General features: G+C 44.6%; 1 protein-coding gene, 1 long non-coding RNA gene and 1 pseudogene across 3 annotated transcripts; all 3 read left to right on the top strand.

Moving 5' to 3' along the window:
• Positions 1–7,518: 7,518 nt before the first annotated feature.
• LOC141139007 (uncharacterized) lies at positions 7,519–12,547 on the top strand. The gene is made up of 2 exons (XR_012243699.1): positions 7,519–8,267; positions 12,344–12,547. It is a non-coding gene; the product is annotated as an uncharacterized lncRNA (long non-coding RNA).
• Positions 12,548–63,441: 50,894 nt separating this feature from the next.
• LOC141141092 (uncharacterized) lies at positions 63,442–65,717 on the top strand (annotated as a pseudogene).
• Positions 65,718–70,144: 4,427 nt separating this feature from the next.
• LOC141139005 (tyrosine-protein kinase Src42A-like) lies at positions 70,145–130,040 on the top strand. Of its 2 annotated transcripts, none has more exons than XM_073624776.1 (9): positions 70,145–70,804; positions 100,707–100,825; positions 102,230–102,390; positions 117,183–117,348; positions 118,547–118,711; positions 122,895–122,950; positions 123,798–123,951; positions 125,438–125,569; positions 128,990–130,040. In XM_073624776.1, exons 1-9 carry the CDS (start codon positions 70,239–70,241, stop codon positions 129,187–129,189), a joined length of 1,719 nt encoding a protein of 572 aa, XP_073480877.1. In that variant the 5' UTR covers positions 70,145–70,238; the 3' UTR covers positions 129,190–130,040. The 2 variants fall into 2 exon arrangements, with proteins under 2 accessions (XP_073480877.1, XP_073480876.1); XM_073624775.1 differs by lacking the exon at positions 70,145–70,804 and adding an exon at positions 88,544–89,189.
• The last annotated feature ends 14,139 nt before the right edge of the window (positions 130,041–144,179 follow it).

Below are 144,179 nucleotides of genomic sequence, written 5' to 3'. Positions count from 1 at the left end.
AAACTCCCCAGGGAAGAGAAGCATAATGCTTTGAGAATTGGAAAGAGGTAAGGCTGAAATAATTTTTCTTCAGGAGACACATATTACCCAAAACTCAAATATTAAAATATACTCAAGGAATATTCCAACATGGTTTTATGGAGATTCACCAATAAGAAGGGCTAAAGGAGTGGCTATCGGAGTGGGGAAAAACATTTGTTTCATAATAGAACAAAGAAAAGTTGACCCAGAAGGATGCTTCCTCTTCCTTATAGGTTCCATACAGGGGATAAAGTTCACACTTGCTAATGTATACTGCCCCAACACAAATCCTAAAAAATATTTGATGGAAATATTAAAAGACTTAATGGAATTTAAAACAAGGTAAATTAATACTGGCAGGAGACTTCAATCTCTATATGGACCACAGATTAGACAGTACCTTCAATGCAATAGACAGAGAAATAAGACAACTAAGGAAACTAAAAAAAAAAAAAAAACGTATGAATATTAACTAGTAGATCCATGGCGAATACAACATCCAAGTAAAAAAGACTACACTTTTTATTCAACTGTACATGGAACATAATCCAGGTTGGATTATAACATGGTAGAACACAGAAACTTGAAGGAAATAACAGAAACAAAAATAGGAATAATAACAGCTTCAGATAATTCCCCAGTAATGTTGAAAATTAAATTACAAGGAGAATCCTCTGGGAAAGGTACATGGAGAATAAACAAAGACTTGATTGAAGATAGGGAAACGGAAAAAACTATAACAGAAGAGATCAAAAAATATTTTCAGGAGAATGACACCCCAGAATTATCAAAAGCAACTATCTGGGAGGCACACAAGACCATCATCAGGAGTAAATTAATATCTATTGGAGCAGGAAAAAAGAAGGAAAGAAGAAAAATATGATGAGAACTAAGCAATTAGAAAAGGAACTAAGCAATTAGAAAAGGAAATATATCGGACTCTAATCCTAAAAAGAGAACAATTAAAGGAATGGATGGAAAAAGAAGAGAGGAGGGAATTTAACAGTTTTACAGGAGAGATTTAAATGGGGTAACAAGCCAGGAAAATATCTTGCAAAAAAAGAAAAAAGAAGTCTCTAAATTACATTGAAAAGATCAAAAACAAGAAAGGAGAATTAGTAAATAAGACAACGGATATTGCAATAGCCTTCCAAAAATATTTTAGCTCATTATACACGATAAAAAAAAAATGGGAGACACAACTAGAAGAAGAAATAAGAAAAAAGAAGACACAAGACTATCTAATAAAGGCAAACCTACCAAAAATACAACTTGAGCAATTAAAAGAAAAGGAAAAAAAAACAACGAAAAAGGGAAGTCCAGAACCTCCAAAAAGAATTCCCATTTACATGGGTAAAAGAAGAACTAAAATACCTTGGAATTAAACTAACATCAACGGTTGAAAAAATCTATCTGGCAAACTATATTCCATTAATTAATGAGATCAAGGAAGAAATAAAAAAATTAAGTATACAACCAATATCATGGATCGGTAGAATAAATATGTTTAAAATTATGATACTACCAAAAATAATACACAAATTTCAGATGTTGCCAATTGGGACTCCACAGAGTTTTTTCAAGATAATAAAAACAATATTGATAAAATACATCTGGCATAATAAAAAGCCGAGAATTAAATTTGCACAAATCATGAGGAAATGGGAACATGGAGGATTAGCAACTCCAGACATACATCGATATTATCAGGGCTTTTTTTCAGCAGGAACGCGGGGGAACGCAGTTTCGGCACCTCCAGCTCTGAATGTATGTAATGGCAAGGTGCTCTAGGGTGTACTGGAGGGTCTATTGATGTTGGCTGCTGGGGGATCTATTTTTACAGGGGGAGAGTCTGTTGTTGCTGAGTAGGTCAGTTGTCGCTGGTGGGGGATCTATTGTTGCTGGGGGGCACGTATGCTACTGGGAGACATCTACTGTTGAGAGAGAGGTCTATTGTTGCTAGCTGTTCAGAGTCTATTGTTGCTGGGGGTGCTCCATTGTTGCTGGCTACAGGGGATCTATTTTACTTCCTATCATTTTCAACAAATGACATACAAATTACTTAGCACCGCAAATTGATACTTGATTCTGTATCCATTACTGAGAGGTAGGTAGGGGGTGGAACCAAGGAATGGTGCTCGGAGGTGGGTAGGGGGTGGAACCAAGGAATGGTGCTCGGAGGTGGGTAGGGAGTGGAACCAAGGAATGGTGCTCAGAGGTGGGACCAAGAAATGGTGCTCGGAGGAGTGGAACCAAGGAATGGTGCTCAGAGGTGGGACCAAGAAATGGTGCTCGAAGGAGTGGAACCAAGGAATGGTGCGCAGAGGTGGGACCAAGAAATGGTGCGCAGAGGTGGGTAGGGAGCAGAACCAGGGAATGGTGCCCGGAGGTGGGTAGGGGTGGAACCAAGGAATGGTGCTCGGAGGTGGGTAGGGGGTGGAACCAAGGAATGGTGCTCGGAGGTGGGTAGGGGGTGGACTTGGAAGGAGGGAGTTCCTGCACCTACTCTCTGAGAAAAAAAGCCTTGGATATTATAAAGCAATAGTTCTGTCACAAATGATTGAGTGGACAAATGGAAACAGTGAAAAAAAGTGGGTGGAGATGGAAAACACAATAAGTAAGACTACATTGCACAAAAACATATGGATACCACGAAAGTTTAGAATAATTGACTCGGAAACTCACAAAATAACTAAAAATGTTTTTAAAATTTGGGACACAGTACACGCGAACAATGAATGGACATACAACTCACCGTTAATGTCCCTCACGGGAACACATTTTTTTATACCGGGGAAGGAGATATTCGCCGGATGCGAGATAAGAAACCCACAATTGAAAGATATTATCACAAAAGGTAGGATAAAAACATGATTAGAACTAGAAGAACTCAACAGGTGGAAGATAAGTGAATAGAATTTCTATCAATTAAAACACATAGTAAATACATTACCACATCCACTTAGAGAAGAAGAGAAATTAAGCCCATTGGAAAAACTCTGTTTTACCCTAATGCCACTGAAAAATGGAATATCAAAAATCTACAGAAGACTGACAGACCTAGAAGGACAAGGAAGACAATGGGAAAAATAACTGGAATTAAAACTAGAAGAACAACAAGTGGAAAAGATGATAGGAATGGGATATAATATTGCCTGGGATATGAACACTGATGGTGGGAGTGTCCAACAATAAAGGACTACTGGCAAGATATAGTAAATAATATAAAGGAGATAACTGGTGAGAAAATAGAACAAAATATATGGACCTGCTTATTCCATGATCATAAAATTCCAAAGAAACAATACATGAGAACAATGGTCCCAAAACTCCTGAATACCGCAAAGGGTTTGATCCCAAAAAAATGGTTAAAAAGTGAAAAACCAGATATAAGAGAGTGGTATGAACAAATAGATTATTATTGTAAAATGGACCTTTTGAGTAGTAGGGAGAGAGGACAATATAATAAGTATATCAGCACCTGGGAGGATTGGAAACGATTTAAACCTCGGACATATATCTAGAAAAGATGAAAGGAGAAGGGCTATGAGTTAGAAATGTAAGGGACTTAAGAAAAGAAACAAACCAGATAGAAAGGGGGGGGGGGGGGGGAGGGGAGAAAGGGATAAGAGAATGAGAGATAAGGAATAGATAAGGCAGTAAGAGTAGTTTTATATCTTTATTTATTTTTTTTAACTAAAATAAATTAAATATTTAAATAATTAATCTTGATAATCTTGAATAAGCCACTATGATGTGAATTCGAGATGGAACAAAATTGAACTGCAAAGTTGAAATAACGTCTCTCAGAAAATTTCGCTGAAGTGGAAGAAAAAAAAATAAAAATAAAAGGTTAAAAAAAAAAAAATGTAAACGCGCCCTGTCCCTACGAGCTCGTGTGCAGAAGCAAACGCATACGTGAGTAGCACCTGCATATGAAAATGGTGTTCAAACCACACACATGAGATATTGCCACGATCGGTAGAGCGAGAGCAATAATTCTAGCCCTAGACCTCCTCTGTAACTCAAAATATACAACCTGTAGAATTTTTAAGGGTAAAAGTTTGTCGCCATTTCACGAGCGGGTGCAATTTTGAAGCGTGACATGTTGGGTATCAATTTACTCGGCATAACATTATCTTTCACAATATAAAAAAAAATGGGCTAACTTTATTGTTGTCTTATTTTTTAATTTAAAAAATGTATTTTTTTTTTTTTTTTTAAAAGTGCGCTTGTAAGACCGCTGCACAAATAGGGTGTGACAGAAAGTATTGCAATGGCCACCATTTTATTCTCTAGGGTGTTAGAAAAAAAAATATGTATAATGTTTGTGGGTTCTAAGTAATTTTCTAGCAAAAAAAAACCAAACTGTTTTTAACTTCAAATCTCAGAAAGAGGCTTGGTCCTTAAGTGGCTAATACAGAATAAGAGCAGATACTGAGAATTACACTTGGAATACAGAACAAGAGAAGTGGTACTGTGCAGAGCCCTTTTAATACAGAATAAAAGCAGATACTGAGAGTTACACCTGGCAAACAGGTCATAGAGTTGCCACCTCATCCCTTTAAACTTGAACACATAATAATTACACAAGTTCTGTGGCTGATTAAGGTGGGAATTAAACTCACTTGGTGCCTTATCTGCATTAAATTGGCCTCAGAATCTGTGTAATTCATATGTGTTCAGGTTTAAAGGAATGAGGTGGCAACCCTAATACAGGACAAGAGAAGTGGTACTGTGCAGAGCCCATTAATACAGAATAAGAGCAGATACTGAGAATTACATTCATTCAGTCCAGCAACATACTAATACCACCCAGTACAGTCCAAGTTCTCGAAGCGTGATCCAAGGCAGTCAGCCATTAAAACCACAGCAAGCTCAGCAGAGTGCAGCTCACAGAGCGTATCAGAGACATCGGTTTCTCCCAGTACTCCTCGCAAATACACCAGAACTTCATTAGAATAGAAAACCATTAAAGAGAACTTACAACAGTGTGTAATGGTGGGCAGCAGCCAGGAACGTTCATTGCGCTCTAAGCTACAGCAAAATGGATCAGGATTTTAAGCGTCCTGCAGCCGCGAAGCAGAAGGGGTTAAAGCCTGAACCTGCGCTACACCTGGCTGATAAAATTCCTTCCCTGGTAAAAAGAATGGAGATCCTGCGAAAAGCCAAGGCTAGAATCCAGAAGCAGATTGACTCTGTCTATAGACTTAAAGCTGCCAACCCCAGGAAGGAAATTTTAGATGACAGCAAACTGAACTCCCTGGGCATTGAACTGGCCGGTGTGTCAAAGGACATTGATGCTGTTCTAGAAGAGCTGGGGCCAGTGACAGAGGTGTACCGGAATCGTGATCGATTTGAGGCAGGATTGAGTGTAAAGATTGAGTCTTCTACAGAGTCAGACTGGGGAACCAGTCCAACGCACGCAGCCACCAAATGTGTCTCCTGAAGGGAAGACTGTGCAGCCTCTGGAGGACAGTGAAGAGCAAAACCAAGTTGGAGCAGATTCTCCTGCTGGACTTCCAGCATTGGAGGGTAGTGGGAACATCAGTTTAACCCAGCAGACATTCACAGTACAGGAGACTCAGAGGAGTGACATGGTGGACTCCCAGCACATGGATTCTGAGAACAGTGCTGCTGCCACTAATACTCATGGTGGGAGCCATGCTGGGGTGACTGGTGTTCATGGTGGGAGTAACACTGGGGTAACTAGTAATGATGCTGCTAGTAATGATATGATATGCAGTGATGATGTCACTAATATTGATGTGGTGGATAATTCTGATGTTATTAATATAAATGCTGGTATATCTGAATGGGGTCATCAGCAGTCAGAGTTCGGAGAATGTAGCGATGGAGGAGTCAGTTCAGAATAACTCTCAAGATTTCCCCCCTTTGGTGGATCCACCACCTGCTCCACAAGGGAATGCTGGTCCATCTGGTCATGTCCCTCCTCAGAATGCCTGGAGCCGTGGGGCCCCTTCTTTTTCCACTAGTAACAGTCATACTGGTCAGGCCTTTAAGAGGAGAAATGTGGTCAGATTTAAGCATAGGGGTTCCAGAGAGGAGCTCCCGAACAGGAGGTTTGTAGTAAGGGAGTTGCTGTGTCATCAGATGGGGTTTGCTCCTGCAGACATACTGGCAGTCATCAATCTCCCTGACAGACAAGATTATGATGTCAGCTTTAAGCTCATGTCTGACTTAGATTCTGGTCCAGTTTCAGTGGGTTGCGCGACAAAGAGGAATTTCATCTTTATTACCATCTCTAAACCTGACACAGCAAATGTTAACATCATTTTCTGGAATGAGTCTGTGCCCCCCCAAGATATTTTTATTTGGCTTAGAAGACATTGTGAAATGGTTTGAGTTAATAAAAACTAAAGACAGTGATGGGATCTGGACTGGTGGTTGGAGGGTTCTTGTTAAGTTGAGGCAAAGTAACAAAGTTACCCGTCACCTGCCAAACTCTTTTTTCATTGGGCGGGAGAGAGGAGTTTGCTTCTATGCAGGTCAGCCCAGGTTATGTATTAAATGTGATAAATCTGGCCATGTGGTGAGTGTTTGTATGATCCAGAAGTGAAATCTTTGTGGGGAGGTTGGCCACATCAGTTCTACCTGTGAGAAGGTTAAGTGCAATCTGTGTGGTAGGCTTGGCCATTTCTGGAGGCCTTCCATAATATGGGTGGGGAATCTGCAGACAATGAATTGTTGGCTGCAGCAGAACTAGGAGGAGGAAGCCTTAATGAATGGAGCTGTATTGCTTAGGGAGAAGGTGGTCCCAGAGGTCCAGGAGACTACCTCCGGGTGGGCGGATAGTGTTAAGCAGGCTAAGGAGAAGCAGGCTGAGGAGCAGCCGGCTGCGCACTCTTCATCTGTTCCGGTTCCTGTCTCTGTGAAGATCACTAGTCAGAAGAGGAGGAATAAAAAAGATAAGTCTACCCGTAAACCCGAAAGTGACTGGACATTAGTGCAGAAGCCAGCTAAAAAAGTGAAAGGGGCACCAGAAGTGGGTACGGCAGTTTCCACCAATAGGTATGAAGCGTTATCAGATTCGGATGCCGACTCCTATTCTCTAGAGGCCCAGGAACTGGAGCAGGAATTAAAGAGTGGAAAAAGAGTATGTGACTGGCTCAGAGGATGACCCGCCCACTAAAAGGCGTCCGCCCCCTGATCCTGTATCCGCAGAATTTGATATGGAAACTGGTAGTCGGCAGAGTGACTCCGATTCTGACTTATAATGAAATGTTGGAGAAGTATAGACTTATGGAAAGGAGTCTTATTGTAACATGACATTTATTTTCCTATTAATGCCCTTTTTTTATCTGCTAAATTTTTGACCTAGACAACACGTCAGTAATTGTTGTATTTATGTTATTTTCAGTCAGTTAGTCTGTTATTATGTATCTTGTTTGTTTTTACAAATAAAAATCTCCATACATATAGAATAAGTACAGATACTGAGAATTACACCCGGCATACAGGACAAGAGAAGTTGTCCTGTGCACACATGGAATGAGATTTGTCATTGGTGTACAGGGTGTGATGCAGCTCAGGTGTATGAATGAGGAAGCAGGTCTTTGTCGTTGTTGTCACAGCCTTCTGGTAGACCCGCCCGCCCTCTCTTTACATTCCTGCGGTACTGACTTCCTCGTAGTTTCAGTCCTGTGCTGGGATCTGAGCACTCCACACTCTCCGCAATCTCCGCACTTCGCTCAGGATGGGGCAGAATTTCAGTAAGCAGTATTGTGGGTGCTGCTGCTGTGGGTGCTGCCGCCAATCTGTGGATATCCCACCCATAGGAAAAGGCAATACCAAAAAGAGTAGCCCCAAGAAGTTAGACAAGCCAGATCCAGTGGATGATGCCTATAAGAGGTACCGGATCCACAATCCGAGCCCACAGATCTCAGTGAAGTTGGAAAACTCTCTCAGTGGTGAGGTCAACCCAGTCTTTGTCAACAGCCCCAACCCAATGCAACTTTCTAAAGACCCATCTGACAAAAAAGTCAACACACATGCTCCAGCGAAGAAGCAAGACGAACGATTAGAGATTTTCTCCCGCAACACCAAAGTCTCCACCTATAGCTACCATCCACGTTCTGCTATAGACCTGGATGTCCACAAGGGCGAGGCGCTGGAAGAGTAGGGGACACGGATCCTGGCCAGGAGGCTCAACAACAATGGGGAAGTCAAAACTGGCTAATCCCGCGGACCTTCCTGGCAAACACCGGGAGCCTTGAGGTGGAGGAGTAAGTCATGACGTAAATTGTTTTACCGCAAACAGGTCTTGCATTGCTGTTCATGGGCATAGCTGTGGGCACTTGATAGGGTCTATTGATAAAACAGTCAATGTGACTTTCACTAAACCTTCCCTGTGGGGGAATCTTCCAGGTGCGTGCATTTTAAATGATGCCGATGGTATCTCCACCAGAGAACGTTTGGTGAAAGCCACATCCACTGCTTTGTCCTAAGACCCAATCATTCTAATGCAGGGTTTCTCTACCAGGGTTTCATGGAACACTAAGGTCAGTGGCAGTGTGTCAATAAGGGCGCACGGGCGCCGCCCCCTCTCTCCTGCCACCCCCATAGCACCAATAGGTAGAAGTTCAGATGGCAGGCTGGCGGGGGGCACACTGACAGCATTTGCTATAGCACAGTGGCAGCGTTTAATGGGGCACAGTGGCGGCAATTGGTGGGCACAGTGGCTGCATATGATGGGTACAAGTGGCTGCGTTTGATGGGCACAGTGAGGCTGCATATGACAGGCACAAGTGGCTTCATTTGACGGGCACAAGTGGCTTCATTTGACGGGCACAAGTGGCTTCATTTGACGGGCACAAGTGGCTGCATACGATGGGCACAGTGGCTGCATACGATGGGCACAGTGAGGCTGCATTTGAGTTTCATTATTTTTCAGTTTGTTTGCGACCCCCCTAAATAAAAATTTGAGCACAAGCCGCCACTGCCTAAGGTTCACCAGAGGTTGCTAGGGGTTCCTTGAGCAATAAGCAATTTCTGCCTCTCAGATAAGTTCCCAATGACACCATTTATCTTTTTAGCTATCTGTAAGGAGGGAATTTTTCCCAATGACAACAAGTATAAGGAGCATTCTTCCCACAGACCACCAATATCAGGATCATTCTTCCCAGTGACCACAAATGTAAGGGGCATTCTTCCCAGTGACCACAAATGTAAGGGGCATTCTTCCCAGTGACCACAAATGTAAGGGGCATTCTTCCCAGTGACCACAAATGTAAGGGGCATTCTTCACAGTGACCACAAATGTAAGGGGCATTCTTCCCACTGGCCACCAATGTAAGGAGCTTTCTTCTTACTGACCACTAATGTAAGGAACATTCTTCCCACTAACCAATGTAAAGAGCATTCTTTTCACTGACCACCAATGTAAGGAGCATTCTTCTCACTGACCACCAATGTAGGGGGCATTCTTCCCACTGATCACCAATGTAAGGAACATTCTTCCCACTGATCACCAATGTAAGGGACATTCTTCCCACTGATCATCAATGTAAGGGACATTCTTCCCACTGATCACCAATGTAAGGGACATTCTTCCCACTGATCACCAATGTAAGGAGCATTCTTCCCACTGATCACCAATGTAAGGAGCATTCTTCCCACTGATCACCAATGTAAGGCACATTCTTCACACTGGCCACCAATGTAAGAAGCATTCTTCCCACTGACCACCAATGTATGGCACATTCTTCCCACTGATCACTAATGTAAGGAACATTCTTCTCACTGACCACCAATGTAAGGAACATTCTTCCCACTGACCACCAATGTAAGAGACATTCTTATTCCCCCACGGGCCTCAAAAAAGCGTTCAAAAGGAGAGAAGACTAGACATAGCTTACCATTTGATAAGTCAAAAAGAGATCTTAATACTATTGAACAAAATACACAAACTAGGATCATCACCACCTTTAGCAAGCAACATAAAACCTTTAAGAAAATCCTACAGAAACACTGGCACATCTTGCAGATTGATCCCACACTTAATCAGTTTATATCAGATGCCCTTAATTATTTATAGACGGACGAGGTCCCTTAAGGACATACTAGTCACCAGTGAATATACTGGGGAATTTAGGGGGCACCCTTGTAAATGTCGGGGCACTTTTAAATGTGGGGGATGTCCTCAGTGCCAGTTCATCAATACTGACACAAATGTGATACTACCCAATGGACATCGTTTTGTGCCTTCACACTTTGCAAACTGACACACGTATGGGGTAGTCCATCTTCTTACCTGCCCCTGCGGATGCTTCTACGTAGGCAAAACGAAATTGGAACTGCACAAAAGGATGAGAAGGCACGTACACAGTGTACGCTCGTGCAACCCAGACGTACCACTGGGGAAACATGCCTGGGATGTGCATGGAGGTATTTTCCCCAAAATTAGATTCCTTGTACTGGATCGGGCGCACCCCAGTCCCAGAGGGGGTAATTGGGACAAAACTCTACTACAAAGAGAGACAAGGTGGATAGTGGCCTTACAAGCCACTGTGCCACCTGGCCTCAACAACTGCATTAGCTACCGGCCTTTCCTAGAAGGGTTTACTTCTGGGACTTGGGAAGGACTGGGTTAAACTTACAGTTGGCAGAGTGGCCATCCCCCCCCCCTTCCTTTTTTCCTTCTTTTCTAGCCCTGTTCCTATTCAGCCCGTGTGTTATACATTTTCCTATTTTTCTTACTTTGTTCCTTTTTGGACCGCCTTTTTTTTCATTTTTTTTTTCATTTTTATCCCCTTCTTTTTGCATGCCCCACTGTGTCAGCACCATCTGCAACCAAGCTCTTTTTATTATTTGACCAATATTCAGCAGTGTTTTGGCTAATAAGTTTGCCATATACATAGATTGTGTATTCTTCTTTCAACATATATTTTCCTGTATAATTATTTACATTTTTATATTTTTTGATATGTGAATTGTTTTCTTTGAGCTGGAGCACAGATCCTTGTAGTGATTCCGTATGGGTTTAAAATCAAATTTTACATCTTATTGTTATTTTTTCACTAGATGGCGGCATTGGGACGGGTTGCTCTGTGGAGTATATTCCATCTACCCTGTTTCCCCAAAAATAAGACCTAGCGTGACTGTCGGTGATGGCTGCAATATAAGCCCTACCCCCCAAATAAGCCCTAGTTAAAGTCCTTGTAGGTCTTATTTTCAGGGTAGGGCTTATTTTCGGGGAAACAGGGAAGGCCTTTTTTGGGGGGTAGGGCTTATATTGCAGCCATCACCGACAATCACGCTAGGTCTTATTTTCGGGGAAACAGGGTATCTCCCTATCATCAGGGGCCGCCCCTTGGGCCCATATATATCATTGCCGTTCGAGTGGTTTGTCTATCACTTTGTCCACTCACTCTTTGTGCTTGGCAGAAGGGTGGGTCTGGGCGGCGGTTTTCTCCGCCTCTTTCCCCCTGTTGGCTCTTCAGCGTGTGATACACACGCTTTGTTCCTCACACTGAGGCGAGCGGCATCCTCTGTGCGTGCGCCCATCGTCAACTGATCTCTACTGCGCACGCGCATCGGGTTAATCCCCACGGCGCATGCGCTGGCATCCAGCGCCATATTTAAACCCCTACTGTGTTCCTCACAGACACAGTCATACAGGGGCGACGCTGTATATATTTATCATGGTGCTACAGGTAAGCAAATCCCCAGCTCCACTCATATGTTTTTGACCATTCCCTATGGGCAACCTTGATTATTTATTTATTCACTTATTTACTCTTGTGTTTCAGGGCGTAGGGAGGCAGGGATCCATGGCTAGCATTTGCTAACCCAGTAACTCTCTTTGAGGCTCTGGTCTGCCCCCCCACCCCCTTTTTTTTGTCCTTTACAACCACCGATTGGTAATTATAACTTCTTAAACTCACATTTGTATTATATTATTTGTAGTATACACTCCTATTTGGGATGTTATCGGTTGCCCTTTTTTCCATCTCTCTTTGTAGGCATTCAATGGCGGGGTTGGTCATCCATATAGTTATGCTACTTTCTTTTTCTCTTTGTCACCAGGTGTACGGCCGATATTTAATCACCGTCACTTACCTGTGATTCCACCAATGTAGGAACTGTTTTTTTCAAGCCAACCACGTACTCAGAACGGCGCTTTGTGCCCATCTTAACATATAACTTTTCAAGCTCCTGATATGGAATCGCTCCAATGGGTATGTGGGGCATCTAATATTGGTCTGTCAATATATGTTTTTTAAGTAATGAGACCCATTGTCTATGCCTTTGACTGCAGTTTTCTCTAATATGTGTTTTTTTCTATTTTTGTGTTTAATAGAAGTGACCATTCTCCATCCTGTAACCCTGATGAAGGTGTAAAAACCCGGAAACGCGTCGTGTATTCGGAGATTATCAGTGTCATTGTATAATCTTTTTTTTGTTTTTTGTTGCTTGTATGCATTTGTAGACGCCATACGTCTTTTTACAATTAGTCAATTGTTTGTACTTTTAATATTTATGCAAATAAACTTTTGTACCTTCATTGAGTTGGTGATCTTTCAAAGTCCCAAGGGTACTTTTCTTGGTCTTTGTATCAGGGAGGGGACCACCATACTCTCTTCTCTGACACGGTGGAAGCCTCTTTCTTTTATAAGAGACATTCTTCCCAATTCTTCTTTATTAAAAGTCTTGCAATCAAAAAGCATAAAATCACTATATATAATATACATAAATATATACATATTTACATGAATGAAAATAAATATAGAAAATCTGCTCTCAAACAAAAAATGAATTTACAGCAAAAACAAAACTCATTATGAACAGGTCATTATTGGGGATAATCTCACTACAACTCACACCACTACAGCAGACATCAAAACTGTGAGGTCAAGAAACAAACCCGCACCCATTATGCATGCAGCCCTTCTTCAAAAAGAAGATACTAACCAACAAAAGCTAAGGGAGTGAAAAAAAAAACAGAAAAATAAAAGAGCTCCTCACCCAGAGCTGGGCAGTTCATCAAAGGCAGGTCTGATATTCCTCCACGCCCTTTTCCAGACTGTCCGAGGCTCCCTGCCCTTCTCAAGACCCCGAATTTTCCCAACCTCACCCAGAATATCGTGCACCACCACCTCAACAGAGAGGACTTTTTTCCGCAGGGTAATCTGGCACCGTGCATTCCATGTGAAGTAACAAACTATACTAACTAAAAACAGTGTATCCAAATCAAAATCCCAGTGAGTCGGGAATGCCCCTTACACCCACTCCGCATAACTCATGCGATAGAAAAAGGGGATGCCTAGAGCCCTCCCCACCCTTTTATACACCTCTATGTTAAAAAGGACACTGCAGCAAAAAGTGGTCCATAGACTCCACTTTACCAACACACTCCGCTCTAGGACAATCCCGATCATCCACAGGGTGATGCTTCAAGACATAGAGCCTTCCATGGAAAGCCAGCCAGGCTTGATCCCTAAACTTCACGGGGATTCTTTCTAAATTGATTAAACGCAACCCCTCCCTCATTACAGAGCCTGGGCAATCCCTTAAGGCCATTGACACACTGAAAGCAGAGCTCAAAATCCTCTTCTCCAGAAGCTTCCTGGGAAGGAACTTGATATCCTCCACTGTCACCTGCCACTGCCTGAAGTATTTTCAGACACGGGGCAACATAAGCCAGCCATTGCCATGTCTGACTCTCAGACTTTTCACTGGCCCGCCATCTTCCCAGCATCGCAGAAAAGGCCTAAAATAAGATTGAAAAATGCCCACCCATCCCGGCAGGTTCTCTGCTAGCATGTTACCAAGATTGTCCTTTAAAAAGAGCAGAGAAAAGAAAACTATTGGGTTGACCATTCCTAGGCCACCCTCTCACCTAGACAGGCAAGTTACATTGCGTTTGATCAGGTTCAGCCTATTTCCCCATAACAGTTGAAAAAAAACAGCTGTACACCCTTGCATAGAGAGATGCTGGCAAGATATAGACGAAGCTGACATATAAAAAGATTGGGACCAGGTACGTTTTGATCAAGTCAACCCTCTCCCTCAAGGAAAGCTTCCATTTCTTCCAGCTTGCTACTTTGGCATTGGCACACATCAACCTGCTTTCCCAATTTCTATGACTATAGTCACCAGGACCAAATTTGATGCCCAACACTTTAATTTCCTGCTGGGGCTCTGGGAAGGCATCCGGAAGTTTGAAGCTTTCACCCTCCTCACCTATCCAGAAAACTTCACTCTTTTCATGGTTGACTTTAGAACCAGAAGCCTCTGTGTACTGCTCTACTATAGAGACCACTTCCTGCGCCTCCTCCATCCCAGAGACAATAACAGACACATCATCGGCATAGGCCACAACCTTCAAAGGCAGCACACCAGCAATGCCCAAAGGCACCCCGCACAAAGATCCACTCTCTAGCCTTCTTATGAAGGACTGGATTTTGAATACATATAACAGGGGGCTAAGAGGACATCCCTGGCGCACACCAGAGCCAACCTCAAAAGGCTGTCCAACCCAACCATTAACCAGTGGGAAGCTCTCAGCCCCTCTATATAATGTCTTCAGCCAATCTATAAACCTCCCCTGCAGGCCGTATCTACCAAGTAGCAAATACAGGTACTTGTGATTGACTCTATCAAAAGCCTTCGCCTGATCCAATGCCAGCAAGTACTTTCTCCATCCAGCAGCCCTGCATCGTTCCAAAGCCTCCCGGACAGCTAAAACCACTGAAAAGGTACTTCTACCTTGGACCGAGCTGTGCTGATGACAGGACAACAAATCACCTGCCACTGACGACAAGCACCATAAAAGAATCTTCACCAGGATCTTTCTATCAACATTGAGAAGACTGATGGGGCGCCAGTTCTCAATCATTGAGGGGTCTTTACCTTTTGACAGAAGAATCACAGCGGATTGCCTCATGGAGGATGGGAGCGAACCCTCTTCTAGACAGCGGTTATAAACCTCTGCTAAAAATGTAGCCAGAATGGACTTAAAACACTTGTAAAATTCAGCTGTCAACCCATCTGGCCCAGGCGATTTGTTGGTAGCCAGCTTCTCTATAGCATGAACTACCTCATCCACTGAAATTGGTTCTGTCAAATCCATCAAAGGCAATGTACAATTTCCCAATCCTGGAGTAGAATCCAGAAAGCTTTCCATCCTGTCCCGACAAAGGTCCTTTCTTCCCAGAAGGTTTGCGTAATATGATCTGAAGATCTCCAGGATCCCTGATCTGGACTTAACCAGGGAACCCGTACTATCCCTCAGGCCTATGACCGTCTTAACTGCTATGCCTTGCTTACAGTTCTGGTAAGGATCATTCGAGTGATATTTTCCATAATCCCTCTCCAGAACCAAGGAGGCATGCCGGTCGTATTGACACTTCTTAAGAAGAAACTTTACCTCAGAGATCTCCCCTGGATCTCCTCTATACGAAACAAGACGATCAAGCTTCCTCCGCAAATGCTGGTAGGCAATGTACATACCAAGCTGCTTCTTCTTACTTATGGTCTTGAAAAGTCCAATTGCCCTTTGTTTCACAAGCTCCCACCACTCTGACTTACTGCTGCAAAAGTCCAGAATAGAAACCTGTGCCTGAAAAAAATCCTCAAAGGATTGTCTTACCTCTATATCTTCCAGGAGAGCCGAATTCAGTTTCCAGGTACCCCTTCCCCTGGGTGGAGTGTCCGAGGCATTCAGAGTCACAGACAGCATACAGTGGTCAGAGAACTCCACCGCCCTCAACTCAGGAGCCGAGAAAGCAGAGTCCTCCTTAAAAAAAAAAAACTATCTATCCTACTCTGACTATTCCCTCTCTGAAATGTGAATCCCGTGCTGCCAGGGCAGTGCTTAATATGCACATCTACCAGGCCTGCTTGTCTCGCCATATCTCTAAGAAAAACGCTATCGTAACCCAGCCTGTCTATGGAGCCTCTCCAGTCTTCAGGCCTACTTATGGTGTTAAAATCACCTCCAAAGACAACCTGCTGGGACGTAAAAAGGAAGGGCTTGATCTCTGTGAGGAGGCATTTCCTGCCCCATTTTGACTGCGGTCCATAGATATTGATCAGGCGCAGGTCCTGCCCCCTAACAGAGATGTCTAAGACCATGCATCTCCCCATTTCTACCTCAATTACCTGCTGGCATGTTACCATATCGGTTTTAAAAAGGACCGCAACTCCGCTGCAGGGCTCAGCCACAAGAGACCAAAAGGAGGGACCACATCTCCACTCCCTTTTTGCTAGATGGACATCGGCCAAAGTATTGAGCCAGGTCTCTTGCAAAAATAAAATCTCGGCATCAAACTCGCTGAGCAAAAATAAGGCAATATCACGAGCTCTTGCAGATTTAATGCTGGCGACATTAATAGTCGCCACCTTTATCGGAGTGGGAACTGCCATCAGGATGATTGGGGTAGTCGTTTCTTAACCTTTACCACATTCTCATCAACAGAAACAGCTCTCTTCAGACTACCTGACTCCCCCTCATCCATGGATGATAAAGAGAAAGATAGATCAGACATCTTATCACCCGACAAAGCTGAAAAAGTATTACCAAGAGGAACCCCTCCTGGGTCAGGCTCTGAGGAAGAAATTACCACTTTACTTGTCTTCCTCTTCTTCTTTTTCTTCCTCCTAAACTTCTCCCACCCCTCATCATCCGAATCCCCCTCAACAGAGGGTGAGACAGGGGATATGGACACCTTTCCCTCAACCCCTCCCCCATCCAACACCCCACATTCCCCTGACCACGTTTGCGCTGTGGAGGGACAGGGACTGGAGGCTGAGAGGGAAGATCCGCTAAACCTGCCCCCCCCAGCAGCTTCTGCTAGTTTGGAGGATCTACGTACAGAAGGATTAGGGACCACCACATAGGGGACAGACTCAGGGACCACATTACTAGGGGAAACAGAATCTGAAACAACAGATGTAACAGACACAGGAGGGACAAACTTGGGAATAGGGATGACCTTCGTGTTCGAGTCGAACCCATGTTCGACTCGAACATCGGCTGTTCGATCGTTCGCCGAATTGCGAACGTTATGGGCCGTTCGCGCTAAATTCGTGTGGCGCGTCACGGCCCATAATTCACTGCGGCATCGCAGTGCATTGCTGGCTGATGATTGGCCAAGCATGCACTATGACCCGCATGCTTGGCCAATCACAGCGCCGTCAGTAGAGAGAGCTGTAATTGGCCAAAGCCAGGGTGGCTTTGGCCAATTATGGCTCAGGGGATTTAGTACACACCCCACACTATATAAGGCCGCCTGCACGGCGGCCCTGTGTAGTGTGTGTTCCGGTGTGCTGAGAGATAGAGAGAGAGAGAGACAGTGTCATTTGATTTGAGTTAGATAGATTAGGCAGAACAGTCAGTCAGTTAGCTGCACTTACAGTGTATTGTGTATATATATGCATCCCAGGTGTTGCATATATATATATACACTGTATTCAGTTTAGCTAGATCCGTTCCTGTTATCTTCTATCTAGACTATTTACATTTAATGCAGTGCGTCCTGCTCACAGTGTTCAGCTAGATCCGTTCCTGCTATTTACATTTAGTGCAGTGCGTCCTGCTCACAGTGTTCAGCTAGATCCGTTCCTGCAATTTACATTTAGTGCAGTGCGTCCTGCTCACAGTGTTCAGCTAGATCCGTTCCTGCTATTTACATTTAGTGCAGTGCGTCCTGCTCACAGTGTTCAGCTAGATCCGTTCCTGCTATTTACATTTAGTGCAGTGCGTCCTGCTCACAGTGTTCAGCTAGATCCGTTCCTGTTATCTTCTAGACTATTTACATTTAGTGCAGTGCGTCCTGCTCACAGTGTTCAGCTAGATCCGTTCCTGCAATTTACATTTAGTGCAGTGCGTCCTGCTCACAGTGTTCAGCTAGATCCGTTCCTGCTATTTACATTTAGTGCAGTGCGTCCTGCTCACAGTGTTCAGCTAGATCCGTTCCTGCTATTTACATTTAGTGCAGTGCGTCCTGCTCACAGTGTTCAGCTAGATCCGTTCCTGCTATTTACATTTAGTGCAGTGCGTCCTGCTCACAGTGTTCAGCTAGATCCGTTCCTGCTATTTACATTTAGTGCAGTGCGTCCTGCTCACAGTGTTCAGCTAGATCCGTTCCTGCTATTTACATTTAGTGCAGTGCGTCCTGCTCACAGTGTTCAGCTAGATCCGTTCCTGTTAAATTCCTACTGACCGGCAGGCTTGTCTGGTTACAGTATATAAAGCTACCTGAAGAAAATTACAGGTGTTCTATTTGATCCTATTAGTACCACGGTCAGGCAGCTAGACTATTTACATTTAGTACAGTGCGTCCTGCTCACAGTGTTCAGCTAGATCCGTTCCTGTTATCTTCCTACTGACAGGCAGGCTTGTCTGGTTACAGTATATAAAGCTACCTGAAGAAAATTACAGGTGTTCTATTTGATCCTATTAGTACCACGGTCAGGCAGCTAGACTATTTACATTTAGTACAGTGCGTCCTGCTCACAGTGTACAGCTAGATCCGTTCCTGTTATCTTCCTACTGACAGGCAGGCTTGTCTGGTTACAGTATATAAAGCTACCTGAAGAAAATTACAGGTGTTCTATTTGATCCTATTAGTACCACGGTCAGGCAGCTAGACTATTTACATTTAGTACAGTGCGTCCTGCTCACAGTGTTCAGCTAGATCCGTTCCTGTTATCTTCCTACTGACAGGCAGGCTTGTCTGGTTACAGTATATAAAGCTACTTGAAGAAAATTACAGGTGTTCTATCCCAGCTTAGTGCAGCTACAGGCCATTAGTATGTCTGGAAGGCCAAGAAGGAGAGGCAGACAGTCACAAGCCAATAAGAGAGGGCAAGCAGGCTCTGTGTCTAGTGCTGGTCGTGGAGACGGTGCATCCTCATCAGCACGTGGCCATGGGACACGCTTGGCCTTTTTTTCGGCAGCTGGCCATGTTGAGCCGCAACATGCGGAAGACTTGGTCGAGTGGATGACCAAGCCGTCCTCATCCTCCTCATCCTCTCTCACCCATGCCCAGGGTGCTTTGTCTGGCAAAGCAGCGGCCTCTTCCCTCAGCTCAATGTCATCAGTGACTCCTTCCCTAGCTCCACCATGTCCTCATGAGGATTCCCTCGAACTGTTTGACCACAGTGTTGGGTACATGCTCCAGGAGGATGCCCAGCGTTTGGAAGGCTCTGATGACGATACTGAGCTCGATGAAGGCAGTAACATGAGCGCGGACAGAGGGGGTGCCCAAGAAGGACAGCAATCTGGCAGTCATGCTCCCCCTGCTGCAGCATACTGCCAGGTTTGCTCCAGTGATGAGGAGGGAGGGGATGATGAGGTCACTGACTCAACGTGGGTGCCTGATAGGAGAGAGGAGGAGGAGGAGGAGGAGGAGGAGGAGGAGGAGGAGGAGGCGGCAGCACATCACCAACGAGGCAGGATGCCCTCCAGGGGCCAGCCTAAGGGCAGCACATTGACTGCATCACACCCCAAAGCTCCACATGTGCAGGGCGCTGCAGTCTCTGCGCGTTATTCAAAAAGTTCTTTGGTGTGGGCCTTTTTTGAGACGAGTGCATCAGATCGCACCGCTGCTATTTGCAACATATGTCTCAAGCGTATCTCGCGTGGCCAAAATATCTCCCGCTTGGGTACCACATGCTTGACCAGACATATGTTGACCTGCCATGCAGTTCGTTGGCAAGCGTATCTAAAAGACCCACACCAAAGAACAAAGAGGATCTCTCCTTGCTCCTCATCAGCTGAGATTTCCAACCCCACTAGACCTTCAGTCCTCTCTGAGACCTGCAGTGAGAGGAATGAAGGTGTAGAATTAGGTGTGTCACAGCCAAGTACTTGTGGGCAATCTGCTTTTGGTACACCGACGTCAGATTGTACCAGGCAAATTTCCCTGCCCCAGCTGCTGCACCGCCGAAAGAAGTTTGCTCCCAGCCATCCACATGCCCAGCGGTTGAATGCTAGCTTGGCAAAATTGCTAGCACTTCAACTGCTGCCTTTTCAGTTGGTAGACTCTGCCCCCTTCCGTGAGTTTGTGGAATGTGCGGTTCCTCAGTGGCAGGTACCCAAACGCCACTTTTTCTCACGGAAGGCGATTCCGGCTCTCTACCGGCATGTGGAAGGCAATGTCCATGCCTCGCTGGACAGGGCGGTCAGCGGTAAGGTGCATATTACCGCTGACTCATGGTCCAGCAGGCATGGACAGGGACGTTACCTAAGTTTCACGGCGCATTGGGTGACTCTGCTGGCAGCTGGGAAGGATGCAGGACAAGGTGCAGTAGTGTTGGAGGTTGTTCCGCCACCACGCCTCCAAAATGCTGATTGTGACACACCTCTCTCCTCCACCCCCTCCTCTTCTTCTTCCTCCATGGCCTCTTCCTCGGAACCAGCGGTGCTCCGTAGGCGTTCAAGGGGCTACGCAAGTACGCAGGCCAAAAGATGCCATGCGGTGCTTGAGCTGGTGTGCTTGGGGGACAGGAGCCACACTGGGGCAGAGGTTCTGTCAGCTCTGCAGGGGCAGGTTCAGAGGTGGTTGACGCCACGCCAACTTAAGGCAGGAATGGTGGTTTGCGACAATGGCACCAACCTCCTCTCTGCCCTCCGACAGGGACAAATGACCCATGTGCCCTGTTTGGCTCACGTCCTTAACTTGGTGGTGCAGCGGTTCTTGGGCAGGTACCCGGGCTTACAGGATGTCCTGAGGCAGGCCAGGAAAGTCTGTGTGCATTTCCGCCGGTCATATAATGCCAGTGCTCGGCTGACGGACCTCCAAAAGGAGTTTAACCTGCCCAAGAACCGCCTAATCTGTGACATGCCCACCAGGTGGAACTCAACGTTGGCCATGCTGCAGCGGCTGCACACGCAGCAGAGGGCCATCAATGAGTACCTGTGCGACTATGGCACCAGGACAGGGTCAGGGGAGCTTGTTTTTTTTTCCCCACGCCAGTGGGCCATGATCAGGGATGCATGCACTGTCCTGTCACCATTCGAGGAGGCCACGAGGATGGTGAGCAGTGACAGTGCATGCATCAGTGACACTGTCCCCCTTGTCCACCTGTTGGAGCACACGCTGCGTGGAATAATGGACAGGGCACTTGAGGCAGAACAGAGGCAGGAAGAGGAGGACTTCCTTAGCTCTCAAGGCCCCCTTTATCCAGACAGTGTTCCTGCGTGCCCGCCGATCACACAGGAAGAGGACGAGGAGGAAGAGGAGGAGGAGGAAGATTGTGTCAGTATGGAGGTGGAGCCTGGCACTCAGCATCAGCAGCAGTCTTTAAGGGATCAGTCCCAAGAAACACATGGACTTGTACGTGGCTGGGAGGAGGTGGCTGCGGACCATGTCGTTCTTAGTGACCCAGAGGACTCCGGACCGAATGCCTCAGCAAACCTACGCTGCATGGCCTCCCTGATCCTGCAAAGCCTGCGTAAGGATCCTCGTATTCGTGGTATCAAGGAGAAGGACCAATACTGGCTGGCAACCCTCCTTGATCCACGTTACAAGGGTAAGGTTGCGGACCTTATCTTGCCATCGCAGAGGGAGCAGAGGATGAAACATCTTCGGGAGGCCTTGCAGAAAGGTCTGTGCAACGCGTTCCCAGAGACTGGGAGGTTACAAACTCCTGTTTCTGGACAACGTGTTGCTGAGGCTTCGGTCAGTCAAAGAAGGAGCGGTGGAGAAGGTGGCCGTCTGACCGATGCGTTCAGACAATTTTTTGGTCCGCAGCCCCAAGGTATGATCGGTTCCAGCAACCATCGCCAGCGTCTGTTTTACATGGTGCAGGAATACCTAGGGGCAAGATCAGACTTGGACACCTTTCCCACTTTTAAATCCTCTGGGTTACTGGGTCTTGAGGATGGATCACTGGCCAGAGCTTGCACAGTATGCAATTGAGCTACTGGCCTGTCCTGCATCCAGCGTTCTTTCGGAACGCACATTCAGTGCTGCTGGAGGCGTGGTAACCGATCACAGGGTGCGTCTGTCCACCGACTCGGTCGATCGGCTGACCTTCATAAAAATGAATGAGTCTTGGATCACCACCAGCTACCAAGCACCTGATGCTGATGTAACCGAATAATTTTTTTTGAAATCTCAGATCCCTTCAAAGACTGCCTATGCTGATGCTGAGTGACTATCCCTGAGTAATTATCCTCTTCCTCCTCAATCATCACGCTGATAGCTTGTAAGAACATTTTTGGTTCTGGGCGCCACCACCAGTGCCTAAGGCACAATTTTTCAGCCCCTGTTTAACAGGGGCGTGTAATTACAATTTTTGATGTAATACTTTGCAGCAGGGCTCGTTCCTGCATTCCAACTAGAGTGTCTGTGAGGGGTTGCAGTGTTGTGGCACCAGCACCAGTGCCTAGGGCCCAATTTTTCTGCCCCTGTCTAACAGGGGCGTGTAATTACAATTTTTGATGCAATACTTTGCAGCAGGGCTCGTTCCTGCGTTCCAACTAGAGTGTCTGTGAGGGGTTGCAGTGTTGTGGCACCAGCACCAGTGCCTAAGGCCCAATTTTTCTGCCCCTGTCTAACAGGGGCGTGTAATTACAATTTTTGATGCAATACTTTGCAGCAGGGCTCGTTCCTGCGTTCCAACTAGAGTGTCTGTGAGGGGTTGCAGTGTTGTGGCACCAGCACCAGTGCCTAAGGCCCAATTTTTCTGCCCCTGTCTAACAGGGGCGTGTAATTACAATTTTTGAAGCAATAATTTGCAGCAGGGCTCGTTCCTGCGTTCCAACTAGAGTGTCTGTGAGGGGTTGCAGTGTTGTGGCACCAGCACCAGTGCCTAAGGCCTAATTTTTCAGCTCCTGTTCAACAGGGGCATGTAATTACAATTCTTGATCTAATATTTCACAGCAGGGCCCTGTGAAGGCTTACAGTGTTGTGGCCACAGCAACACCTAAGGCCCAAATTTCTGCTGAGTATATAGGGCAGGACCCTACTTTCAAACATCTAACTTACAAACGACTCCTACTTGCAAACGGAAGGAGACAACAGGAAGTGAGATGAAATCTACCCCTAGGAAGGGAAATTCTCTCCTGTAAGAGTTAATATGGGAAAACAATTTCTCCTTTCCACTGATGCTTTCCAATCCTTGTTCCACAAAAAAACCCAAATTTTCAAAAAACATTTTTCATTGGGACAAAAAAGTGAGGTGAAATCTTCTGAAGAGGAGGAAAGACAGCAAAACAAATGTCACAGGGCTGATAACCCTTCCCTATGTTTTCCAAAAAGCTTAGAAAAGATTTTTTGGCTGGAGCTAAACACGTTAAAAATGTTCAAAATTACAAACAGATTCTACTTAACAACAAACCTACAGTCCCTGTCTTGTTTGCACCGCCTGTATACTGCTGTTCAGAGTATATAGGGCCTGGTGGCCCCACACCTTTCCTTATTTTAATTTGGGTGCGGGGTTCCCCTTAATATCCATACAAGACCCAAAGGGCCTGGTAATGGACTGGGGGGTACCCATGCCGTTTGTCTCACTGATTTTCATCCATATTGCCATGACCCGACATGACATTAAACCCGCAAGCAGTTTTAAATGAGATTTTTTCCTTTAAAAATGACATTTGGTGCAGGGACTGTTCTAAACATGGGAAACACGCGTCACTTTACAGGCATACTATAGACACCCCCCAGGTACGATATTTAAAGGAATATTTCACTTTTTTTTTTTTTACTTTAAGCATCATTAAAATCACTGCTCCCGAAAAAACGGCCGTTTTTAAAAGTTTTTTTTGCATTGATACATGTCCCCTGGGGTAGGACCCGGGTCCCCAAACCCTTTTTAGGACAATACCATGCAAATTAGCCTTTAAAATGAGCACTTTTGATTTCGAACGTTCGAGTCCCATAGACGTCAATGGGGTTCTAACGTTCGTGCGAACTTTCGGTCCGTTCGCGGGTTCTGGTGCGAACCGAACCGGGGGGTGTTCGGCTCATCCCTACTTGGGAACCACATCACTGGGGGAAACAGAATCTGGAACAGATGTAACAGACACAGGAGGGGCAATAACAGTTTCCTCCCTAACTTTAGCGGCCTCATCCTCTTTATCGAGCCTCTGTAGTTCAGCTGCCAATCCTGGCAAGTTATGCAATGCCTCCGGGCACTGACTATAAAGGATGACCGAGCTTCTGGCACAAATTACACCGAATTTCAGTACAATCCTTAGCCAAATGGCTCAAATCCTGGCATAGTGAGCATTTCTTACGGGTACAGGTGGATGCAAAATGGCCTTTGTCACCACATTTATTACAGACCTTAGGCTGACCCTGGTAAAAAATTGTCAGCCTATCCCTCCCCAGAAAGGCTGAACAGGGAAGGTGTTGAACTACATTGCCCAGCATGCCCAATTTTAGTGACACTGTCCAGGCCCCTGTCCATATCCCATGCTCATCAAGGACCTCACCATATCGGCGTAGCCATACTATCAAATCAGCCTCTGGTATGGATTAGTTACGCACCAGGATTGTCACTGACTTTATCAGAGGCTGCCTGGAAATCACCTTTGGCACCAAACCACTCCACTGCGGAAGGCCCTTGCACCTAGAGTTGCCACCTCATCCCTTTAAACCCGAACACATATTAATTACACAGGTTCTGTGGCTGATTAAGGTGGTAATTAAACTCACTTGGTGCCTTATCTGCATTAAATCAGACTCAGAACCTGTGTAATTCAAAGGTGTTCGGGTTTAAAGGGATGAGGTGGCAACCCTACTTGCACCTCCTATACCTCTCCCAAAATAAATCCAAACCCTCAGGCTTTACAAAGGACAAATCAAATTCATAACTCCCTGTTGGGCAAATAAAAGCAAATATATCCAAGGCTTTAAACCCCATTTCTAAAACCAACTCAGCCACCCTCCCCCTTACTGGTGGGGTCCCCTCCCCCTCCAACTGAACCACATTCCTCCTCCTGTACCCACCAACTATCCCAACACCAAGCCTCCCCAAATTGTGACCACTAATATTTACAAAATTCCCTCCACCCTCCTTGGTGCGACTCCCCAGAACAGACGCATAGCTGCCCACATTTCTCCCAGCAGAAAAAACATTTGTGTGTTTTGAACCATCTGACACATTTCTAGCAGATATCGATTGTACAGATTTGGTCTGAACAATCGATGAGTATTTCCTCTGCTGAGCAGGGGGAGGAATGTCATTTTTATTTTGCCCAGCAATATTAACCCCTCCACCACCACAAGCAATGGTGCTTTATCAATATTATTGCTGTCATTATTTTCTGTCACATTCATAGTTCCTGCTGTGTCCTCACTCACTGCTGTCCACATACACACATCACCTCCAGGCAGACTCTTCTCCTCCATCAGGACAGGACTATCAGCAGAGCAGAGTGAAGGTTGTTCTAATACAGCAACAGGTGAATCATTGCAGGAGACTTCCATGGCTGTCTCCACTTCACATGCTGCTCCCCTCCCCCACCTGCATCAATCAGCCCAGGTGAAGGTGAAACAGGCTCTTTGGAGCTGGCAGCCATCTTACTTGTAGAACTACAGGTCTCAGCAGTAGCAGCAAAATCCATGTCCGGGGTGTTTGATGCAGATCCATCCACATTGCTCTGGTGAGCTGATGACACCTCTGCCAGGGGTTTTCCTTCCATGTCTGCAGAGGGTTTCTCCACAGCAGAGACTCCAACAGGCAGCGGTTTGCAGGGCTCCTTCCCTTTCTGTTCCACAGCCGGGACACCATCCACCACAGCCGGGACACCATCCACTACAGTCAGTGGGGCAGACATGTTGGAAGGAGGCAGCACAGTGCACTGGTATTTTTCCACCAGTGCAGGCTCTGCCGGTCTGTAACCCCTCTGCTCATCCTCAGGGACTTCCGATGGTTCACCAACAGACCTGTCTGCCCTTAGGGGTGACTCCATCTGTTGGATGAACATTAGGGTGCCATGTTCATTCTCAACCCCCTGGCGATTCCCCAGCCTGACATTGGGGGAGAGGTGCAGAGGCAGATGAAGCCGGGTTGTCTGTTACCTGCGGCTGCTGTTCCACAGAACTCACCGATGTCTGGCTGGCAAATCTTCTATCATTTTTAAACTTTTCTGCAAAAGCTCCACTTTTATCTTTCAATTTCTCCAATAATAAAGATTGATTCTTTACCTTCTCTTCCATCTGCTGTAACTCTGGCTTCATGGCCAAATGATTCTTACTCCAGGCCTGGAAATACTTGGCCCTGAAGTTTTTATGTTCAGCTTTTAAACATTTCAGTTTCTCCTCAGCTCTTCCAATTGCTCGAAAGCGATCAATGATCTTCTGTCTGTAGATATCTACATTCTCACCAGGGCCTGGACCCACAGTCAGATCCTCCTCCTCCTCCTCCTCCTCCTCACTAGGCCCCGTGTCATCAGGGGGATCTCTCCCTGGGCCTCCCCCAGGATCAGGCATTATTCCTGGGCCAAGCTAACAGGCAAGGCCCAGCTTGAAAAAAAGGCTGGTTCTCACAGAGAGCTCTTTAGGTGTGTCCTCCTCCTCCTTCCCACTGACCACAAATGCAAGGAACATTCTTCTCACTGACCACTAGGGATGAGCTTCGTGTTCGAGTCGAACCCATGTTCGACTCGAACATCGGCTGTTCGATCGTTCGCCGAATTGCGAACGTTATGGGCCGTTCGCGCTAAATTCGTGTGGCGCGTCACGGCCCATAATTCACTGCGGCATCGCAGTGCATTGCTGGCTGATGATTGGCCAAGCATGCACTATGACCCGCATGCTTGGCCAATCACAGCGCCGTCAGTAGAGAGAGCTGTAATTGGCCAAAGCCAGGGTGGCTTTGGCCAATTATGGCTCAGGGGATTTAGTACACACCCCACACTATATAAGGCCGCCTGCACGGCGGCCCTGTGTAGTGTGTGTTCCGGTGTGCTGAGAGATAGAGAGAGAGAGAGAGAGAGAGTGTCATTTGATTTGAGTTAGATAGATTAGGCAGAACAGTCAGTCAGTTAGCTGCACTTACAGTGTATTGTGTATATATATGCATCCCAGGTGTTGCATATATATATATACACTGTATTCAGTTTAGCTAGATCCGTTCCTGTTATCTTCTATCTAGACTATTTACATTTAATGCAGTGCGTCCTGCTCACAGTGTTCAGCTAGATCCGTTCCTGCTATTTACATTTAGTGCAGTGCGTCCTGCTCACAGTGTTCAGCTAGATCCGTTCCTGTTATCTTCTAGACTATTTACATTTAGTGCAGTGCGTCCTGCTCACAGTGTTCAGCTAGATCCGTTCCTGCAATTTACATTTAGTGCAGTGCGTCCTGCTCACAGTGTTCAGCTAGATCCGTTCCTGCTATTTACATTTAGTGCAGTGCGTCCTGCTCACAGTGTTCAGCTAGATCCGTTCCTGCTATTTACATTTAGTGCAGTGCGTCCTGCTCACAGTGTTCAGCTAGATCCGTTCCTGCTATTTACATTTAGTGCAGTGCGTCCTGCTCACAGTGTTCAGCTAGATCCGTTCCTGTTATCTTCTAGACTATTTACATTTAGTGCAGTGCGTCCTGCTCACAGTGTTCAGCTAGATCCGTTCCTGCAATTTACATTTAGTGCAGTGCGTCCTGCTCACAGTGTTCAGCTAGATCCGTTCCTGCTATTTACATTTAGTGCAGTGCGTCCTGCTCACAGTGTTCAGCTAGATCCGTTCCTGCTATTTACATTTAGTGCAGTGCGTCCTGCTCACAGTGTTCAGCTAGATCCGTTCCTGCTATTTACATTTAGTGCAGTGCGTCCTGCTCACAGTGTTCAGCTAGATCCGTTCCTGCTATTTACATTTAGTGCAGTGCGTCCTGCGCACAGTGTTCAGCTAGAGCCGTTCCTGCTATTTACATTTAGTGCAGTGCGTCCTGCTCACAGTGTTCAGCTAGATCCGTTCCTGTTATCTTCTAGACTATTTACATTTAGTGCAGTGCGTCCTGCTCACAGTGTTCAGCTAGATCCGTTCCTGCTATTTACATTTAGTGCAGTGCGTCCTGCTCACAGTGTTCAGCTAGATCCGTTCCTGTTATCTTCTAGACTATTTACATTTAGTGCAGTGCGTCCTGCTCACAGTGTTCAGCTAGATCCGTTCCTGTTATCTTCTAGACTATTTACATTTAGTGCAGTGCGTCCTGCTCACAGTGTTCAGCTAGATCCGTTCCTGCTATTTACATTTAGTGCAGTGCGTCCTGCTCACAGTGTTCAGCTAGATCCGTTCCTGTTAAATTCCTACTGACCGGCAGGCTTGTCTGGTTACAGTATATAAAGCTACCTGAAGAAAATTACAGGTGTTCTATTTGATCCTATTAGTACCACGGTCAGGCAGCTAGACTATTTACATTTAGTACAGTGCGTCCTGCTCACAGTGTTCAGCTAGATCCGTTCCTGTTATCTTCCTACTGACAGGCAGGCTTGTCTGGTTACAGTATATAAAGCTACTTGAAGAAAATTACAGGTGTTCTATCCCAGCTTAGTGCAGCTACAGGCCATTAGTATGTCTGGAAGGCCAAGAAGGAGAGGCAGACAGTCACAAGCCAATAAGAGAGGGCAAGCAGGCTCTGTGTCTAGTGCTGGTCGTGGAGACGGTGCATCCTCATCAGCACGTGGCCATGGGACACGCTTGGCCTTTTTTTCGGCAGCTGGCCATGTTGAGCCGCAACATGCGGAAGACTTGGTCGAGTGGATGACCAAGCCGTCCTCATCCTCCTCATCCTCTCTCACCCATGCCCAGGGTGCTTTGTCTGGCAAAGCAGCGGCCTCTTCCCTCAGCTCAATGTCATCAGTGACTCCTTCCCTAGCTCCACCATGTCCTCATGAGGATTCCCTCGAACTGTTTGACCACAGTGTTGGGTACATGCTCCAGGAGGATGCCCAGCGTTTGGAAGGCTCTGATGACGATACTGAGCTCGATGAAGGCAGTAACATGAGCGCGGACAGAGGGGGTGCCCAAGAAGGACAGCAATCTGGCAGTCATGCTCCCCCTGCTGCAGCATACTGCCAGGTTTGCTCCAGTGATGAGGAGGGAGGGGATGATGAGGTCACTGACTCAACGTGGGTGCCTGATAGGAGAGAGGAGGAGGAGGAGGAGGAGGAGGAGGAGGCGGCAGCACATCACCAACGAGGCAGGATGCCCTCCAGGGGCCAGCCTAAGGGCAGCACATTGACTGCATCACACCCCAAAGCTCCACATGTGCAGGGCGCTGCAGTCTCTGCGCGTTATTCAAAAAGTTCTTTGGTGTGGGCCTTTTTTGAGACGAGTGCATCAGATCGCACCGCTGCTATTTGCAACATATGTCTCAAGCGTATCTCGCGTGGCCAAAATATCTCCCGCTTGGGTACCACATGCTTGACCAGACATATGTTGACCTGCCATGCAGTTCGTTGGCAAGCGTATCTAAAAGACCCACACCAAAGAACAAAGAGGATCTCTCCTTGCTCCTCATCAGCTGAGATTTCCAACCCCACTAGACCTTCAGTCCTCTCTGAGACCTGCAGTGAGAGGAATGAAGGTGTAGAATTAGGTGTGTCACAGCCAAGTACTTGTGGGCAATCTGCTTTTGGTACACCGACGTCAGATTGTACCAGGCAAATTTCCCTGCCCCAGCTGCTGCACCGCCGAAAGAAGTTTGCTCCCAGCCATCCACATGCCCAGCGGTTGAATGCTAGCTTGGCAAAATTGCTAGCACTTCAACTGCTGCCTTTTCAGTTGGTAGACTCTGCCCCCTTCCGTGAGTTTGTGGAATGTGCGGTTCCTCAGTGGCAGGTACCCAAACGCCACTTTTTCTCACGGAAGGCGATTCCGGCTCTCTACCGGCATGTGGAAGGCAATGTCCATGCCTCGCTGGACAGGGCGGTCAGCGGTAAGGTGCATATTACCGCTGACTCATGGTCCAGCAGGCATGGACAGGGACGTTACCTAAGTTTCACGGCGCATTAGGTGACTCTGCTGGCAGCTGGGAAGGATGCAGGACAAGGTGCAGTAGTGTTGGAGGTTGTTCCGCCACCATGCCTCCAAAATGCTGATTGTGACACACCTCTCTCCTCCACCCCCTCCTCTTCTTCTTCCTCCATGGCCTCTTCCTCGGAACCAGCGGTGCTCCGTAGGCGTTCAAGGGGCTACGCAAGTACGCAGGCCAAAAGATGCCATGCGGTGCTTGAGCTGGTGTGCTTGGGGGACAGGAGCCACACTGGGGCAGAGGTTCTGTCAGCTCTGCAGGGGCAGGTTCAGAGGTGGTTGACGCCACGCCAACTTAAGGCAGGAATGGTGGTTTGCGACAATGGCACCAACCTCCTCTCTGCCCTCCGACAGGGACAAATGACCCATGTGCCCTGTTTGGCTCACGTCCTTAACTTGGTGGTGCAGCGGTTCTTGGGCAGGTACCCGGGCTTACAGGATGTCCTGAGGCAGGCCAGGAAAGTCTGTGTGCATTTCCGCCGGTCATATAATGCCAGTGCTTGGCTGACGGACCTCCAAAAGGAGTTTAACCTGCCCAAGAACCGCCTAATCTGTGACATGCCCACCAGGTGGAACTCAACGTTGGCCATGCTGCAGCGGCTGCACACGCAGCAGAGGGCCATCAATGAGTACATGTGCGACTATGGCACCAGGACAGGGTCAGGGGAGCTTGGTTTTTTTTCCCCACGCCAGTGGGCCATGATCAGGGATGCATGCACTGTCCTGTCACCATTCGAGGAGGCCACGAGGATGGTGAGCAGTGACAGTGCATGCATCAGTGACACTGTCCCCCTTGTCCACCTGTTGGAGCACACGCTGCGTGGAATAATGGACAGGGCACTTGAGGCAGAACAGAGGCAGGAAGAGGAGGACTTCCTTAGCTCTCAAGGCCCCCTTTATCCAGACAGTGTTCCTGCGTGCCCGCCGATCACACAGGAAGAGGACGAGGAGGAAGAGGAGGAGGAGGAAGATTGTGTCAGTATGGAGGTGGAGCCTGGCACTCAGCATCAGCAGCAGTCTTTAAGGGATCAGTCCCAAGAAACACATGGACTTGTACGTGGCTGGGAGGAGGTGGCTGCGGACCATGTCGTTCTTAGTGACCCAGAGGACTCCGGACCGAATGCCTCAGCAAACCTACGCTGCATGGCCTCCCTGATCCTGCAAAGCCTGCGTAAGGATCCTCGTATTCGTGGTATCAAGGAGAAGGACCAATACTGGCTGGCAACCCTCCTTGATCCACGTTACAAGGGTAAGGTTGCGGACCTTATCTTGCCATCGCAGAGGGAGCAGAGGATGAAACATCTTCGGGAGGCCTTGCAGAAAGGTCTGTGCAACGCGTTCCCAGAGACTGGGAGGTTACAAACTCCTGTTTCTGGACAACGTGTTGCTGAGGCTTCGGTCAGTCAAAGAAGGAGCGGTGGAGAAGGTGGCCGTCTGACCGATGCGTTCAGACAATTTTTTGGTCCGCAGCCCCAAGGTATGATCGGTTCCAGCAACCATCGCCAGCGTCTGTTTTACATGGTGCAGGAATACCTAGGGGCAAGATCAGACTTGGACACCTTTCCCACCGAAAATCCTCTGGGTTACTGGGTCTTGAGGATGGATCACTGGCCAGAGCTTGCACAGTATGCAATTGAGCTACTGGCCTGTCCTGCATCCAGCGTTCTTTCGGAACGCACATTCAGTGCTGCTGGAGGCGTGGTAACCGATCACAGGGTGCGTCTGTCCACCGACTCGGTCGATCGGCTGACCTTCATAAAAATGAATGAGTCTTGGATCACCACCAGCTACCAAGCACCTGATGCTGATGTAACCGAATAATTTTTTTTGAAATCTCAGATCCCTTCAAAGACTGCCTATGCTGATGCTGAGTGACTATCCCTGAGTAATTATCCTCTTCCTCCTCAATCATCACGCTGATAGCTTGTAAGAACATTTTTGGTTCTGGGCGCCACCACCAGTGCCTAAGGCACAATTTTTCAGCCCCTGTTTAACAGGGGCGTGTAATTACAATTTTTGATGTAATACTTTGCAGCAGGGCTCGTTCCTGCATTCCAACTAGAGTGTCTGTGAGGGGTTGCAGTGTTGTGGCACCAGCACCAGTGCCTAGGGCCCAATTTTTCTGCCCCTGTCTAACAGGGGCGTGTAATTACAATTTTTGATGCAATACTTTGCAGCAGGGCTCGTTCCTGCGTTCCAACTAGAGTGTCTGTGAGGGGTTGCAGTGTTGTGGCACCAGCACCAGTGCCTAAGGCCCAATTTTTCTGCCCCTGTCTAACAGGGGCGTGTAATTACAATTTTTGATGCAATACTTTGCAGCAGGGCTCGTTCCTGCGTTCCAACTAGAGTGTCTGTGAGGGGTTGCAGTGTTGTGGCACCAGCACCAGTGCCTAAGGCCCAATTTTTCTGCCCCTGTCTAACAGGGGCGTGTAATTACCATTTTTGAAGCAATAATTTGCAGCAGGGCTCGTTCCTGCGTTCCAACTAGAGTGTCTGTGAGGGGTTGCAGTGTTGTGGCACCAGCACCAGTGCCTAAGGCCTAATTTTTCAGCTCCTGTTCAACAGGGGCATGTAATTACAATTCTTGATCTAATATTTCACAGCAGGGCCCTGTGAGGGCTTACAGTGTTGTGGCCACAGCAACACCTAAGGCCCAAATTTCTGCTGAGTATATAGGGCAGGACCCTACTTTCAAACATCTAACTTACAAACGACTCCTACTTGCAAACGGAAGGAGACAACAGGAAGTGAGATGAAATCTACCCCTAGGAAGGGAAATTCTCTCCTGTAAGAGTTAATATGGGAAAACAATTTCTCCTTTCCACTGATGCTTTCCAATCCTTGTTCCACAAAAAAACCCAAATTTTCAAAAAACATTTTTCATTGGGACAAAAAAGTGAGGTGAAATCTTCTGAAGAGGAGGAAAGACAGCAAAACAAATGTCACAGGGGTGATAACCCTTCCCTATGTTTTCCAAAAAGCTTAGAAAAGATTTTTTGGCTGGAGCTAAACACGTTAAAAATGTTCAAAATTACAAACAGATTCTACTTAACAACAAACCTACAGTCCCTGTCTTGTTTGCACCGCCTGTATACTGCTGTTCAGAGTATATAGGGCCTGGTGGCCCCACACCTTTCCTTATTTTAATTTGGGTGCGGGGTTCCCCTTAATATCCATACAAGACCCAAAGGGCCTGGTAATGGACTGGGGGGTACCCATGCCGTTTGTCTCACTGATTTTCATCCATATTGCCATGACCCGACATGACATTAAACCCGCAAGCAGTTTTAAATGAGATTTTTTCCTTTAAAAATGACATTTGGTGCAGGGACTGTTCTAAACATGGGAAACACGCGTCACTTTACAGGCATACTATAGACACCCCCCAGGTACGATATTTAAAGGAATATTTCACTTTTTTTTTTTTTACTTTAAGCATCATTAAAATCACTGCTCCCGAAAAAACGGCCGTTTTTAAAAGTTTTTTTTGCATTGATACATGTCCCCTGGGGTAGGACCCGGGTCCCCAAACCCTTTTTAGGACAATACCATGCAAATTAGCCTTTAAAATGAGCACTTTTGATTTCGAACGTTCGAGTCCCATAGACGTCAATGGGGTTCTAACGTTCGTGCGAACTTTCGGTCCGTTCGCGGGTTCTGGTGCGAACCGAACCGGGGGGTGTTCGGCTCATCCCTACTGACCACCAATGTGATGCAACATAACATGTTTTTGTGCTCTGCAAAGAATTGTAGTACATCTACATTTTTCTCCAGAGCCTACCAACACAATGCGTTTGGAGTGAGCCAGGCACATAGACGGAAATAGTAATCGGTGGGGCCTTGCGTCGTTCAGTGCACTAGGTGTGAATGAGCCCCACCCAAAAGATACGTTTACAGTGAAGCCCAGCACCCGCCCAAAATTTATTTGCTCCCTTTTGGTCTGATAAATATCCCATTGATTGTATCTTGTTATATCCGTATGATAAGCGTGAAAAGTACCTGTTGATCGTGCCAGAAATCAGCTGATAACTTCCTGGGGGTCTACCTGTGCTGTATTATTTGTAGCTACCTCCATGAACTACAAAACACCTGCCCTGTGTTATGGGTGACAACACTGTTCCTCCACAGATACAGTGTTGTTCCTCTAGGCAAGGACTACAACCCCCCCCCCCCCCCCCCCCAATCATCTCAAATGTTGTCCTGTTCTAAGATGGAAATTATTCTACTTCACAGATGCACCACAGTAAGAGAATGTTGCCACCCTACGATAAGACTACTGCACCCCTCCCATTTTGTTTATCTCCATAACATAGAGGGAGGTGTTCTATATTCCTGTCCAAGAATGACAATCCTGCTTTTCCCAGATACAGTACTGTGGGTGAGCATCCCTCCCTTCATCTCCATAACACAGGTAATGTTCTGTAAACCTGTCCTAAGGGGGCAGTGCTGTTCCTCTATACTGTAGATACAGCAAAGTTAGTGAGCACCCCCCCTCCCCATCAGGATAGGACTATAAAACACCTCTTCCTATGGTATGAAGCTTGAGAAGTATGGGGGTGTTCTGTAGTCCTATCCTAGAACGATAATGCTGCTCATCCATAGATACAGTAGAGTGAATGTTGTCACCCTTGGAAAGGACTACAGAACACCCCCCTCACTTCTCATCTCCATAAAAAAGAGGGAGCTGCCATGTAGTCCTGTCCTAGGATGACAATGCTGCTACTTTACAGATTCAGCACAGTGAGAGAGCATTGCCACCCTAGGATAGGAGGGGAGGTGTTCTATAGCCCAGTCCTAGAATGACAATCCTGCTACTGCCCAGATACAATACTGTCTCACGTGGATGGGACTACAGGACACATCCCCTCATTCTTATCTCGGTAACACTGGGGGCATTCTCTAAACCTATCCTAGGGTGACAATGTTGTTCCTTATACAGCAAGGTTAGTGTAGGCTGTAGTCTTATTTTAAAGCAACAACGCTGCTCCTCCACAGATGCAGTAGAGTGAGTGTTGTCACCCTATGTTAGGACTACAGAACACCCCAATTTGACTCTATCCTAGAGTCAAATTGCTGTTCCTCAATAGCTACATTATAAAGCTTCTACTGACCACCAATGTTCACTTTAGCCACCACTGGCCACAAATGTTCCCATCTGACTTCTACTGACCACCAATGTTTACTTTAGCCACCTTGAGAACAAATATACCCATCATGCTTCTACTGACCATCAATGTTCGCTTTAGACCACAAATGTACCCATCTAGCTCCCACTTATCATCAATGTACCCTATCAGCCCCCATTGACAACCACTTTACCACCAATGACCGTAAATACACCCCCACCCTCCTTTATTCATGTCATCTTAGCCCTGGGGATGCAGATGTCACCAGGCACCAACACATTAGCCACCACTAGGGATGAGCCGAAAACCCCCTGGTTTGGTTCACATCCAGAACATGCGAACAGGCAAAAGATTTGTTCGAACACGCGAACACTGTTAAAGTCTATGGGACACGAACATGAATAATCAAAAGTGCTCATTTTAAAGGCTTATATGCAAATTATTGTCATAAAAAGTGTTTGGGGACCTGGGTCCTGCTCCAGGGGACATGTATCAATGCAAAAAGAAGTTTTAAAAACGGCCATTTTTTCGGGAGCAGTGATTTTAATAATGCTTAAAGTCAAACAATAAAAGTGTAATATCCCTTTAAATTTCATACCTGGGGGGGTGTCTATAGTATGCCTGTAAAGGGGCGCATGTTTCCTGTGTTTAGAACAGTTTGACAGCAAAATGACATTTCTAAAGGAAAAAAAGTCATGTAAAAATACTATCGCTAGCGCCGGCTATAATGAATTGTCGGTCCGGCAATACACATAAAAGTTCATTGATAAAAACGGCATGGAATTTCCCCACAGGGGAACCCCAAACCAAAATTTTTTTAAAAATGCGTGAGGGTCCCCTTCAAAGTTCAAACCAGACCCTTCAGGTCTGGTATGGATTTTAAGGGGAACCCCGCGCCAAAATTAAAAAAATGGCGTGGGGTCCCCCCAAAAATCCATACCAGACCCTTATCCGTGCATGCAACCTGGCAGGCCGCAGGAAAAGAGGGAGGGACGAGAGAGCACCCCCCCTCCTGATCTGTACCAGGCCACATGCCCTCAACATTGGGAGGGTGCTTTGGGGTAACCCCCCAAAGCACCTTGTCCCCATGTTGATAGGGAGAAGGGCCTCATCCCCACAACCCTTGCCCGGTGGTTTGGGGGACTGCGGGCGGGGGGCTTATGGAAATCTGGAAGCCCCCTTCAACAAGGGGACCCCCAGATTCCACCCTCCCTGTGAATTGGTAATGGGGTACAAATGTACCCCTACCATTTCACAAAAAAAGTGTCAAAAAGGTTAAAAAACACTAGAGAAGGTTTTTGACAAGTCCTTTATTAATTTATTCTTCCATCTTCTTTCTTCTGGTCTTTCTTCGGTGATCTTCTTCTTCCTCCATCTTCTTCTTCTCCATCTTCTTCTTCCTCCGCTCTTCTTGTCCTGCATCTTCCTCTGGCTTCTTCTCCACTCCGTCCGCACGATCTGCCTTAGTGGGAGTCTTCCACCATGTGACGTTTCGGTTCCTCTGACACTTCTTATATAATGGAGGAAGGGGCCACCCAGTGACTCCGCCCTCCTCTGACGCATGGGGACTTTACGGGGATGTAAACGGGTGACCCCACCCCCTCTGACAACACGGGGAAAGCCAGAGGGAAGTCCCCGTGAAGTCCCCATGCGTCAGAGGAGGGCGGGGTCACCGGGTGGCCCCGCCCTCCGTTATATAAGAAGTGTCAGAAGAACTGAAGCGTCACATGGTGGAAGACTCCCACTGAGGTGGATCGTGTGTACGGAGCGGAGAAGAAGCCGGAGGAAGATGCGGGATGAGAAGAGCGAAGGAAGAAGAAGATGGAGAAGAAGAAGATGGAGGAAGAAGAAGAACACCGAAGGAAGACCAGAAGAAAGAAGATGGAAGAAGCGGAAAGAAGAAAAAATTAATAAAGGACTTGTCAAAAACAGTCTCTTGTGTTTTTTAACCTTTTGACACTTTTTTTGTGAAATGGTAGGGGTACATTTCTACCCCATTACAATTCACACAGGTGGGCCGGGATCTAGGGGTCCCCTTGTTAAAGGGGGCTCCAGATTCCGATAAGCCCCCCCACCCGCAGACCCTACAACCACTGGGCAAGGGTTGTGGGGATGAGACCCTTCTCCCCATCAACATTAGGACAAGGTGCTTTGAGGGGCTACCCCAAAGCACCCTCCCAATGTTGAGAGCATGTGGCCTGGTACGGTTCAGGAGGGGGGCCGCTCTCTCGTCCTCCCTTTTTTTCCTGCGGCCTGCCAGGTTGCATGCACGGATAAGGGTCTGGTATGGATTTTTGGGGGGACGCACACCATTTTTTTTTTATTTTGGCACGGAGTTCCCCTTAAAATCCATACCAGACCTGAAGGGTCTGGTATGGAAATTAGTGGGACCCCCACGCATTTTGTTTTTTTTATTTTGGTTCGGGGGTTCCCCTGTGGGGAAATTCCATGCCATTTTTATCCATGAACTTTTATGTGTATTGCCGGACCGACAATTCATTATAGTCGGCGCTAGTGGCCTAGTTTTTCATGACTTTTTTTCCTTTAGAAATGTCATTTTGCTGTCAGACTGTTCTAAACACGGGAAACATGCGCCCATGTACAGGCATACTATAGACACCCCCCAGGTACGAAATTTAAAGGAATATTACACTTTTATTGTTTTACTTTAAGCATTATTAAAATCACTGCTACCGAAAAAATGTCTATTTTTAAAACTTTTTTTTTTGCATTGATACATGTCCCTTGGGGCAGGAGCTAGGTCCCCAAACACTTTTTATGACAATACCATGCATATAAGCCTTTAAAATTAGCACTTTAGATTTCTCTCATAGACTTTTAAAGGGTATTCCGCGGCTTTCGAACACCACAAATTGTTCGCTGTTCGGCGAATGGGCAAACAGCCATTGTTCGAGTCAAACTCATGTTCGACCCGAACATAAAACCCATCCCTAGCCATCAATGACCACATACAGTACCTCACAAAAGTGAGTACTCCCCTCACATTTTTGTAAATATTTTATTATATTTTTTCATGTGACAACACTGAAGAAATGACACTTTGCTACAATGTAAAGTAGTGAGTGTACAGCTTGTATAACAGTGTAAATTTGCTGTCCCCTCAAAATAACTCAACACACAGCCATTAATGTCTAAACCGCTGGCAATAAAAGTGAGTACACCCCTAAGTGAAAATGTCCAAATTGGGCCCAAAGTGTCAATATTTTGTGCGGCCACCATTATTTTCTAGCACTGCCTTAACCCTCTTGGGCATGGAGTTCACCAGAGCTTCACAGGTTGCCACTGGAGTCCTCTTCCACTCCTCCATGATGACATCACGGAGCTGCAGGATGTTGGAGACCTTGCGCTCCTCCACTTTCCATTTGAGGATGCCCCACAGATGCTCAATAGGGTTTAGGTCTGGAGACATGCTTGGCCAGTCCATCACCTTTACCCTCAGCTTCTTTAGCAAGGCAGCGGTCATCTTGGAGGTGTGTCTGGGGTCGTTATCATGTTGGAATACTACCCTGTGGCCCAGTCTCCGAAGGGAGGGGATCATGCTCTGCTTCAGTATGTCAAAGTACATGTTGGCATTCATGGTTCCCTCAATGAACTGTAGCTCCCCAGTGCCCGCAGCACTCATGCAGCCCCAGACCATGACACTCCCACCACCATGCTTGACTGTAGGCAAGACACACTTGTCTTTGTACTCCTCACTAGGGATGGGCTTTATGTTCGGGCCGAATAGCGAACAATTTGGGGTGTTCGCGGCAAATTCGAAAGCCGCGGAACACCATTTAAAAGTCTATGGGAGAAATCAAAAGTGCTAATTTTAAAGGTTAATATGCAAGTTATTAAAGTAACAATCCGTGCAAACAACTGTAACCAATCCCCTAATTGCAAGCTGAACACTACAGGTAATCACATACGCCTGAAAGGTAACTGAAATAAAGGGGGTAAGTGCAGCTCAATTTAAAAATTGAATGAATTCCTCAAATTCAATCTGGGCAAGTCCACTTATAATATCCAGCTACAGAGGAAACAATCTTGCATGCAGTATCCTGTTGCACTTACCAAAGGAAGTGGACCTCTGCACAGCAGGGGTCAAACTCACGTGTATCCCCTGGGGGATGATGATACTCCTTGGTGATGTCACTGAAGAGGAACACTGTAGTTTAAGGATCCAAATATCAGAAGGGATGAGCCAGCCATCCAACACAGAGACCCCAGGGATGTGGACTTTCAAATCCAGATGAAAACCGTCCCAAATGTGGATAAAAAAATAGGAAAAGGGGGGCAGGAGGCGGAGCCTAGCGGAGCAGACATGCATTGTTAGAGCTCCACAACGCTGAGGAGAGAAGAGAAGGACAAAGCGGAGCCTGCAGGCTCAAAAGGTATCCATTTGAACCTTTTTGCCCCTGGGAACAAACTGTGAAAGTTTGGGCAGGAAATATGGTACTGGGAGGAAACCGTGGCAGAAATAAAAATCACCTCACAAAGAGCTCACAGGCACTCACTGCAGCTGAAGCAGCTCCAGTCACCTCACAATATACAGCATCAGGGCGCTCTCACAGACAGAAAATGTCACAGCAAGACTCTCCATTTGAGTCAGATACAGAACAAATCCTCTCACAAACTTCTCCACAAGCCTCCTCAGTATCCCCAGTAATATTATTACAATTTGAAAAGATGCTTCATAAGGCTTTAAAACAAACCTCAGACCAAATAACAAAAAGCCTAACCAAAGAAATAAGAGAGCTGGGAAACCGCACCGCAGCCTTAGAAATAAAAATGGATGAAATTGAAATTACAACCCAAGAAAATATAACAGAATTGGAACAATTAAAAAAAGAGAATTTAATACTTCAAACTAAGCTCGAAGATTACGAAAATAGAGCCAGACGTTCAAACTTGCGCATAAGGGGAATACCTGAAACTGTGACAGACCTGCAATCTACTATTACTGCTCTATTACAAGAACTAAAGCCAGATATCCCTATTGAACGTTTAGAACTGGACAGAGTACACAGAGCCCTCACAGCCAAAAAGAAAGATGGACCCCCACGTGATATAATCACAAAATTTCATTATTACAGAACGAAAGAACAAATACTAATTGCTGCAAGAGAAAAAAAGGAACTTAATTTTCAAGGACACAATTATCAAATTTTTGCTGACCTATCCCAACTTACTATTACTAAAAGACGATCCATGAAACCCCAACTAATGGAACTGCAACGCCACAACATTATGTATCAATGGGGCTTCCCCTTTTCAGTCAGATTTAACTACCAAGGTACAATTTACAGAAGCAGATCAGCAGATGAACTACAACAAACCCTTTTAAAATTAAATCTGACAGAACCCACAAGCAGCAACACTCCCACACGCAGAAGAATGGCATCATCTTCACCTTCAGGCAGCACCCAGAAAATTTCAGAACAAAATGGGAATCATCATTCTCACAAAAGAGGCTGTTATGCCACATCATCCATGGACCAAGAAGATTCAATGGACTGACATCCTAATTCCTGATATCTCTTCATTTATTATACTAAGAGATGGTTCTCTATAAAAAACCTGTATTTATAACTGAATGTAACTGCATTCTGATAGTCACACACTGTGTGGGATCATGTTACATTCCAGTTATATTTCTTATTACTTCTGATTCATATAGCCTTAGAATATATAGGTGAAATAAGGAAATTCTTGTTCAGTTATATATTTTCAGGTAATAACAATAGATTTATTACTTTTTAGGACAAATATGTTCAATAATCCAGAAGTAATGGAAGCTTTTTCTTTCTTTTCTTAAAACAAATATATTATTACCTAACTAGTTCCTAGAATTATGTTTTTGTTTATTCTAATCTGAAGCAATACAACCTCAATTTTATGAGTTAACATATCTAAACAGTTACATATGAATAAAATATGTAATTGTTTACTCTAAAAGGGTTAAAATCCCAAAATAATTCAAACTATCTTCATCAATACCAAAGTTATTAACAGTACCTTTCTAACTGAATTATTTAGCCTAGGGCAAGACTAACCATATACAACCACCCTGGAATAAATAATTTCAACAAAAACTATATTCTGCACTCCAATTAATGAAACATCATTTTGATGTCTTTTGGCATAGCACTTCTCTCCTGTAAGCGGAAGATCCGTGTACCCCCATTAGCCCTCCTCATTCTCCCAACCATATTATGTGGGAGTGTGACGAAGGCGCTTATTTCCCTGAGAGAGATATTTATTCTCTTTCACGGGTAAATTGTGATTACTTGCAAAAAATAATTTATACAATGTATCATCTAATCTCATATGTTTTTTGTTTACTCTTTACTCCAGAATTCACTGGTTTCTTTTCTATCTTTTCATCTCTTCAGTCCACACAGGTTGATCTGCGCAGTCAGCTCTGCATAACAAAAAGTAAGTCAAAACTATTTGATCTGTTGCCATGGCACCACTGAATATACTTTCCCTGAATGTTCAGGGAATAAATGACCCTCAAAAAAGGACCAAAGCCTTCCGTACTTTCCATAACAAGAAGGCTCACATAGTATGCCTCCAAGAAACACACTTCACCAAAGATTCTACTCCAAAATATATTTCTTCTTTTTATCAACAAATCTACACGGCTTCTGCCTGTACCAAGCAAAGGGGAACTCTAATTGCATTTCACCGATCCACACCATTCACCTTATCATCAGAAATTAAAGACCCAGAAGGTAGATACCTGATACTCATGGGTTATATAATGGATACAGCAATCACGGTGATTTCCTACTACGCTCCTAACAAACAGCCTACACCATTCCTCTCACATATATTACAAGTGATTAATACACACAAAATAGGAACAGTGATAATGTGTGGGGATTCGAACCAGGTCCTCCTCCCATTTCTAGATAAATCACCTTTTACACCATCCAAAATAACCTCTAGATTACCTTTTTCTCAACTTCTTTCCAAATACAATCTGGTAGATTCGTGGAGAGAAAGTAACCCAATGAAAAAGAAATTCACTTATTTCTTGCACCCTCATCAAACCTTCACCAGAATAGATCATATTTTTCTAACAATAGGGATGATACCAGAAATTATTGCATCAGATATAATTCCGATTCTGTGGTCTGACCATAATGCAGTATACACTACCATAGCCTCAGCCATACCAAAAGCGCATGACCCAACGTGGTACTTACCAGACATAATGCTCAAACACCCACTACATCAGATGGCCATTGAACAAGCTTTAAAGGAATACATATCAATTAATAATACAACAGACATCTCCCCAATAACACTGTGGGAAGCTCATAAGCCTGTCTTGCGTGGTACAATACAAAGACAAATGGCACTATTTAAACGGGAACGCAAAAATCTAGCAAAAAAACTAGAACTCAATTTTAATGCAGCCTACATATCATTTCAAGATAATCCATCTCAGAGTACAAAATCTCATCTGGAAAAATCTAGATTGGAATACGATCTATTTCTCACTGAGTCAGTTGATAAATCCCTCAAACGCTCCAAACACAATTTCTACATGAATACAAACAAACCAGGTACATATTTGGCTCGGGCATTAAATTCAACTAACAAATCTTTCAAACCAATACGTTTGAAATTATCAAAAAATGTTTACACTTGTAATCCAGTTAAAATAGTCCATAAATTTCACTCACATCTCGCAACTTTATACAAGACAAACAATGAATTTAATCCTACAGAGGCTGAATCCTTCTTCTCAAAAATAACCTTACCTGAGTTATCTCAGAATCAAAAAAGCAGTTTGGATGAGCCTATAACTATAGATGAAGTTGCTAACGCCATAAAATACCTAAAACTTAACAAAAGACCAGGCCCAGACGGCTACTCGGCTTTATACTATAAAACATTCTCAGAAATACTCTCTCCCATTCTCACTGAAACTTTTAACAAACTTCTAGATGGACATTCTTTTCGGCAAGAAACACTAATGGCAATTGTTTGTATGATCCCAAAACCCCTTTCTGATGATACTTCCTGTGTGAATTATCGGCCTATCTCTCTGTTAAACCTCAATATTAAATTATTAGCAAAAATAATAGCAAAACGCCTCAATAGCATTGTAGGAAAATTAATACATAGAGATCAAGTAGGCTTCATGCCAAATAGACAGGCAGGCGATAATATACGCAGGGCAGTGTTATTGGCACATATTGCTAAAAAACGGAAAATCCCTTTATGTTTTCTATCTCTCGATATTAAGAGGGCATTTGACACAGTATCCTGGCAATATATGCAATATTCATTACAAAAATGGGGTTTTGGACCCCACTTTTTAACATGGATCAAAGCATTATATAATAAACCCAAAGCCTATATAAAATATGCTGGATACAAATCTGAAGCCGAAAGAGCTACCCGACAGGGTTGCCCATTATCTCCCTTATTATTTGCCCTTATACTCAAACCCATGGCCCAATACATCAGAACAAACCAAACTATAACTGGCATTGAAGTAGGAGGTATTACACACAAACTATGTATATTTGCAGACGATATATTACTTTTTCTATCATCACCACAGGTCTCTGGTCCTAACTTAATACCAGCTCTTGATGGATTTGCAGCCCTATCCGGCCTTATGATTAATTCTAAGAAATGCCTAGTGCTTAATATTTCACTCACAAACATGGAATTGATCCCGGCTAGGGCTGCACTCTCATTCACATGGGCAGAAAAATCAATCCCATATCTTGGAATTCATTTAACAGCATCTCATTCTGACTTATTCTCAACCAATTATCCTCCTGTAATAAGACAGATCACAAATCTAATAAAACAATGGTCGCAACTTCCTTTATCCTGGATAGGGAAGATTAATGCAATCAAAATGACTATTCTACCCAAATTGCTTTATCTATTCAGAGTCCTCCCTATTCCAATTCCTTCCTATTTTTTGAGAATAGTACAAAAAAGAGCAACTTCGTTTATATGGAGCTCTTCTAAACCACGTATACCTATACACACACTACATCTTCCCAAAAATAAAGGAGGCCTGGGATACCCTAATTTTACTAACTACTACAGAGCAGCACATTTGGCCAGTCTGTCCAAATACCATGCAAAACAGGAAATCCCATTATGGGTATTTATAGAGGCTTCAGAAAATGACCCTCTATTAATATCAAATTTATTATGGCTTGATCCTAAAGACCGCTTTAAAATTCATAATCCCATAACTAAACACTTCTTATCTCTCTGGGATAAACTAAAAACCAAATATCAGTTACAATCTCCACACAATCCTCTCCTTTCTTTTATCAGAAATCCGGCCTTTTATCCGGCATGGATCTACCCAAATTCTTTTAAAGCTTGGACAACATCAGGCATTCAGACACTAAATGACTTCATAGCATCTAAATCATTCCTTTCATTCCCATCGCTTAGAGAAAAATATGATCTACCAAACTCTGAGATATTTAGATATCTCCAAATCAAAAATTTCTATACACCATTCCTAAAGGGGGATACACCATTATCCCAATTATCCATTTTTGAATCAATCTGTACAAAAGATCCATTTGCTAAAGGTACAATTTCATCACTTTATAATCAATTATATGGAGTAGCAAATCTTAATAGACCCTCTTACGTTCAGAGGTGGGAGGAGGACCTGGGACGAACTTTAGAAGACACGGACTGGTCTAACATATGGCTCACATCTAAGTCATCTTCACCCAACATCTTAGCACTGGAGACAAATTATAAAGTCCTAACTCGCTGGTACCTTGTACCCGCTAGAGTGGCAAAATATTCACCTAATACCTCAGCTCTTTGTTTTCGAGGATGCCCAGAAATAGGCACATATTTACACATATGGTGGACGTGCCCAGTAATCCAAACCTTCTGGAAGGAAGTCTTCGTGATTGCATCTAAAATATTTAAAAAAATAATACAACCAGATCCATATTTAACTTTACTTAATCTAAAACCGGAATGGTTAACACTCTCTCAATTCAAACTTATGATCCAACTAATAACGGCTGCAAAACAAACAGTGGCCAAGGCATGGAAATCTCTTACATTGGTACTAGCAGAAACAATTCACAGAATGAATAATACAATGTCCCATGCTAAGATGGTAGCCATCGATCAAAATCAAATTCCAAAATTTGAAAAACTTTGGCATCCTTGGATAAAACAACAGTTCCTGTCAAACTTCAATGACTCTGTCCTGTTGCCATGGTAACAGATTAAATGACTTACAGAGACACCCATTCTAAGGCTTCAAAGAGAACTAAAAAGAATAATAAACTGACGAGCGGGACAACCTTGTGGACCATACTTCTACCTTTCAACCCTTTTTCTTCTTTCTCTTTCCTTTTCTCCACCTTACGTTTAAAGCTCATTATCAGAATTTATTTGACCTATATACACTCTACTTGTAAACAATATGTATAGTAGGTATAAATCATTTAAATACCTACAAAAGTAACTAAGGAAATGATATATATCTTTAATTTAGGTTTACGTGAACCCAATGTTTAATATTTGAAATTTCATGATATTTACCTATATAAACCCTACTGTAAAACAATGAGCTTACTTTATAGATCCTTGTAAACTTACTTTATGTATCTTTATAACATTGTATACTCAATAAACTTCTTTTGACAAGGAAAAAAATAGGAAAAAACGTTCTAAGAGTAATCCGTTTAATGAAAAAGAGTTCAATCAAATATCATAGAAAGCAGGCGCTCATCAGCGCTAATGGTGTCAAGTTTAAAAAGTCGGACTGCAGTACAATGCAGTACCGACACACACAGTCCGGCAGCGGGTGACGTCCGCAACGTAGCTCCTCCCCCCGTATGCGGCGTTACATCCTATTGGACTTCGTCAGCGAGGGATGGAGCCTAACAGTCACCCGGCGGCCTTTATGGAGAACGGACGGTGTTTCATTGGGCTACGGCATGCACGGAATTCAAAAGATTCCTTAGCAACCGGACCATCACAACAACCAGTCCTATATACAAACAAAAGTCAAACTCTATATAGATACTAAGTTGCGGAACCGGAAGTTTAAATAATAAACCTCATTCAACACGGGGACACCACCACAAGGGAAAAATAATTCACCCATACAATGAAAATTTTAAAATTAATATATATATATCCCAAAAGGGTAAATATATAAATAGGATTAAATGCTAAAAATACAGTGTAAACCAATAAAAATAACGGAAATGATCTCCCGCTGCCATCTCTGTGTGTATTACAAACGAACATACAAAGAATAACAAAAATATACAAAAAGATAAAAAAATAATTACCTAATAATTACCTAAAAGACACTAAACATATTATTCAAATTTTGGAAAATATCACCTGTAAAGAAAATAGTCTTCTAGTCACGGCTGACGTGAGCTCACTATACACCATCATAAGGCATGAGGATGCTCTTGCTTCTGTGCAGTGGGCTCTTAATGGATCTTCTCTTCCTCCCCTTCTAAAGGATTTTCTTTTGAAGGCTTTAGATTTCTGCCTATCCAGAAATTATTTCTGGTATGGAGGAAGATTTTTTCTCCAAACACTTGGAGTTGCCATGGGCGCTCGCTTTGCGCTTAGTGTTGCTAACATCTTCATGGCATTATGGGAAGAGGAGGTTGTCTTTGGTAGCCGACCGACTCAGCTGGTCTGCTACCAAAGATATATGGACGATCTGATTATGATTTGGGAGGGTGATCTTATCAGCCTTATCAGCCTTTTATGTCCAAACTTAATGGCAATAGTAAGGGGATCCATTTATCTTGGAATGCTTTTTTGGATCTGGAAATATTTAAACAGGGTGATAAGTATATGACAAAAAATTTTTTTAAGCCCACAGATAGGAACAGTTTTATACCACTAGATAGCTGTCATCATCATTCCTGGTTATATAATGTTCCTGGAGGACAGTTTATCCGTTTAAGAAGAAACTGTGCCCTAGATTCAGATTACTTCTCCCAAGCTGAAGTTCTGGCCAACTGCTTTTTACATAAGGGTTACGAGGAGGAGCATATAAGAAGCGATTTAGCCACCGTTGGCAGCCTTGAACGTGCTTCTCTAGTTGTTGATTCAGTTAATAACAAGAAATCCAAGGGTGATTTTAAATACAAAATTATCCTTGATTACAATATTCAACACAAAAAATTTGAGAGGATAATTCTTAAACATTGGGATATCCTCAAAAAAGATAGCATTTTGGGTACAGTATTCCCCCCCATCCCAAATTTGTTTACCGTAAACCCCCCACGTTGAGAGACATTTTAGCACCTAGTATGGTGGATCCCCCTGCAACCAAGAAGGAAAATCGGATTTTCAATTTCCTGACAGGCTTTTATGCCTGTGGGAGATGTCAGGCCTGCAAGCCATGTAGGGGGAATATCAAGAGAAGGAAAGACTTCACAGCGTCAGCTACTAATAAATATTATCAGATTAAACATTTCATAATGTGTAACACAGTAGGGGTCGTTTACATGTTGGAATGCGACTGCGGACTCCAATACATAGGTAGGACTTCAAGACCTATGGGAGTCCGCATTGCCGAATATGTGAACAATATTAAGAGAGGACTTATTACACACAACGTTTCTAAACATTTTAGGATGTTTCATGATCGCAATCCCAGATGTTTAAAATTTTGGGGCATAGAAAAAGTGAATCCACATTGGAGGGGGGGTAACTTCATCAGGCAACTGAGCCAGCGTGAATCCATGTGGATTCATGAGACTCAGGTTCTGATCCCCAATGGGTTAAATGTGGAATTCGATCTAAATTGCTTTATATCAAATAAATAGTTCTATGTGGGTTATATCCAGATGGGGTATTTTAATTACTATTACTATTTTTTTATCTTTTTGTATTTTTTTGTTATTCTTCGTATGTTCGTTTGTAATACACACAGAGATGGCAGCAGGAGATCATTTCCGTTTTTTTTATTGGTTTACACTGTATTTTTAGCATTTAATCCTATTTATATATTTACCCTTTTGGGATATATATATATTAATTTTTAAATTTTCATTGTATGGGTGAATTAATTTCCCTTGTGGTGGTGTCCCCGTGTTGAATGAGGTTTATTATTTAAACTTCCGGTTCCGCAACTTAGTATCTATATAGAGTTTGACTTTTGTTTGTATATAGGACTGGTTGTTGTGATGGTCCGGTTGCTAAGGAATCTTTTGAATTCCGTGCATGCCGTAGCCCAATGAAACACCGTCCGTTCTCCATAAAGGCCGCCGGGTGACTGTTAGGCTCCATCCCTCGCTGACGAAGTCCAATAGGATGTAACGCCGCATACGGGGGGAGGAGCTACGTTGCGGACGTCACCCGCTGCCGGACTGTGTGTGTCGGTACTGCATTGTACTGCAGTCCGACTTTTTAAACTTGATACCATTAGCGCTGATGAGCCCTTGCTTTCTATGATATTTGATTGAACTCTTTTTCATTAAACGGATTACTCTTAGAAAGTTTTTTCCAATTTTTTATCCACATTTGGAACGGTTTTCATCTGGATTTGAAAGTCCACATCCCTGGGGTCTCTGTATTGGATGGCTGGCTCATCCCTTCTGATATTTAGATCCTTAAACTACAGTGTTCCTCTTCAGTGACATCACCAAGGAGCATCATCATCCCCCAGGGGATACACGTGAGTTTGACCCCTGCTGTGCAGAGGTCCACTTCCTTTGGTAAGTGCAACAGGATACTGCATGCAAGATTGTTTCCTCTGTAGCTGGATATTATAAGTGGACTTGCCCAGATTGAATATTGAGGAATTCATTCAATTTTTAAATTGCGCTGCACTTACCCCCTTTATTTCAATATGCAAGTTATTGTCTTAAAAAGTGTTTGGGGTCCTGGGTCCTGCCCCAGGGGACATGTATCAATGCAAAAAAAACATTTTTTAAACTTACTTTTTTTGGGAGCAGTGATTTTAATAATGCTTAAAGTAAAACAAAAAAAGTGTAATATTCCTTTAAATTTCGTAACTGGGGGGTGTCTATAGTATGCCTGTAAAGTGGCGCATGTTTCCTGTGTTTAGAACAGTCCGAGAGCAAAATGACATTTCTAAAGGAAAAAAAGTCATTTAGAAGTACTCTCGGATATAATTAATTTTCGGTGCGGCAATACACATAAGAGTTCATGATAAAAACGGCATGGGATTCTCTCACAGGAGGACCCCGAACCAAAATTAAAAAAAAAATGTGTGGGGATCCCCCCAAATTCCATACCAGGCCCTTCAGGTATGGTATGGATATTAAGGGGAACCCCGCTTTAATTTTTTTTTTTAAATGGCGTGGGGGTCCCCCTCAAAATCCATACCAGACCCTTCAGGTCTGGTATGGATTTTAAGGGGAACCTCGAGCCAAAATTTTTTAAAAATGGTGTGGGGTCCCCCCAAAAATCCATACCAGACCCTCATCCGAGCACGCAACCTGGCAGGCCGCAGGAAAAGAGGGAGGGACGAGAGATGACCGGCCTCTCAGGGGACAGCTCTTTTATAACTGAGGGCGGAGCCACACGTTGATGTAACCGAGTGACTCCGCCCCCTCTGACGCTACAGGGAAGCCATAGGGATGTACCCATGCATCAGAGGGGGCGGGGTCACCCGGCAACATCATTGCGTGGCCCCACCCTCAGTTATAAAAGAGCTGTCACTTGAGAGTCCGGTCATTACGGCAGATCGTAGGCAGCGTGCGGCTTTTTTTTTTCTTTCGGTCCATCGGAGCGAGAGAAGAAGAAGAAGACTTTGTGGGACAATTTTATTTTTTAATTCTTTTAATAAAGGACTTGTCCCAAGGCGTGTATTGTCTTTTTTTTACCATTTTCACACATTTATTGTGAAATGGTAGGGGTACATTTGTACCCGTTACCATTTCACACGGGGGGTGCCAGGATCTAGGGGTCCCCTTGTTAAAGGGGACTTCCAGATTTTGATAAGCCCCCCATCCGCAGACCCCCACAACCACCGGGCAAGGGTTGTGGGGATGAGGCCCTTCTCCCCATCAACATGGGGACAAGGTGCTTTGGAGGGCTACCCCAAAGCACCCTCCCAATGTTGAGGGCATGTGTCCTGGTTTGGTTCAGGAGGGGGGGCACTCTCTCGTCCCCCCTCTTTTCCTGTGGCCTGCCAGGTTGTGTGCTTGGATAAGAGTCTGGTATGGATTTTTGGGGGGCCCCACACCATTTTTTTTTAATTTTGGCGCGGGGTTCCCCTTAAAATCCATACCAGACCTTAAGGGTCTGGTATGGATTTTGAGGGGAACCCCCACACCATTTTTTTTTTAAATTTTGGCACGGGGTTCCCATTAATACCCATACAAGACCTGAAGGGCCTGGTATGGAATTTGGGGGGACCCCCACGCATTTTTTTTTTAAATTTCGGGTCGGGGTTCCCCTGTGGGGGAATCCCATGCCATTTTTATCAATGAACTTTTATGTGTATTGCCGGACCGACAATTCATTATAGCCGCGAGTACTTTTAAATGATTTTTTACCTTTAGAAATGTCATTTTGCTCTTGGACTATTCTAAACACGGGAAACATGAGCCACTTTACAGGCATATTATAGACACCCCCCAGGTATGAAATTTCAAGGAATATTATACGTTTATTGTTTTTATTTAAGCATTATTAAAATCACTGCTCCCGAAAAAACATCCGTTTTTAAAACTTTGTTTTGCATTGATACATGTCCCCTGGGGCAGGACCCAGGTCCCCCAACACTTTTTAAGACAATAACTTGCATATAAGCCTTTAAAATTAGCACTTTTGATTTTTAATGTTCGTGTCCCATAGACTTTAACGGTGTTCGAACAAATTTTTTGCCTGTTCGCATGTTCTGCTGCAAACCGAACCGGGGGGTGTTCAGCTCATCCCTACTCCTCACCTGATTGCCACCATACACACTTGACACCATCTGAACCAGATACATTTATCTCATCAGACCACAGGACATGGTTGCAGTAATCCATGTCCTTATGCCGCGTACACACAGTCTGACTTTCCGGCATACTTAGTCCAGCGGACCAGGGTCCGCCGCACAATCCGACCGTGTGTAGGCTCCGGCGGACTTTTTTTGACGGAAAGCCCGTTCGTCTGCATGCGTCTGTATGCTGGTCCGACGGACCAGATACGACGCAAGGGCAGAGTACTGCATCTCGCGCTCGCTGCAATAAGAAAAACAAATTTTCCTATTGCGGCGAGTGCGGGGCATCCCAGGCCCTTAGGTCTGGCATGGATTTTAAGGGGAAAATCCATAACAGACCCCGATCCGAGCCCTGTGACGGCATAAGGGGGCATGGTCAACATCACCCGGTAGACCACGCCCCCTTATGCCGTCACAGTACCAGCATGCCCAGGGACTGTGACAGCATAAGGGGGCGGGGTCTCCGCCTATATAAGTCACATCGGAGCTCTCAGAGACCATCGTGTCAACATGGGAAGAAGAGAAGAGAGAAGAAGCCCAGAAGCCCAGAGGCCAGAAGTCCGGACCTCCGCTGGCAAGAGAGCGGCATGAAGACAGCGGAGGAGACGGCCGAAGAACTGGAACACCGGGAGAAGAGGACAGAGAGAGCGGAGAAGAACCAACCGGACGCCGGGAGAAGAGGAACCGGAGGGACCCCCGAAGTCGGAAGAAGACCCGGAGCTGTTTAATAAATTACTTCAAAAACCTGTGTTGTGTGTTTTATTATTGACACTTTTTCCCTAGGTGAATGGGTAGGAGTACCATGTACCCCATACTCACTCACATAGGGTGGGGGGCCGGGATCTGGGGGCCCTCTTATTATAGGGGGCTCCTGGATTCCGATAAGCCCCCCGCCCGCAGACCCCGACAACCAATGGCCAGGGTTGTCGGGAAAAGGCCCTTGTCTTCATCAACATGGGCCCCCCTCCCCCAAAGCACCCACCCCCCCATGTTGAGGGCATGTGGCCTGGTACGGTTCAGGGGGGGGGGGGGCGATCGCTCGTCCCCACCCTCTTTCCTGACCGGCCAGGCTGCATGCTCGGATCGGGGTCTGGTATGGATTTTGGGGTTCCCCTTAAAATCCAAGCCAGACCTAAGTGCCTGGGATGCCCCACGACGGGGCATGCAAGGTGTCAATCTCGCCGATAAAAGCGGCGAGATTGACTTCCTTTTCTAGTCCCATCGTACCCGAGTCACGTTCAAAATGAAAGGACTTGGCTGTGTGTGGGCTAATCCGTTTATTATGAAAGTCCGCCATAACTCCAGCGAAAGTCCGTCGGAAAGACTGGCGGACCTAGCCTGCCGGAAAGTCCAGTCGTGTGTAGGCAAGTCCGTCCGTTAAAAAGTCCGGGGGTAGTCCGCCGAAAAGTCCGGCGGAAAGACCGTCGGACCAAGTCTGCTGAAAAGTCCGCTCGTGTGTATGCAGCATTAGTCTGCTTGTCTTCAACAAACTGTTCGCTGGCTTTCTTGTGCATCATCTTTAGATGAGGCTTTCTTCTGGGATGACAGCCATGCAGACCAATTTGATGCAGTGTGCAGCGTATGGTCTGAGCACTGACAGGCTGACCCCCACCCCTTCAACCTCTGCAGCAATGCTGGCAGCACTCATACGTCTATGTCCCAAAGACAACCTCTGGATATGACGCTCAGCGCATGCACTCAGCTTCTTTGGTTGACCATGGCGAGGCCTATTCTGAGTGGAACTTGTCCTGTTAAAACGCTGTATGGTCTTGGCTACCATGCTGCAGCTCAGTTTCAGGGTCTTGGCAATCTTCTTATAGCCTAGGCTATCTTTATGTAGAGCAACAATTCTTTTTTTCAGATCCTCAGAGAGTTCTTTGCCATGAGATGCCATGCTGAACTTCCAGTGACCAGTATGAGAGAGTGAGAGCGATAACACCAAATTTAATACACCTGCTCCCCATTCACACCTGAGACCTTTTAACACTAACAAGGAGGAGGGGAGGGAAAGTGGCTAATTGGGCCCAATTTGGACATTTTCACTTAGGGGGTGTACTCACTTTTGTTGCCAGCGGTTTAGACATTAATAGCTGTGTAGCGCATAAGGAAATTTAAACTAAAAGAAACATTAATTGTCCATATAAAAGCTAGTTCCGGATAAAATTCTGCAATTCCTCCAGTGAGAATCGTGACATGCAATAGCTTGTAGGGTGACTGTAGTGAAATGGACCTCCACCTTCGGTAGCACAAGCCGCTCACCTCAACAGATGGACCCCTGAATGAATCAGTCAGGTCAACTCAGCAGTTCCCTCATAGGGATAAAGACAGGAGATGGTATGTGCAGATCTCGGTCAAACTTCAACAACAGATACTCTTGCAGTCATGACATGTAAAATATATAGAGGAGATCTAGTGCTCTCTGTAAATCACTCAAGATCTTTTATTCAAAAGTAGATAAAAAACACACTTACAAACATTGCACTGTACCCCAGTGCACAGGACAACAGCATGTGAGGATGGATGATCCACATCGAATGGACGAGCGGAGCGTGGGTGACGTCACGATCCAGACACGTGGGAGGTGCTGGATCGTGACGTCACCCGCGCTCCGCTCGTCCATTCGATGTGGATCATCCATCCTCACATGCTGTTGTCCTGTGCACTGGGGTACAGTGCGATGTTTGTAAGTGTGTTTTTTATCTTGCAAAATAATAGTATATATAAACAATACAAGTAAACATACACTACAAACAGCGCTATTGTTGAGCAAAAACATATATATAAATATCATGCGGCCAACTACGCACAAAAGTGATTACACAGAGAGGTACAGAGTCTGTGAGTTGATCAGGAAAATGTCCATAAGTGATAATACAGCTGAATCGCAGTGTGCACCTTCCACCGGTCAGTAGGATTTCACCCTGTGTTGACACCCTCCCCCTAGGGGGTCAAACTCACCAGAACTGCAAGTTAAATAAGCCTCCAAGAGAAGAAGATCTCCTAATCACACCTCTCTCAGCACCACTCCAAGGGGTTCAGGGGGGGGTCACAACACCAAATAAATAGATAACAAAGAAAAAAAGTGCACATAGCGTAATTCTATTTATTTAGATGAACCCCACAATCTTCACAAAATACCCCTCAACCAATATACGTACAAAAAAGAACAGTCAATCAAGCAGATAGAAGTATTGCATATCACCGTTCCGAAGATCAGCCGACTCAGTAACCAAAGGAGCAAAACACTTCCTGGTTGTGGATCCAGGCTGTGGTGGAGCGCATACCTCACTTCCGGCGTCGTGTAAGCCACGCCCTGACGCATTTCGTCATATCCTGACTTCGACAGAGGTCATATCGACAGAGGTCATATCCTGACTTCGAAGTCAGGATATGACGAAACGCGTCAGGGCGTGGCTTACACGACGCCGGAAGTGAGGTATGCGCTCCACCACAGCCTGGATCCACAACCAGGAAGTGTTTTGCTCCTTTGGTTACTGAGCCGGCTGATCTTCGGAACGGTGATATGCAATACTTCTATCTGCTTGATTGACTGTTCTTTTTTGTACGTATATTGGTTGAGGGGTATTTTGTGAAGATTGTGGGGTTCATCTAAATAAATAGAATTACGCTATGTGCACTTTTTTTCTTTGTTATCTATTTATTTGGTGTTGTGACCCCCCCCTGAACCCCTTGGAGTGGTGCTGAGAGAGATGTGATTAGGAGATCTTCTTCTCTTGGAGGCTTATTTAACTTGCAGTTCTGGTGAGTTTGACCCCCTAGGGGGAGAGTGTCAACACAGGGTGAAATCCTACTGACCGGTGGAAGGTGCACACTGCGATTCAGCTGTATTATCACTTATGGACATTTTCCTGATCACCTCACAGACTCTGTACCTCTCTGTGTAATCACTTTTGTGCGTAGTTGGCCGCATGATATTTATATATATGTTTTTGCTCAACAATAGCGCTGTTTGTAGTGTATGTTTACTTGTATTGTTTATATATACTATTATTTTGCAATTTTATGATCTTTTAAACGGCTGCTGTCTCTTTGGTCACTCAGTGTAGAAACTGAGTGTTTTTACCTCCCTCATTCTCTAGTTCTGCTCTCTTAATTTTGGACGCTGACCTATCCTTCTGGCGCTAAGTGGTGTGCTGCAGGCCCGAGCAGACCTCTTCTTTGTTTGTGTTTTTTATCTACTTTTGAATAAAAGATCTTGAGTGATTTACAGAGAGCACTAGATCTCCTCTATATATTTTACATGTCATGACTGCAAGAGTATCTGTTGTTGAAGTTTGACCGAGATCTGCACATACCATCTCCTGTCTTTATCCCTATGAGGGAACTGCTGAGTTGACCTGACTGATTCATTCAGGGGTCCATCTGTTGAGGTGAGCGGCTTGTGCTACCGAAGGTGGAGGTCCATTTCACTACAGTCACCCTACAAGCTATTGCATGTCACGATTCTCACTGGAGGAATTGCAGAATTTTATCCGGAACTAGCTTTTATATGGACAATTAATGTTTCTTTTAGTTTAAATTTCCTTATGCGCTGTACTGCTTTTTTCTTTATTTCTGTTTATGGGATTTGATATATTTACCCTCAGTACTTTAGCAGCTTAGAGTTAGGTTACAAGGTTTGCGCTGGTCGATTCTGTCTATATTAATGGCTGTATGTTGAGTTATTTTGAGGGGACAGCAAATTTACACTGTTATACAAGCTGTACACACTACTTTACATTGTAGCAAAGTGTCATTTCTTTAGTGTTGTCACATTTGTGAGATACTTTATGTACCCATCTGGCTTCTACTGACCATCAATGCTCACTTTAGCCACCACCGACCACAAATGTACCCATCTGGCCCCCACTGACTACCAATGTACCCAATCAGACCCCATTGTCAATTGCTTTACCACTGACGACCATAAATATACCCCACCATCCTTTATTCATGTCCTCTTAGCCCTATCTGCCCCCACTGATGACCACTGTACCCTCTCAACCCTTGTTGATCTTCAATGCACCACTCTTGCCCCCACTGATCACCATGGAGCTCTCTAAGTCCCTGCTACCTTTTTTTCCTCAGTGGCTCCTTCTGACCACCATGTTATCCTTCAGGCCTTCTGACCTCCAATATGACCCTCCAGCCCCCATTGACACCAATTCTTTTTTTTTCTTATTTCTCCATGGCCTCCTCTGACCACCAATATCAGGACACTCTTCTTTCCATGGAAACTGACATCTGACATTTTTTTCCCTCATATTGACCACCGGAAATGTTCTTTCCAATAGCTATTAATAATGTCCCCAGTGGGACACAGACAGCAAAAACTAAACCGACGCAGGTTTTATCCTTTCCCTGCTCTGTTCAAAATTAAGAATAAAGTTTTGGCCATACACACTCTTAGAATTATCTCCTATGACTATTAGCTCCATCCAGTAGCTGTAATGTGGAATTTGCCTCAAATACCACATTAAACACTTGACCTCTGGAAGGTTTTACCCCCGTTCATGACTAGGCCATTTTTTGCTATTCGGCACTGCGCTACTTTAACTAGCAATTGCGCCATCATGCAACACTGTACCCAAATTAAATGGATACATTTTTTTTCACACAAAACAGAGCTGGTGTTTTGGTGGTATTTGATCACCCCTGGGGCTTTTTTTTATTATATAAACAAAAAAAAAGACTGAAAATGTTGAAAAAAAAAAAACAATGCTTTTTACTTTCTGCTATAAAACAAAATATATATATATATATATATTCTACAAAAATTTAGGCCAATATGTATTCTGCTACTTATCTTTAGTAAAAAAAAAATTACACCCGGCATGCAGGACAAGAGAAGTGGTACTGTGCAGAGCCCAGTAATACAGAATAAGAGCAGATACTGAGAATTACACTTGGCATTGGCATACAGAACAAGAGAAGTGGACCTCTGCTGGGTTAGCCCCCCCATATCAAAATTTTTGAAAAAATCTTATGCAGTTTGTTAGATCTTTGTTAGATCAGGTTAGATCAACCGTTGTTTGCGTTAGATCTCACACAGAAGAAGTGATATTAACAGTTATTTGCTGGGGGGGCTAACCCGTCATCAGCCCCCCCTTATCAAAAAATTGACCAAACAGTTAGCTATTTTGGAAGTAATTTGTTAGATCCGGTATGATCAAGTGTTTTTAACGTTAGATCTCACATAATTAGAGACTTATTAAGTGATTAATGAGGGGGGGGGCTGGCCCCCCCTTATCAAATTTTCGGCCCAAAAATCATTCAGGCTAATAGACATTCGTTAGATCTGGTAAGATCAAGTGGTTTTAACATTAGATCTCACATTATTTCAGAGATATTCCACATCAAAATAGAGATATTAGGTGGTACATATGGACGGCTGGCCCCCCCTTATCAAATTTTCGGGCCAAAAATCATTCAGGCTAATAGATATTTGTTAGATCCGGTATGATCAAGTGTTTTTAACGTTATATCTCACATAATTAGAGACTTATTAAGTGATTAATGAGGGGGGGCTGGCCCCCCCTTATCAAATTTTCATTCAGGCTAATAGATATTTGTTAGATCCGGTAAGATCAAGTGGTTTTAACGTTAGATCTCACATCATTTCAGAGATTTCATATTCTTTGCCAATAACAACATCCAAGTTAGTAGATAATTGTTAGATGAAGTTATTATTGCATTAAACCTAGCATGCACATGGCAGAAATCAGTAATAATCGCAATGTAAGTAGGGATAAAAAGCTTGTTGCAGTTTGATCAGTGAGATGTTTTATTTAATCTATGATAAATACATAACGGTTCGTTATTTTATATGAGAAGTTAGGCCCCTGTGGCAGTAGCTTAAAATTAAATCTAAATTGTGGGCACAACTGGAACAGGCCCAGACTGACATTCTGCTGCCAGGGGCTCTGTGGTGCTATGACCAACTACCGCCTGTGCTGAAGTCACACCCCATAATGGGTACGACACTCCGCATATACTCCCAGGTCAGCACACAGAACCGGCTGAGCTTTCTGCTCAGATACAACATGTCCTCAGATTTTCGTTGAAATCATCGGTTTGTACGAAAATTAAAGAGACCAACTATAAACTGTTAACAAGGTGGTACCTCACCCTGCAACTACTGACCAATGTTGGAGATGCCAGGGGGATGGAGGAACACGACTTCACATATTTTGGTCGTGCCCTAAATTGATCCACTTCTGGGAGACAGATAAACCACGCAAAAATTTACGGAATACAAGGTTCCTGGTGATCCAGCTTTTTCCTGCTACATGTCTCCTCCATCTGAGCCAAACTCTATAAAAACTCCATTCCAAATGAGATGGAAGATCTAGTACTCACTGCACAACACCAACAGGAAAAATACTCTAAAACTTGGGGACTATGGAACCAGTTTGATGTTTCCGCAGAGGGTACTGCCCTTCTTGGGACTTAATGTCACAGATAAGTTCCGGAGCCCGTTCACCATAGTTATCCTGAACCAATGCCATTTCACCCCCCCCCCAGCCTTACTCCCCCCCCTTCTCTCCTCTTACCTTTTCCATCCTTTTTTCCTTACCTTCTTTGATTATTGAAAATGAGAAAATAGTTTTGGGCAACAGCGGGTCTTGCTCCACAGCCCATTTTCCATCTTTAATAAAAACTGATAGGCCAGGAGGTAAGCAGCCTTTTGAGCAGTGTGCCGAAAAATGTTTTCAAAGAAATTGAGCGTGCCGATTTTATAACAAAAAAAGTCAACTTCACAATCTCAATCATGAAAAGGATTTTTTATAAAGTAAATGCGGTAAACTACTTTAGTAGTGAGAAATTAACATCCTGCACACTCAACTGCCCCACCACTGTAACCCCCTGCACATCTGCCCCACCACCGTACCCCCATGCTCTTCTGTCTCACTGCTGAACCATCTTCTCATCTGTCCTAACACTGAACTTATCTGCTCATCTGTCCAACCTCTCTAACCCCCTTTCTCATCTGCCCCACCACTGTAAACCCCTTTCTCATCTGCCCCACCACTGTACCTCCCGCACATCTGTTCCACCTCTGTTCCCCCTGCTCATCTTCCCCACCTCTGTAACCCCCTTTCTCATCTGCCCCACCACTGTACCTCCTGCACATCTGTTCCACCTCTGTTCCCCCTGCTCATCTTCCCCACCTCTGTAACCCCCTTTCTCATCTGCCCCACCACTGTAACCCCCTTTCTCATCTGCCCCACCTCTGTAACCCCCCTTCTCCTCTGCCCCACCACTGTAACCCCCTTTCTCTTCTGCCCCATCACTGTACCTCCTGCACATCTGTCTCACCTCTGTTCCCCCTGCTCTTCTGCCCCACCGCTGTAACCCCATGCTCATCTGTACCACTAATGTACCTCCTTTCTCCTCTGCCCCGCCACTGTACCCCCCCCCCTGTACATCTGCCCCACCTCTGTTCCCCCTGCTCTTCTGCCCAACCACTGTAACCCCCTGCTCATCTGTCCACCAATGCACCTCCTTTCACATCTGCCCCACCGCTGTACCCCCCTGCTCTTCTGTCCCACCGCTAAACCCCCTTCTTATCTGCCCCAACACTGAACCCCTCCTGCTCATTTTCCCACCACTGTAACCCCCTTCTCATCTGGCCCAACACTAAACCCCCCCGCTCATCTGCCCCATCACTGTACCCCCCTGCTTTTCTGTCCCACTGCTGAACCCCCTTCGCATCCCTCCCACCACTGCACCTTCTGCACATCTGCACCACCACTGTACCCCCTTGCTCTTCTGCCCCACCACTGTAACCCCCCTGCTCATCTACCCCATCAATGTACCATTTTTCTCATCTGCCCCACCACTGTACCTCTCTGCACATTTGCTCCACCGCCATATTCCCATGCTCTTCTGTCCACTACTGAATCAACTTCTCATCTGCCCTACCACAGTAACCCGCTTTTTCATCTGCCTTACTAATGTACCTCCTGCACATCTGTTTCACCTCTGTACCTCCTGCTCTTCTGCTCCACCTATGTTCCCCCTGTTCTCCTGCCCCACCACTGTAACCCCCTGCTCATCTGTCCCACCAATACACCTCCTTTCACATTTGCCCCACTGTTCTACCCCCCCTGCTTTTCTGTCCCACCACTGAACCTCCTTCTCATCTGAACCAAAACTGAACCCCCCCTCACATCTGCTGTACCCTCCTGTTCTTCTGTCCCACATATAAACCCCTCCTGCTCATTTTTCCCACCACTGTACCCTCTTCTCATCTATGATATGTGTGATATGCAGAGTGGTAAAAGGAAGCAGAGATGAGACACATCTACTTGTCCTGGCACACTCATCCTGCTGATTCACCTCTCGCATCCAGCCCACGTGCTTGTATGTGATGTATGTGATGTATGGGATGTATGTGATGTATGTGATGTATGGGATGTATGTGATGTCACATACGAGCATCTGGAATGGATGTGCAATGATGAGCTCAGGTCAGGGGCATTTTCTGAAAGCAGTGGGCCTGTGTGCAGGATCATAAGTTAGGCCCCCGCAGCTGAGGAAAAGTTTTTGCGCCGCAGCAAAAGTTGGGTTGCGCTGAATATAAGGGGGGGCCAGCCCGTCCATATGTACCACCTAATATCTCTATTTTGATGTGGAATATCTCTGAAATGATGTGAGATCCAAAGTTAAAACCACTTGATCTTACCGGATCTAACGAATATCTATTAGCCTGAATGATTTTTGGCCCGAAAATTTGATAAGGGGGGCCAGCCCCCCCTCATTAATCACTTAATAAGTCTCTAATTATGTGAGATCTAACGTTGAAACCACTTGATCTTACCGGATCTAACGAATATCTATTGGCCTGAATGATTTTTGGGCCGAAAATTTGATAAGGGGGGGCTAACCCGTCCATATGTACCACCTAATATCTCTATTTTGATGTGGAATATCTCTGAAATGATGTGAGATCTAACGTTAAAACCACTTGATCTTACCAGATCTAACGAATATCTATTAGCCTGAATGATTTTTGGGCCGAAAATTTGATAAGGGGGGGCTAACCTGTCCATATGTACCACCTAATATCTCTATTTTGATGTGGAATATCTCTGAAATGATGTGAGATCTAACGTTAAAACCACTTGATCTTACCAGATCTAATGAATATCTATTAGCCTGAATGATTTTTGGGCCGAAAATTTGATAAGGGGGGCCAGCCCCCCCTCATTAATCACTTAATAAGTCTCTAATTATGTGAGATCTAACATTAAAAACACTTGATCATACCGGATCTAACAAATTGCTTCCAAAATAGCTAACTGTTTGGTCAATTTTTTGATAAGGGGGGGCTGATGACGGGTTAGCCCCCCCAGCAAATAACTGTTAATATCGCTTCTTCTGTGTGAGATCTAACGCAAACAACGGTTGATCTAACCTGATCTAACAAAGATCTAACAAACTGCATAAGATTTTTTCAAAAATTTTGATATGGGGGGCTAACCCAGCAGAGGTGAGAAGTGGTACTGTGCAGAGCCCATACATATAGAATAAAAACAGATACTGAGAATTACACCCGACATACAGGACAAGAGAAGTAGTACTGTGCAGAGGGTGTGGCTGCTTGTGGAGCAGTTGAAGTCTGTGTGGTGCTGATCTCCTCTGATGTCTAGTACAAGCCCAGGGTTGGGCTCCCCTGGGTTGGGATCTCTCCCAGGAGAGTCCCAGGCCTTCCGGCCTTCACAAGGACTGTCTGGTGAAGCTGTGGTTGGTGGTGAAGGGGGAGGACAGAGTTCTGGGAATGGGAAGACACTTGCAGAGACTGTAAGTAGACGTGGAAATGTTTGTATGGAAAGTACCGATAATACTGATAAGAGGAAGTCTGGTGATGTTATTCAGCAAAAGAGTTCTCAGTCCAGCCAGCCATTGCAGGCCCAGCAAGCCCAGCACAGTGCCGCTCAGTCTGTTCAGAGACATAATATTATTGCTCAGCACAGTCCAAACTCTGGAAGTGCAACTGAAAGAACCTCGCAGAGAGGGCTCATTCAGTCCAGCAACATACCAATGCCACCCAGTACAGTCCAAGTTCTGGAAGCATGATCCAATCCAGCCAGCCATTGCAAGCCCAGCACAGTGCAGCTCAGTCTGTTCAGAGACATGTTATTATTGCTCAGCACAGTCTAAACACTGGAAGTGCAACTCAATCCAGCCAGTCATTACAGTCAGGGTAAAACCCAGCAGAGTGGGGCTCATTCAGTCCAACAACATACTAATGCCACCCAGTACAGTCCAAGTTCTGGAAGCGTGATCCAAGGCAGACAGCCATTGCAACCACAGCAAGCTCAGCAGAGTGCAGCTCAGAGTGGAGCAGAGTTTCTCCCAGTACTCCTCGCAAATACACCAGAACTTCCTTAGAACAGAAAACCATTAAAGAGAACTTACAACAGTGTGTAATGGTGGGCAGCAGCCAGGGACGTTCATCACGCTCTAAGCTGCAGCAGAATAAAGAGGAGGGTGGTAATAATTTTCCACAATCTACCCCATTGTGTGACCCAGCAGAGACTCTCAGCCCAGCACTGGTAATGGGAAGGTGGACCAGGATTTCAAGCGTCCTGCAGCCGTGAAGCAGAAAGGGTTAAAGTCTTAACCTGTGCTGCACCTGGCTGACAAGATTCCTTTCCTGGTAAAACGAATGGAGACCCTGAGAAAAGCCAAGACTAGAATCCAGAAGCAGATTGATTGTTTATAGACTTAAAGCTGCCAACCCCAAAAAGGAAATTTTATACGACAGCAAACTGAACTCCCTGGGCATTGAACTGGCCGGTGTGTCAAAGGACATTGATACTGTTCTGGAAGAACTGGGACCAGTGGCAGAAGTGTATCGCAATTGTGACCGATTTGAGGTGAGATTGAGTGGAAGGACTGAGTCTTCTACAGAGTCAGACTCTGGGGAACCAGTCCAACGCACGCAGCCACCACATGTGTCTCCTGAAGGGAAGACTGTGCAGCCTCTGGAGAACAGTGAGGTTGGAACAGATCCTCCTGCTGGACTTCCAGCTCTGGAGGATAGTGGGAACATCAGTATAACCCAGCAGACATTCACAGTACAGGAGACTCAGAGGAGTGACATCGTGGACTCCCAGCACATGGATTATGAGAACAGTTCAGCTGCCACTAGTACTCCTGGTGGGAGCCATGCTGGGGTGACTGGTGTTCATGGTGGGAGTAACACTGGGGTAACTAGTAATGATGCTGCTAGTAATGATGATATGAGGTGCAGTGATGATGTCACTAATATTGATGTGGTGAATAATTCTGATGTTAATAATACTAATGCTGGTATATCTGAATGGGGTCATCAGCAGTCTGAGGGCTCTGAGAATGTAGCGATGGAGGAATCAGTTCAGAATAACCCTCAGGACTTTCCCCTTTTGGTGGATCCACCACCTGCTCCACAAGGGAATGCTGGTCCATCTGGTCATGTCCCTCCTCGGAATGCCTGGAGCCGTGGGGCCCATTCTTTTTCCACCAGTAACAGTTATACTGGTCAGGCCTTTAAGAGGAGAAATGTGGTCAGATTTAAGCATAGGGGTTCCAGAGAGGATCTCCCTGATAGGAGGTTTGTAGTAAGGGAGTTGCTGTGTCATCAGATGGGGTTTGCGCCTGCAGATGTACTGGCAGTCATCAATCTCCCTGACAGACAAGATTATGATGTCAGCTTTAAGCTCATGTCTGACTTAGACAGGTTCTGGGCCAGCTTCAGTAGGTTGCGGGACAAAGAGGGTTGGAGGAATTTCATCTTTATTCCCATCTCCAAACCTGACACAGCAAATGTTAACATAATTTTCTGGAATGAGTCTGTGCCCCCCTAGGATATTGTTATCTGGCTTAGAAGACATTGTGAAATGGTTTCTGAGTTGACAAAAACTAAAGACAGTGATGGGATCTGGACTGGTGGTTGGAGGGTTCTTGTTAAGTTGAGGCAAAGTAACAATGTTACCCATCACCTGCCAAACTCTTTTTTCATTAGGCGGGAGAGAGGAGTTTGTTTCTATGCAGGTCAGCCCAGGTTATGTTTTAAATGTGGTAAATCTGGCCATGTGGCGAGTGTTTGTACGATCCAGAAGTGTAATCTTTGTGGGGAGGTTGGCCATATCAGTTCTACCTGCGAGATGGTTAAGTGCAATCTGTGTGGTAGGCTTGGCCATTTCCACAGGGTTTGCCCAGAGGCCTTCCATAATATGGGTGGGGAATCTGCAGACAATGAATTGTTGGCTGCAGCAGAACAACTGGAGGAGGAAGCCTTAATGAATGGGGCTGTATTGACTAGGGAGGAGGTGGTCCCGGAGGTCCAGGAAACTACCCCCGGGCAGGCGGACAGTGTTCACCAGGCTGAGGAGCAGCCAGCAGCACACTCTTCTTCTGTTCCAGTTTCTGTCTCTGTGAAGATCACTGGTCAGAAGAGGAGGAATAAAAAAGATAAGTCTACCCGTAAACCCGAAAGTGACTGGACATTAGTGCAGAAGCCAGCTAAAAAAGTGAAAGGGGCACCAGAAGTGGGTACGGCAGTTTCTACCGATAGGTATGAAGCGTTATCAAATTCAGATGCTGGCTCCTATTCTCTGGAGGCCCAGAAACTGGAGCAGGAATTAAAAAGAGTGGAAAAGGAGTATGCGACTGGCTCAGAGGATGACCCGCCCACTAAAAGGGGTCCGACCCCTGATCCTGGATCTGCAGAATCTGATATGGAAACTGGTAGTCAGCAGAGTGACTCCGATTCTGACTTATGATGGGGGTCTTATTTTTTCTCCTCTTTGCTGGGATGACAGGTTTTTCTCTAAACATTGTCTCCAGCAATGTGAACAGCATTAAAAACAGGAGGACAAGGTATGCTGTTTTTGAACACCTCAGGTACCTGGACGCTGATGTCTATTTTTTACAAGAGACACATCTAACATCTGTTGGACTTATGCGGGAGGCAGAGAGGGAGTGGCACACAGGACCCTCATTTTGGTCTTTGGCTGTGGAGTCTTATGCAGGTGTTGCCATCCTTTTCAATACTAAGGATGTGACAGTGCATAGATTCACTGAGGTGTCAATGGGAAGATGTCTTATATTGGAAGTAACAATTCATGTCAGGAGACTCCGATTAATTAACATATATGGGCCTCAAACAATATCAGGAAGAATCGGGTTATTTAATGATGTGAAATCATATCTTTTTACATCAGTCCCTGTGGTTATGGTAGGAGACTTTAATGCCACTAGGACACTAAGTGACTGTTCTTCTGGTAGGGTGGTGGGTAGTGACTCCAAAGTTCTTAATCGTATTATTTTGCAAACCGGTTTAAGTGATATTTTTGCACAAAATGGCAGGAAGCCAGGCTTCACCTTCTTTCGCGGTAATATCAAAAGCAGACTAGATATGCCACTGGTAAATCCTACAGAATTGGTGACCAATATGAGTGAGAAGCTGGTACCTTACTCAGATCATGTGGCCCTCTACTTTTGTCTAGGAACCTGTAAGCATCCTGATATGGGCAGGGGGCTATGGAGGCTAAACTCTAATTTCTTAGAAGATGTATCTGTCCAGCAACAAATACAGAACCTCTTGCAACACCATGCTGAGAGACTAGACTTCTATGACTGTACTGCGGATTGGTGAGAGGATGTTAAAAAGGACATCTCTTCTCTCTTGAGGAAGTTGTCAGTTAAAATGGGGAAAAGTAGATATAGCCATTATCTCAGGTTGAGGAAAGAGTTGGAGTCTCTTTATTCTGGCGGGTTGGAGGCGGGGAGGAAAATCGATCAAGTAAAATCTGAGGTAAGTCAATATCAATATAGCAGATACAACTCCCTGGTATTTGAACGGGATTATGGATCCCCAGGGCCACCTGATCCCTTTGAAAATTGTAGGGACAAGGTGACTAGGAAGTTAATGACGGGCCTGAAGAATTCCCAGGGGATTTTGCAGGAGTCTCAGGAGGGTATTCTGGGAGTGGTAAGATCATACTATGCTGACTTGTTTAGGGAGAAGGGTTTGGCTAAGATGAAGATGGCACAGTTCTTAGAGGCGGTTCCAGGTCCTGTTGTTGATAATTTGGATTTTTCTCCTTTGATAGAAGACATAACGGTGGAGGAAGTTAGGGAGGCTATTGATAAATTACGTCAAAAGAAGGTACCAGGACCTGATGGCATTACAGCTGAATTTTATAAGAAATGTAAAAAGCTCCTGGCTCCTATTCTGGTGGATGTGTTTAAAAGTTGTTTGGAGAAATGCCTGATGCCTCTATCCATGAGAGTATCATCCAGGGGTGTAACTACCACCATAGCGACCCATGCGGGCGCTATGGGGCCCACAGCCAAGTGGGGCCCAGTGAGGATGAGACCACCACCGGCACAGTCTCCCAGCCAGGGGAAGAGAGAGGAGAGGAAGAAGCAAGCTGTGACCTGTGCCCAATGTAGCGTGACCTGTGCCCAATACAGCGTTGCCTGTGCCCAATACAGCCTGGTCTGCCTGTGCCCCATACAGCCTCACCTGTGCAGAGGAAGAGGCAAGCCACCCGGATCAGCAGAGAGCTGAATTCCCCGATGTAATAGCTTTCATTAGAACTTCCAGTGTTCTCGGGGCTCACGTCACATAGCTCCACCTCTTGGCCCGGCGCCTTTGATAGACAGAACGCCAATCCAATGCGGGACGTGTGACATCATCATAGGCGTCAGGCCAAGAGGTGGGGCTATGTGACGATGAGCCCCGGGAAGACGGGAAATTCAAATGAAAGCTATTACAGCGAGCAATCCCGCTCTCTGCTGATCTGGGTGGCTTGCCTCTTCCTCTGCACAGGTGAGGCTGTATGGGGCACAGGCAGACAGGGCTGTATTGGGCACAGGTCACGCTATATTGGGCATAGGTCACGCTGTATGGGGCACAGGTCACGCTGTATGGGGCACAGGTCACGCTGTATGGGGCACAGGTCACGCTGCATTGGGCACAGGTCACGCTGTATTGGGCACAGGTCACACTGTATTGGGCACAGGTCACGCTGCATTGGGCACAGGTCACGCTGTATGGGGCACAGGTCACGCTGTATGGGGCACAGGTCACGCTGTATGGGGCACAGGTCACACTGCATTTGCTATGGGGCCCTGCTATTTCTAGTTATGCCCAGATCATGCTGTTGGGGCACAGGTCACGCTGTATGGGGCATAGGTCATGCTGTATGGGGCACAGGTCACGCTGTATGGGGCACAGGTCACGCTGTATGGGGCACAGGTCACGCTGCATTGGGCACAGGTCACGCTGTATTGGGCACAGGTCACGCTGTATTGGGCACAGGTCACGCTGCATTGGGCACAGGTCACGCTGTATGGGGCACAGGTCACGCTGTATGGGGCACAGGTCACGCTGTATGGGGCACAGGTCACGCTGTATGGGGCACAGGTCACACTGCATTTGCTATGGGGCCCTGCTATTTCTAGTTATGTCCTTGGTATCATCCTTAGTTCTGCTGTTCAAGGGTAGAGAACCTAATGACATCAAGAACTGGAGGCCTATAGCCCTTTTAAATGTAGACTGGAAGATTCTGGCAAAAATATTATTTTCTAGGTTGAAGTGTCTTTCTCCAGCACTATTGACAGACTGTCAGTATGGCACGGTAAAAGGGTTGAATATTTATGGTGCTCTCATTTCCTTGAGAGGTGTAAGGTTCTTAGGCATGGGAAGTATATGGTGAGTTTAGACCAGGCTAAAGCTTTTGACAGGGTTGACCATAGGTATCTGTGGGCGACTTTGTTAAAGTATGGTATCCCAAGGTTATTTGTTGATTGGCTGAGAACTTTATACTGGAAGGCTGACAGTTTTCCACTTATCAATGGGTGGCAGGGCGGTACTTTTAGGGTTGAGGCTGGGGTGAGGCAGGGTTGCCCCTTGAGTCCCCTATTATATGTTTTTGCCATTGATCCTTTTTTGAGATCACTGCAGGAGTGTGGTTTTCAGGGGATACCTGTGCCCCATGCCTCGACCTTACCCGTATTGGCTTATGCGGATGATGTCACTATAGTGGTGTCCACCTCCCATGAGGCCCAGTTGTTAGCAGCTTCCATTGGAACTTAGTCTGAGGCCTCTGGGTCTCTTGTCAACTTTGAGAAGAGTGAAGCTCTCTGGACACTGCAGGGTGATTCAGATTTTGATCTACCCCAGTTTGCAATAGCTTCAAGTTGTCTTAAGATCTTAAGGGTTAAGTTTGGAAGGGAAGATAATGCCAGGCTAAATTGGGAGGAGAAATTGGATGCTGAAAATGCAAAGGTTCAGCGATGGAAGAATTGCAAGCTGACCTACAGAGAAAGGGTCAAAATGTTGAAAACTTACTTAATTCCTATCTTTCTATACATCTCTATGGTTTTTCCGTTGCCAGAATCTTTCTCTGCAAGGCTCATCAGTCTGTTTTTTCAGCTCTTCTGGGGTAATAGACTGAATCCAATAAAAAGAGGGGTTACTTACCTGCTGAAGAAAGAGGATGGGTTGAATATGATAAATCCTAAGGTGTTTTTTGATTCTCTGTTTCATAAAGTTAATTTTGGGTGCTTGGACTCCAGTGTTGGCCCTCCGTGGGTAAACAGTGTTAGGGCCTGGATATTGCCTCGTGCAGAGTCCTGGATGCGGGACGGTTCTCTCAAGAGGAAGAGATGTACTCAGGCATATCTCCCACTATATCTGGACTCTGAGGAGGTGGGGGATTGAGAAATCCTACCTTGAAAAAAGCCCAAGGAAATTGTTATACCAGAAGATCTGTAGGACCTTTTTCTGTTCTCCACTTGTACTCAGAGACTGCACTACAGCTGTTATGGAGGAAAGCTTAAAGTTGTTGAATAGCCCCAGATTACCCTCAAAGTTTCATGACATTGCCTGGCTGTCTATCCACGGGAAGATGTATGTGAGAGGGAACATGAAAGGTCTGCCCTTTGGGCTGTAATCAGGAGGTGTCCATGAAGCATTTCTTGGTGGATTGTTGGGGAAGCCGTGAAGTTTGGAAGGAAGTAGCTGCCGGAGTTGGGATCCAAAGGTTGGAAAACCTAAGTTGCTCAGACAGGCTTTATGGTGTTCCCCCAACAATACACGGTGTAGACAGAGGGACAATGTATATCATCATTACCGTAGTCAAGTACTATCAATGGCATGCAAGGACTAAAGTTGCCATGCATAATGAACAGTTTATCTCTAGTAAAATTGCAAGTTTAGTGTCATCCGAGTTACGATGAATTAAGTGTTTGGAAATTAGGAAATGTTGGAGAAGTATAGACTTATGGAAAGGAGTCTTATGCCCCGTACACACGGTCGGACTTTGTTCGGACATTCCGACAACAAAATCCTAGGATTTTTTCCGACGGATGTTGGCTCAAACTTGTCTTGCATACACACGGTCACACAAAGTTGTCGGAAAATCCGATCATTCTGAACGCGGTGACGTAAAGCACGTACGTCGGGACTATAAACGGGACAGTAGCCAATAGCTTTCATCTCTTTATTTATTCTGAGCATGCGTGGCACTTTGTCCGTCGGATTTGTGTACACACGATCAGAATTTCCGACAACGGATTTTGTTGTCAGAAAATTTTATATCCTGCTCTCAAACTTTGTGTGTCGGAAAATCCGATGGAAAATGTGTGATGGAGCCTACACATGGTCGGAATTTCCGACAACAAGGTCCTATCACACATTTTCCGTCGGAAAATCCGACCGTGTGTACGGGGCATTATTGTGACATTTTTTATTTCCTATTAATGCCCTTTTTTAACTGCTAAGTTTTTGACCTAAACAACATGTCAGTAATTGTATTTATGTTATTTTCAGTCAGTTAGTCTGTTATTATGTATCTTGTTTGTTTTTACAAATAAAAATCTCCATACATATAGAATAAGAAGAGATACTGAGAATTACACCCGGCATACAGGACAAGAGAAGTTGTCCTGTGCACACATGGAATGAGATTTGTCATTGGTGTACGGGGTGTGATGCAGCTCAGGTGTATGAATAAGGAAGCAGGTCTTTGTCGATGTTGTCACAGCCTTCTGGTAGACCCGCCCACCCTCTCTTCACATTCCTGCGGTGCTGACTTCCTCATAGTTTCAGTCCTGTGCTGGGATCTGAGCGCTCCACACTCTCCACAATCTCCGCACATCGTTCAGGATGGGGCTGAATTTCTGTAAGCAGTATTGTGGGTGCTGCTGCTGTGGGTGCTGCCGCCAATCTGTGGATATCCCACGCATAGGAGGAGGCAATACCATGAAGAGTAGCCCCAAGGAGTTAGACAAGTCAGATTCAGTGGTGGATGCCCATAAGATGTACCGGATCCACAATCTGAGCCCACAGATCTCAGGGAAGTTGGAAAGCTTTCTCAGTGGTGAGGACAACCCAGCCTTTGTCGACAGCCCCGATGGAGAACAACCCAACCTCAATGACCGCACAATGGAACTTCCAAAAGAACGATTTGACAAAAAAGTCAACACGCATGCTCCAGGGAAGAGGCAAGCCGAACGATTAGAGCGTTTCTCCCGCATTACCAAGGTCTCCACCTATAGCTACAAGCCGCGTTCTGCTGAAGACCTGGATGTCCGCAAGGGCGAGGCACTGGAGGTCCTGGAAGAGCAGGGGACATGGATCCTGGCCAGGACGCTCAACAACAATGGGGAGGTCAAAACTGGCTACATCCCGCGGACCTTCTTGGCGAACGCCGGGAGCCTCGAGGCGGAGGAGTAAGTCATGGCGTAAATTGTTTTACCGCAAACAGGTCTTGCATTGCTGTTCATGGGCATAGCTGTGGGCACTTGATAGGGTCTATTTATAAAACAGTGAATGTAACTTTCACTAAACCTTTCCTGTTGGGGAATCTTCCAGGTCGTGCTTTTTAAATGACACCGATGGATTCTCCACCAGAGAACGTTTGGTGAAAGCCACATCCACTGATTTGTCCTAAGACCCCATCATTCTAATGCAGGGTTTCTCAACCAGGGTTCCATGGAACACTAAGGTCAGTGGTGGTGCATCCATAAGGGCGCACAGGCGCGGCCCCCTCTCTCCTGCCACCCCCCTAGCTCCAATAGATAGAAGTTCAGACGGCGGGCTGGGGGGGACACACTGGCAGCATTTGCTATGGCACAGTGGCTGCATTTGATGGGGCACAGTGGCGGCAATTGATGGGCACATTGGGAGCAATTGATGGGCACAGTGGCGGCAATTGATGGGCACAGTGGCGGCAATTGATGGGCACAAGTGGCTGAATTTTATGGGCACAAGTGGCTGCATTTTATGGGCACAAGTGGCTGCATATGATGGGCACAAGTGGCTGCATTTGGTGGGTACAGTGGCTGCGTTTGGGCACAGTGAGGCTGCATATGATGGGCACAAGTGGCTGCATATGATGGGCACAAGTGGCTGCATTTAATGGGCACAAGTGGCTGCATTTGATGGGCACAAGTGGCTGCATATGATGGGCACAGTGGCTGTGTATGATGGGCACAGTGGCTGTGTTTGATGGTCACAATGGCTGCAATTGATGGACACAGGTTGCTAGGGGTTCCTTGAGCAATAAGCAATTTCTGCCTCTCAGATAAGTTCCCACTGACATCATTTATCTTTTTAGCTATCTGTAAGGAGGGAATTTTTCCCAATGACAACAAGTATAAGGAGCATTCTTCCCACAGACCACCAATGTAAGGATCATTCTTCCCAGTGACCACAAATGTAAGGAGCTTTCTTCTCACTGACCACCAATGTAAGGAGCATTCTTCCCACTAACCACCAATGTAAGGAGCATTCTTCCCACTGATCACCAATGTAAAGAGCATTCTTCTCACTGACCACCAATGTAGAGGACATTCTTCCCTCTGACCACCAATGTAAGGCACATTCTTCCCTCTGACCACCAATGTAAGGGACACTCTTCCCACTGACCACCAATGTAAGGGACATACTGACCACCAACATAAAGAGCATTCTCGTCACTGACCACCAATGTAGGGCACATTCTTCCCACTGACCACCAATGTAGGGGGCATTTTTCCCACTGACCACCAATGTAAGGGACATTCTTCCCACTGACCACAAATGTAAGGCACCCTCTTCACACTGGCCACCAATGTAAGAAGCATTCTTCCCACTGACCACTTATGTAAGGATCATTCTTCTCACTGACCACCAATGTAAGGGCATTCTTCCCTCTGACCACCAATGTAATGGCATTCTTCCCACACTGACCACCAATGTAAGGAGCATTCTTTTCACTGACCACCAATGTATGGCACATTCTTCTCACTGACCACCAATGTAAGGAACATTCTTCTCACTGACCACTTATGTAAGGATCATTCTTCTCACTGACCACCAATGTAAGGGCATTCTTCCCTCTGACCACCAATGTAATGGCATTCTTCCCACACTGACCACCAATGTAAGGAGCATTCTTTTCACTGACCACCAATGTATGGCACATTCTTCTCACTGACCACCAATGTAAGGAACATTCTTCTCACTGACCACCAATGTAAGGAACATTCTTCTCATTGATCACCAATGTAAGGAACATTCTTCTCACTGACCACCAATGTAAGGGACATTCTTCTCCACTAATCACCAATGTAAGAGACATTCTTCCCACTGACCACCAATGTAAGGAACATTCTTCTCACTCACCACCAATGTAGGGGACATTCTTCTCACTGACCACCAATGTAAGGAACATTCTTCCCACTGACCACCAATGTAAGGGACATTCTTCTCCACTAATCACCAATGTAAGAGACATTCTTCTCCACTAATCACCAATGTAAGAGACATTCTTCCCACTGACCACCAATGTAAGGGACATTCTTCTCCACTAATCACCAATGTAAGAGACATTCTTCCCACTGACCACCAATGTAAGGAACATTCTTCTCACTCACCACCAATGTAAGGGACATTCTTCTCACTGATCACCAATGTAAGGAACATTCTTCTCACTGATCACCAATGTAAGGAACATTCTTCTCACTGATCACCAATGTGATGCGACATAACGTGTTTTTGTGCTCTGCAAAGAATTGCAGTACATCTACATTTTTCTCCAGCGCCTACCAACACAATGAGTTTGGAGTGAGCCGGGCACATAGACAGAGAGATAGTAATCGGTGGGGCCTTGCGTCGTTCAGTGCACTAGGTGTGAATGAGCCCCACCCAAAAGATACGTTTACAGTGCAGCCCAGCACCCACCCATTGTGCACTCAGTGATATGCAGTGTGGTGTGAATGAGCCCCAATAATTTATTTGCTCCCTTTTGGTCTAATAAATATCCCATTGATTGTATCTTGTTATATCCGTATGATAAGTGTGAAAAGTACCTGTTGATCCTGCCAGAAATCAGCTGATAACTTCCTGGGGGTCTACCTGTGCTGTATTATTTGTAGCTACCTCCATGAACTACAAAACACCTCCCCTGTGTTATGGGTGACAACACTGTTCCTCCACAGATACAGTGTTGTTCCTCTAGGCAAGGACTACAAACCCCCCCCCCCCAATAATCTCAAATGTTGTCCTGTTCTAAGATGGAAATGATTCTACTTCACAGATGCAGCACAGTAAGAGAATGTTGGCACCCTATGATAGGACTACTGCACCCCTCCCATTTTGTTTATCTCCAAAGGGAGGGAGGTGTTCTATAGTCCTGTCCAAGAATGACAATCCCACTTCTCCCAGATACAGTACTGTGGGTGAGCATCCCTCCCTTCATCTCCATAACACAGGTAATGTTCTGTAAACCTATCCTAAGGGGGCAGTGCTGTTCCTCTATACTGTAGATACAGCAATGCTAGTGAGCATCCCCCCCTCCCCATCAGGATAGGACTATAAAACACCTCTTCCTATGGTATAAAGCTTGAGAAGTATGGGGGTGTTCTGTAGTCCTATCCTAGAGCGATAACTCTGCTTCTCCATAGATACAGTAGAGTGAATGTTGTCACCCTTGGATAGGACTACAGAACACTCCACTCCCTTCTCATCTCCATAAAAAGAGGGAGCTGTCATGTAGTCCTGTCCTAGGATGACAATGCTGCTACTTCACAGATTCAGCACAGTGAGAGAGCATTGCCACCCTAGGATAGGACTACAGAACCCCTCACCCTTTTGCTTATCTCCATAACATGGAGGGAAGGTGTTCTATAGCCCAGTCCTAGAATGACAATCCTGCTACTGCCCAGATACAATACTGTGAGTGAGTGTCTCACGTGGATGGGACTACAGGACACATCCCCTCATTCTTATCTCGGTAACACAGGGGGCATTCTCTAAACCTATCCTAGGGTGACAATGTTGTTCCTTTATAGATACAGCAAGGCTAGTGTAGGCTGTAGTCTTATCTTAAAGCAACAATGCTGCTCCTCCACAGATGCAGTAGAGTGAGTGTTGTCACCCTAGGTTAGGACTACAGAACACCCTTGTAAACCTATCCTAGAGTCAAATTGCTGTTCCTCAATGGCTACATTATGAAAAGTGACCCATCTAGCTTCTACTGACCACCAATGTTTACTTTAGCCACCACTGGCCACAAATGTACCCATCTGACTTCTACTGACCACCAATGTTTACTCTAGCCACCTTGAGAACAAATATACCCATCATGCTTCTACTGACCATCAATTTTCGCTTTAGACCACATATGTACCCATCTAGCTCCCACTGATCATCAATGTACCCTATCAGCCCCCATTGACAACCACTTTACCACCAATGGCCGTAAATACACCCCCACCCTCCTTTATTCATGTCATCTTAGCCCTGGGGATGCAGATGTCCCCAGGCACCAACACATTAGCCACCACTAGGGATGAGCCGAATACCCCCGGTTCGGTTCGCATCCAGAACATGCGAACAGGCAAAAGATTTGTTTGAAACCGTGAACACAGTTAAAGTCTATGGGACACAAACATGAATACTCAAAAGTGCTCATTTTAAAGGCTTATATGCAAGTTATTGTCATAAAATGTGTTTGGGGACCTGGGTCCTGCCCCAGGAATGCAAAAAGAAGTTTTAAAAACGGACGTTTTTTCGGGAGAAGTGATTTTAATAATGTTTAAAGTGAAATAATAAAAGTGTAATATTCCTTTAAATTTCGTACCTGGGGGGGGTCTATAGTATGCCTGTAAAGAGGCGCATGTTTCCCGTGTTTAGAACAGTCTGACAGCAAAATTACATTTCTAAAGGAAAAAAAGTCATGTAAAACTACTATCGCTAGCGTCGGCTATAATGAATTGTCAGTCCGGCAAAACACATAAAAGTTCACTGATAAAAACAGCATGGAATTTCCCCACAGGGGAACCCAGAACCAAAATTAAAAAAAAAAATGCATGGGGGTCCCCCTAAATTCCATACCAGGCCCTTCAGGTCTGGTATGGATATTAAGGGGAACCCCGCGCCAAAATTTTTTTTTAAATGGCGTGGGGTCCCCCTCAAAATCTATACCAGACCCTTCAGGTCTGGTATGGATTTTAAGGAGAACCCTGCGCCAAAATAAAAAAAAATGGCGTGGGGTCCCCCCAAAAATCCATACCAGACCCTTATCCGAGCATGCAGCCTGGCAGGCCGCAGGAAAAGAGGGGGGATGAGAGAGCGCCCTCCCCTCCTGAACCGTACCAGGCCATATGCCCTCAACATTGGGAGAGTGCTTTTGGAGTAGTCCCCCAAAGCACCTTGTCCCCATGTTGATGGGGAGCAGGGCCTCCTCCCCACAACCCTTGTCTTGTCCTTGTGGGGGTCTGCGGGTGGGGGGCTTATCAGAATCTGGAAGCCCCCTTCAACAAGGGGACCCCCAGATCCCAGTCCCCCCTGTGTGAATTGGTAATGGGGTCTGGTATGGATTTTAAGGGGAACCCCGTGCCAAAATTTTTTTTTAAAATGGCATGGGGTCCCCCCAAAAATCCATACCAGACCTTTATCCGAGCACGCAACCTGGCAGGCCGCAGGAAAAGAGGGGAGGATGAGAGAGCACCCCCCCTCCTGAACCGTACCAGGCCACATGCCCCACATGCCCTCAATCTAGATTCCCTTGAGAAAGTCACATGGCCAGTGATGCAACGCATCAGGAGGAGGAGCCAGTGACGTCACTCAAGTGCTCGGAATAGCACAGAGGTGAAGTGAGGAGTAGTATGCTTGTAAGCCTATGAGCCTGACTGATTATACACGCTCAGTTGAAGCTGGATACATGTGAGTGGATCTGTTGATATTTACCCAGTTTGTTTTATACAGTGTTGCGCGATGAAGAAGAAAATTGGTGGTGTTCCTCTGATCCTATTAGTACTGCAGGCAGCTGCAGTATTTACAAGTTGGTGTAGTGCGTCCTCTGCACAGTGTGCACCTAAAGCTACCTGAAGAAAATTGGTGGTGTTCTTCTGATCCTATTAGTACCGCAGGCAGCTGCAGTATTTACAAGTTAGTGTAGTGCGTCCTCTGCACAGTGTGCACCTAAAACTACCTGAAGAAAATTGCTGTTGTTCTGCTCCTATTAATACCACAGGCAGGCAGCTACAGTATTTACAGTTAGTGTACTGTGTCCTCTGCACAGTGTGTACCTAAAGCTACCTGAAGAAAATTGGTGGTGTTCTTCTGATCCTATTAGTACCACAGGCAGGCAGCTGCAGAATTTACAATTAGTGTACTGCGTCCTCTGCACAGTGTGCACCTAAAGCTACCTGAAGACAATTGCTGTTGTTCTGATCCTATTAATATCACAGGCAGGCAGCTACAGTATTTACAGTTAGCGTACTGCGTCCTCTGCACAGTGTGCACCTAAAGCTACCTGAAGACAATTGCTGTTGTTCTGCTCCTATTAATACACAGGCAGGCAGCTACAGTATTTACAGTTAGTGTACTGTGTCCTCTGCACAGTGTGCACCTAAAGCTACCTGAAGAAAATTGGTGGTGTTCTTCTAAACCTATTAGTACCACAGGCAGGCAGCTGCAGTATTTACAATTAGTGTACTGCGTCCTCTGCACAGTGTGCACCTAAAACTAGCTGAAGACAATTTCTGTTGTTCTGCTCCTATTAATACCACAGGCAGGCAGCTACAGAATTTACAGTTAGTGTACTGTATATATAAGATAAAATAGTAAAATCACATTAAACAATCAAATGTGAAGAAACACATAATATCCAAACGGCGCTCCTGTCAAATTATTCAGAATTGACACAATTGCATATAAAAGAGTGAAATGCACATATAATAGCTAAACAGAAAATCGCAGATCTGACAAGTGAATGAACGTGAAGATAAAGTCTGTGGCTAGCTTCATATGTGGATAAAAAGAGATCCTATTAGTACCGCAGGCAGCTACAGTATTTACAGTTAGTGTACTGTGTCCTCTGCACAGTGTGCACCTAAAGCTACCTGAAGAAAATTGGTGGTGTTCTTCTGATCCTATTAGTACCACAGGCAGGCAGCTACAGTATTTACAGTTAGTGTACTGTGTCCTCTGCAAAGTGTTCACCTAAAGCTACCTGAAGAAAATTGGCGGTGTTCTTCTGATCCTATTAGTACCACAGGCAGGCAGTTGACTCTGCTAGCTGCAGTATCAGTTTATATATACATCCCAGCTTTGTGCAGCTACATCTCACTGGAGGCCATTAGTATGTCTGGAAGGCCAACAAGGAGAGGCAGACAGTCACAAGCCAATAAAAGAGGGCAAGCAGGTTCTGTGTCTAGAGGCAACAGTGCTGGTCGTGGAGATGGTGCATCCTCATCAGCACGTGGCCGTGGGACACTCTTGTCCTTTTTTTCGGGAGCTGGCCGTGTTGAGCCGCAACATGCCGAAGACTTGGTAGAGTGGATGACCAAGCTGTCCTCATCCTCCTCATCCTCTCTCACCCAGGCTCAGGGTACTTTGTCTGGCAAAGCAGCTGCCAACGTGCCTCTTCCCTCGGCTCAATGGCATCAGTCAATCCTTCCCTAGCCCCACCGTGTCCTCCTGAGGAGTCCCCCGAACTGTTTGACCACAGTGTTGGGTACATGCTCCAGGAGGATGCCCAGCGTTTTGAAGGCTCCGATGGTGGTACCCAGCTAGAGGAAGGCAGTAACGTGAGACCAGAGAGAGGGGGTGCCCAAGGAGGACAGCAATCTGGCAGTCATATTCCCCCAGCTGTAGCATACTGCCAGCTTTGCTCCAGTGTTGAGGAGGGAGGGGATGATGAGGTCACCGACTCCACGTGGGTGCCTGATAGGAGAGAGGAGGAGGAGGAGGAGGCACATCTCCAATGAGGCAGGATGCCCTCCAGGGGCCAGCTTAAGGGCAACACACCGACTGCATCACGCCGCAGAGCTCCGCATGTGCAGGGCGCTGCTTTCTCTGCACGTTATTCCAAAAGTTCTTTGGTGTGGGCCTTTTTTGAGACGAGTGCATCAGATCCCACCGCTGCTATTTGCAACATATGTCTCAAGCGTATCTTGCGTGGCTAAAACATCACCCACTTGGGCACCACATGCTTGACCAGACATATGTTGACCTGCCATGCAGTGCGTTGGCAAGCGTACCTAAAAGACCCACACCAAAGAAAAAAGCGGACCTCTCCTTGCTCCTCATCAGCTGGGATCTCCAACCCCACTATACCTTCAGTCCTCTCTGAAACCTGCACTGAGAGGAATGAAGGTGTAGAATTAGGTGCGTCACAGCCAAGTACTTGCGGGCAATCTGCTATTGGTACACCAACGTCAGATTGTACCAGGCAAATTTCCCTGCCCTAGCTGCTGCACCGCCGAAAGAAGTTCGCTCCCAGCCATCCACATGCCCAGCGGTTGAATGCTAGCTTGGCTAAATTGCTAGCACTTCAACTGCTGCCTTTTCAGTTTGTAGACTCTGCCCCCTCCTGTGAGTTTGTAGAATGTGCGGTTCCTCAGTGGCAGTTTGCCAAACTACACTTTTTCTCATGGAAGGCGATTCCGGCTCTCTACCGGCATGTGGAAGGCAATGTCTTGGCTCGCTGGACAGGGAGGTCAGCGGTAAGGTGCATATTACCGCTGCTTCATGGTCCAGCAGGCATGGACAGGGATGTTACCTATCTTTCACCACGCACTGGGTGACTCTTCTGGCGGCTGGTAAGGATGAAGGACAGGGTGCAGTAGTGTTGGAGGTTGTTCTGCCACCACGCCTCCAAAATTCTACTAGTGGTGATTCTGCCACAATTCTCTCCTCCACCCCCTCCTCTTCTTTTTCCTCCATGGCCTCTTCCTGTGCTGATTTGTCCTCGGAACCAGCAGTGCTCCGTAGGCATTCAAGGGGCTACACAAGCACGCAGGCAAAAAGATGCCATGCGATGCTTGAGCTAGTGTGCTTGGAGGACAGGAGCCACACTGGGGCAGAGATTCTGTCAGCTCTGCAGGGGCAGGTTCAGAGGTGGTTGACGCCACGCCAGCTTAAGGCAGGTATGGTGGTTTGCGACAATGGCACCAACCTCCTCTCCACATTCCAACAGGGACAACTGACCCATGTGCCCTGTTTGGCTCACGTCCTTAACTTGGTGGTGCAGCGGTTCTTTGGCAGGTACCCGGGCTTACAGGATGTCCTGAGGCAGGCCAGGAAAGTCTGTGTGCATTTCTGCAGGTCATATAATGCCAGTGCTCAGCTGGCTGACCTCCAAAAGGAATTTAACCTGCCCAAGAACCACCTAATCTGTGACATGCCCACCAGGTGGAACTCTACGTTGGCCATGCTGCGGCGGCTTCACATGCAGCAGAGGGCCATCAATGAGTACCTATGTGACTATGGCACCAGGACAGGGTCAGGGGACCTTGTTTTTTTTCCCCACGCCAGTGGGCTATGATCTGGGATGCATGCACTGTCCTGTCACCATTTGAGGAGGCCACAAGGATGGTGAGCAGTGACAGTGCATGCATCAGTGATACTGTCCCTCTTGTCCACCTGTTGGAGCACACGCTGCATGGAATAATGGACAGGGCACTTGAGGCAGAACAGAGGGAGGAAGAGGAGGACTTCCTTACCTCTCAAGGCCCCCTTTATCCAGACAGTGTTCCTGCGTGCCAGCCTATCACACAGGAAAAGGACGAGGAGGAGGATTGTGTCAGCATGGAGGTGGAGCCTGGCACTCAGCATCAGCAGCAGTCTTCAAGGGATCATTTACAGTCTGAAGAAACCCATGGACTTGTACGTGGCTGGGAGGAGGTGGCTGCGGATCATGTCGTCCTTAGTGACCCAGAGGACTCTGGACTGAATGCCTCAGCAAACCTACGCTGCATGGCCTCCCTGATCCTGCAAAGCCTGCGGAAGGATCCTCGTATTCGTGGTGTCACGGGGAGGGATGATTACTGGCTGGCAACCCTCCTTGATCCACGTTACAAGGGTAAGGTTGCGGACCTTATCTTGCTGTCGCAGAGGGAGCAGAGGATGAAACATCTTCGGGAGGCCTTGCAGAAAGGTTTGTGCAACGCGTTTTCAGAGCCTGGGAGGTTACAATTTCCTGGTCCTCCTGGACAACGTGTTGCTGAGGCTTCGGTCAGTCACAGAAGGAGGGGTGGAGAAGGTGGCCATCTGACCGATGCGTTCAGACAATTTTTTAGTCCAAAGCCCCAAGGTCTAATCAGTTCCAGCAACCATCGCCAGCGTCTGATTCACATGGTGCAGGATTATCTAGGGGCAAGATCAGACTTGGACACCTTTCCCACCGAAAATCCTCTGGGTTACTGGGCCTTGAGGATGGATCACTGGCTAGAGCTTGCACAGTATGCAATTGAGCTTCTGGCCAGTTCTGCATCCAGCGTTCTTTCGGAACGCACATTCAGTGCTGCTGGAGGCTTTGTAACCGATCACAGGGTGCGCCTGTCCACCGAATAAAAATGAATCAGTCTTGGATCACCAGCTATCAGCTGATGCTGATGTAACCGATTTTTTTTTTTTAATGTGAGATTCCTTCAAAACTGCCTATGCTGATACTGAGTGACTGTCCTGTTATGCTAAGTCACAATCCTCTTCCTCCTCAATTTTCATGCTGATAGCTTTTAAGAACATTTTTGGTTCTGGGCACTGCCACCAGTGGCCAAGGCCCAATTTTTCTGCCCCTGTTTAACAGGGGCGTGTAATTACAATTTTTGATGCAATACTTTGCAGCAGGGCTCATTCCTGTGCTCCAACTATAGTATTTGTGAGGGGTTGCAGTGTTGTAGCACCAGTGCCCAAGGCCCAATTTTTCTGCCCCTGTTTAACAGGGGCATATAATTACAATTTTTGATGCAATACTTTGCAGCAGGGCTCATTCCTGCGCTCCAACTATAGCATCTATGAGGGGTTCCAGTGTTGTGGCACCAGTGCCTAAGGCCCAATTTTTCTGCCCCTGTTCAACAGGGACATGTAATTACAATTCTTGATCTAATATTTCACAGCAGGGCCCATTATTGCGCCCACCAAGAGTAACTGTGTTACAGTGTTGTGGCAACACCACCACCACCGCCACCACCAAAGACCCAATTTTTCAGCCCCTGTTCATTAGGTGCATGTAATTACAATTCTTGATATAATATTTCACAGCAGGGCTCGTTCCAGCGCCCACTAAGAATAACTGTGAAGACTTACAGTGTTGTGGCACCAGCACCACCACCAAAGGCCCAATTTTTCTACCACAGTTCAACAATGGCATGTAATTACAATTCTTGATCTAATATTTCACAGCAGGGCCCATTCCTGTGCCCATCAAGAGTAACTGTGAGGGCTTACAGTGTTGTGGCAACACCAACACCTAAGGCCCTAAATTCTGCAGAGTATATAAGGCGGGCCCCTACTTTTAAACATCCAACTTACAAACGATTCCTACTTGCGAACGGAGGGAGACAACAGGAAGTGATATAAAATCTACCCCTAGGAAGGGAAATTCTCTCCTGTAAGAGTTAATATGGGAAAAACGTGTCTCCTCTTCACTGATGCTTTATCACCAATCCTTGTTTCACTAAAAACCCCAAATTTTCAAAAAACATTTTTCATTGGGACAGAAAGTGAGGTGAAATCTTCTGAAGAGGTTCACAGACAGCAAAACAAATGTTACAGGGGTGATAACCTTTCTCTATGTTTTCCAAAAAGCTTAAAAATAGATTTTTTGGTTGGAGCTATACTTTAAAAATGTACCAGTTCAAAATTACATAAAGATTCTACTTAACAACAAACCTACAGCCCCTGTTTTGTTTGCACCGCCTGTACTGCTGTTCAGAGTATATAGGGCCTGGGGGCCCCGCGCCTTACCTTTTTTAAATTTGGGTGCGGGGTTCCCCTTAATATCCATACAAGACCCAAAGGGCCTGGTAATGGACTGGGGGGTGGGGGGTACCCATGCCGTTTGTCTCACTGATTTTCATCCATATTGCCGGGACCCGACATTACATTAAAGCCGCAAGCAGTTTTAAATTACTTTTATTCCTTTAAAAATGTCACTTTGTGCAGGGACTGTTCTAAGCATGGGAAACATGCGCCACTTTACAGGCATACTATAGACACCCCCCAGGTACAATATTTAAAGCAATATTTCACTTTTGTTTTTCACTTTAAGCATCAATAAAATCACTACTCCTGAAAAAACGGCTGTTTTTAGAAACTTTTTTTTGCATTGATACATGTCCCCTGGGGCAGGACCCAGGTCCCCAAACCCTTTTTTAGGACAATAACTTGCATATTAGCCTTTAAAATTAGCACTTTTAATTTTGAACGTTCGAGTCCCATAGACTTTAATGGGGTTCTAAAGTTTGTGCTAACTTTCGGTCCGTCGCAGGTTCTGGTGCGAACCGAACCGGGGGGGTGTTCAGCTCATCCCTACTCCTCACTAGGGATGGGCTTTATGTTCGGGTCGAACATGAGTTTGACTCGAACATTGGCTGTTCACCCATTCGCCGGATAGCGAACAATTTGGGGCATTCGCTGCAAATTCGAAAGCAGCGGAACACCCTTTAAAAGTCTATGGGAGAAATCAAAAGTGCTAATTTTAAAGGTTAATATGAAAGTTATTGTCTTAAAAAGTGTTTGGGGAACTGGGTCCTGCCCCAGGGGACATGTATCAATGCAAAAAACAGTTTTAAAAACGGACGTTTTTGTTGGGAGCAGTGATTTTAATAATGCTTAAAGTAAAACAAAAAAAGTGTAATATTCCTTTAAATTTTGTACCTGGGGGGTGTCTATAGTATGCCTGTAAAGTGACGCATGTTTCCCGTGTTTAGAACAGTCCAAGAGCAAAATGACATTTCTAAAGGAAAAAAAGTCATTTAAATGTACTCGCGGCTATAATGAATTGTTGGTCCGACAATACACATAAAAGTTCATTGATAAAAACGGCATGGGATTCCCCCACAGGGGAACCCCGAACCAAAATTTAAAAAAAAATGCGTGGGGGTCCCCCAAAAATCCATACCAGACCCTTATCTGAGCACGCAACCTGGCAGGCCACAGGAAAAGAGGGGGGGCAAGAGAGCGCCCCCCCTCCTGAACCGTACCAGGCCACATGCCCTCAACATTGGAAGGGTGCTTTCGGGTAGCACCCCAAAGCACCTTGTCCCCATGTTGATGGGGAGAAGGGCCTCATCCCCACAACCCTTGCCCAGTGGTTGCGGGGGTCTGCGGGGGTCTGCTTCAAAATCTGGAAACTCCCTTTAACAAGGGGACCCCCAGATCCCGCCCCCCCTCTGTGAAATGGTAATGGGGTTCAAATGTACACCTACCATTTCACAAAAAATGTGTGAAAATGGTAAAAAAAAGACAATACATGCCTTGGGACAAGTCCTTCATTAAAAAAATTTAAAAAATAAAACTGTCCCACAAAGTCTTTTTCTTCTTCTCGCGCTCCGATGGACCAAAAAAAAAAAAGAAGCTGCACGCCGCCTACGATCTGCCTCCATGGGAGGCACCCGCCGTAATGACCGGCCTCTCAGATGACAGCTCTTTTATAACTGAGGGTGGGGCCACACGATGACATTGCTGGGTGACCCCGCCCCCTCTCCCATGAAGGCAGATCGTAGGCGGCATGCGGCTTTTTTTTTTTTCGGTCCGCCGGAGCGAGAGAAGAAGAAGACTTTGTGGGACAGTTTTATTTTTTTAATACATTTATTTACATTTAATACATTTGTACCCATTACCATTTCACATGGGCTGGGCCAGGATCTGGGGGTCCCTTTGTTAAAAGAGGCTTCAAGATTTCAATAAGCCCCCCGCTCGTAGACCCCCACAACCACCGGGCAAGGGTTGTGGGGATGAGGCCCTTCTCCCCATCAACATGGGGACAAGGTGCTTTGGAGGGCTACCCCAAAGCACCCTCCCAATGTTGAGGGCATGTTGCCTGGTACGGTTCAGGAGGGGGGGGCGCTCTCTCGTCCCCCCTCTTTTCCTGTGGCCTGCCAGGTTGCGTGCTCGGATAAGGGTCTGGTATGGATTTTGAGGGGAACCCCCATACCATTTTTAATTATGGCGCGGGGTTCCCCTTAATGTCCATACCAGACCTGAAGGGCCTGGTATCAAATTTGGGGGGACCCCCACACATATTTTTTTTTACATTTTGGTTTGGGGTTCCCCTGTGGAGGAATCCCATGCCGTTTTTATCAATGAACTTTTATGTGTATTGTCGGACCGACAATTCATTATAGCCGCGAGCACTTTTAAATGACTTTTTTCCTTTAGAAATGTCATTTTGCTCTCGGACTGTTCTAAACACAGGAAACATGCGCCACTTTACAGGCATACTATAGACACCCCCCAGGTACGAAATTTAAAGGAATATTACACTTTTATTCTTTTACTTTAAGCATTATTAAAATCACTGCTCCCGAAAAAACGGCTGTTTTTAAAACTTTGTTTTACATTGATACGTGTCCCCTAAGGCAGGACCTGGGTCCCCAAACACTTTTTAAGACAATAACTTGCATATAAGCCTTTAAAATTAGCACTTTTAATTTTTAATGTTCGTGTCCGATAGACTTTAACGGTGTTCGCGCGTTCGAACAAATTTTTTGCCTGTTCTCATGTTCTGCTGCAAACCGAACCGGGGGGTGTTCGGCTCATCCTTACTCCTCACCTGGTTGCCACCACACACACGCTTGACACCATCTGAACCAAATAAATTTATCTTTGTCTCATCAGACCACAGGACCACAGGACATGGTTCCAGTAATCCATGTCCTTAGTCTTCTTGTCTTCAACAAACTGTTCGCTTTCTTGTGCATCATCTTTAGAAGAGGCTTCCTTCTGGGATGACAGCCATGCAGACCAATTTGATGCAGTTTGCAGCGTATGGTCTGAGCACTGACAGGCTGACCGCCCTCCCCTTCAACCTCTGCAGCAATGCTGGCAGCACTCATACGTCTATTTTCCTAAGACAACCTCTGGATATGACGCTGAGCACGTGCACTCAACTTCTTTGGTTGACCATGGCGAGGCCTATTCTGAGTGGAACTTTTCCTGTTAAAATGCTGTATGGTCTTGGCCACCGTGCTGCAGCTCAGTTTCAGGGTCTTGGCAATCTTCTTATAGCCTAGGCCATCTTTATTTAGAGCAACAATTCTTTTTTTCAGATCCCCAGAGAGTTCTTTGCCATGAGATGCCATGTTGAACTTCCAGTGACCAATATGAGAGAGTGAGAGCGATAACACCAAATTTAATACACCTGCTCCCCTTTCACACCTGAGACCTTTTAACCCTAATGAGTCACATGACACCGGGGCGGGAAAGTGGCTAATTGGGCCCAATTTGGACATTTTTACTTAGGGGTGTACTCACTTTGTTGCCAGCGGTTTAGACATTAATGGCTGTGTGTTAAGTTATTTTGAGGGGACAGCAAATTTACACTGTTATACAAGTTGTACACTCACTACTTTACATTGTAGCAAAGTGTCATTTCTTCAGTGTTGTCACATGAAAAGATAGAATAAAATATTTACAAAAATGTGAGGGCTGTACTCACTTTTGTGAGATACTTTATGTACCCATCTGGCTTCTACTGACCATCAATGCTCACTTTAGCCACCACTGACCACAAATGTACCCATCTGCCCCCCACTGACTACCAATATACTCAATCAGCCCCCATTGTCAATTGCTTTACCACTGACGACCATAAATGTACCCCACCCTCCTTTATTCATGTCCTCTTAGCCCTATCTGCCCCCACTGATGACCACTGTACCCTCTCAACCCTTGTTGACCTTCATTGCACCACTCTTGCCTCCACTGATCACCATGGAGCTCTCTAAGTCCCTGCTACCTTTTTTTCCTCAGTGGCTCCTTCTGACCACCATGTTATCCTTCAGGCCTTCTGACCTCCAATATGACCCTCCAGCCCCCATTGACACCAATTCTTTTTTTTTTCTTATTTCTCCATGGCCTCCTCTGACCACTAATATCAGGACACTCTTCTTTCCATGGAAACTGACATCTGACTTTTTTTTTTCCTCATATTGACCACCGGAAATGTTCTTTCCAATAGCTATTAATAATGTCCCCAGTGGGACACAGACAGCAAAAACTAAACCGACGCAGGTTTTATCCTTTCCCTGCTCTGTTCAAAATTAAGCATAAAGTTTTGGCCATACACACACTTAGAATTATCTCCTATGACCATCAGCTCCAACCAGTAGCCGTAATGTGGTATTTGCCTCAAATACCACATTAAACACTTGACCTCTGGAAGGTTTTACCCCCCCCCTTCATGACTAGGCCATTTTTTTGCTATTCGGCACTGCAATACTTTAACTAGCAATTGCACCATCATGCAACACTGTACCCAAGTGAAATCGATATAATTAATTTTTACACAAATAGAGCTGGTCTTTTGGTGGTATTTGATCACCCCTGGGGCTTTTTTTTGTTTTTTTTTATTATATAAACAAAAAAAAGACTGAAAATGTTGAAAAAAAAAACAATGCTGTTAACATTCTGCTATAAAACATATCCAATAAAAAAAAAATATATATGTAGCACTAACTCACGGTGGAGCTGCTGGTTTAAGCGGGTCTGTTACCTTCACCTTGCTTCCCTTGGTTTCACCAGCGCTGGGTCTAGGGGTTCCGTTGAGTTTACTTCTGGACGACACACGCACCAACACTGGAGTACGTTTTCAATGCTTTATTGAACAAACAAACTTTAGGAAGTAGCAGGAAAGAGGTGGAAAAGGAAACTTTCAGGAGAAACTCAAATATCTTCTTATAGAATCTTAGCGACAAATGTCCTGGTAGAATTCAGATAATTAGGTGGAATGTGGGACACACTCCTTGCTCATCTGGATAGGCCTCTCTCACGGGTCTAGCAGCCAGCACGAATCAAAGTCTCTGCCACAGACTTGTTTGGGGGGTAAATCCGCACGATCCTCTGCCACAGGATGTATCAAATTTTTCTGCAGTGAAAGTCAGTCACAGTGCCTGAACCTTTAAGCCGAACCGGTGACATGCTGTATAGTTACTTCTTTTGGATACGTCCTTCGACCGAGTCACCAGGCCCCTCTATAGACCAGCACGCTGCATGATCTCTCCAAGACGGGTCCTCCCCTGGGATCTCCTCGGTTGTCCAGCTTCGTCACACAGGACTGACAGCTCAGGACCATTCCTCGGCCGCGGTGGTAGGCCCCAGACAAGCCTCTGGACCCACCCCTGCGCCGCTGTATCATGGGCCTCCCGATCGGAGGACCACGAGGTAGCTCCTTAATGCATACCTGTCGGCCAGGAGGGCCAGCAGGTGGCTGTAAAACGAACTCCAAAATATGGCGTCTGTCCCATAAATACCCTCTTCCCAGAATGCAACTCGGAGGACCACCTCCACCAGAGCTTGTCTCCGAGACAGAGGAGCATCTATACACTTCGACACGTTGCCTTTCCAACACTGACCAGTGATAACAGTGACACCCACCGGTCAGCACGGAAGCACACACAACGTCAGACAAGCTGGAACAGAGGCAAATTTTTAACCTTCCTAACACACAATTTACTAAATTTACCTAATCTGCGGTAGATTGTAAATCTACCAGCGCTACATATATATTCTACAAAAATTTAGGCCAATATGTATTCTGCTACTTATCTTTAGTAAAAAAAATTACACCCAGCATACAGGACAAGAGAAGTGGTACTGTGCAGAGCCCAGTAATACAGAATAAGAGCAGATACTGAGAATTACACTTGGCATTGGCATACAGAACAAGAGAAGTGGTACTGTGCAGAGCCCATAAATACAGAATAATAACAGATACTGAGAATTACACTCAGCATACAGGACAAGAGAAGGGGTACTGCGCAGAGTCCATGAATACAGAATAAGAACAGATACTGAGAATTACACCCAGAATAAGGGACAAGAGAAGTTGCCCTGTGCACACATGGAATGAGATTTGTCATTGGTGTACAGGGTGTTATGCAGCTCAGGTGTATGAATGAGGAAGCAGGTCTTTGTCCTTGTTGTCACAGCCTTCTGGTAGACCCGCCCGCCCTCTCTTCACATTTCTGCAGTGCTGAGTTCCTCATAGTGTCAGTCCTGTGCTGGGATCTGAGCACTCCACACTCTCCGCAATCTCCGCACTTCGTTCAGGATGGGGCAGAATTTCTGTAAGCAGTCTTGTGGGTGCTGCTGCTGTGGGTGCTGCCGCCAATCTATGGATATCCCACCACGCATAGTAAGCGGCAATACCATGAAGAGTAGCCCCAAAGAGTTAGACAAGTCAGATTCAGTGGTGGATGCCCATAAGATGTACCGGATCCACAATCTGAGCCCACAGTTATCGGTGAAGTTGGAAAGCTTTCTCAATGGTGAGGACAACCCAGTCTTTGTCGACAGCCCCAATGGAGAACAACCCAACCTCAACAGTCCCACAATTGAACTTCCAAAAGAACGATTTGACAAAAAAGTCAACACGCATGCTCCAGGGAAAAGGCAAGCCGAACGATTAGAGCATTTCTCCCGTATCACCAAGGTCTCCACCTATAACTACAAGCCGCGTTCTGCCGAAGACCTAGATGTCTGCAAGGGCGAGGCGCTGCAGGTCCTGGAAGAGTGGGGGACATGGATCCTGGCCAGGACACTCAACGACAATGGAGAGGTCAAAACCGGCTACATCCCGCGGACCTTCCTGGCAAATGCCGGGAGCCTCGAAGCCGAGGAGTAAGTTATGGCGCAAATTGTTTTACCGCAAACAGGTCTTGCATCGCTGTTCATGTGCATAGCTGTGTGCACTTGATAGGGTCTATTTGTAAAACAGTGAATGTGACTTTCACCAAACCTTCCCTGTGGGGGAATCTTCCAGGTGCGTGCATTTTAAATGATGCCGATGGATTCTCCACCAGAGAACATTTGGTGAAAGCCACATCCACTACTTTGTCCTAAGACCCAATCATTCTAATGCAGGGTTTCTCAACCACTGTTCCATGGAACACTAAGGTTCTTCCAGTGGTTGCTAGGGGTTCCCTGAGCAATGAGCAATTTCTGCCTCTCAGATAAGTTCCCACTGACACCATTTATATTTTTAGCTATCTGTAAGGAGGGAATTTTTCCCAATGACAACAAGTATAAGGAACATTCTTCCCACAGACCACCAATGTAAAGAACATTCTTCCCAGTGACCACAAATTTAAGGGACATTCTTCCAACTGACCACCAATGTAAGGAGCATTCTTCTCACTGACCACCAATGTAAGGGACATTCTTCCCACTGACCACCAATGTAAGGGACATTCTTCCTACTGACCATTAATGAAAGGAAAGTTCTTCCCACTGATCACCAGTGTAAGGAACATTCTTCTCACTGACCACCAATGTATGGGGCATCCCCCCTACTGACCACCAATGTAAGTTAGATCCTTCCCAGTGACCACCAATGTAAGGAGCATTCGTCCCACTGATCACCAATGTAAGGGACATTCTTCTCACTGATCACCAATGTAAGGAACATTCTTCTCACTGATCACCAATGTAAGGAACATTCTTCTCACTGACCCCCAATGTGATGCGACATAACGTGTTTTTATGCTCTGCAAAGAATTGCAGTACATCTACATTTTTCTCCAGCGCCTACCAACACAATGAGTTTGGAGTGAGCCGGGCACATAGACAGAGATAGTAATCGGTGGGGCCTTGCGTCGTTCAGTGCACTCGGTGTGAATGAGCCCCACCCAAAGGATATGTTTACAGTGCAGCCCAGCACCCGCCCATTGTGCACTCAGTGATATGCAGTGTGGTGTGAATGAGCCCCAATAATTTATTTGCTCCCTTTTGGTCTAATAAATATCCCATTGATTGTATCTTGTTATATCCGTATGATAAGTGTGAAAAGTACCTGTTGATCGTGCCAGAAATCAGCTGATAACTTCCTGGGGGTCTACCTGTGCTGTATTATTTGCAGCTGCCTCTGTGAACTACAAAACACCTCCCCTGTGTTATGGGTGACAACACTGTTCCTCCACAGATACAGTGTTGTTCCTCTAGGCAAGGACTACAAACCCCCCCCCCCCCCCCCAATCATCTCAAATGTTGTCCTGTTCTAAGGTGGAAATGATTCTACTTCACAGATGCAGCACAGTAAGAGAATGTTGCCACCCTGGATAGGACTACTGCACCCCTCCCATTTTGTTTATCTTCATAAAATAGAGGGGAGGTGTTCTATAGTCCTGTCCAAGAATGACAATCTCGCTTCTCCCAGATACAGTACTGTGGGTGAGCATCCCTCCCTTCATCTCCATAACACAGGTAATGTTCTGTAAACCTATCCTAAGGGGGCACTGCTGTTCCTCTATACTGTAGATACAGCAAAGCTAGTGAGCATCCCCCCCTCCCCATCAGGATAGGACTATAAAACACCTCTTCCTATGGTATAAAGCTTGAGAAGTATGGGGGTGTTCTGTAGTCCTATTCTAGAGCGATAACTCTGCTCCTCCATAGATACAGTAGAGTGAATGTTGTCACCCTTGGATAGGACTACAGAACACCCCCCTCCCTTCTCATCTCCATAAAAAAGAGGGAGCTGCCATGTAGTCCTGTCCTAGGATGACAATGCTGCTACTTCACAGATGCAGCATAGTGAGAGAGCATTGCCACCCTAGGATAGGACTACAGAACCCCTCACCCTTTTGCTTATCTCCATAACATGGAGGGGAGGTGTTCTATAGCCCAGTCCTAGAATGACAATCCTGCTATTGCCCAGATACAATACTGTGAGTGAGTGTTCTCTAAACCTATCCTAAGGTGACAATGTTGTTCCTTTATAGGTACAGCAAGGTTAGTGCAGGCTGTAGTCTTATCTTAAAGGGACAACACTGCTCCTCCACAGATGCAGTAGAGTGAGTGTTGTCACCCTAGGTTAGGACTACAGAACACCCCTGTAAACCTATCCTAGAGTCAAATTGCTGTTCCTCAATAGCTACATTATGAAAAGTGACCCATCTAGCTTCTACTGACCACCAATGTTCACTTTAGCCACCTTGAGAACAAATATACCCATCATGCTTCTACTGACCATCAATGTTCGCTTTAGCCACCATTGACCACAAATGTACCCATCTAGCTCCCACTGACCATCAATGTACCCTATCAGCCCCCATTGACAACCACTTTACCACCAATGGCTGTAAATACACCCCCACCCTATTCATGTCATCTTAGCCCTGGGGATGCAGATGTCCCCAGGCACCAACACTTTAGCGAGTACACCCCTCACATTTTTGTAAATATTTTATTATATCTTTTCATGTGACAACACTGAAGAAATGACACTTTGCTACAATGTAAAGTAGTGAGTGTACAGCTTGTATAACAGTGTAAATTTGCTGTCCCCTCAAAATAACTCAACACACGGCCATTAATGTTTAAACTGCTGGTAACAAAAGTGAGTACACCCCTAAGTGAAAATGTCCACATTGGGCCCAAAGTATCAATATTTTGTGTGGCCACCATTATTTTCCAGCACTGCCTTAACACTCTTGGGCATGGAGTTCACCAGAGCGTCACAGGTTGCCACTGGAGTCCTCTTCCACTCCTCCATGATGACATCATGGACCTGGTGGATGTTAGAGACCTTGCGCTCCTCCACCTTCCGTTTGAGGATGCCCCACAGATGCTCAATAGGGTTTAGGTCTGGAGACATGCTTGGCCAGTCCATCACCTTTACCCTCAGCTTCTTTAGCAAGGCAGTGGTCATCTTGGAGGTGTGTCTGGGGTCATTATCATGTTGGAATACTGCCCTGCAGCCCAGTCTCCAAAGGGGGGGGGGGGGGGGATCATGCTCTGCTTCACTATGTCACAGCACATGTTGGTGTTCATGGTTCCCCCAATGAACTGTAGCTCCCCAGTGCCCGCAGCATTCATGCAGCCCCAGACCATGACACTCCCACCACCATGCTTGACTGTAGACAAGACACACTTGTCTTTGTACTCCTCACCTGGTTGCCTCCACACATGCTTGACACCATCTGAACCAAATGAGTTTATCTTGGTCTCATCAGACCACAGGACATGGTTCCAGTAATCCATGTCCTTAGTCTGCTTGTCTTCAGCAAACTGTTTGTGGGCTTTTTTGTGCATCATCTTTAGAAGAGGCTTCCTTCTGGGATGACAGCCATGCAGACCAATTTGATGCAGAGTGCGGCGTATAGTCTGAGCACTGACAGGCTGACACCCCACCCCTTCAACCTCTGCAGCAATGCTGGCAGAACTCATACGTCTATTTCCCAAAGACAACCTCTGGATATGACGCTGAGCACGTGCACTCAACTTCTTTGGTCGACCATGGCAAGGCCTGTTCTGAGTGGAACCTGTCCTGGTAAACTACTGTATGGTCTTGGCCACCATGCTGCAGCTCAGTTGCAGGGTCTTGGCAATCTTCTTATATCCTAGGCCATCTTTATGTAGAGCAACAATTCTTTTTTTTCAAATCCTTAGAATTCTTTGCCATGAGGTGCCATGTTGAACTTCCATTGACCAGTATGAGAGAGTGAGAGCGATAACACCAAATTTAACACACCTGCTCCCCATTCATACCTGAGACCTTGTAACACTAACGAGTCACATGACACCGGGGAAGGAAAATGACTAATTGGGCCCAATTTGGACATTTTCACTTGGGGGGGGGGTACTCACTTTTGTTGCCAGTGGTTTAGACATTAATGGCTGTGTGTTGAGTTATTTTGAGGGGACAGCAAATTTACACTCTTATACAAGCTGTACACTCACTACTTTACATTGTAGCAAAGTGTCATTTCTTCAGTGTTGTCACATGAATAGATAGAATAAAATATTTACAAAAATGTGAGGGGTGTACTCACTTTTGTGAGATACTTTATGTACCCATCTGGCTTCTACTGACCACCATTGTTCACTTTAGCCACCACTGACCACAAATGCACCCATCTGCCTCCAACTGACCACCAATGTACCCAATCAGCCCCCATTGTCAACTACTTTACCACTGACGACCATAAATGTACCCCACCCTCCTTTATTCATGTCCTCTTAGCCCTATCTGCCCCCACTGATGACCACTGTACCCTCTCAACCCTTGTTGATCTTCAATGCACCACTCTTGCCCCCACTGATCACCATAGAGTTCTTTAAATCCCTGTTATAATTATAATAATTATTATCTCCTATGACCATCAGCTCCATCTAGTAGCCGTAATGTGGTATTTACCTCAAATACCACATTAAACACTTGACCTCTGGAAGGGTTTACCCCCCCCCCCTCATGACTAGGCCATTTTTTGCTGTTCGGCACTGCGATACTTTAACTAGAAATTGCGCCATCAAGCAACACTGTACCCAAGTGAAATTGATATAATTAATTTTCACACAAATAGAGCTGGTCTTTTGGTGGTATTTGATCACCCCTGGGGCATTTTTTTGTTTTTGTTTTTGTTTTTTATTAAATAAACAAAAAAAAGACTGAAAATGTTGAAAAAAACAATGCTTTTTACTTTCTGCTATAAAACATATCCAGTAAAAAAAAAAAAAAAAATCTACATAAATTTAGGCCAATATGTATTCTGCTACTTATCTTTAGTTAAAAAAAAAATCTCAATAAGTGAAGTGTATATTGGTTTTTGTGGAAGTTATAGCGTCTACAAACTATGGGATATATACTGGAATTTTTGTTTTTTACTTCTACTACTATCAGCGACTTATAATGGGACCAAGGGCGTAACCAGAACCTTCAGGACCCTGGTGCAAGAAACCATGAAGGGCCCCCCTGACCCCAGACCGGGGCCCTTCTCACTGATCCAAGTGCCCTTTACTCCCATCGTAGGAACCCTTTATTACGGTCCAACAGCAGGCCAACTTCCTGCTGTCTTGAGGTTCCCTCACATTGGCAGAACGTCAGAGACCATTCTCAAGTGCGACCTTTTGCGACTCTGGTAGTTCCGCCACTGGTGTCAGTAGTTTTTTTTTTGTTGTTTTATTTTTTATTATTTGGTTTACCATTTTATATTATTGCATTTTTTTTCTTGCAATTTTGTTTATTTTTTACATATTTTTTAGGACCCCCATTGAGGGGCTTTGGTGAAATATCAGGGGTCTAAACAGACCCCTGATGTCTCAATTTTGAGACAAAGAAAGGGACTGAGGACAGATTTATCAGTCCCTTTCTCTGCAGCCTAAGCTGCACAGAATGAATGAACAGGAATAGCTCTGTATAGTGCTTCCCATTCATTCATAAACTGAAGCATAGGAAACACAGTTTACTATGTCTCAGCTATGAATGAATAAAAGAAAAAAAACAGAGTTAGTAATTGTTACTAATCACTGACTCTATTCAAAAAGACAAGGAAAGAGCCCCTTCCCCGCTCTCAAATGTGACAGATCCCACACAGCAGCCGGCAGGAGGTGGTAGAGGAAACACGGCAGCGCTTCGGGGGACCAGGGAAGCACATGGGCCCGGGTGTCAGAAACCATGAAATCAGACCGAGATAGAAGTACAGTTAAATCACACTTGTTTAATAATACAAGTAAAAAGAACAAACGTAGTCAAAACATAGCTGAAGTTCAGTAACCGGAACGGATAGTCAGCCAAGCCAGAAGTCAGGGATCAATGTAGGGGAACAGCAAGCAGGATCTGGAGCCAGAAGGGATGTCAGCAAAGCAAATCTTTAAACAGCAGCGCAGGAGAATGTCTCTGTGATGTTGACCAAAACGAAGGCAGAGATCCTCTGGGCAAATTGGCTTAAGTAGGCAGGACTGACGAGCAGGATATCATCAACAGCTGAGTAACTGTGGAGAGATAGGAGCTGGCAATTAGCCGACAGCTGAGCGGCCAGCTCTGAGAAGGAAAAGTTGAGCCCAGCCCTGACACTGGGGCAGCAAGACAGGGATAGGGAGGTGGCAGAAGTGGCATGTAGAGGAATTGATTCCCACCATTTCCTTCCTGAATGTCTGCGGGAGGGTGAGGAGGAGAAGCATGGAAGAGATCGGTTCCTCTACATGCCACCGCCCCCGCTGCCCTCCCATACATTTGTACAGGAGGGGGCCCCCTGATGCATTGGACCGGGTCACAGTGGCGACCCCTGCGACCCCCTATACATACGCCCCTGAATGGGACTGTGATAGTTAGAATCTGACACTAACTGACACTTTGTGGGAACTGACTAACTGCCACTGACATCACCAGTGACACTAATGCAGGGATCAGTGCTAATATTATACACTATCATTGTATTATTATTATTATTATTATTATACAGGATTTATATAGCGCCACTATAAAGGGAGACAATACACCACCAGTACAATTCAAAATAAGAGGGTTAGAGGAACCTGCTTCACAGGGGTAAGAAAGAGAGAGAGAGAGAGCATTCCCTCTATACAGAACTCTGTGTTGATTGTCAACACAGGGCTCTGGGCTGTGATTGTACACAGCCGTTCAGCAGGTCCCAGCTGTGAATCATTGGCCGGGACCTGCTGACTAAGTCCTGCTGTGTACAATCAAGGAGGGGTGGTGGGCAGGGTCGCATGTACATGCCCTGAACCCAGGAAAAAAGTTGCGATGCACAGGTATATTACAGTGCCTGTAGGAGCCGCTCATCCGCAGTATATGTACTGCAGCGGGTCAGCAAGCGGTTAAATTAAAGTACTTAGTAACAACCACTAGATGGAGCTGACAATCATAGGAGATAATTCTATTGCAAACAATACAACATTTGTAGCAAAATGGTTATTTTAATAAGTGGTGTCTATGACCAATAAGGTGGCTTATGAGGCAAGAGGGGAGATGCCACATCCCCACATTTTTCTGCCTGTGTTTCTTGGCAGTAATCTCAGAGTTTTTGTATTTTTTAGATTCTCGTTCAATATGTGACAGGTCCGATTTAAGGCTATGCTTAAAAAAAAGGGGGACTTATGAGGGGTTACATTTTCAGTTGTCTCTATTCTGCCAGTTGTAGGAAGCAGGAAGGCATTAATGGTACTGGCACCCTGGGGGGGGGGGGGGGAATCCCTGTCCCTGGATTACACCCAACTTAAATGTTGAATTGCACACAACACAAACACTCCAAACCGGCTCAGCAAGTCTTTAATAACTGACGTAGGAATCATATCTGCAGGGGAATTTTCTAAAATTTCCCTGAAATGACAACAATTGCTGCCCTTTCCACCATCCTATTCTGAATGTGCTGAGCCCTTCGGACCTGACCTCCCCAGCCCTCAAGCCCTCTCTATTCATGTCCCTACAGTCCTGAAGACCCAGACCTCCTTGGCCCATACTGTCCTTTAATCAAGTCCCCAAATACTCAAGGACCCAGCCAGATCTCTTCAACCCTTACCCTTTTCTATTCATATCTACACAGAACTGGAGACCCTAGCCTCCCCAGCCCTCAATCTCTCTCTCTATTCATGTCCCTACAATACTGAAGACCCAGACCTTCTTGACGCTTACGGTTCTCTATTCATGTCTCCTCAGAACTGGAGACTCTGACCTTCCCAGGCTTTACTTGCCTCTATTTGTGTCCCTACAGCCCTGCAACCTGGACCTTCCCCCTTACTCTTCTCTAGTCATGTCCCCACAGCACTGGGGACCCGGATCTCCTCAGCCCCTACTCTTCTCTATTTATGTCTCCTCAGAACTGTAGACCCTGACCTTTCCAGCCCTTACTCCCTTCTATTCCTATCCCTACAGCACTGAAGACCCAGACCTCATCAGCCCTTACCCTTCTCTAGTCATGTCACCACAACACTGGGGACCTGGACCTCTTGAGCCCCTACCCTCTTCTATTTATGCAACACAGCCATGGGGAACCAGACCTCCTCAGCCCTGACCCTCCTTTACTCTCATCCTCACAACCCTGGGTATCTGTGATTCCCTAGGCCTCACCCTCCCTTATTGAAGTCCTCACAGCCCTGGTGACCTGGACTTCTCCAGCCCCCACCTTCCCCTAATTCATGTCCTTTCAGCCCTGGGGACCTGGATCTCTCCAGCCCCCCCCCTCCCTAATTAGGGAGACCTGGACCTCCCCAGCCTACACCATTCATTAATGTCCTCACAGCACTGGGAATCAGTACCTTTCCAGCCCCAACCCTCCTCTATTCATGTCCCCACATCCTGAAGGACCCAGATTTCCCAGCCCTCCCCAACCATCACCGTCTTCTGTTCATGTTCACAGCCCTGGGGACTTGAATTATCACAACCCCCCACCCTCCTCTATTAATGTCCCCACAGCCCTGTGGACCTGGACTTCCCCAGCCCTCACCTTCCTCCACTCGTGTCCCTATACAACTCTACAAACTTTGCATGATAAAATGGACAAAATAGAAATAATGGATAGATATAAGGATAATAGATATACTTTATATATGGTATATCAGCTTATACAATCCAAATAAAAGGGTTGGCTGTTTGAATTGGAATTTTGAGGTACGTACCCCTGGGATATATTCAGTCCCTCTAGCCTGTCCATGCCCCTAGAATTGATTGAGTCCCTCTAGCCTGCCTTTACAATTATGATTTATTCAGTTCATCTAGCCTGCCCAAAAAACTAGAATGTATCTGGTCTATCTAGTGTGCCCATCCCCTTAGCAATTATCTGGTCCATCTAGCCTGTCTGTACCCCTCAAATTAATCTGGTCCATCTAGCCTGCTTGTACTCTTAGGATTTATCCAGACTACCTATCTTGCTCATACCCCTTTGGTTCATCCGGTATATTTAGCCTGCCCACACCCTTTGATTTACCTGGTCCCTATAGTCTGTCCATACATCCATCTAGCCAGTCTGTACTCCTAAGATTTATCCAATCCATCTAGCATTTTTGTACCCAGGGATTTATCTGGTCCACCTAGCCTGGCCATATCCACATGACTTTTCTAGTCCATCGAGCCTGCTCATACCCCTGGGACTCATCTTGTACAATTAGCCTTTATCTGGTTTTATCTGGTCATCTAGCCTAAAAATCTCATTATCTCACATACCTTGTCTCTCTCCCTAGGATTTATCTGGTCTGTCTAGACTGCCTGTACCCCTAGGATTTATCTGGTCCATCTAACCTGCCTATACCCCTAGGATTTATCTGATCCATCTAGCCTGCCTATACCCCTAGGAATTCTCTGGTCCATCTAGCCTGCCTATAACCCTAGGATTTATCTGATCCATGTAGTCTGCCATTACCCTTAGAATTTATCTGGTCCATCTAGCCTGCCTATACGCCTAGGATTTTTCTGATCCATGTAGCCTGCCTGTACCCCTAGGATTTATCTTTCTTTTTTTTTTTTTTTTTTTTAACCATTTTCCTCTTTATTTAAGTTATTTGCAGCAGTACAAAATATAAAAAAAGACATAACATGTACAATTTAGCCATCAGGCCTCATGCTTCCATACTACAATTACAATTAGCAAGAATGCTCCTTTTCTAAATTTTATGCCCCCCCTCCCCCCGTCCCCCTCCCTTCATGGAGCCGGACCTTTTGGAAGCACACCTGGTTCCTAACTTGCTACCCTTCTCGTTGCACTCTCTTAATATTTCTTCTGGAGACTATTTATTCCGTGTCACCTCTCCTAGTTAGGGCAACAGTTACTCATGAACTCTAGTGTAGCACTGACGAGAAGCCCACCATCCCTAGTACCCATGGATTCCATAACTTTATAAATTTGTTGTAGTTACCCGACCTGGTGAAGAATGTTTTTTTCTTTCCACACTAAAGAGTTAATGGTACCGACCCAGTCTTCCGGGGTCGGGGGTGTTCTTGATTGCCAAGATTGTGCGATTAATTCTCTTGCTTGATACAAGCATCTTGCAACAGCTATTACCGTGCTCCTATCGCCTAATTCTTTGCTTATGTAACCCAGAATACATATTTTAGGTTTGGGCTCTAATTTGACGCTAAACGTGGTGTTGATTGTTTATATGATCTCATGCCAGTATCTAACCAGTTTTGGGCATCTCCACATCATATGTATTAAGTCCCCTGTGTCCCGGCATCTAGGGCACTCATCGTCGGGCCTACATCCAAGCATATATAATTTCTTGGGGGTGTAATAAGCTCTGTGCAGTAGTAACAGGTGCAAGGCTTTTTGCGAGGGAGAGATCGATATCTCTGGCCCTAGTTCTAATATTCTCTTCTACTGGTCATCTGTTATTTGCCCCACATCTGCCTCCCATCTGTCCCTACTCCCAGAGGGCCCCGTCTGAGTGATGATTCTGTTCATTAATTGGGCATATATCTTAGCTATAAGTCCCTTGGTGGTGTCTGACTTAAGGATTTATCTGGTCCATCTAGCCTGCCTATACCCCTAGGATTTATCTGATCCATGTAGCCTGCCTGTACCCCTAGGATTTATCTGGTCCATCTAGCCTGCATTTACCACTAGGATTTATAGGGTCCATCTAGCCTATCTGTACCCCTAAGATGTATCCAGACTATCTATCTTGCTTGTATGTTTGTACCCTTTGGATTCATCCAGTGTATCTAGCCTTTCCACACACCTTTGATTTATCTGTTCCTTATAGCCTTCCAGTCCTGCTAGGATTTATCTAGCATTCTTGTACCCCTGGAATGTATCTGGTCAACCTAGCTTGCCCATCTCCTCAGGATTTATCTGGTCCATCTAACCTGCCCAAAGCCCTAGGATTTATCCTGTCCACCTAATCTGCTCATACCCCTAGGACTCATTCCATACATGTAGCTTGCCCATACTCCTATGATATATCTAGTCACTATAGTCTACCTTTACCCATAGGATTTATCTGGTCCATCTAGCCTGCCTGTATGCCTAAGATTTATCCAATCCATCTAGCATTCTTGTACTCTTGGGATGTATCTGGTCCACCTAGCCTGCCCATCTGCACAGGATTTATCTTGTCCATCGAGCCTGCTTCTACTCCCAGGACTCCCATACAACTAGCCTCTACATACCCCTGGGACTCATCTTGTACAACTAGCCTGCCCATACCCCTATGATTTATTTGGTCACTACAGCCTACTTTTAACCCTATGATTTATTTGGTCCATCTAACCTGAACATTTCACTAGGATGCATTCAGCCCCTTTAGTCTGCCCATCCCCCTAGGATTTATCCAATCCATCTAGCCTGCCTATACTCCTCAAATTTATCTGGTCCATCTAGCTTGCCCATCCCCCCAAGACTTGTTGGCATGGTACCAGACTCAATATAGGCTGTATGCTGACATCACATTCACAATTTCTGTTCACAGCTGGTATTTTGATCTGGGAACAAAGATGGATGCCAAACGCTATCTTATGCAGGAACAGAACAGGACCGGATCCTTCCTTGTGTGGAAGAAGAAAGACGAAGACTATTATTATCTGTCCGGTAGGTCCGGTTCTCATGTTCCTGTTCATTCCAAATAATGATAATACTTTTTATCCCAACTCCATCCCACCACTTTCCATTGCATTTGCCATACATTTCCAATCATCAAAATAACATCCAAGAGTTGTTGTGTAAATACAGAAGCTCTAGAAGCTGATGTTGTCAAAAAAATTGACCATGTGATGCAATGTTTATAAACAAAGTAACATTGTTTATAAACATTGATCAGACAGGACATAGGGAGATACAAAGTAACATTGTTTAAAAAAATAGATCAGACGGGAGATAGAGAGATGCAAAGTAACATTGTTTATAAACATTGTTCAAACAGCAGATAGAGAGATACAAAGTAACTTTGTGTATAAACATTGATCAGACAGGAGATAGAGAGATACAAAGTAACATTGTTACTTTTGCATTCATTCTGTTTCATTCATCTACTGATCAAAGGGATGAGCTTCTATCAGTAAAAGCAACCTTACAAATAAAACTTTAAAAAAAAAAACTTGTTACTAATTATGTTTTTATTAAGGCTTGCTTTTTACCTAATCACCCTAACTACTTCTTCATGTAACTATTTTATTAATGTTATTTTTTTTTCTACTTTTTTATTATTAATATTTAAACTTTTTTATTCGCTTTGCACAACAGAATAAACAGGATAAATTACAAATTATAGAATTACTTTTTATAATAATGATGATAGTGTTGTTGATATTAATATTATTATTATCATCATCACCAATATTGTTGTTGTTGTTATTATTATTATTATTATTATTATTATTATAACAACAATTATTATAACAACAACCTGTGAAGCGCTGGTGAATTCCATCCCCAAGAGGGTTAAGGCAGTGCTGGAAAATAATGGTGGCCACACAAAATATTGACACTTTGGGCCCAATTTGGACATTTTCACTTAGGGGTGTACTCACTTTTGTTGCCAGCAGCTTAGACATTAATGGCTGTGTGTTGAGTTAATTTGAGGGGACAGCAAATGTACACTGTTATACAAGCTGTACACTCACTACTTTACATTGTAGTGAAGTGTCAATTCTTCAGTGTTGTCACATGAAAATATATATATATATATATATATATATATATATATATATATATATATATATATATATATATATATATATATATATATATATATATATATATAAAATATATATTGTGTTATTTTAAGTAATGACAAAAGTATTTCTGAATAGTAACGTCCAAGGTTTCAAGCAGAAATATAAAAATATCTCAGTTCTATAGGGTGTGTACAGAGGTTAGAGTTGAACTGGTTGAAAGCTTTATTTTTAAAAACTTGTGACCAAGTATTCCTTTGTTTTATACAGAAGAAGGGGTGTCTATATCATGGTGACCATCTTTTGTCCTCTTCCTTTGCAGTGCGGGAGGGCTCAGAGGTCCGGAACTACCGAATACAGGAGTTGAATGACTCCTTCTACTTGAGTCAGCGTGTTTCATTCCCCACCATTAAGGATTTGGTCCAATATTACCAGGAGAAACAAGATGGTCTTTGTGCAAAGCTGGACAAGCCCTGTGTCAAGGTTAGATGGTGGACTATGCGATTATCAGCAGATCACCTTTCAGATACAGAGAAACATGCCTCATTGGACAGATCAGGGTTTAGTCTCTTTGACCATAGCCAGTTCTTCCTTAATTCTGCTACCAGGTTCAGGGCTCAAGTTTTATACAATGTTCTGACCCCACCACTTGTTAGGCGCTCGTCTTCTCCTTGTGGCCTAGGCTCTTGGGAATGTGGCTCAGTGGAGGTCCTCGCCGGCGGTTAACCAAAGACACATACACACATAGGTATGCTGAAAATGATTACAAGTCTTTATTTTTAGATTCGCTTTTTTATGCTGTCTTTACAAGACTCTGCCCACAATTTGGGGGCCAATCAAAATGATAATACATATTAGCATATTCGGTAATTTCCAAACATATCCCAATCTTGTGATTTTCTAAACATTAATAATGTCTACATCTTGTGATATCAAAAAGGGTGACCCCTGTAGTTCAAGTTAATAGGTCAAAACATTCCTCATCCTCTGTCACTTGTCTGCTGGACAACCGCAGCTTCTTTAAAAATTACAGAGACAAAACCACAAGCAGATGTTTCCTCAAATAAACACAGAAAAAGAGGAAAAGACATATATGAGATATTTCAGTAAATCATAAGGCAGTCTGATCTTAAAAAATATACTAAGATATGTTTCTGATTATTAAAGCAAAATAAGCAATGTGAAATCATGAACAGAGTGAAATCAACAATTAATCAATTAATCAATAATGTAATGTAATATGGAATCTCCTTACAATCCTCCCTTTGACCATTCGATATCATCGAAATGGTCATTCTACCTATTTGTCACGCCTCAAGGAGTCATATTCCTCGGCTACCTTTTCATCATGCCTTAAGGAGTCGTATTCCTCGGCCTCATTTCCCTGGTTCTCGTACCATACCGTGGGATCTCTGGTAATGGAAGTCAGCTTCATGGTTTCGGAAGGTGCTTTGCTACCCTTTTTGTAGAGGCATTTAAGTAACATGAAGCATGCATACAAGAACAATATAAAAAGCAGTATGGTAAAAATTGTCATTGCAGTGTTCTTTAACCATGAAGTGAGACCTCCCAAACTGAACCCGGTAGAGAAAGGGTCCCATGTTTTCCCAATATCCCTTGCATCCTGTTGTAGCTTGTTTACCTCTTTTCTGTGTTGTGCAATAATGTCATAGTAATCAGGGATCTCGATACTCGTGTTGTGTATCCAAGTGCAGCATTCATAGTCCTCAGTAATCTCACAGAGGCCAGTGAGGGCTGCACTCATGCTTTCTATGGCCAGGTCATGTAACCCTAGTTGCTTTCTGATTGCTCTGGTCTCTAGGTTTAATTTTGAGATGTCATCAGAGTCTTTTTCCAAGATCTCATCAATGATCGAGGTGTAGTTATTTAGTTTCTTCATCAGATCTATTCCCCAACCTGTCCAGGAAGGAAACCAAGCCCAGGTCATATCTTTTTCTAGGAACATTTCTCTCTTTCCAAGATGTTTTAGAGGGTATCGTGGGTGGGTGCTAGCTTTAAGTAGGTGTCCTTGCCCATTATCCCCGACTACTCCCATTACAGGAACTATTTTAGCAAGGTAACACCATCCCTGGGGTTCTTCAGGAATCCATGGGTAACAGAGCTTGCCACAACAGATGTAGGTTGTGTTACCTAGTGCCAAGGGTCGTTGGCTAACAACGGTCCTTGCACCCTTTGAATGACCAGATGCCATCAGCAGAGCTAGCAACTGTGCGACCGTGGAGTGGGAACTAGAATTAAAAAGGTCATAGATGGTAGCATTTATCACAGGGTCTGAGGTGCGAAAAAGTGAGTTATCGGTGAGGGAAGCCATGGAGACATTAAGTTTTGACCTTTTGCATACCTCAGCTCCCCTGGAAATGTTTCCCAGTATGAAACACCAATCTGGAGCATGGCTTCTACCCACGATTTGAAAACTGAGGGGCTTGTTGGGACTTTTTCTTATGACATTGGCAAGAACTATGGGGGGAGTTCCATTCAAAAAAGGAGTGATGTTTAAGGGAATGGCCATCAATGGGATTCTGGCTGTACTGGGGTGGAGTTTGCTACATATCCAACATTTCTTAAAACCAGACTTCTGTGCATAACTGTACTTAAACTTCAACAACAACATCTTGTCAGTGAAACCTGAAGGGGGTTCAGTGGGGGATATACTTCTTTTATATTTTATACTAGATGTATTGGCTGTCTGTGTATTTCCACATATCCCTTCTAGTGACCCTAAATCTTCTGGATGGTACACACAATTTGTTATTAACCAAGTAGGTATGAATACTATCAGAATCAGACATGTCCAGAAGCATAATGTTTTTCCTGACACAAAGGTGGAAATCATTTTGTCAGGTACTGTGTACAAAGTTCTGTTTCTTGTTTCTTCCTGTTGGTGGGGGATTCGTCTCGTTGGTCCGAGAGATTTGTTTTATGCCTTCTTGAATGTCCTTCAAATCTGGTCGCTGTTCCTGGTCAGAGGAGTCTTGGGGTGCTGGAGGAGGGTCAGGGGTCTGGGGTTGCTGTGGACACTTCTTTAACCGGCTGGCGTGGATCCAGGTGTTTCCTAGATCGGTCAGTACAGCAGTTCTGGAAACCTTCTCTATTTTCCAAGGTCCAGAGAAAATGGGTCCAACCTTCTTTTTGTGTGCCAGTTGTTTCACCAGTACTTTGTCTCCTGGGATGAAGGGATGAGTAGGTTCTGTTGAAAGAGGAGAAAAGGTGACAGAAACTTGTTCGTTCATATCCTGTAGCATACTTACCAGATTTTTCACGTACATTTCCTGTTGAGAATAGATGTTAATGTCAGTGTTTTGATCTAAGAGGGGCAGCTCTATGTTTGCAGGAACTCCCATTAAGATCTCAAAGGGCGAGAGTTTTGTTCTAGCATGTGGTGTTGTTCTGATCTGAAATAGGACAGAAGGAAGGTAATCCAACCATCCTTTCATGGTGCCCCCCGTGGCTTTTTTTAACTTGTCCTTAATGTTCCTATTCATTCTTTCCACTACTCCTGCACTTTGTGGGTGGTAAGGGATGTGCAGTTTCCACTGTAAGCCTAGTAGCTTAGCTAAAGTCTGTGTAACAGAGGAGCTGAAGGCAGGCCCTCTGTCTGACCATATGGCCGTTGGTATTCCGAACCTACAAACCCAATGGTTCAGTATGCATTTGGCAGCAATTTTGGCAGTCTCACCTGTACATGGAATTCCTTCAATCCAGCCTGACCATTTGCATACGATTACGCAAAGGCATTTCAAATTACCTCTTTGTTTGGGCATGTGTGTGAAGTCTATTTGCAAATCTGTTAGGGGACCCAGGGGTGGGGGCAGGTGGCCATGTAATCCATGATTTTTCCCTTGGACATTGTTTTGTGCACAGGTTAGACAACTGCTGGTGAGGAGTTTTGCCTGTTTACTTAAGTTGTTCGTGCAGAAAGACTTTGTGTACATGTTTGTTAGGGCGGTGGTACCTATATGTCCTGGACCATGGAGATAGGAAAGTATGAGAACACTGCTTGATTCTGGTATGCCCAATATCTTCCCCTCTTTTGACCAAAGACCTTCTTGGTCCTTGGTCAAGCCATCCTTGACCCAAAAAGAAACATCCTCTTCTGTAGCTAATCCCTGTATTTGTGCCACAACGGTTTTGAAGTTGGGTGATGTAAAATGTTCTTTGAAGAACATTGTTGTGGGAGCTGGCTGACCAATGTATAGGGCAGCGGCTTTTTTCGCTTCTCTGTCTGCCAGAGCGTTTCCTTTGGAAACTCTGCTGTTATCCGATGAATGTGCTTTTACTTTGATGACCGCTATCCTCTTTGGGAGAAGAATCGCTTGCAGGAGTGCTTTAATTTGTGTAGAGTTAGCGATTGGCTTGTTGTCAGCGGTTTTAAATCCTCTATTCGCCCAGATTACGCCATAGTCGTGCGTTACGCCAAAAGCGTACCTACTATCTGTGTAGATGTTTACCTCCTCATCAGAGAAAAGTATGCAAGCTCTTGTGAGCGCCTCCAGTTCTGCTACCTGTGCTGAGGAGGGTGGTAAGGCTTTTGCTTCCAACACCACATCAGGTAGTTGGACAATGGCATACCCTGTCAGGAATGTTGCATCAGAGGGGCGAGTACAACTGCCGTCTATGAAGACGTCCTGTACTCCTGGTAGGGGAATGTCAGTGAGATCTGGGCGAGGGCTGGTTATTGCTGCAACCTGTTCAACACAATTGTGCTTCTGATCAGGGTCTCGCGGTAACCTGAGCAAAGAGTGCAAAAGACGGACAGTGGGATTACTTGGTGGTGCGTGTTTGAGAGTGAGGTTATCAGTATTCAGAAGTGTGATCTCATACCCACTAAGCCTCTGTGCTGTCATATGCTGTGTGTTCATGTTCTGTAGAAGGTGAGTTACTGAATGAGTAGTGTAGAGAGTCAGTTCATGGCCTAATACTGATTTGTTAGCCTCTTGAACTGCCATAGCACAAGCAGCAAGGTTTTGTAGACAAGATGGCATCCCTTGTACTTGGGTAGGCAACTTTTTTGAGAGATAGGAGACTGGTCGGTACCCGGTTCCATGTTGCTGTGTCAAAACCGCAGCAAAAGAATTTCCCGATACCACACAGTATAATTGAAAGGGTTTGCCATATTCTATCAATCCCAGGGCGGGGGCCTGAGTCAGACTTTTTAACAAGGCCTGAAAAGCACAGAGCCTTTCTGTTGTCCAATCTACTGTCTTTGGGGCGGTGGACAAGGTAGCCTCCCTCAGAATGCCATCATAATATGAACAATCTGGGATCCATTGGCGGCAATATACGATTGCGCCCAAGAATGAGAGCAAAGTTGCTTTGTCTCTTGGAGGACTGAGAGCCTGCAGGGCTGCGGCACGTTTGGGGGATACCAGTCTGGTTCCCTCCTTCAGAATGCATCCCAGGTATTCTACCTGACTTTGACACCATTGTATCTTCTTCCGCGATGCTAGGTGGCCAGACCTGGCCAGGTGATGTAACAGAGATGTGGAATCGACCGCACAATCTTCAGCAGATCGACTGCACAGGAGCAAGTCGTCCACATACTGTATCAGTACCGACCCGCGCTCAGCAGTCCATGACTTAATTGTCTCATTAAGGACCATGGAGAAGGCTGCTGGACTGTCCACATACCCCTGAGGTAATCTTGACCAGGTCAACTGCTTTCCCCTCCCCCATGAGAATGAAAACATGGGCAATACCCCTTCATCGATCGGGATGCTAAAAAATGCATTCGCCAGGTCTACTACTGTGTAGCAAAGGGAATCAGCTGGTATTTTCAAAAAGATGAAAGAAATATCTGCTACCAAAGGTGGCAGAGGTATAACCTGCTTGTTCACGGCCCTTAGGTCCTGTACAAGCCTCCATTCCCCATTTGCCTTTTTCACAGGGTAGATTGGTGTATTCCAGGGGCTTATAATGTGTTTCAGAATCCCTTTTGCTATGTAATCATTGATTAGTGGTGTGATGCCTTCAATTTTTTCAAGTGGCAGGGGGTACTGCTTGTGATATTGTACTTCAGCGTCTGGACGCATTTGTGGTGTGTAAGGTGTACAGTTAATAAAACCCACACTCCCTTTGTTGTCTGCCCATATAGCATGTGTTTCTAGAGTGGGTGGTAATGATGCAAAGAGTCCCCTGAAAGTGTGTCTCTTTGGAGCATGTAAATCACAGAACGGTGAGCTGGCAGTGAGGGAGCCCCCTCTGTCAAATTTAATGGTGATATTTAGTTTTGAGAGTAGGTCCCTCCCCATTAAAGATACTGGGCAATCCACAAGGACAGCAAAACTCTGGGTGCACAGTTCCTGCCCTTCTGGAGTAGCCACGGGCAATGGTGGAGTGATGGGGTGGGTAATTGATGTCCCATTTATACCAATAGAGTTTCCCTCAGTGCAGTGCGGTGTGTCATATATGGCATCATTCAAACTACTGAATGTAGCCCCTGAATCCAACAATAGACATATCAGGTGATTGTCTACCCGCAATAGTACCTGCGGAAGACTTTTCCATGATGGATTGTAACACACAAGGCTGAGGGACGGGACGTACTCTTGGCATCCCTATTGTGGCGTCCGCCGAGCGGATGGCCACTGCATCGGAATGCGTGGGGGAGGTCTGTTAGGCTGAGGCTGGTATTGGGGTTGTGGTTGGGGTGGTTGGGGTTGTGGTGGGTGAGGATACCTGATATCCTGAAGGCGACGGGGGGTGGTGTTAAGATTCCTACCCCTTCCTCTTTGGGCGTTTGTTCTAATTCTGTAGGGACATTGGGACTTCCAGTGCCCCAGTTCCCCACAGTTAAAGCACCCCTGGTCTGGTGGGTAACCCTGATTTGGGGAATAAGATTGCATTGGTGGATAAGGTTGCATTGTCATTATGTGGGTGGGCGGAGTCCCACCAGTTGGCAGAGTCTGGGTTGGTGTTAGGGAGGGAAAAATGCCACCCTTCTGTTCAAATACCCCTGATGTTTCTCGTGACCTAGCATCCTTCATAAATTCATCTGGGGGTTGTTCTGCCCACTTTGGATTAGTGAATTTAAGCAACTGTGTCACCTTCGTATCGCCACCAGCCATAATGGTGGTGGTGAACAACTGGGGGTTGGCGTTATCTACTGCTTTCCACAGACCATATACCCGGGTACAAAATTCATAGAACTTTTCCTTCGGTCCCTGTTTTGCTAGGACAAGTTCCTGAAGTGCAGATGAACCCTTGTATATAGTAGACCAATGATTCCCCATACCTTTCCAAAAAGATACCCAATCTTTATCTTCTTCTATGTGGGCTGTCCATAAGGCATCTACGGGATGCCCTTCTGGGCTGTCAGGGTCAACTATACTAAGGATCCCCGCTATATCTTCTTTATCCAGGCTAGTCCCTGCACTGTATTTTGCAAGGAAAGCACCAGCCTCTCTAGGGCTTTTCTTTGGGCTGGGGCATAACTCCTTTATTTTTGACAGTGTGCCTAGGGGTAGGGGAATATGGACTACCGTCTCCCCTATATGCATGAGTGGTGCTTTAAAGGCGGCACCTAGACTTTCCTGTTCCATGTCTATTTCTCTTTCCTCAGTAGAGGATTCACCCTGCTCCCTTTCCTCCTGTGGGGGTTTCTGGCTTATGGCCGGTTTTGTTTGGCTTCTGAGTGTGGTGGATGGCTGTGAAATTATCTTTTCCTTGGCCTCCTTAATCCTTCTTGCTTCTTTCTCTAGTTTCCTCTCATATGCCTCTAAATCTTCCCTTTTCCTCTGTATCCTTTCTTCCTCTTCCTGCTGTCTTTTATTAAATTCTTTCTGTTTCTCCTCCCATTCCTTTTCCCTGGGGCTTAACTTCCTGACTCCTTCCTCTTCTCCCTTTTCCAGGGACATTCCATCCCTTTCTTCCTTAGTTATCGCAGAATACTCTCTCATCTCACCTTCCCTCTTATCTAGCTCCCTTTTGTAATGTTCTAGCTCTTCCTCCCTCCTAGACATTTTCTCCTCTAATTCCTCCTTTCTCTTCTTAAACTCTTTTAACTTCTCTTCTAATTCCCTTTCCTTCGGATCCAACCTCCTAATCCTCTCTTCTTCCTTCCTACGTATACCTTCTACCCGGACTTCCTCTTCCCTGTTTCTACTTTCATTTTCCCATCGTGTAACCTGTGCCTGATCAGCTGCACTATATATCATGGTAGCTAATACTGCTGGATCCAGAGATGGATACAGCTGAAGACATGGACCCAATGTTCCATCCTCCTGTTTAACCATCACATAAGGGGGGGGTGCTTCGGGTGATAGGGCGGGTGAGTTTACAGGTTTTGGTGTGGGGGCTTTAGTTACATACTTTGTTTTATATTTGGTTTAGTGGTAAGCAGGATCCATGTCCTGTCAACACTAAGGAACAGTAAACCAAAGGTGCAATGTGGGCAGGCGGGCGCTATCTCACTACAGTCAGGCTCCTGTCTTAGGTCGTTCATTTAGTACATATATGTGTAATACAATATCAACAAAAAAATCCTCTAAATTAATACAGTACTTTACATTCAGTTGTCATACACATATATTATCATACACTTATCTCTAATTCTCTAATTCTCTATACACTCTAAATACTTACGGTGTTACCTAAAAGAAAAAACAAGCAAGAAAACAAGCAAAATCTTATATATACAGTGGCAAGATAAAGTTACATTATATGAACATGTTATAATAAGTATAATAAGTGCACTTTTCAATATTTTCCCCAAAAATTGGGCGTCCACTTAGCCACTCCTTATACTACGGGCGTATTCTATACTTCCCGAGTTTTAAACACACATATATCTACTCAACACAGCAGTCAGACCAACCTAGGTCAGACTATAAAAAACCAAAAAAAACCTCTGCGAGCCCTTTAACCCTCCAAGGGGCTACAGCCCTAGCCCGTTGCGAAGGCACAGTTATGTAAGTGGGTGGATATACAAGGCTATTTGAACAAGGCAAGCATCAACACCAGTTACCTAAAATAGGTAAAAAAGGAGCAGAATGTCTTACCTGTTCAAAATACCACCCCACTTCTGGTACCAAAAACTGTTAGGCGCTCGTCTTCTCCTTGTGGCCTAGGCTCTTGGGAATGTGGCTCAGTGGAGGTCCTCGCCGGCGGTTAACCAAAGACACATACACACATAGGTATGCTGAAAATGATTACAAGTCTTTATTTTTAGATTCGCTTTTTTATGCTGTCTTTACAAGACTCTGCCCACAATTTGGGGGCCAATCAAAATGATAATACATATTAGCATATTCGGTAATTTCCAAACATATCCCAATCTTGTGATTTTCTAAACATTAATAATGTCTACATCTTGTGATATCAAAAAGGGTGACCCCTGTAGTTCAAGTTAATAGGTCAAAACATTCCTCATCCTCTGTCACTTGTCTGCTGGACAACCGCAGCTTCTTTAAAAATTACAGAGACAAAACCACAAGCAGATGTTTCCTCAAATAAACACAGAAAAAGAGGAAAAGACATATATGAGATATTTCAGTAAATCATAAGGCAGTCTGATCTTAAAAAATATACTAAGATATGTTTCTGATTATTAAAGCAAAATAAGCAATGTGAAATCATGAACAGAGTGAAATCAACAATTAATCAATTAATCAATAATGTAATGTAATATGGAATCTCCTTACACCACTGACCATGTAATGTCACATGACCTATACCCTCAAGAAAGTCCATCCTGTCAATGTCCCAGTTGCTTCCTCACATGCAGATCTATAAGTTCCTGAGTCTAGGCTATTGTGGTCATGGTTTTGCACCTTTCTGTTTTATCAATACAGCATATGACCTTGGTCTTTTAGGTCAGTCCACAATGTTGGTCGTCATTCCCTTGCTTCTTGAATAGCTTGGATATTTAATGGTGAGGTCATAGTTCCTGGCCTTGAAGTGTTGAGTGTTCCCAAGAAGATTTCTTAAATTTTAAAGTCTAGGATTGATACATCATTGCAATGGAGATGAGAAGGAGAAACATAAGATACTGTTAGATGGTTTCACGTTCCCGGTAACACATCACTTATGGGTGGACTGACTGTAGATATAGAATTGTACTTAAAATGGACCTGTTAGTAACTTTACAAGTCTCTAGGAATACATTTCTCAGATGTCCCAATATCCACTACAACACTGGGCCAATTCTGACACTCCAGTCCTCACATATATGTAAAAAGCTCAATTTTTTGCTAGAAAATTACTTAGAACCCTGAAACATAATATAAATATCTATTTTTAAGCAGAGCCCCTAAAGAATAAAATGATCTGTGTTGCAATTTTTTATGTCACACGGTATTTGCGCAGTGGTTTTTCAAACAAAGGTTTTTGGGAAAAAGTACACAATAGGGAATTTTAATGCACAAAAACACAATAATAATACCCAATTGTTTGGTAGAATAGAAAAGATAATGCTACGCCGAATAAATAGATACTTAATGTGTCGCGATTTAAAATTGGACACACTCGTGGAATGGTGACAAACTACAGTACTTAAAAATTTACTTAGGTGACACTTTATAAGCCTTTACAGGTTTCCAGTTTAGATGTACACAGGAGGTCTGGTGTTATAATTATTGCTGTTGCTATAATGTTTACGGTGTGTGGTGCAAACTCCATTTACATATGCGTGTGCAACCTACATATGTGCTAGCCTTTGCACTTGAGCACGGGTGATGGGGGCATTTTTAAAGTTTCTTCTTTATTATTAATTTTATTTATTTTTTACACCATCCCTTTATTTATTTTTTATTTATTTAAATTTTATTTTTTTTTATTTTTTACACTGTCTCTTTAATTTTTTTTTATAGTTATTTTATTTAAATGTTTTTATTTTTACACAGCCTTTTTAATTTTGTATTTTTTTTATAAACTATATTGCTATCACAAGTGAAGAAAAACATCCCTTGTGATAGCACGGGCAGTGACAGGTCCTCTTTAAAGAGTCATCTGGGCTTTATTAAACCCCAGATCTTTCCTCTGCCTTTAAAAGCATCTAATTAAACCAAGATCAGTTTGATCCAATGCTTTCGCAAGCCGGTAACAACCTATTTAAATGAGGCCAAAACCGGAAGTGGTTTCTTAGACCATATAGACCATTAGGGATGTTTCCGTCCTCGCTCATCTCTATGGTAGGTTTGTGGAACCACTGGCTTCAGTTTTGGGCTCCCTGGTGGGATGGGAGAGCCTAGGAAGGCGGGGGGAGGTGGTAGAAGACAGCAGGATTGGGGGGGGGGGTCCTGTGGGAAAGTAATTACCCCAACACAGGGTGCAGTCCCCTGGCAAAAAGTCATTGTTGAGCTCCAGTCCAGTGACTTTGCCTAGGCTGAGATGATGTCATCAGTCTGCTGCTTGCAGAATGAAGCATTTCCTCAGTCTTCCCTCCCGCAGTGATCAGACTGTACATTGTAACTTTGTAATAGGCAGGAAAAAGTATTTTCTCAGTCTCCTCTCCTCAGTGATCAGACTGTACATTGCAACATCCCTTCTTGGTGTCACTGGGAGTAGTACCCAAAGAGCTGGATGTAGCCAGGCAAAGGGACACATTTTGGAGACCATTGTTCTAGAGGGAAAAGCAGAAGAAGGCATAGTCAGGGGAAGTACTGTGATCTCTGTGAGAGGTAATAAAAAGCTGGAAGTGTCACAATGACACATTACTCAACATGTTGCATTTATCACAAATAATTAGTCTGATCATAGGTCCACTTTCAACACAGCTATTAATCACTCAGCTGACTACTATTCTGTCCCATACCGTATGTCACTAGTGTTTATCTATGGACTTGGAAGTTATCCAGCAGCTGTTGCATGCGTTGAACTTTGTCCCATTTTAACTCCAGTTGCTTTTTCACTTCTCTAATTGGATCCTACAGTAGAGCAGGGGTCTCCAAACTTTGGGCCAGTTTACTGTCCTTCAGACTTCATGGGGGCCGGACTGTGCCCTGCATCAGTGGGAGTAAACAATGCTTCATGTTTGGTGTCATGATAAGGAAATGTGCCCCATTGTTGGTGTCATTGGGTGGGAAGAATCATGCCCCTTTGCTTGGTGTAACTGGGAGGAACTATGCCCCTTTGTTCGTGTTATTGGGAGGAATTGTGCCCCTTTGTTGGTGTAATTTAGAGGAATTGTGACCCTTTCTTGGTGTCCGTGGGGGAATGATGTCCCATTGTTGGTGTCAGAGGATGAAATATTGCCCCAAGGGCTGGATAAAAGCAAGTAAAGGGCCACATCCGGCCCCCAGGCCGCAGTTTGGAGACTGCTGTTCTAAAGCATAATGCATGGACTGTACAGAGAAAATTATCCCTTGTACCAACATTCCAAAGAGTTTGTAATAATTACAAAGAGGACTTCATATATACAGTACAATGATCAAAGCATATCAAGAATAAAATCAAAATCAATAATATTTTCAAAATCGTTAAAAAAAACAAAAAAACAATTAATAATAGATTGTGACCACATCACATCATATAATTTGTTAATAAAACCTTCTTGTTTTCTCCCACTGGCCTATCCTAATGACATATGCATGTACACCCCAAAGCTCAAACACATATATATATATATATATATATATATATATATATATATACACACACACACACAGTGAGTATATACATACACACACATGGACAATGTCAGTAGAGCGGTAAATGATGTCAGTAGAGCACTGGACTTTGTCAATAGGGTAGAGGATGATGTGAGTAGAGCAGTGGATTGTTTCAGTAGGGCACTGGACTTTGTCAGTAGGGCAGTGGATGGTGTCAATAGGGCAGTGGATGGTGTCAGTATGGCAGAGGACGGTGTCAGTATGGCAGAGGACGGTGTCAGTATGGCAGAGGACGGTGTCAGTATGGCAGAGGACGGTGTCAGTAGGGCTGTGGATGGTGTCAGTAGGGCAGAGGATGGTGTGAGTAGAGCAGTGGATGGTTTCAGTAGGCCAGTGGATGGTGTCAGCCGGTAGAGCAGTGGATGTTGTCAGTAGGGCAGTGGATGGTGTCAGTAGAGCAGAGGACTTTGTCAACAGGGAAAAGGATGGTGTGAGTAGAGCAGTGGATGGTGTCAGTAGGACAGTGGATGGTGTCAGTAGGACAGTGGATGGTGTCAGTGGGGCAGTGGATGGTGTCAGTAGGACAGTGGATGGTGTCAGTGGGGCAGTGGATGGTGTCAGTAGGGCACTGGACTTTGTCAATAGGGAAGAGAATGGTGTGAGTAGAGCAGTGGATGGTTTCAGTAATGCAGTGGATGATATCTGTCAGTAGGGCAGTGGATGGTGTCAGTAGGGCAGTGGATGGTGTCAGTAGGGCAGTGAATTGTGTCAGTATGGCAGAGGAGGGTGTTAGTAGAGCAGTGGATGGTGTCACTAGGGCATTGGACTTTGACAATAGGGCAGAGGACAGTGTGAGTAGAGCAGTGGATGGTGTCAGTAGACTAGAGGATGGTGTGAATAGAGCAGTGATTGATGTCAGTAGGGCAGTGGATGGTGTCAGCATGGAAGAGGAAGGTGTCAGTAGAACAGTGGACAGTGTCAATAGGGCACTGGACTTTGGCAATAGGGCAGAGGACAGTATGAGTAGAGCAGTGGATGGTGTCAGTAGACCAGAGGACGGTGTGAATAGAGCAATGGATGGTGTCAGTAGGGCAGTGGACGGTGTCAATAGGGCATTAGACTTTGTCAGTAGGACAGAGGACAGTGTCAGTAGAGCAGTGGATGGTGTCAGTAGGGCAGTGGATGGTGTCAGTAGGGCAGTGGACGGTGTCAGTAGGGCAGTGGATGGTGTCAGTAGGGCAGTGGATGGTGTCAGTAGGGCAGTGGATGGTGTCAGTAGGGCAGTGGATGGTATCAGTAGGGCAGTGGATGGTGTCAGTAGGGCAGTGGATGGTATCAGTAGGGCAGTGGATGGTGTCAGTAGGGCAGTGGATGGTGTCAGTAGTGTTTTGTTTTGTTTTTTTTGTTTTTTTTTACAATGTTATTTTTTTACTATTTTTTAGGAGCCCAGTGGGGAGCTTTGGTGAAATATCAGGGCTCTAAACAGGCATGTCGGCACACCCTATGTGCACACCTATGCCTAATGATAACATCCCTTAATACCCAATACAGGAATATAAATTAATCTGTGTTGAAAATGGTTGATGGGAACAAATGGTTAAACCGTGTAACCTTATAACCGGGGTCCCTAATGCCTTGTGGGTCCAGTTTCGAGATCCTTATGGACTAGACCTGAAGGCACAGGAAGCTGAGGGACCTCATTGTGTGGAAGTGAGAATGTTTCCACGTAAAGTATGTGGCTGTGAATCTAAGACCCATAATCACCTAGAATTGTGGGCACATGCTGAGATTTAGAAGAACTCACAGCTACAGGCTGAAACTATACATGACCCAATGTGGATACTCTTTGGAAACTTCCTGTGACACCTCAACTTAGTGATTCTTGCTTCCGATTTCCTTGTGACTTTTCTGATTTAACATTGCAGTCTATGGCACACAAAACTCACAAAAGTCCCAGAAAAGTAGTGTAGGAACTTTTTTTTGTTGCTGCGACTTGAGTCTCAATGACGGCACCCATTGAAATGAATGTGTTTTGACTTGTCATGCAACTTTGTGTCACAAGTCGCATAATAAGTGAACTGGGGTTTATAAAGGGCCTTGCGACAGGAGTAAAGGGCCCTGGGATCAGTGGGAAGGGCCCCAGGACCGATAGATAGGGCTTCGGGACTGATGGAAAGGGATTCGGTAGTCAGGAGGTCATGGTTTCTGGTTTCTTTCCCTGAAGGTTGCAGTTATGCTTCTGCCAATTAATCTATTTGAATTGTGGCTGCACTTAATTTTGTTGGCAGCCCCCCTCCAGGTATATGGAATGGTTTCATGCACATATATACATAGTTACATAGTAGGTGAGGTTGAAAAAAAAAAAGTCCATCAAGTCCAACCTATATGGTGACAACAAATTTTTTTGACTTGGATTGATGTTTACAGTATAGTTGATATATATTTGTACATACCTCCAGCTATATCCTGAAGAAGTAGGTTGCTGGTCAATTAAATGCATAGTCATTTAACATCCGCCCATCATATTTTCCCATCAAATCTTTTCAACAAGAATTTAATCATGATTTTTCTCAATCTCCATACTGTACCTCTGTGCATCTTTGTAAAGCCTAATTTTCTAATTCCCCATCAGAAGGAACAAAGCCAGAAAGTAAGTTTCTGTCTGTAGCTTTGTGGTGTCTCATCAACCTTAATTTGATATTATTACAGCTGGACCTCCCACCCGTGGACAGCATCTCCTACACCATGGTTGACCAGCTGGAGATTGACCCCACTTCCATTGAGAAGGTCCAGAAACTGGGCAAGGGTCAGTTCGGTATGGTGTGGCTGGGACTCTGGAACGGAACCACAGAAGTCGCCATCAAGGAGCTTCAAGGTGACTCCCAAATCCACTGCCAAATTCTCTCATGACCCTGTAACCTGCATCTCGTATAATAATTCAAATATTCTTCGTATACCATGTGCGGGCCCAGGCACGGCGATGCCGCCAAGTAGAGGGGTGCGGGCTGAGCGAATATGCGTTCGCTCTCTTATCTTTCTTGTTGCTGAAATTTAAAACGTCATTTTCCCTGGCCAGCATGGGTGGGAAAAAATGTAATGCATTTGATTAATTAGAGCACAGGGGAGACATCCAGGGTTTTTTAGGCCAGTGATCTCCAAACTGCGGCTCGGGGGCCAGATGTGGTCCTTTTACTTGCTCTTATCAGCCCATTATTCCTCCCACTGATACAAGGCATACTTCCTGTCACTAACTCCAGCAATGAGGGACCTATTCCTACCACTGACCCCAACAATGGGGCACTATTCTTCCCACTAACACCAATAATGAGGCACTATTCTTCCCACTAACACCAATGATGGGGCACTATTATTCCCACTAACACAAATGATGGGGCACTATTCTTTCCCGATACCAACAATTGGGCACTATTCCTCCCAAAGACACCAATGATTGGACACTATTTCTTCCCCTAATACCAATCATGGGGCAATATTCCTTCTACTGACACCAATAATGGGGCATTCTTTACTCCCATTGATGCCAGGGCATTGTCTACTCCCACTGGCCACAGTCTGGCCCCCTCAAAGTCTGAAGGACAGTAAACTCGTCCTTTGTTCAGAAAGTTTGGAGGGACTGTTTTAGACCCTTGATGTTTCATTAAAGAGAACCTGTCACCAAAAAAAATCATCACGAAAAGGGCTATATTTTTTGATGTCTGCTATAATGTCTAATGCCTTACAGGCTAGTCACTGTCAAACCACAGCAGTATTTGCCACATATTTGGGTATTACACCATTGCTCCTTGCTCTGTCCCTCAGCCCACCCAAATCTTAGGCTCACCAACTTTGGAAAGTCCGCTGGTATGTAGATAGATAAGTATTAAACTTATTCCCAAACTGTAATAGATGTATTTTTTCTTAACCCTGAGAAAGAAGGCAGAGAGCAGATTTGAAATCATTAGACTGTATGGAGCGCACAGAGTTCAGGTAGACATTAGGAATGTTTTGCAGGAAGATAGAGGGTGTCACATTTTATGACTGAAATGACATTCCTGCTGCCTCTTCACCCCCAGTGTCAGTGGAGTCGCTGCAGAAGTCGCTCCAGGAGGAGGCAAAGACCATGTGGAGACTCAACCATGAGAGGTTGTTGAAGTTGTACGCAGTCTGTCTGAAGTCACAACCGGTCTTCATTGTCACTGAATACATGAAAAATGGAACGTTGAAGAGATACCTGAGAGGTGAGCTCCTGGGGCCCCCTGGGGTGTCCACACAACTTGATGCTCAAAGGATATTTGCAGAGGCATTTAGGCCTATTCACACCAGTCTGATCCACTGCGATGTGACAACAGATACAGAAATGTGCATGCAGCATTTTTGGAAACGCATTGCAAAGCATGTTAGTACACTGTAACACAATGCTGCTTGGAAGGTATGTTAGGATGCCATGTGAGAGCGCCACACTACTTTGAGCAGCAATGCACATTAACAATCAAACCAGTGTACATGTGTTTATTGCACCATAGCCCACTGGGCTGATGTGAATGGTCTCTTAGAATAAATTACATCACTTTGCACCAATGCCCACAATGCAAATTACGGCAAGGCTCAGCTCATGGTATCTCAGTACACTGGTGTAAATGAACCTTCAAACGATCAGTCTAGAGGAGTCATGCCTACCGTGCTTAAGGGGTCATCCAAACATGTTGCTGCATAAGTGCAAATAAAACCCACCAACCAGGATATCTACCAGAGATGAATGAAGTCAGGGCCAGTTCACTATTAAAATATATGTCAAACCAAATTCAGTTTTGGATGGAGGGAGAAAGGACCGGAACTCTTGTCTGGTTTTTAGTGCTATATGGAGCTTTGTTGTAGAGCTTTCCCTTCACTTTCCACTCTATTGACAACTGTCTTTCCTTTAGTAGAGTAAGGGGAGGCTATAAATTCCTATCTGATTTGTATTTCTGTCTGTGCCCCTGTTTTAGATTGTCCCTCACTTCCTGTATGGTGGAACCATAATCAGCAGGAATTGGTCTTTAAATCATATACAGGTGGAGGTGACACGTTGCCATTATGTCACATATCTCACACGCTATTTCTCGCCAATCAACCAGACCTGTTCCTTCTGTGTCATCTATCACAATGACATCTTCTTTTTTTGCCACCAGCCTACAATCCACAAATACGATGCATTCCTTCATTTTGATCTTTGCACCACAATAATGCTGCATTTCAGGTTTAGCCACCTTGAGGTGTTTCCACTTAGAGACACCAGGATACAAAAAAAAAAGAATGATAAAACAAAGATTTAAATTATACGAACAACATCACCTTCTGCTTTCCTGTAGACACTGAGCCCAGTTCTACCACTGCAGAAGACTCCCAGCCCACTTGGCTGCCACCAGCCCACCTGGCTGCTTGCGTCCTCCTGACTGGTACACACACACATGGAGATACCCCAGGGCAAGGTTAGATGAAGACTTGGCACACTACGTTCTTCAAGAGAGCCCCGTTACAGCTGACAGTCTCTGCCCTTGTCTTGTCCCTGCACCGTCTGATCTACTCACTGCCTCTGCTAGCTCTTTCATGCTGCCTATCCATCTTGAATCCCTCCAACTGCTTCCTGTGGTGGGATCCTTCTAGGCCAGCTATCCTAAGCTCCAGCCTGAGGTAAAACCCCTCCCTGGCATGGGTCCCTCAAAAACCACTGACAGCCTCTCCTCAGCACTGCTTCTCCATCTTCATTTAAATTCCCTACGCTTTTAATGTTAAATAAATTATGGAAAGTGGTCAAGGAAATATTAGAGTATCAGGGATTTACAGAATTTTCACCATTGTGGAATTATAGATATTTGCAGGAACTATCTAATGTAGAGAAGAGTAGGGACTGGGAGAGATGTTGACTATCTTTCTCAGCTATATAGGATGGGTGTATTTAAATCATTTCTGGAACTTAAGGAGGAATATGGTATACCAAATAATTCCTTCTTTAAATACCTGCAAGTCAGACATGCTTTTAAAATACAATTTAAAAAGAGTGGATTGAGGTAAATATTCTTTGAAAAATAATTAATGCTGGCACATCCAAGGGTTTGATTTCATTTATACATGATAGTATATGTGACGGGGTGATAGGGGAAATGAGGAGCTCCCCTGCAGGAGGGGATGGGAGGAAGACCTGGGGGACATATTAAACGAACAATGGAAGCCTATCCTGGAAATAGGTCCCTTAAGTACCCTGTCACCATCACAATCAGTGTCACATTTGATGTTACTACATAGAGCATATAAGAAACCTCAGAAATTATTTTTATATGTGTGGAGGATGGATGCTAAATGTCCAAGATGCAGGGACCCAAAGGGAGATCTAATCCAAATGATGTGGAGGTGCCCCAAGTTAAATAGATACTGGAGTGAAGTTGTGGGAAAAATAAATAAGGTATTTGGAATATCTCTCAACCTAGACCCCAAAATATGCTTATTGGGTTGTATGGAGAAGGATAAGAATATGCGGGGGAGGCAAACAGCAATAATTAGATGCCTTTTCCTCGCACGGAAATTGATAGCAAGGACGTGGCTTGCGTTGAACCCACCAACCCGGGTAGAATGGGAGGATGAGTTCAATAAAACAATAAGAAAGGGAAGATTTGTGTATAATAAAAGGGAAAATGACAAAATGTTAAAAAAAAATATGGGAATGCTGGATTAGTAGATAAGGGAAGGATGAGATGTAGAGCTAAGGATTAAGAGGCCCTTCCTCTTGCGGATACCAAGATTTTGTTTCTGCTTTTCTTTTCTGCTGTTTGGAATTATGAATTATGAATAGTGTTTAAATAGAAATGGCACAAAAAAATGGGAAAAAATGAACTGTAGTGCATTATTCAAATAAAGCTATTTATGTTAAATTTTGGGGTGGTGGGTTAAAAGAGAAAGCGAAGGATGTATAAATGTGTATTTGTTCTCTATCTTTTTTTATATGAATAAAAATTTCTTAAATTAAAAAAAAAGTCAAAGGTTGAACTCCCCCAGTTCAGCTGTTCTTAAAGGTAGTTTGCATTATGTTGATTCTAGGGTATAGTTCCCGGTATATTCCTGTAATATGCACCAATCAGCCATACTTTTATGACCACCTACCAGTGGCAGCTGGTTCTCAATATTTTTTTTGGGGGGGGGGGGGGGTGTCAAACAAACGTCGCCTGTGAAAAAAATTAGATGCGCAACCAAAAAGTGAACAAACAAATAATACTATGCAACATATACAGTGAAAAAATACAAATAATGAACCAATAAGTGCAAGAAAAAAATGCAAGGAAAAAATTATTATCACAGCAAGTGTAAAGTGTCCATATAATGTGTTATTCAGCATAACTCCATTCGGTAAAATCCTTCAAATGAGACACTTCAATATATGGGCGAATAAATCCTTCCATGGTGTATCCCCACAGGACATCCAAAGGTTACTAAGCCAAGGATAGTATAGTAAATGCTAGGTGGCCGCCTACCAGATTTGTGGGATCCCTGTTACGGAGATCAAGTGAGCATATGCAGGAAGAATCTTTCAGGCAAGGGGGGCTGGTTCACACATCCTCTCCTCCGCCGGCAAATTCAAATGCTCCTTCGAGATACCTGTGCCAGAAGGGTGCACTCGTGGAATTTTGGTTATGAAATAAAGAGGAAAGAGGGCTTCACGGTGCAGTGGGTTTAAAAAACAGTTCCTTTATTCCATATCATTGGACAACTGACATCTCAAAAGCACTGACAGACAATGCAAAAACGAAAGACACAGCTGCGGTCTGAGCCAGCCAGCTGGTGTGTGGTGACGTTAGGTCCTAAGGCTCCACCCAACGCTGCGTTTCTCCGTACTAGGCGTCAACAGGGAAAGGCCTTTACCTGCTTCCCATACCTGGTGACATCTCTTACCCAGGTAAGTGACGCACACACCCCCTGGCCATCCACATGATGTAAAAGAAAACGTAGTTCATCAGACAAGGCCAACTTCTTCCATTGCTCCATGGTTCAGTTCTGATGCCCATCATAAGCGCTTTTGGCTGTGGACATTGGTCAGCATAGCACCCTGACCAAACTGAGGCTGCAAAGCCCCATACACAATATATTGCAATAATGTCCATTTTTTTTTCTGCTTTTAACCCATCAACTTCATGGACAATATGTTCACTTGTTGCCCAATATATCCCACCTACTTTTAGATGCCATTGTAATGAAATAATCAATGGTACTCACTTTACCTGTCAGTGGTCAGAATATTACGGCTACTGGTTATGATTGCTGTAGCATAGTATAGCACATCTGGGGTATAACTCCCAGCTACCATCCTCCTTTTTTTTTAGCTTAGATCTGTCACAAACAGACAGTAAAACACATATCAATATCTTCATCCTCCATCTCTTTTTTTCTTGACAGAGCACCAGAAGCTCAGGGATTTGGAGTTTCATCAGCAGGTGGATTTTGCAGTGCAGGTAAGCACACTATCAGCACAGGAATGGTGGGAGTCCCTCACAATGCGTACATTAGGTGTACAGACCCAGGAACTCAGCACAGGGATGGTGGGAACTCCTCATAATGGGCACAGCAGGTTTACAACCCGGGAACTCAGCACAGGGATGGTGGGAACCCCTCATAATGGGCACAGCAGGTGTAAAGACACTAGAATTCAGCGCAGGGATGTTGGGAACCCCTCATAATGGGCACAGCAGGTGTACAGACCCAGGAACTCAGTGCAAAGATGGTGAGAACCTCTCATAATGGACACAGAGAATGTGCAGACCTGGGGATGATGGGAACCCCCTTAATGGGCACAGCAGGTGTACAAAGCTGTAAACATAGCGCAGAGCACATAGATCTCGACCCACCAGGAGTCCCTGAGAATGCCAGGGGGTTTAACTCCACAACATACATAAATCACTGAAAACATCACTTTTGAGTGAACAGATTCTTTTTATGATGAACGCGTATTAGCCCAATCACCCTGATCTCTGTGGATGGGGAACAGAGATTGGCACGCAGAAGTGAGTTAATAGAGCATCCAAAAGTCCCATTTAGCAGTTTACCTCAATGCTGGTGAATCCATGAATAATCCAACCTATGTGGGACCTGGATCATCAGGACGAATCTAGATAGACTGGTTGATTATTAACTGTAATGTGTGTGTTGCTATAGGATGAAAAGTGCATTTAATATATACAAAGTGCAGCCAATCAAATTTCACCCTATCTTAGTAACCTAATTAAAGGTTACCGCATCTTTGCATGACCTTAGTGAATAACAGGAATATGTGATCATAGTTTCCCAAACTCCTCTCCCCAGATCTCACAGGGAATGGACTACATGGAGCAAATGGGATGCGTGCACCGGGATCTGCGCTCCGAGAACATCCTTCTGTCTAACATGATGTCCTGTAAGATTGGAGACTTTGGACTGGCCCGTTTCATGGAGAGCTCTTCCATCGCTGTCTCTGCAGGTGACTGATGTTACACTCAACCTAAAATTGTTTTCTCTGTTTCTGGCCTGGATTTTTTTTTTAAAAGCATACCAATAAATAAAATAACAAATGATGGGTATGAAATGGGGTCTCAGTTGTCCACTAGCGGGAAATAAAGCTTGACTAAAATCTACCCTTGTCCCCAGCTGCACCCCACTGGCTCGAGAACTGCTTCAGATTTGACCATGTCTGTCTTCCCAAGGAACCAAGCCTCCAACACAACTCACAATGATGCCACCAAATGGGCTCCCCACTTTGTAACCATATCACCTTCCCACTGCCCCCAAAGACCTCCCAACATGTCAAGCTGCCATGACATTCCATATCTGTTGTCAAACAGTAAACGGGGTGGATGGACGACTTTTTTCCATGTGGACCTTCTGGAATTAATTCCCAGCTGCCCTTAAATGTAACTATAACCCATATCCCTGCAGCTTCTCCCACTACCTGGCCCTTGACCTCAAATCATGTAAGGCCTATTGTATCTACACTAATAGTTAACTCCTTCTTGGGGACTACTTCTCACCCCAGCAATGAAGACCCTCCATTAATATTTTTCCACTAGATATATTTTTAATACTGGCTGCTATCTGCTCTCCATTCCTTCCATACTTTGTTCTGCATATTGCAGCCCATTCATAAAATGTGGGAAAAAGTATAGAATCTGCAGTATCATACAGAGTTCTCTTTGATTACCTTTTTTTCCTCACACGCAACTAATTTTTCAGAGCATTCCACCGGTTTGGGAGTCCTAAAGGTGGCAGACCACTAAGTACTAGACATGTGCAATTTGTTTAATTATTAATTACAATTCAGACACAATTTTTGTTATTCGGAGAATTAGATGTATTCCAATTTCTGAATCACGATAGTAATGAATTTCAAAGAATCTGAAAAAAAATTAAAACAAAATAAGGAATTTGAAAAAAAATGTATTGGAAAAATTTTTAAATGAATTTAAAAATGAATTTGAATTCGAAATGGAAACATATTACAATCAATACAGTAAGATATAAAAGTGAAATAGGATGATAATAATATAAAAGAATAGAATAGAAATAGTTAGAATCAATTAGAATAGAATAGAATAGCATAGAATAGAACGAATATAGCCGTCTTTTGAAATTATAATCGACTCGAAAATAATGATTATACTAACAGAATCCGAAAAAACAAAAGGAATTCCGAAAATACAAAACAAATTCTGAGAACAAATCATTCTATCATAATGAATATGATGAAACAAAATGATTAAAATAACAAATGGATCCGAAATGAACCAAAACAAGTTTTTCCATGCTGCACATGTCTACTAAGAACATTTACTAAGCACATTGCTGAGGGAGGGATTTTTCAAACCTTAGTTAAATGTATAGACGAGTGTTTATTGCAGCACTGTAACAATGTAATAGGAAATTTTCTGTTTAGATTTCTCTAAGTTTGCTAACTGGTTTCTCATTAACAGGTGCTCAGATTCCCATCAAGTGGACAGCCCCGGAGGTCTTCCAGCACCAGAAATACAGTAACAAGTCGGACGTCTGGTCCTTCGGGGTTCTGCTGGGAGAAATCATGACCTACGGCAAGTTACCCTTTCCAGGTAAGCATCCCTGCCTTGTGTGACATGACTGGCTATGATGGTGGCAGTGACATTGCAATGGGTATTTGCCAAGGATGGAAGTGAATCCAATAGGCAGCAGGAGCCTCTCAGTGATACACATTCTTGCAGTGTCTAGTCTTCTCTACAGCTTCTGGTGATGCAGATGTTATGCTGCAGACAAATAATAACAGGACTACTTTGGTGACAGTTTAGAAAAGACCAGTTCGGGTTATAAACTCATAGGCAGGAACGAGGTCAGGGTAGATTGGAGGTAAGGGTGGGATGTTGGTTGGGGCAAGTTGAAGGTAAGGATCTACTGGAGGTTAAGGAGAGCTGGGGGTCAGAATAGGTTGAAGGTCAAGGCGGGCTGGAGGTCAGGGCAGTTTGAAGGTAAGAGTGGGTTGGAGGTCAGGGTGTGCTGAAGGTAGGTTGGGCTGGAGGTCAGGGCAGGGTGAAGGTAAGTGTGGGTTGTAGATCATGGAGGGCTGGAGGTAAGGGTGGGTTGTTAGTCAAAAGAAGGTTGAAAGTAAGGGTCTATTAGAGGTCAGGGAGAGCTAGCAGTCAGAATAGGTTGATGGTCAAGGCGGACTGGAGGTCAGGGCAGTTTGAAGGTAAGAGTGGGTTGAAGGTCAGGGTGTGCTGAAGGTAGGTTGGGCTGGAGGTCAGGGCAGGGTGAAGGTAAGTGTGAGTTGTAGATCATGGAGGGCTGGAGATAAGGGTGGGCTGTTGGTCAGAAGAAGGTTGAAAGTAATGGTGTATTAGAGGTCAGGGAGAGCTGGGGGTCAGAATAGGTTGAAGGTCAAGGCAGGCTGAAGGTCGGGGCAGGTTGAAGGTAAGGGTGGGTTGAAGATCAGGATATGTTGAAGGTAGGGTGGGCTGGAGGTCAGGGCATGGTAAAGGGAAGGGTGGGTTGGAGGGCTGGAGGTCAGGGCAGACAGTAGGAAAAAAAAGTATTTAAGGAACAAGCAGAAGGTCAGGAAAGGTAGCAGGCAGAAATCAGAAATAAAAAAGAGTCCAGATGCAAACTGCTCTAGAAGGCTTCTAAACAACTCTAGAAGACTGGATCTTTGCAGCAGATCTTTCACAGGTACATGAATTGTCTTCTGGCATTTCTCAATCTTCTAGAACTACTCTAGAAAGAATTTTCACAATTGTGCAGTAAAGGGACACTGGTGTGTATGGAGTATACAATGAAGGTGGCTGAAATGGGCCAGTGCAGTTGAAGTGATGCTAATATTGGACCCACCAGAGCCCTGGGTCCCTCTGGGCCAAACACGCCTTATAATTTATCCAGATGGAAACTTCAAGGCAGCTTTTCTTCATCCAAAAAGCGTTATCTCTCCTCAATGAATGAACACCAGTCACTGGACTCGTTTAGTACCAAATTCGTTTATTAAAGAATTTCGACAAGGTCGGAAATTTCCGAATTAACGAAAACCTGTTTAATGAATTCTTCCGAATATTCATAAATTCGAATATTGAAAAATTCGAAAATTTGGAAATTCGAAAATCTGAAAATTCTAAATTCGAAAATCCGAAATTAAATGAAAATTCAAAAGAAGAACGAAAATCCAAAAATTCGAAAATCTGAAATAATAACTAACTAATAATAACTAAACTGTTACTAACTATTAAATTATAGGTATTGGAATTTCCTTTCAAATTTGGCTGTATACGTAACGAATTTATCCGAAGTTACTAATTTTCTGAAATACCGATTTACGAAATTATGAATTTACAAATTTACAACTTTCGATCATTACGAATTACCCCAAAAACGAAAAAAAAAAAAAAAACGAATGAAACTAATACATTTTTCGTCAATGCACATGTCTACCAGTCACCAAAAAAAAGGAAATTACAGGGTAATCGTGCAACACAGTTTTAATAAAAATGACCCATTTAAAACACATCCCACAATTCATGCGCTTACACATTAGACCAGACCCGAACCAGCTCGATCAGCATATCTCAATAAAATCCAGACACCCGTTCCTCTTACCAGACCCCTTTACCCAACAAGCACTACCGTTCCTCTTACCAGACCTCGGCGTGCGTTCCATTGACAAATGAATGTGACGTCACTTGCGGTCCACACATTACATGAGTTTACACTTGTTATGTACACATTTAACCCCTTTATTATTCAAGATGTTAAACCCTTCTCAGTGAGTGTACAGTGACAGTGTACAGTATTATCACTGATCACTGTATTAGCGTCGCTGGTGATGTCAGTGGCAGTTAGTCAGCTCCCACCCAGTGTCAGTTAGTGTCAGATTTCTTGCCGCACTATCATGGTCCTGCTTTAAGTCGCTCATGACCACCAATAGTAGTTTACAAAAAATAAATAAATAAACATTCCAGCATGTACCCCATAGTTTGTAGACGCTAAAACGTTCACACAAACCAATCAATATACACTTACTGGGATTTTTTTTTTAACAAAGACATGTAGCAGAATACATTTTGGCCTACATCCTTTTTTTTTTTTGAGGGGGGGGGGTGGTTTATAGCAGAAAGTAAAAAAAATATTTAAAAAAAAAAAATTCAGAACTTTCTTTTGGTGGTATTTAATCACCACTGTTTTTTTTTGTTTGTTTTTTTTTGTTTGTTTTTTTTTTTTTATAAACAAAAAAAAAATACTGATTTTTTTTTTTTTTAAATGTTAGTCTTTATTTAATAAAAAAAAAAAAAAAAAAAAAAACAAAAAAGACTGATTTTTTTTTTTTTAATTTCAGTCATTTTTGTTTATATAATAAAAAAAACAAACAAAAAAAAACAATGGTGATCAAATACCACCAAAAGAAAGTTCTAGCACAGTGCTGAATAGCCAAAAAATGGTCTGGTCTTGAAGGGGGGAGCTCAAGTGGTTAAAGATTCAATGTGTCCATTTACTGTTTACTTTTTTCATGAATGAGTAGGGGTACCATGTACCCCTAACTTACTTACATTGGGAGCTGGTATCTGGGGATCCCTTTATCTTAAAGGGGCTTACAGATTCTATTAATCTCCTCCCACTGGCAGACTCCCACAACCACCAGCCCAGTGTTGTGGGGAAGAGGTCCTTGTCCTCATCAACTTAGGGATAAGGTGCTTTGCCCTCCAGAAGCATGCTAAAGCTAGATCCAACCACCAACAAAAAGCTCATCAGTTAACACACATGGAAGGCCAACCCATGTTCCGACTCAGACCTCTGGATCTTTTAACAGAGTCTGGCAGATCAGACATCATAGCTGACATCAGACCCTTGAGCACATCCTACTGGAGAAATCTCTACACTACAGCAAAACTGCAAAAAAAAAAAAAAAAAAAGGTTCAGTTTTACGTAGGCCTGGGGGAACAAATCCCTACACTCACAACACATGTAGTAATGAACAGTGATATAGCCCTGTTACAACCCAATCTCTATTTTTTCCATAGATAAATCAAACGGGGACTACCGTAAAGATATTCTGGATGGTAAACGTCTGGAACCTCCAAGTGAGAGCCACCCAGAGGTATCGCATATCATGGAGATGTGTTGGAGGTACCAATCCAGCAGCAGACCTTCTTTCTCCGAGGTTGAGGGATTTTTAATGGACCTGCTGAACCCAATTCTGGTTGATGACATAGTGGAGTGACCAGTCCCCAAGATCCTGAGATGATGATAATAAACATAAGGGGATGATAGTATGACTCTAATCTAATCCCGCATCAAAAGATTATCTTCGGAAGGAAATAAACCATAAAAAGGCCAAAGTCCTCTATGACTTATTCAGCTCTCTCCTATCACTGCTCCTTCCTTCTAGGCAGATCTGTCTGACATCTTGGTCGCATCTGTTGGTGGCCTTATAATGAGCGGACATGTGGAAGCCGTCGTCTCACTTTGATGGCGCTTGGACGAAGCTCAGATATTCCAATATGTTACATTGTTACATGAACAGATATATTGCACTGTTGGCTTAGGATGATGGTCTTCCTATGTATTGGATGAAGGATAGGGGTCTTCAGGATTGTGCTGGTGTGATGAGAATGAGAGAAGGTCCTCCCCAAACGTCAGTCTCAGCAGAATTGCAGAAAGCCTTTATGAATGAAAGGGTTACAGCTCAGGGTAAAGACATCCATTGGGGGTGGGTGGAAAATGTGTCTTACCAAGATTGTATATTCTGGCAATGCCTCAACCTCTAGATCAATCCCGAATTGTGTTATTGCTGAACGGTTGACTATGGAATTGCTGCATAATAGATATACATTATATATGGCTGCTGTAGTGCTCATCGTATCATGTAAGCTGAGTGTAATTCTCAGTATCTGTTCTTATTCAGTATTTGTATTTCTTATTCTGTATGTATGGACTCTGCACAACAGCACTGCTCTTGTCCTTCATGCTGGGTATAATTCTGTTTTTATTCATCACTTTGTGAGGAAACCATTAAAGTGTCACTAAACCCACAACATAAAAAAAACATCAATAAATGGTGTATTACATGCAGTTTAAAGTCACTATAGGATTTCCTGTATTTTGCAAAAAAAACTTGGTTGATCCTGCTGCTCTCTATCTCCCCCTTCTGTCCATGTCCCCCACTGCAGTTGGTGATTTTGCAGAGCAGTGGTTGGCAGCTCTGCACATGCTCAGTTTTCAGTCTATTTTGTACCCTAATCATTTCTTCCCTATCACATCGGAGCAGCCCATGTGCACTGCCGAAAAAATCAGTTTGATTTAGTTGAATTTGTTTTTGTTTTTTTTTTAGTTTTTCAGGTCATTCGTTATGATAGAAATTTGTTATTTCGAATAAATTTGTAACTTCGGAAAAATACTAATTCATTATGTTCCATTTGTTTAGATGGGGGATTCGTTATTTTGATAATTCGGAAAAATCCAAAATTTGAAAATTCAGAAATTCGAAAATCCCAAATTTAGAAAATTTGAAAATAAGAACAAATAGCCAAAAATTCGAAAGAATGCAAATCCAAAAATCTGAAACAATAACTAGCTAATAATAGCTAACTATTAAATTATAGATATTGGAATTTCCTTTTAAATGTGTCTGTTAGTGAACGTAACGAATACGAATTTATTCGAAGTTATGAATTATCCAAAAAAACGAATGCCGCATCTAAACAAATGGAATGTAGCAAATTAATAATAATAATAATAATAATAATAATAATAAAAAGGTTTAATTATTATTAATTATTATTATCATTTTTATTAATATAAATTTTTTACGTTCCATTCATTTAGATACAGCATTCGTTATTTTGGATAATTCGGAAATTGGGATAAATTTGTATTTGTTACGTTCACTAACAGCCACATTTGAAAGGAAATTCCAAAACCTATAATTTAATAGTTAGTAATAGTTATTATTATTATTATTATTATTATTATTATACAGGATTTATATAGCGCCGACAGTTTACGCAGCGCTTTACAACAACATTAGGGCAGACAGTACAAGTACAATACAATTCAATACAGGAGGAATCAGAGGGCCCGCTATTAATTAGTTATTATTTTGGATTTTCGAATTTTTTGGGTTTTCGAATTTTCGTTCTTATTTTCGGATTTTTGAATTTCCGAATTTTTGTTTTCGGAAAAATTTATTAAACGGGTTTCGTTAATTCGAATATTTCCGAATTAACGAATTTGTCGAATTTTGTCAAAAAATGAATTCGGAACGAAACGAATTGCACATGTCTAGTCACACATGTAGGCGTACACACACAGTGGTAAATGAGAGTCCAGTCCTTCCTTCCTCCTCCATGCCCACTAATCAGTTAAACATAATGGGGGGCAGGTATAATAGAAGCTTCACCTCCCTCTTAAGACACAGGCTGGAGGGGCGTGACACAGTCTATGACTGGCAGAAATCCGTTCACACCTTGTTATTGCCAGAAAATAGTAAAGATTTGATTTCAAATATTTTTTATTCATATTAATAATTTCTTTTTACTCTGTATCGCAAAGGCTGTTTTTTTTTTTTTTGTTTTTTGTTTTTTGTTTTTTTTTTAACATGTGACCAGCAGCTCCTCTAGAGCTGAAGCTCCTTCTGCCACTAGACTAGATGCTCCTCCTGCCACTGTTTCCCTGCACACAAGCTGGGAGAGAGCTGGGTCATGTGATAGCTGTATATCAATCAGGAAAAAAGTACGGTACTTATTATTATTATTTTTTTTTTTTTTACTAAAATAATTACAGTGCCATTATCCACATACATAGAGAATGTGGATGATGGATGTGGATATAGAGAAGGGATCATGTAAATTAAACAGTGTGCGTTTAGTATCACTTTAAATATCATCGGTTTTCAGATTTTTTTTTTTTTTTTGGTGTGCTCTGTAAAGTGTTATCAAATTGGTAGGTATTAAACTGAATAAGGTAATTAAAAAAAATCTACATTCTATTGTCTTGTTTTATTTTCCCTGAGCAGCGGAGATAGACTTACTCCTTTTTAATATGGATGTAATCAGTAGCAGAGTGGAGATGTCAGGATTGTCCTCCCATTCCTGACTCATCTACTGGGGCAGAGATATTAGCATATTCTAGAATATTATATCTGTTAGGAATGAGCTCAAGGTTTGGACGGAAACATGGTTCAGATAAACTTTCCGGGTCTGGATCGAATCTGAACTTTGGGGATGCGACCAGAATTTTGAACCGTGACAATGCTTGCATCAGCAACACTATTCCTGTAGTTTTCCTGCTGGAGAACACATTTCAGGGTATAATAGACGGGCACAGCAACAGGAGGAAGAGGGGGACTTCCTGGTGGCAGGTGCAGTCTACTTTCTGCCCTGCAGGTGGCGCTCAACCACAGCTGCATTGCAGAGAGGGAGAGGAAGTTAAGAGGAACATAGTTCCTTTATGGTTTCCTGGATCACTGGGGAAGCTATCCCATTGGATGTTTCTGCCTCGTGTGACTCCAGCGGCCATCTTGGGTCAGGCAGAGTCTATTTAAAGCAGTGTTCCAGCTGTTTGTTTGTTTTTTTAAGTCAGCAACGACAAACACTGTAGCTGCTGACTTTTAATAAGGGCCCTTACCTGTCCAGCGAGCCTGCGATGTCAGCCCCCCGAGGCCGATGCGTCCATTTGATCGGGTGCCGGTGCCACCATTGCAACTAAGGGAAACGGGCAGTGGAACCATGCGGCTTCACTGCCCGTTGCCTACTGTGCATGCGCGAGTCGCGCGCCGCTTTGTGAATGGCCCCGTCGTCTTCTGGGACACACACAGGTCCCAGAAGACAACGGGGGAGCTCGTCGAAGAGGAGGAAGTGACAGAGCAGCTCAGCGAACTAGGAAGAGGCAGATTAGGAAGACTGCCTAGCAACAGGGGTTTCTGTGAAGTAAAACATATTTTTTCTATGTTTTTTAATTTATTTCAAAGAAAATTTTAATGTATAAATGTTTTTTTTTAGGGTAGACCTCTGCTTTAAGACTCTGGCTCCCAGGTTTGGTGCACATTTTGCATATGGGTAGTGCAGGGAAAGGTCACCTGTCTGTCAGGGACAGTATTTGCTGTAGGGAGAGGTTCCAGGCGAGTAGGAAAAGAGCAGGGACATACTATCTTTCCTGGAAGACTCCCCGTTTGGGCACAGACCGGCCAGGCCTCATTCCATCCCTCGAGACAGATGCTGTCGGTGCACTCAAGACCTGCTGCTACACTGTTTGCAGCAACACTCTGTGACTCCACCAGGTCGGGTTGATTTCCCACCAGGTAGTTGTGCTTGTTAGAACTTTAACTACAATACAGTTCTGTTACTGCACCGGACTCTGAATGTTTACTGCCGCCGCACCACACTGTGCCTCCTCACACCCGATTTATCCAGATTCCCTCCCTGTGAGGCCACAGCAGGCCCAGGAGGTAGCATTGTAGAGGAGGAGGACCTAGGGCAGGCTTCCAGTGGTAGGATTCATCCCATAAACCCTGGGAGGAATTCGGCTCCTCTGCCTCCAGCAAATTGTGGCCGATTGGCTTCCAGTGCCTTCAAAATCACACCAGGATTTGTGGCATCAAGTAGAAATACTGTTAGTGGTTGGCCACCCTCCTAGATCCATGTTATAAAGGGTAAGTTGCAGAGCTCATCCTGCCCTCACAGAAGGAGCAGACAATGAAACCTATGCAGAGAAACCTTTTAACCTTCTTTCCAGGGACTGACATTTTATGGTCAAGCTAGGATCCTCCTGTCGGTAAAAAAGGAGCAGCGGTGGTGGTGGCTAAAGAAGGTTTTCAGGACATTATTTACTACCCAGCTTCCAGGACTATCTGCTGCCAGCTGCTATAGATAGCAGCTGAATCATATGGTGACTGATTACATGGAGTCAAGGGCAGATATTGACACCCTCAACTACTGGGAAATAAAGATGCACTACTGCTAGAGCTTGCCTGGTATGCAATCAAGCTACTGGGATGTCCTGCACCCAGTGTGTTTTCTGAACATCCATTTTGCACTGGGGGATTCAGGTCCACAAAAAAATAGTTTTAGACTACAGCCAAAGGCCTCTACTTTTACTACTGCAGGCCTAGAAATAAATGCAATTTACCACCACCAATGCCATCTCCTGCCCCTATGAGCACACCCTGTTACCACTAGCTTGGTAGCAAGGTTCACTGCTGGCAAAGTTTAATGGTAGCAAGGTTCACTGGTGGCAGAGCTCAATGGTAGCAAGCGGCACTGCATGCAGAGCTCAATGGTAGCAAGGTCCACTGGTGGCAGAGCTCAATGGTAGCAAAGTGAACTGGTGGCAGAGCTCAATGGTAGCAAGGTCCACTGGTGGCAGAGCTCAATGGTAGCAAAGTGAACTGGTGGCAGAGCTCAATGGTAGCAAGGTGCACTGGGGACAGAGCTCAATGGTAGCAAGGTGCACTGGTGGCAGAGCTCAATAGTAGCAAGGTACATGGGATGCAGAGCTCAATGGTAGCAAGGTTCACTGGTGGCAAAGTTTATTGGTACCAAGGTTCACCGGTGGCAGAGCTCAATGGTAGCAAGGTGCACTGGTGGCAAGGTTCAATGGTAGCAAGGTGCACTGGTGGCAAGGTTCAATGGTAGCAAGGTGCACTGGTGGAAGAGCTCAATGGTAGCAAGGTGCACTGGATGCAGAGCTCAATGGTAGCAAGGTGCACTGGATGCAGAGCTCAATGGTAGCATGGTGCACCAGTGGCAGAGTTCAATGGTAGCAAGGTACACCTCTACTTTTTCTAATGCAGGCGTAGAAATAAATGCCATCTCCCACCACCAATGGCATCTCCTGCCCCCAAGAGCACACTCTGCCACATTACCTCGGTAGCAAGGTGCACTAGCTGCAAAGTTCAATGGTAGCAAGGTGCACTAGTGGCAGAGCTCAATGGTGACAAGGCTCAATAGTAACAAGGGTGCTCTGTAACATAAAATTGTTTCTTGAGTGGTGAAACTATGTCCTACTGTAATTTAAATAGCCTTCTCATTCATGTGAGGCACCATGTGATGTAGCCTTGACATTCTGGGTAAAATCTACAAGTACCTATGGTTGTGAGACACAAAAGAGGTGCCACCTGGGAGCACAGTAGGTAGGTAACCATGACAGAGGGATATGCAAAATGGTTCCTCCCCAAACAGGGTATTGCAGGACCTTCGCCAAGTGGAAGTGTGGGTTTGATCCACCCAGGACAGGACCTCTGTGCACCGAGGGGCTTCTCTTCCTGGGAAATTACTGCAAACAGCATAAAACAATAACCATAAGTATATAGATGCACACCATTATGGAAATAATACAAGATTTATTTAAGAAAAGATGAATAACAATACATACATCTAATGTACAAACATATATTATCAGCAAAGGGTCCGATAGGAGCCCTGATGGAATTGTGCACATATACCCGGGTGTATATAGTTAATAATGAAGATACCTCCAGATGAATGTTGCAGCAAAGTCCAGTTGCAGGTGCCCCTGACGCAGCATCTGTCTTTGTGTCAGAGACCTGAAGACAGCATCACCGGATATGGGGCGATCCTCCAACTGTTGTCCGACCAGCCTGGAATGGAATTTCTCATCAGGAAGAACTGAGGTGTGGCACCAAAACTCAGCATCAGCTCTGTGTTTTAGTTCCTCCCTAGTAGTGTATAATAGTTTCTTCTGGTTCAGGATTTAGTAGCATTGACAAGGTATGTGGATGAGACTTTCTATCTCTTGCCACATCCTCTTTCCAGGGTTTCAAAGACAATGACCCAAGGGCAGGAAGGGCATATATATTTACAGTTATTTGCAGGCATTTACAAATTCAGACAGAAGAGGGCAATAGACCTCTACACTAGGATACATAGCAAAACATTTGTTTTCTATTCACCCTGTTCAAACCATAATGCTACTTTGAGGTGCATTGTGGTACACTGTGTAAAACAGGAACAGGAATGCGGTGTGATTCCTGTCTGAATCGCATTGTTTTTTCCCCTACTGCTCCTGTGTGTGTGTATAGAAAGGAGTAAGTGCCATCTAGTGGGCAGTTTATTAAAAATGTTAAAACTCACAGTACATATTTGGCCAAATGCAAAATCTCCCTCTCTTGTGGCATCTTCCCAAACTCTGAATAGCGCTAGTCACCCTTATCCTTAAAAAGCCCCCACTGGACCCCACCTTAACAACCTATGCCCCATACCTATACCTTACTCCCCTTCTCCTCCAAACTTCTTGAAAGACTGGTCTACAACCGACTGAGCGACCATCTGACCATGAACAAATTTCTTGATCCCCTTCAGTCCGGATTTTGCCCTCAACGCTCCACAGAAACTGCTCTTCTTAAACTCACAAATGACCTACTAATGGCTAAAATCAATGGACACTATTATCTACTACTTCTCCTGGACCACTCTGCTGCCTTTGACCCAGTGGATCAACCCCTCCTCCTCAAAAAACTCTACTCCTTTGGTGTCCATAACTATACTCTTTGCTGGTTCTCATCCTACCTATCCCACTGCTCCTTCAGTGTCACTTACAACTCTACTTTTTCCTCTCCTCTTCCTTTCCCTGTCGCGGTCCCCCAAGGTTCTGTTCTTGGACCTCTTCTTTTCTCCATCTACACCCCCTCTCTGGGTCAGTTGATTGCCTCCCATGGCTTTCAATATCATCTCTACGCTGATGACACCCAAATCTATCTCTCCACCCCCCAGCTCTCTCCATCTGTCTCGTCAAGCGTCGCCAACTTACTAGCAGATATATCAGCCTGGATGTCACATCACTTCCTCAAACTCAACCTATCCAAAACCGAGCTCATGATATTTCCTCCCCCACGTGCCACTTCCCCTGACTTCTCTGTCCAAATCAATGGCTCAACTATCAACTTGTCCCCCCACACCAGGGTCCTAGGTGTAATCCTGAACTCCAAACTAACCTTTCGACCCCACATCCAATCGCTATCCAAAATTTGCCACCTCAACCTCCGCAACATCTCCAAGATACGCCCCTCCGTCATCACAAAGCTTCCAATCCACTCCCTGGTCATCTCTTGCCTTCTATACTGCAACTCCTTTCTCACTGGCTCACCTCTAAATAGGCTATCCCCACTTCAGTCCATCATGAACGCTGCTGCCAGGCTCATCCACCTTGCAAACTGCTCAGTGTCTGTTATAACCCTCTGCCAATCCCCCCATTGGCTGCCACTCACCCAACAAATTAAATTCAAGACACTAACAATAACTTACAAAGCCATCCACAACCTGGCCCCAGCTACATCTCTAACCTGGTCTCAAGATACCAACCTAATCGTTCTTTTCGCTCCTCCCAAGACCTCCTGCTCTCAAGCTCCCTTGTCACCTCATCCCATGCTCCCCTCCAGGACTTCTCCAGAGCCTCTTTACTATTTATATAAAAAGGTACATACAGGAAGGGGATAAAGATATAAAGAAAAAACACAAAGACACAAAGAAAGTATGCTGTGTATCAACACAAAATGAGATAAGCACAATAATATATTTTTTTAAGGTGCAAGTATTGGTAAATGTCACTTATGTAAGTATAGAAAATGGTGAAATGTTAATAATTTGGTGATTTCTCTTTGAGGAAGGGGTATAATTCATCTTCCCCCTATCCACCTCCTTTACTATCTCAGAAACACTATAGAGACCCCTGGATGCAACCTAGTATTTTTAATATAGCCTCCTGGAATGTCAGGGGGCTTGGGAACCCGGTTAAAAAAATGGCGGTTATTTCTACACTTGAGAAAGGTCAGATGGATTTGGTCTGCCTACAGGAGATGCACTTAAGGAGAAATACGACCGCATGCCTGTATGGTAAGAAATTTCGGTTCTAATACCACTCAGTGCACTCCTCTTACTCGAGGGGCGTAAGCACAATGGTAAGAACTGGGGTGCATTTCTCCTGCAGGGAAACCAAGATAGATACAGAAGGGAGGTATGTGTTTCTATATTGTCAGATAGAAAACAAACCATACATCGTGGCCAATCTTTATATTCCACCTCCTTTTAAGATGGGAGCTTTATATAAATTGGCAGAATTTCTGGAAGATAAAGAGACCATACCGGTTATAGTAGTGGGGGGACTTTAATGAAGTTCTCGATAAGAGAAAAAAATTGATTCCCTCCGGGGAAACAATCCGACAAGGTTTCTGAGGGATGGTTAGCCCAATTTATGGAAGAGATGGGACTATGCGATGTGTGGAGAACCCGGAACCCAACAAGGCAGCAATACTAATGCTTCTCTAGCTCACATGCAACATTGTCAAGAATAGACATGGCTTTTGGAAACGAGGATATGGTACAGTTGGTAAAAAGCATTGTGTACACTACTAGGGGAGTGTCTGACCATTCACCATTAATATTGACGATTCAGCTGGAAGGTCAAAATCCCCCGAGAACGTGGAGTATAAGCCCATTTTGGTTAATGGGGGAACCAACGGAGGTAATATTAAAATTAAGGAATTTGTAACATTGAACAAGGGCTCCACAAGTCCTGGGATAGTGTGGGATACCCTGAAGGCTTTTCTCAGAGGGTTATGGGGCGTACACACAGTTGGACTTTTCGGCTACAAAAGTCTGACGGACGCCGACGGACCAAATCTGGTGGACAATTCCCCGGACTTTCAGCTGACTTTTCCAGTCGCAAATCTGACGGACTTTAGATTTGGAACACGCTTCAAATCTTTACGTCGTAACTCCGCCGGACCCAGAAATCCGCTCATCTGTATGCTAGTCCGATGGACAAAAACCGACGCTAGGGCAGCTATTGGCTACTGGCTATCAACTTCCGCCAAAAGTCAGTCGGACGGGCTGTCGGACTTTTGTAGCCGAAAAGTCCGACCGTGTGTACGCCCCATTAATAATACAGCAGGTTGCAAAGATTAAAAGGAGGTCCAGGGAAGGAGGCCACTGGGAGGGAAGCTGTGGAGTCTGAAAAACAATACGTGGTAGACCCAACCCCAGAAAAACAAGTGAGGTGGCTTAAAAGTCAACAAAAATATTAAAACATTATTACTAGAAAGGCAGAGAACAAGCGTCTTTTTCAAAGTCAACGTGCCTTTTCTGAGGGGGAGTGTGCAGGCCGTATGCTAGCCCAGTTGGTGAAGACCAATAACTCCCCATCAGTGATCGCAGCAATTAGGATGCCAGGGGGAGAAATTAACTCTCGGACCCCTGAAATATTGGACTCATTTAGACAGTACTATGTGAATTTATATAAATCCAGGCTGGGTGAAGAGGCAAGAGATATGGACCGCTTTTTTGGGGGGATTGAGGTACCAGCTCTCTCAGAACAGGAAAAAGATGAATTAGAGGCCCCCATAACTCTGGAGGAATTGCAATGCGCAGTGGCTGAGATGGCTAACCAGAAGTCTCCCAGTCCATATGGTCTTCCCACAGAAATTTATAGACGGTATGGGGAGGTGATGCTTGCAGAGTTATTGAGGATGATAGGGGAGGTGGCTGCAGGGGGAAGGATGCCCTCCTCAATGACAGAAGCCACAATTGTGGTCCTCCCAAAAGAGGAGAAAGATCACATGGATACTTGACCCTATAGACCAATATCACTACTATGTTCAGATGCTAAAATATTGGCAAAAGTGCTGGCGGCCAGCATGAATAAATACATACAAAAGCTTATACACCCAGATCAATCTGGGTTCATCCCCAATAGATCTACCAACATCAATGTAAGGCGGGTGTACCTGAACCTGCAGATCCCGACAGTAAATGAGGGTTCACAAGCTATCGTCTCCTTGGATGCCGCTAAAGCATTCGATAGCTTGGAGTGGGACTATTTGTGGCAGGCTCTGGAGGTATTTGGGTTCGGACCTATTTTTATAGGCTGGGTAAAAGCACTTTATAGGACGCCAAGCGCTAGGATAAGGATCAATAATACATACTCAGAGCCGATCCAGCTGGAGAGGGGTACACGACAGGGATGTCCCCTGTCACCCCTGTTATTTGCCTTAGCAATAGAGCCACTAGCAATTGCGATTAGATCTGCAAGGGGGATACAGGGATTTAAAAGAGATTTGGGGGAAGAAAGGATCGCATTATATGCAGATGATATCCTGTTCTTCCTCGGAGATACAGAGTCATCCTTGGCGGCTACTATGAACACTGTGGAGGATTTTGGGAAGCTTTCAGGCCTGGTATTTAACTGGGAGAAATCGGCCCTGATGCCTGTAGACCCAATAAACTTTTTTCCATCTTCGGTCAGACAATTAAGGGTGGTGGATAGGATGAAGTACTTAGGAGTATGGTTAACAAGGGACCCAAATCAGTACATTGAGGATAATCTTGCTCCCCTTCTGCTTAGATTCAAACGTAAGTGCGATATCTGGAGTCGTCTTCCATTGTCAGCAGCTATAAGAATTAATTTGATCAAAATGATCTGGATGCCCCAACTTGTGTACCAGTTACATAATTCCCCAGTTTGGATTAAAATGGGATGGTTCAAGAAAACTGAAACATTGTTTAGTGAATTCATTTGGAAGAAGGGACAGGCTCGTATCGGCTTACAGATATTGCAGTTACCAACAAAAGAGGGAGGAGCGGCAGTTCCACACCCCCGCAGTTACTTTTTGGCTGCCCAGTTGCAGAATCTGAGGGGATGTAATATAACAAGGGATAGTAATAAAAACGCTCGATTGATGTTGCAGGGAGCCCTGCACAGTAGTTTGGTTGAAGCCCTGGAAGCGGACTCTCTTCTCTCTGGGTGCCCCACATTAACATGAATTACAAAAGTATGGCAGGCTGCCAGGGAAGTAATGGGATACAGGGGGTTAACAGAATATACCCCAGGATAACAAATACCTTCCAGACTTGATCCCCATAGATAAAATAAATGAGTGGGAGGTTTGTGGTATCAGAAAACGAGTACGATATCCCAAACCACTCATTCTAATGGGATCTTCAAATTAGACACGCCTTGAAGGCCCACTTTAAAACACAAAGGGTGGAATGGTGTAAAGTACCCCTTATACAAAAAATAGTTATGACAGGATCCTCCAAGGGCTTGATATCAGAGATATATGAACAGATATGTAGTAAAACCATCACCGGGGAAAGAATGGCCAAAAACAAAAATAGATGGGAAGAGGACCTGGGGGAAAAAATAACAGGAGAACAATGGAGAAGGATATTGGATCTGAGCTCACAGGTGTCAGTCTCCCCCTCACAGAAAATGTTGCAACTATTCTTGCTACATAGAGTTTATTATACTCCAAAGAAGCTTTTCCGGTATGGATATAGAGCTGACGATAAATGCCCAAGGTGTCAAGGAACAGTTGATTTGATCCACATGATGTGGAGTTGTCCAAAGCTATTCAGGTACTGGACAGAGATACTGGAGGATGTTAACCATACCTTTGGGCTTAAGTTGGACCTGGACGGTACTATATGTTTGCTGGGGAAAATATAGGAAAATAGCGTGCCTGTAAACAGAAAAATAGCAATAATAAGATGTTTATTCCAAGCACGAAAGATAATAGCCCAGAATTGGCAATCAGTGAGGCCCCCGACATCAGAAGAATGGACTAAAGTGATGGATGCTACAGTATGGAGGGAAAAAGTGGCATTTATTAGACGGAGAAACCTGGATACATTTTTAAAGAAGTGGAAGCCTTGATTAGATAAAATGGGATGCCCTCCATAAAGGGAGTAACCAGGGAGTGGAGATCGTATCTAAAGACTAGGTGGATATGAACGGGAAAATGAGGGGGGAGCAGAAAGGATGGAGGGAAGAGGAAAATAAGAGAGAGAGTAGAGAGAAATAAGAACACATAATACATTTATGTAGTATTCAAATGGACACGGTGCACGGATGGGATTGTTTACACTTTATTACAAGGAAGACTATGGGGGAGGCGAAGGGAGGGAGGGGTCACAAAAGGTCAGAGAATTACAAAGGGGTTGGATTTGAGGTACTGGTAGCATTTTTGTGTTTTCTTATTTTGTTAAAGGAAGCAAAAATTGTAAAAATTATAAAAATAAAAGAGTTAAAAAGAAAAAAGGAGCAGGGCCCTCCGATTACTACTGTATTAAAGTGTATTGTATTTGTACTGTCTACCCTCAAGTTGTAAAGCACTGCGTAAACTGTTAGCACTATATAAATCCTGTATAATAATAATAATAGTAATAATAAAAAAGGTGTCCCAGTCAGTGGTGTATTTAGGTTTTGTGCTGCCCTAGGCCTGACTAAACTTGTGCACCCCCTAATTTAAATATGGTACGCCCCTTCCTGTCAAGGCCACACCCCTTCATGCTTAAGACCCACCCTGCCATCTGTAAACCACACCCCTTCCTCTTTAGGCCCCACCTTTTCCTCTTAAAGCTCACCGTCCAGTCTACTGGAAGGCAAACTCTGCATAAAGCACAGGTAAATGCAGGTCAGAAGGAGGTCAAGTGCACCTATCAGTGGATTCTGAATGATCACTGAAACCTCTCAAACTGATGTCAGAACAAATGCCAGTGATAACAAAGGCACTTTGTTGTGTTGGAAGTGCTCATATTCACCTGTTAAAATACCACTAAATTACATCATATTGGGCCAGCAGATAGGGTTGGGCTAAATCCATATTTTTGGATTATTGGACATACAATGGTGATCTGACCACACAGGTACCGCTCTTGGTTGTCGGTGCCACTTATCCCAGGAGGAACACTGGAGACGGGGACCTGCCCAACGAATGTTCCATTAGATGGTGGTCATGTAAAATTCACAAACCAGTTTCATAGTCAAAGAATTAGGACTCAGTCAGGCCAAAAATAACCCCAAAATATGTCAACACACAGACTGAAAGATCTTTAACCTGTGTATGTTTAATTGCAATACATTTTGCTAAATAAAACAGGAGTAACTGGCATAAAGATGTTCCTATAGAGAAAAACCTAAGACAAATCAGCAGGTTGCAAAAACCATGAGCGAAGAAAGTACACTAAAAGTGTAGCGTAAGCCAGTGGGCACTCTTTTCATGTGGGAGTTTTTTTCGTGCGAGCGGGGCAGCTTTTTTGCTGCCCCCCTGCAAAGTGCCACCCTAGGCCTGGGCCTTGTTGGCCTAGGCCAGGATACGGCATTGGTCCCAGTCCCACCGATGTTTGCACATTACGGCCGCTGGAGGTGCTCACAGAGCTGGAGGAGACGTTCCAGGACCCTGTGGGTATAGGGTGGAGGTGATGTCAACTTGGGGGCAGACCGCCTCTACATCTCCTCCAGCCCTGTGAGCACCTCCAGCGGCCATGATTTGCTATCATCGGGACCAGGACACCTTTGCAGATTTTGCATTGGCCAGATACAGTATCTCACAAAAGTCACATTTTTGTAAATATTTTATTACAGTCAGGTCCATAAATATTGGGACATCGACACAATTCTAATCTTTTTGGCTCTATACTCCACCACAATGGATTTGAAATGAAACGAACAAGATGTGCTTTAATTGCAGACTTTCAGCTTTAATTTGAGGGTATTTACATCCAAATCAGGTGAACAGTGTAGGAATTACAACAGTTTGTTTTTGTGCCTCCCACTTTTTAAGGGACCAAAAGTAATGGGACAGATTGACAATCATCCATCAAACTTTCACTTTTTAATACTTGGTTGCAAATCCTTTGCAGTCAATTACAGTCTGAAGTCTGGAACGCATAGACATCACCAGACGCTGGGTTTCATCCCTGGTGATGCTCTGCCAGGCCTCTACTGCAACTGTCTTCAGTTCCTGCTTGTTCTTGGGGCATTTTCCCTTCAGTTTTGTCTTCAGCAAGTGAAATGCATGCTCAATTGGATTCAGGTCAGGTGATTGACTTGGCCATTGCATAACATTCCACTTCTTTCCCCTAAAAAACTCTTTGGTTGCTTTCGCAGTATGCTTCGGGTCATTGTCCATCTGCACTGTGAAGCGCCGTCCAATGAGTTCTGAAGCATTTCGCTGAATATGAGCAGATAATATTGCCCGAAACACTTCAGAATTCATTCTGCTGCTTTTGTCAGCAGTCACATCATCAATAAATACAAGAGAACCAGTTCCATTGGCAGCCATACATGCCCACGCCATGACACTACCACCACCATGCTTCACTGATGAGGTGGTATGCTTTGGATCATGAGCAGTTCCTTTCCTTCTCCATACTCTTCTCTTCCCATCACTCTGGTACAAGTTGATCTTGGTCTCATCTG

This window comes from Aquarana catesbeiana, linkage group LG04 (assembly GCF_042186555.1).
Source record: "Aquarana catesbeiana isolate 2022-GZ linkage group LG04, ASM4218655v1, whole genome shotgun sequence".
Classification (NCBI taxonomy): Eukaryota; Metazoa; Chordata; class Amphibia; order Anura; family Ranidae; genus Aquarana; species Aquarana catesbeiana.
This window is presented reverse-complemented; position numbering and strand designations above follow the sequence as displayed.

Bases quoted from the DNA above. Each gene is read 5' to 3' on its own strand.
- LOC141139005 (XM_073624775.1), top strand. From the start codon at position 88,621: ATGGGGCAGAATTTCTGTAAGCAGTCTTGTGGGTGCTGCTGCTGTGGG. The intron at 102,391-117,182 runs GTTAGATGGTGG...ATATTATTACAG, and splicing joins TGGACAAGCCCTGTGTCAAG to CTGGACCTCCCACCCGTGGA. The intron at 117,349-118,546 runs GTGACTCCCAAA...CTTCACCCCCAG, and splicing joins CGCCATCAAGGAGCTTCAAG to TGTCAGTGGAGTCGCTGCAG.